Genomic DNA, 144179 nt, shown 5'->3' with positions numbered 1-144179 from the left:
CTGCTAACCGAAGCGAAAAAGCGAAATGCGGAGTGGACACCATTCACAAGCTCACTGCCTATAATTACGGCCCATCAACCCTTGGTTTTTGTGATTAAAAAATCAACAACGAATTGGAAGGCTACATTCAATTGTTGGATTTTAGTTTTGAATGTGGTATCAAGTCATATTCGCTGAACACATCAACAGCTTTCCGTCAGTAAAGTTACTTTTTGGCTCTGAGCAGTTCTGTGGCCATCGCAAACATTTCTGGATGTGTGCTGCTGGTCATAAATACTATTAGTATGACAGTTTTAAACAAGTTTAAACACTTCCAGTTTCCTTCCCGCAATGAAAGCTTTATGTTTTGCACTACTACCGTAAAATACCAAGCGTGCGCCCTCCTCCCATTACAAGCTTTGTATTTTCCCCACCGACCAATCAAGCGTCCCCTTCTCTGGCATATTTTGTTTCATTCCCTGGTACAATGATTTTTTTTTGTACCATTACATATTCCAATGAAAAACACGTGGAGGCTGCACGCAAAAAACAGAACGCAGCAATCGGTCACTTTCGCTTTGACTAGATTGTATTTGGACTGTTGAGACGTTTCATTATTGTTGGCCATGCATTCTCACATGGTGCAAAAGAAAGTTGAGATAATGGACTCTCACCAGATGGATGAAAACAGCATCCACTTAACCTCACACACTTTGCCAGAGCCAGCATAGTTCTGCCTGTCAACACCGTCTGTGCCTGGCGCAGCTTCACGGCTACTTTAGCAGCTTGTGCCTCCGGCCAAAGCTACTGGTATTCATTATTTTGAAAGCGCCGCTTGGAAAAACTCCAACAAGACCCTTCATGAGCCTTTCTATACTGGGTGAAGACAAAATTCTGCTCGAGAGTGCAGAAAAATGTGCACTGTTGCTATCACGGGGTCCCGTGCTTAGTCAATCCATTTTGTTTTACAAAACGTTTGCATCACTGCTTCTCGGAACGGCTGGATGACATCTGAGCAGTGCCTAGAGTGGCTAGGGAGACTATGGAGTTCAAATGCTGACCACATGCGACGGCTGTTGGCACTGGACCAGCCGCAATCCACAAAACGCAAGTATAAAATAAGAGGAGAGACCGAGGGCCACAACGTCCCGGTGATGCGATTGTGGTTCTATTTACAAGATGGCAGATTGAGAAAGACGAAGCAGCTCGAGGGAGAGCTGCTCACGAGTAATGACGGGCATCGATGACGATAATTGAATCGGTGCCGCAATGATGATTATAAGATTTAACAGCAAGCATTAAAGGACACCGTCCAGGAATGCCACACAATATGTTCCACACGCCAGCCGTTATCTCTCTCGTGTCGATTCGGGTGCAGCGTGTCGTACCAGGCTCTGAAAAGTGAGCCCACGCAAGCACTGGCACCTCTCCTTTTTGTTACTCTTTGTCTAATACATTTCGCTTTTGAAAATAGGATGGGCATAAACCAGAAAAAAATATATATACATGAAACCCCTCCATCCTGTTTACAAGAAAGGTATTGTCCAGCAGGGTATCCAGGCGTGAACCCCTCCTTCAGACCTCAAGCTTTCACTATTCCTTCTTTTTTTTCCTGGGGAAAAAAGATGTGTACACATGAAACAAAAAGTGGCAGAGAAGTTAAAAAGAAAATCTCTCTGCCTGCAATAACTGGGTTGGTCCAAAGCCTGCTCTTGTTCGAGCAATGACCCGAGATCTCCCCTTTATACCATTCCCTTTTTTCTTCTAACTTCTAAAAACAAAACACAAGTACAACAGGAAAATCTGGAAGATGCTTCAGCTTCGCCTTAAATTTAGGGACACTGAAGTGAATTTGTCAAGCTCCTGTTTTTGCTTCCACTGTGTAGAGTGGCTTTTCATCGTTTATCCAGGCAATAAGGTGGTATTTATTTTATAAGGCCTGAAAGAAGAAATACTACCATGCGCACTTGGCGGCGGCCACACCAACTAACAGCAGTGATGTCAATACAAGGTGCTACGTGATTGGACGATGTCCTAAATTCGAATTCAAACCAGTTTCGGTTTCAGTTCTGTGAAACAACGTGCTTGGAATCTGACGTTATCACTGGATGGGCATTCTCGATATCTCAGTAATCGGCATACCGCGCTTCTGCCTTGCTGTCGGCTGTAAAATGAGTCAGATAAGCCTACCAGCACGGCTTGGAATCTTAAAGGAGTACTGACACGAAATTTTTATGTTACGTTTTTTTCGCTGCTATGCGTGCCTACCAGCCCACTAATCATAGAATGACAGATTAGACGGTCGAGCGCAGCGTAAACATTCATTTACGGCGTCGTTTATTCGTGCCAGTTTCGGTTTCGACTGAAAAACGCTGAGCGGCCGCCATGACAGCATGTATAACATGACGTCACCATTCTTGCCGTATCGCTGCCTCTCTGGAAGCGCGCGCGAGCGAGCGCACGCGCGCGCCCAGACCGGCCGAGGTTTTCGCCGTCCCCACAGGGCCGGGCAGCATGACGTCAGTCCCAAAACCATGACGTGTACACACGCCCGAGCAGCGCGCGCCAACCACAGCCAGCGCGTCGGCTTCGTCACGGGAGCCCCGACGTCGGCAGTTTGGGGCACGTAGCAGATGATGTCACGTCGGCCCGCTCTGGGCTTTCTCGTGCGGGCGAAGATTAAAATGGATTTTAAATATGTTTCGCTGAACGGTTGCTGTTGAAACTTGCTGGGAGATATTTCCTGATAAAAAGGAAGCGTTTTACATAGTTATCTCAGCCTTGAAATTTCGTGTCAGTACTCCTTTAACAATCACTAGCCCAGGCCTACACAGTGGATGACCGCCCTCTGCATCACTGCAGATGCTCAAATGCGATGCGCTTTTCCCCCATCTTTGGAGCTTGCCTGGCTCATGCCTGGCTCATGCCTGGCTCGTGCCTGTATCGTAAGAGGCGTGTTCGCACCAGGCCAAGGGTCGACTTATTCGGGACTGTGCCCGCATGCAGTTGGTGCTTATGGCAATACCATGCCAACGAGAACTTGCCAGCGCATCCGTGTCAGTATTCACGTATTCTGCGAACTCACTCGAGGAGCAGTGAACATTACAGCAAAAAAATGGTGAATTCAGTATAGAAAACATTGCCCAAAAACACGTAATTCAATTAAAAGAGAAAAAAAACATGCACTATCGGGGACTCGAACTCGCAAACAATATACCTAGCGCTCCAGACCATAATCCAGCAATGCTACGGGTGGAAATATAAAGTATATAATGTATAGCCAGTTTAAATTTTTATTTAGTTTTACCATTTCAAGCAGCTTAGATGACTATATCTTGTATAGCACTCGTGCAGTAAGCGTCTTCCAAATTCCCATAATATCTCATGGCTAGCGACTGCATTCCTTAAAAAAGCTTTCGCAGAAGTTGGTCGTGCTGCTGATTGCTGTGCTAGTTCACCCAGCACAAAAAGTGCTTTCTGCACCCTGGTTTTACGCCGCACTCGTAGAAGACAACTGAGACAAGTGCCCCACAGTGGAAGACAGCACTGCATCCATCGCCCACATGCTCCCTACTGGCGGCAAAGTCAGCATAGCAGTGCCACTCAGTAGAATTTGTTATCGATGGAAAATTTCCACTCCTCCATCATTCGTCCTGACCCAGCAACCGGTGCTGGCTTTTCTGCTCTACGAGCTCCTAACGCTTTCGTGTCAAAATGCTCAAAAATAATCAAAAGGCACTGCTCTCCTTCCTGTAGGTGCACTTCTGTGCTGCATGTTGAAACCTGCCCAATGACACCAGAGCAAACTTTTCCAAAATTCTTCACTAGCCATCATGTTGTCTCCACAGCTAGGCCAACTCCAACTTTCTTTTCTTACTCTCAAGTCACTCATGCTGACTTAAATGTACTCTACTTTTATCGCAAGTAAATGATGAGCAATGACTCCAGGGCCACAAAGCGACAAGGGTTGTCAATAAGCCCAAGTTAAGACAGTTTTTATATGTGCGTATACATGCCGCTGATTAAACTCTTTTCATATTTCAAAGAAGGTCCAAACATGTGCACTGTGTTTTGTTTGCGTCCACACATATTAGTGCCTTTCTGTGGCATGTGCACAAATGCATACAGCAAAATGCATGGCTAAGCAATTGATGCATGATCATATATCGTGTCTATGCTGTCATAGTCAGGGAGGCAGGAAGGGAGGAATAGAATGGAATGTAAAGGGCCGGCTGGCACTCAGTTTCGTATCGGCAGCTTTGGCCGTAGTAGTCTTCCATATTTTTCTCTAAGCAAGGGGGGGGGGGGGAAGGGGGGGGGTGTCACGCTGTAAAAACACAGAAGTCTCTTGATATTACAAGACTCTTAATTCGCAGAAATGAAAAATGTGTTTTTGGCCGTAGCTAGCCTGGTGACGCTGCTTTGTATCATCGTTCGCACTTTCAGATGGCAATGTGGGCAGCAGTGTGCACATCCATGCGATGGGACTTGTATGGCTTTGAGCCCAAATTGTACACATTTGTGTACAGTTCAGCGCAAAAATAGACAGGGACTAGAAAGGCACAACACAAGCGCCCTTGCGTTGTGTCTTTTCAGGTCCATGTCTATTTCTGCGCTGAACTGTACATAATGGAATACCAACTAGGTAAGTCAATTACGTTACTGTACACATTTAATTTGTCTTGAGGATACGGTTGTAACCTCCAAAAAAAAAAAACATTTTTAAACCCACTTTTTTCCAACTCAAATTTGGCTGTATCAGTTTTAAGAACACTTTGCAAAAATGTTAATTTTCAATTAAAATCTAGTTCAGGCTATAATGTAGCCATTGGTTTGGCGTTCGCGTAAATGAGCCGAAAAATCCTCACGCAGTCGTTGCCCCGAATGACAACTCTTTCAGGCAGCCGTAACCTATCACATCCGAGGTTCGGATCTAATCCATTAAAGGGGAATTTAATGACTGACCGACTGATGTGCCCTTGCTGCCAGTATGCTATGAAGAAATTTTTGCTTGTGTCATTGGTTCGGTATGAACATGTCAAACAAATATACCCTTCTATTCCCCTTCTATACCCTTCTATACCTTCTATATACCCTTCTATACCCTTCTATATACCCTTCTAAATATACCCCATTCATGTTTCTTTCATACGAAGTTTTGAATATACAGTACCATCTCGCTAGATAAATAAAATTGTGCAAAAGCTACATATTGCTGAGGAAATTATTTCAAATAATGCACAACACAGACTTACAACTATAGAAGCCATGCCCTCTGCCAGCAAAGAGCTTGCAACCCAGTTCAGGCATGCAGAAAGGCCTCCTATATATCAAACTGATGACACACAAATGGCCACCGTGCTTAGCGAAAACGACACTGGAATGTTTATTAACTGCAAGGACATCCGTGAGGAGATCAAAGTTCAGTGCATTCTAAATCGAGGGCACCCCTTTCAATTATGAGTTCAAAGAAGGCTTCGGTGCCAAAAGACGGCAAAAGGAGCAAGTTCCAGCACCACTGACTGCAGCGCTGTACTACTGGCTTGCATTTTCAGAACTTCGCAAAGGAGTATTCTGTAACACATGCATCCTTTTTCCCCACCAAAAGGGAACTGATTTGATTGATTGTGGGGTTTAACGCGCCGACGCAACGCAGGCGATGAGGCGCGCCGTAGTGGAGGGCTCCGGATTAATTTTGACCACCTGGGGATCTTTATCGTGCGCCGAAATCTCGTACACACGGGCGTTTTTGCTTTTCGCCTCCATCAGAAAAGTGGCCGCCGCGGCCGGGAATCGAACCCGCGACCTCGTGCTCAGCACAAAAGGGAACTGGAAAAGTTTCCAAGGATTTGCAAGGGCCTTGTGACAGCCCCATTTATGAAATGGAAAAATGCTATAGAAACTTTTGACGATCACTGTGTAGCTGAATACAGCGAAGAGCAATTGTTGACACCCAACTTTTCCTCGATGTTATGAGGGGCAAGGTGGACAGCATACACATGCGGCTAAGCAAGCAGTCAGTGAAAAGCACACCGGTAACAAAGCAAAGCTGCATGTAATTGCAGAAACTGGCATACTGAGTGGCCGACCAAGACCTTGCCCTCAGGGGAAATGAGGATTCTGGGCACTTCAAGCCGAAGGAACCAGGCAAAAACGACGGCAATTTTAGGAGGATGTTAATTTGCTAGCAAACAAATGGAGGTTATGGCATTTTGGCTAAATACCCACTGCTGGATGCAATGACCTCTATACAAGCCCTTCCATATGGAACGAAGTTATTTCAATAATAGAAAATCTTACTCCAGATGGAACAGTGACAGCAGATTTTTGCTGCGCTCGCTGATGCAACATTAGTGGATGACACAGCTACACTGGCAAGATGGAGCAATTCTCCTTGTGTGTGCGATAAATCGAGCCTGGCAGCATGACGACTTGAGAAGACTTACTTTGTAGCTGTCGAAGATGCCACAGCCTCAAGCTTAGCTTGCACACTCCCAGATGAGTTTTTTAGACTCAGACTGGGCTCTGCGCTTGTGTGCAGCAAAGGATGTGATGGTGCGGCAGTACTGAGCGGGGCATTGCACGGCATGCAGGCCCCCATTCACAACGAGTGTCCGAATGCCCTGTATGCATGTGTGTCCAGAGGGAGGGGGGCCTACTTCTCCCCTTGGACTTTCAGACTTTTTTTAGTTTGACCACACCGCTAAAAAATTGCCCCCCCCCCCCCCCCCCTTCCAGAAAACTTCTGTGGATGTCCATGCCTGTATGCACACTGCTCTTTGCACTCCCTCTGTGCATAAGTGATGCTTAGGCTGTTCCTAGATATTTTCTAACCTAGCATAAGCCCAAAGATTCAAAGGCACTATGAACAAAAGAGCTGTGGTGTTCCTGAAACGTCATTTTTACTTTTGACTTGGCCAGTGACCTGTGTTTCATCTTTTATAGGCCACCAGAACAAAGCCAGCATGCGCCCTTTTCTCTCACAACCATGAATTTGCACCGTTCCTAAAAAAATAGGTGCGACAGCATCTTCTGCTATGTTCCCTATCACCTAATGGCTGTCCAAAAGGCGGGCCACATTGAACACTCAGCGGTGGCAACACTGGTGGTTAACGCGACGACGCCATGATAAAGGAAGCATCGCACAGGAACGCCGTTGCCGTTACGCGTTTTGGCCAATCACTTCACCATTCTACAGCCCCATAAAGAGATATTTTTGATTATTTTGTAAGTACTGCTAGTGCTCTGGTAGCATTATAAGGCACGATGCCCATGCACTGCTGCGTACCTCTTTGCAAGCGGTACGTCTACGTGTAGTGATGCTGGGCGAAAGGTGCATACGATGCGCACCTTTAGCATCTCCCGTTTTAGTTTGGCAATCTCCCGGGCAATGCGACTTTTTTATACACTGTCTTGAGGGCTGCATTTCTTGTACCGGTCACAACTGCCACCGTTATTAGCGCCGGACATTTAGGCAGCAGAGTAGTTTCAGTGCAGGCGAATTTGAGCCTGCATTCGTGCTTCGTTCTGCTCGCGCTGATGGATGTTTCGACATCTGTGAACAGCAAATGCGCTCGTCTTTTCTTCTTTCTTTCTTTTTTTTTTTTGTTTGTTTTTTGGAGAACTGTTCTGTGGTACTGTTTCGCATGCGGATCATGACTTCCAAAGTTTTGACACAAACATTCAGGCAGGAGAGTTGTGTCGCAGCAGCCAAAAATTCGAGCCTGCAGGCGTGTTTTGCTCTGCTTGTTTTGACATGTCAATAGCAGTATATAGATCGGGAATTTGGTCTAGGACTTTACTTTTGTCCTTACATTATGCGAATTCCGTTCTCTCGTAGTGTTAACATACCATGCAGCGACCACGCTGTACTTGAACTGAATTAGAATCCAGCTTTTCTATAAATATCGAGGTAAGTACGAACCCCCTAACACAATGCACAAAATGTACTGCTTATGTGATACAGGTGGAAGATGCATCACATTTATAACTTGCATAACTGATGTCTATGTGCCCTATTACGAGTTTCCAACTGACATATAGACAAAAAAAAGGTGGATCGCAACAATCAAGAAAGACGAGGGACAATATTTTACTGTCTGAAAGGCAACGAAAGTTTGTTCGGAACATTTCGTGGAGACCAGAGCATTGTCTTTATGTATGCTTTCATCCTTTCCGCAAATAGTTTAGAAAGTTTAAACAGTCGCAAAGTGAGTGCTCAGCAAAGAATGGGCCCCTCGTAGTCCATTCATAGCAGCCAGCCATCGAATAGCAGCCAGCAGCCAGCAGCAAGCCATCGAAGGGCGCATCGAATAAACATAACTAGAACTCGACGACAAAACAAATAGGCAGCGGTAAGGCTATTCATTCTTAGTAACAAATCCTGCATTCGTTTGGTGGTGTTTGTCATCCCAGACGACGGTATTCCACGCCAAAATTACAGGTCCCGTAAGGTCTGTCAGTTGACCACCTCATCGAATGAAAGTTGCTCTTCAAATAAAGGAAGAGCAGAAAGGTTATTTTCCCACCCAGTTATGGGAAAACAAATTTATGGGAAGCGCATGCTCATGTTGCCCCGAGGAAGAAGTCAGCTGCTCTGCATTTGGCCTTTTCGCTGTTTTCGTTTTTTTCATAATGGTCATGCACAGTGTTGCTGGAATGGCTTACTGCTCCTCCGCTAGCGCTCGGGCCATTTTGAAAAGCGTCTATTGATGCAAAAGCATAGGTTAACTCAGCAGCTCTTAAGGCCAAGAAAGGACACACAAAATGGTGGATGGCTCAAAGAACAAAAACACCTGTGGACAAATCATGCTTAGATTGATGCCAATTTTCGGAGAAGCTTTTGCAAAGAAAGTAAAGTGATTCAACTGAAAAGAAGATAGGGAAAATTTGGGCCAGGTGGGTATCAAGCCCAAGGCCTTCGGAATACGAGACGAGCACACATCCTTAACACTACCGGAGCTCACTGATATTAGCCGACTAAATATGGACCCCGTGGCTGCGCTGAGGTGCTTCAATCTATTGAAGCTTACATGAGTAGTTTGATCCTCCTAACTGCAGAAGTACCAATTAGGCTAATAGTAAAGTGCGTTCCCTCTAAATGTCCCCTTTGCTTGGCGATGTGAATGCAGGTATATCCCAAGCCATGGTAACAGAACTAAGACGAAAAAGCCACTAACAGAAATGATGATGGTAACGATGAAAGGGCACATCCGACAATAAATTGGACACTAATGCCTGACAATCAGGACAAGTTTGGCAACTGGACACTCATGCTCTCGCATTCACCACATTATAAAGAGTGCTTATCCGCTTTTGTAAAATTTTTTTCACAATTTCAGAAGCACTTGTGTTTCGCAACACTTAACACAAACCACCTGGGGCGGTTTCGTGCCAAGTTTTATCCCTGGTTTTAAAATACAGAATAAAGCCAAACAGCCACATTCCGAGGCTTCCCTTCTAGAATGGTGCAAACTGTCCCTTTGCTTCTCCTATGCCACCATGCAATTTTAAGCCACTGAAAGCAGCCAAGGCATCTACACTGGCCATGTTAGACGTAGCATTTTGGGAGGTATTCTGCAAGCGCTTTCATTAGCAATGCTGGTTACAATCTTGAGTGACACTTTATTATGTCACTCGACACACGTGACTTTTCACGTGTGCAGCCCTAGTGTGCCGAGTGGTACTTACAGAGCCAAGGGAATCTAGACTAGGTGCAAACTTTGGACACTATCGGTAATTTTACACTCAAGGCTTAAACCCCCAAGAAGATGGCAGACAAAACCAATGCACAAGAAAACAACCCCCAAGAGAATAAAACATACACTGTCATGGATGTTATAACCGGTAAACTTTCAGTGCTTCATGCTGCAAAGTATTGCCAGAAGGAACACTAATAAAAAATATTTTGATGACACACTATATACTGAAGATATTCAGCCAAGATTTGTAAAATCACAATGCAAGCCCAAAGTTGTACATTTTATGGAGAGTTTGGAAGATTTGGCAAGTATGATTTGCATGTATATAAGACATTTGACATGGGAGAGGGTACTTATGCCCGACACTCATCCACTACAACACATTTCGAAAGCATTCGATACAGGTTCCAACACCCACTAATTGGTGAAAGGTTATCACGCCATATGAAACTCAAACATGTGATAAACACAAACGGTTAAGAAGTTAAAATAAAAAAAATACAAAACAGCTAACCAAGACATTGCAGTACAGTTTAGTACAAGTTTTCTTTAGTCCATACATTCCTAGCTATTTTTCTGTCTGCTTTGTGACTGAAAAGTCAGCTTCCCAATACTTACCTCAAGACTCTTGATTTTTTCATTGCAGGTCTTGATCTTTTCATCCAAAGTCTTCATAATGTCCTCAGAATCAGTGGCAATGAACCTGCAGTAAACAATGCACCAAGTCTAGCATTACAGTCAAAATTTAACCGGTCAGTGCAAGCAACCATGCAAAAATGTTTGTTTTGTTATGCTATAAGGACTACGTTTTTATAACATTACTTAGCAATGGCCCGCAAAGTTTTCTGAGATTTTTATTCTTTAATGGGGGTCGAGCTATCTAGCACCAAGGTGGAGCATTTTTGGCATGTGGGGGCTAGTGCCAGAAAGAAGAAAAAAAATACCTGAGGATTCCTCACTCTACTTTCCAAACGGGCCCCGGCAAATATAACACAGTTTTTCTTTACATCACATTTATTTAAAATTCAAGCGTGTGCAAGGTCCAGCGCTTCATGACTGCACAGTTTTGCAAGACTATGCGACTATTTTAGTCTCTCACAGAAATGTGTGCACCACTGGGTGTGCTTATTCATTGATGCCTAGCATCCTTTGATGGTCAGTGAAATAAAATGTTGCACTTATGCCTACTTTGTCCAGCTTTGTTGCTTGGCCTCAGCACATTTGCTTTCACTCAAGCGCCTCTTCTAGTGAGCAAAACCCTTCATTGGGGTGAATCATCCATAATGATTTCCTTTGACACCTGCAGCCGACTATGGCGCGCTGCCCACGCTAGCCCGTGCACCCTCCTTGTGGTCATGTGATGTTTAACCACAGACAGCATCGTGATCCCTCAGACTGAAGACACTATAACTGGCTGTCGCCAGCAAAAATTGACAGGGCTTGCATCCTCTAGAGACATGGCTACACAATGCTGGGGGCATCACAACAATGCATTTATAATATCTTAGGGCAAAACTTAGGCGTACACATACATACATACAGTAATCCCTCATTATAACGAAATCGCTTTACTCGAAATATCACCTTATTCAAAATATTGTCTGGTCCCAACCCAAGCGCATGTATTTTAGGCCGCATTACTTGAAGCACACGAAGAGCTGGACCCGCTTAGAACAAAGTGGGGAGCGGAGGCGTCACCGAATGGTGGCGACCCAGCGGCGAGTCAGGCTGTCAACATGGCAGGTCAGCGCAAGCTGGTGTTTCCCCAACGAGTTTCTCGAGCCGGTCATGCTCGATTTGCGCCATCCGACTTAAGACAAACGATCCAAATATGTAGTAGGGTGATTGAATTTTGTTCCTCGACATTCGTCGATGGCGTGGACGCGATGGTGTGCGAAGACTGACACTCAAAGCGTAGAATTAGAAAGGTTGCCGAAAGCGGGGCACCAAAAAACTCGTTTTGCAAACTTCACGGCTGCACACCTCGAGAAAAAATTGTCCAGTAATCATGCAAAGCCCCTAGTGCAAAACCGGTCGGTTTTCATGATTGTCCTGGGTACCCAAAATGAACGGTTAATTGTTTTTTGAGATCAACAAACACAACCTCAGATTCAAGCCATGGAATTTGCGGCGCTTTCCAGCGCGAAACTCTCGTACCATTCCGTGATGCCCCTGCCCCCCCCCCCCCTATAAAAGTGGCCACTGCCTTCCCCTCCTCATTCGCTCTGAAGTCTGCGAGGCCCCTGCTTGGTCAAATGTAGAGGGAGTTGCTCGCGCCCGGCAACAACATGAAACAGCCGAAGCTCACTGCCTTTTTTGCTCCTGAATAAAGTTTTGCTTCACTGAATACATTGTGTTTTGATTCCTCACAGTTGTGGCGCAATTAAAAGCTCAAGTACCTTAGTTTTCTCTAGTGGTCGCATAATTCAAAATACCGCTTATAACGAAATTTTTTTGCCGTCCCACTGACTTCGTTATAACGAGGGATTACTGTATCTATAGGGGGGGCTCAAAAATAATGGAATTTTTCCACAAAGGCTGACATTTGTCACGTGCACGTACTACCCTTTCCCCCTACCTCACTTGGCCAAGTCGCATCAGTCGAAAAGGTCCGTTTGATCAGTGCATTATTTTTTTTTTTTTTTGGCTCCTGTCCCAATCCACACTGATTTTATGATGGCGAAGGACATAAAAGACCACTTGTGCATAACATTCAGTTTTCTTTTGGCCAGAACAGCCGCAGAAACTGTAACACTTAAAGAGGCTTTCAAAGAATCCTTGAGCCGGGCATTGATTAGCAGTAGGTTTTCCGAGTTCAGATGTCACAACACGTCATATAAAGACCAACCACCACCAGGGCATCTCTCAGGCAGAACTGATGGAAATGTCTTAAATCTCCGCAACAAGATAACCTTTCATCAGTGCCAAATAAAAAAACTGGAAGCAACTTCCTTCTCATGCATTTATTCATCAAAACGCACTACCTCACCAGATTATGAATGTCCTGTAACAACAAAAAGGAAATGTTGGAAGGCACAAGTCAGGACAGTGAGAAGGCCAAATCATCGGGCCCAAGCATCATCCCAGTCAATCATTTAAAAAATTCAGCAGCCAGCAGCATCGTCCTAACGAAATAAAATTACTCTCAGTGCATGCAGTAAAGGAAACTCTCAGGCAAAAAGTTCTCTTTAGGAGCAGATGGCAAGAATCGCACTTAAGTACCAGACTCCTCCCAAAACTAAACCCACCCCTTATGTGTGCAATCTTTGTTGCTTTCATTTTGAGGAATTGTCTTATGACCAGAATCATTTGCACTGCTGGTTTATAAATCTGTATAAGTGGAAAACAACTTTATTTTTAGATATGGTGAACTACTGGAGCCTGCTGCTGCAATGTTGAGCAGTGATGCCTGGCAGGAGCTCAGTCAAACAAACTCTGTTGTCAGCTGATGAAACTGTAAAAGTTGAAGCCTTTTTTTTTTATGCACAATTATTTTTCCCTCGTCTGAGGGTTTGGCCTGCCTTTAGATTGGACGCCTGCTCAGTGAAGCAGCACTGTACTGGCGGCCGCAAAATAAAACGGACCATGCGAGCGGAGTGCAAGAACTATCAAAGCAACACCTCCCAGCCCAGCACCTGCTGTCAAGATAACTGAGTGAACATGCTGGCATGGGCGCCGGCAGGGGGTGCAAAAGGTGTACTTGCCCCCCCCCCCCCGCCCCTTCCTCAAGCCACTCCAGAACAATTAGCCCACCCCCTCACTCTTTCCCTTTTCCCCCCCAATACAATGGGTTTGTCCCCCTCAAGACTAAATCCTGCCAACACCCATGCATGCGGGTGCTTTGGTAGTCAGTGCATATCAATTTTGTACATTTCTGCCGCAATGCTTCGTTTGTCTCGAAAGCAGCACCCAGCGGCAGTTTTCACGGCCAGACGAGAGAGCGGCACGATTCATGGCAGTGTGCGGCATGCGCTGAAGCTGTAGTACTGCAGAGCTCCAAGACAACCATGCTTGCCAAGCGCTCTTTTAATCGGTAAGCATTCTTTGCCCAGTACTCCACACCACCAACTGTGTAACGCCCTGCATCTGCACAAAAATGCATAATTGGCAAAAGTTTAATGGGTATAATAATGTGACTAAATGTGCAACAATTGGCAAGGGAAGCCAACTTAGAATAATGAGAAATGGCGCAGTAATGCTTGATATCTGTCTCTTCCACTGCATACTAACTGGCAAACATTCAGTCATGCCTGAAGCTTTATCGTTGAGTTGCCCTATGCCAATCTACTGTAGAGCCAACAAAACGATAATAACCGAGCATCTACTGTAAAGCCAACAAAACGATAATAACCGATCATCTACTGTACAGCCAACAAAACGATAATAACCGAGCATCTACTGTACAGCCAACAAAACGATAATAACCGAGCATCTACTGTAAAGCCAACAAAACGATGATAACCGAACATCTACTGTACAGCCAACAAAACGATAATAACCGAGCATCTACTGTAAAGCCAACAAAACGATAATAACCGAGCTCCTGCCGGACATATTATCTTGAGGCTGCGCCCAAACTATTTAGCAGCCCATGCTGCAGGCTGCTGGCCGCTATAAAAGAATCGTGCAGCTCGCCCGGCGTGTGGCACAAGGGATTGCCAGATCTCTTATTCCTCAGAAACAAGGCGCTGCCGCCGCAATTAAGAAAACTGACATGCAGTGACTATATAGAGAAGGACTCGCATGTGCACACTCAACTATCTTGACCGCAGGCGCTGGACCCGAAGGTTGATTGATTGATTGTAGGGTTTAACGCGCCGACGCAACGCAGGCGATGAGGCGCGCCGTAGTGGAGGGCTCCGGATTAATTTTGACCACCTGGGGATCTTTATCGTGTGCCGAAATCTCGTACACACGGGCGTTTTTGCTTTTCGCCTCCATCAGAAAAGCGGCCGCCGTGGCCGGGAATCGAACCCGCGACCTCGTGCTCAGCAGCGCAACGCCTTAGCCACTGAGCCACCGCGGCGGGTTGGACCCGAAGGTGTTGCGCCGATAGTTTTCGCGCACCGCTCGCTTGGTCCGTTTTATTTTGTGGCTGCCTGTACATTTATCCAGTTGACCATTTTAGCACTGCTGCACAGCCAAGCAAGAAGCAAGAGGTGGACCTAACTCTTCGAATCTCACAAGGTCCATAATGCTTGTGGTACTACCTTGGCAATCTAGCAGTCATTATCGATAATAGTAGTGCATGCCTGCCGCAATGCCAATGCCAATGCACGGGCATTTAAAAGAGCAGCGTAAATTAAGCTCGGAGGTTACAGTTGGTTCTCCTTTCCCCTTCAAATACAAATGTGTATTTGTGCAGCTCAGTCTGTGAAACCTGTGCAAAAACAAAACAAATATATTTTACTAGATGCCCATCATGAACAGAAATTCGCGTTCTGCTTGGCTGCACACCAGTGCGGAAAGGTGCAACTAAAATATGCAGTGGTGCTCCATTGGGCAGGCCTTCAATGTAACAGGAGGCCATATTCTCACTGAGAAAGCCAAACACATGCAGAGCTTCTAGACCCGGCAGCTAGATAGTGAAGCCTGCAGTGCAGTATGTGCACTTCACTGTTTGCATTTCTTTGCTTTCCTGCACAAGGTACTAGAGTTCCACTTCTGCCTGCAAAACTCCTTGAACAGCCTCTGCACCCAGTGAATTGGCTTTGTTGTTGTGAGCCAATCCAATACCACCACTTTCTTTTGCATTGTGGAAGCTGGCACAGCAGCAGTTACGCGGTACACCAAAAGCCCATGTGCATGAACACAAGCTTAAAACAAGCTACTAAATGTCATTGGTTAAAGTTAACAAAAACACTTAAAAGCTACAAATCCGCGATAGTACAATTGAACTTTCCCTTCAAATTATTCTTTGATGAAATGGTACGTGTTCGCAAGACCCTGAAAAAATGATTTTACCTTTTGATCACCAAATACTCTGCATATAATAAAACCTGGTAAATTGTCGAGTCATATTTTAAGGGCCCACGTTTTTCTTTGTGAGTGAGATGGGCTTGGCCGGTGCCAAGTCCACACGTTATCAGAACCACCAAATCAGCAGTCTCATTTTCCCAGCCATTCCACTTTACAAGCATTCAACTAACCTAGAAGCAATTCCTCTGACCACCGCACCGGCGCCTCACTCACAGTACACCTCATGTTAGCTGCTTCATGTTAGTGCATCAGGCTGCCTGTGGTAGAATCCATTTCAGAAATGTATGTGCATAGGGTAGTACTCCACTCGAAATCCACTAAAGTGGGCACAGCGAGCATTCAGTTCACAAAAGCAGCGTTCCGAAAATATACGAAAGAAAGGTACACCTACATTCTTCCAACAGACTCGTACATTTTCGTGGATGGTGGGGCCTCCGACAGGACCTCGGCGGTGCAGTAGGCGTGCTTGACACCCTTCTTGAGGTTCTCGATCTGGACGTCGGCTAGCCGCAGACGCCGCGTTGTGTCGACCATCTTCATCTGCAGCTCTTGAAAAGCCTGCGAATGACACATGGTTGCGACACGCTCCATGTGCGCACACGATCATAGCCTTTTGTATGATCAACAGCAACCGACCACCGTTGAGTGGGCTTAGCTTCACGGCATGCTTACTGCGCTGTCATCGAGCTCAGCAACACTTCAGGCAGAGGCGCCAATTTACGAAAGAATGCACTTTTTTTCCCACCTTTTTCAGCTCCATGTCAACCGGCGTAGCAGCCATGGTAGTAACCTACGGAAAGTAAATGAATCACAGATATTGAACGATGAATGAACCAACAGGAGCCCGCTGCGATACGGTGGTGGCGCCGTGAACGACTGAGTTTTTCCAGAGCCGGAACCGGATGTTTCGCCGCTTTGGAAGCCGCCAAAATTAAATGACCTGTCTGACAAAATGTTTAACTAAAGAGAATGTGTGTCTCTTAGCTTCTTAGGTTGCAGCATAGCGTGTGCTTCGAGCACAATCTATCGCTAGGTATTATATGTAACATAACTGTGGTTGTTACATTTCTTGAAGAGAAACAATAAGTACACTACACTTTTCCTTTTGGTCTGCATAAGATACCGGGCTGGCGTCAGACAAATATCTTATTTTAAGCCTTAATTTCGGTGAAATAGGAGGGCATCGTTGCCCTAAGGTTTTAAAGAGCATTATTTACCGTTTTTATAGCAAGCTTTATCCAAAAACTTTACAGAAAACTGTATTTGTAAGCTAATATCAAATAAAAGGTAGTACCCGAACACAAATACTGAAGCAAAAATACAGTGGGACCAAGAGCAAGCTTTCAAAACGTCTAAAAAAAGAGCGCTAAAAACAAAACAGGACCAAATAGGACGGAGGAGGACACAGACGTGCTACTCACATCTTTCGCAACGTCACCGTCGGAGAAACGTAATAATCGGGGACGTACCAACTGGATTCTGCTGTAGCAACGACTTACATGTTTACGTCTGGCTCCACGACTGCTGCCCTCGCTTCTTTTATGCATTGTACGTCCGGAGCGATTCATAGTCGGAGACAGACCGGTACTGTGTATTTTCCTCTGAGCAGGGCTTCTGGTACCACCAGTATGGCGGCTAGAAGTGGAACGTGGTGTCAGCGCCCACGCGCCGCCGATGGTGGGGTGGTGGTGGGGGCCAGAAAAATGGCTCATACCCACTCAGGGAGGGGGATTGGACAAGGAAATGGCGCTTACCGAGAGAAACCATACTAGGTATTTATGCATATATACCGAAATGCATTAAAAGTAGGCGCCTAGGGGAACAAAAGTGAGGAAATGTGAACTGAAATAAAAAATTCATGGAAGCTTGCACTCACGCACAAAACTTGAATGGCGGAGCTGTTGTAGGTGAGCGTTGGCGGACACATAGTTAAGTTTCAGTATCATTGTGTTTATTTGCATAGCTGCGTTGCTAGCAATCGTCGTCATATGCATCGAAGAGGTCGTCGGCTTCTTCGCGGCGAGTGGTGGATTAGAGTGAACTAGAATTCTAGTTCACTCTAGGTGGATGCAAAGTCATCCTAAGCATTGTAGATTTCCACCAGCTTTTCGTCGTCGACTCGAGGCAGCGGTGGCGGGACCTGCAAGTCGTCTCGCGAAGGAGTGGAGCGCACTCGTAGCCTTGTCTCCAATTATCCATAATGTCTTCTAGAGAATGCGGCGGCCGCGGTGACCTCTCCCAAGCATGGTGTACGTCTTTTAGACGCTGGAGCGCGCGAGGGCTCTTCGACGGTACCGAGCGCATGCGCACGACGACACGAGGACGAGCGAACGATGGGCGTACGCTATGACGTGTCTTTCTCGTTCCGAGCAAGTGTTGCCAGGATTACGGCGAACGCTGGAGTCTTTTTTTTTTTTAAGGGGGGGGGGGGGGGGGTAATCTTGGCCAATCTCCCTAAGTGGGTATGTACCCGGGGAGGTTTTTTTTTTTTTTTTTTTTTTTTTGAACGCAGGAATTATGGCCAGTAACAACAGCTCCACTGTTTAAAAATATGGGGCAAAATAAAGTTATTATCATCATCATCACTACGAGAAAATGGTATACGGCGGGAGGAGGTATAAAACAGCAGTAAATTCGAAAAAAGGGAAAGAGATGAATGAAAAAGGGAAACATAGCCGTAAAGAGCAGGCAAGAAATATTACGGAAAGAGAAGGTAGTGCAGGCGAGGCAGTGGGAAGAGAGGCAGTGGACAAAAACTCGAGAGGGCAACCCGGCAGGGCCACATGGCGGCTAACATGGGATACTGCCTAATTCCGAAATGAATAAGTATACCGCGCGGCTAAGGTCCCAGTGGCAAAAACTTAGCACCTTCGCCCTGAAAGATTTTCTGAACGGACAGTGGGTGGGCCAACTGATTGAACGTACCTTCCAAGTATTTCCGTCGTATGGAGGAGTGCCATTGGCAGGAGAGGGGGAAAAACATTGTACCCCATGATTCGTTGCAAAATGTGCAGAGTGGCGAAGGGGCCAGATCACAGCGGTGCAAGTAATAGTTTAAACTTGGCACGTGACAGCAGAAACTAGTGAGGGTGACTTGGCAAGCTCCCGACTGACTAATGGTGCACTTCCATGAATCAACCATGCTTTGTTGGCAAAAAGCTGCGAAATCGTGGCGAAGTGATGAAATGTATGGGTGGCAGAACCTACACCACCGGACCGTCCAATGCCACGCTCGTTAGAGGCCATAAAGATGTAGGGTAGACGTAATTGTGAACCAAAGGGTAGCGGAAACAGAATAATTAAGAACGTTCGTGTTGTTCAGTAGAATCTAACTTTCGAAGGTCTAGGACAATTGATAAAAATTCTACACAAAGAATTAATGAAGTGAGGCAACCGGAGAGAAAAGGCGCAATCTAAACATGGAGAAAAAATTCCTCGTTAAAGGAAACAAAAGTTGGCGTAGCTGTATCGATGGGTTGCGGTGCCGAGAATCTAAATACACCGTTCTCACAGCTAGCAGTTGTTTAATAAGGCAGAAAACGCAATAAACGTGAAAACAGGAGACGACGCCGCGTACGCTTTTGGGTACTACGATTTGTGACGTCACAAAAGTTGTGAACGGCGAGAGCTCATTGGAGAAGCATCTAGAGATGTTTTTCTCAAACGAACAGTTCCTAAGTTGTTGAGCACGTGAAATAAACGTAAATCAAAGCTTTCTGTGAGCTCATCGTATGTAAAAAACGCAGACTACAGCTTTTATACACTGCGAGGCAGGCTGTTTCCCTTACTATTCAGACAGCCCTTATTTCAGTTTCGTTTTCGAAATAAGCGAGTCAATAACCTACGATGGTGAGCGTCCGAGTTTCTGCACGTAATATACTGGGCAGGAAGCAGCTGAAGTCCCTTCATTAGAAGCGGAAAACGGAACAAAATGCACTGCGGGTGGTTAAGTGACCCGCCTGGCCTTGTTCTCTGCGCGCGGGGGAGGGAGAGGAGTAGGAGGAGTAATACTTTATTTAAAATTTTGCTATCTGTGAAGCGCTCCCGGTTCGAACGTCATCTCCCATGAAATGAATTTACTGAGAGTGTTTAGCTGACCGATCCGCCCGTTCGCCTCGAGCCGCCGTTGATAATCCGCAAAACGTGCGTCGCTCTGCCAAGCTCGTTATGTTTGAGCAAGGGGGAGCGCGAGCAACGAGTCGACACGGCTGCCGCTAAGTGTTTTTTTCACGCTAGGTTCGCGCCACGCGAGAGAAGATAATGGAGAGTTTTAGTACCGTTTGCTCCGTCTGTCCCGTCCATACCGTGTTGACCGGGACCCAACTGCGCCTGCCCGCGCGGGAACGGCGAGGAAAACCCCCAACCGTAACGAATGCACGGGCATAGCGAAGGCCGGCCCGCGGAACTAATCCACCCTACCGGAACGAATTCGCAAATGCCTAGCTGGGTGCCGGTCAACACGGCACGAACGGAACACACGGATCACACTGCGCCTGCGCGCTCGGGCACGGTGAGGAGGACCCCCCACCCCCCGTAGCGAATGCGCGTGCATAGTGAACGCCGGCCCGCGGAACTAATCCACCCTACCGTAACGAATGAACAAGTGCCTAGTCGGGTCCCGGTCAACACGGTACGAACGGAACAGACGGAGCATGCGGAGTGCTAAAACTTTCTACCCTCTAACCGAGCGTTTTAGCATTCCGTCTGTATCGTCCTTTCCGTTCTTTCCGTGTTTACCGGGACCCAAATGCGCCTGCGCGTGCGGGCAAGGCGAAGAGGACACCCCCCCTCGTAACGAATGCGCGCGCATGGCGAGGGTCGGCCCCCGGAACTAATCCACCCTACCGGAACGAATGCGCTAGTGCCCAGTTGGGTCCCGGCAAACACGATACGAACGGACAAAACGGAACTGACGGAATGCTAAAACTCTCCAATATGAGATGGCTGTGATCGCCAGACGAGGTGCAGTGAAGGCGCCCTCCTGAGCGGCACTAGCCGGGAGCCCGGGACGCCGCGCTTCATATTGGAAACGACGCTTGTTGCTTCAAAAGCAGCTTCGCTGCAGCCCTCCATGCTCGCAGCTGGCTGGATGGGGTCAGGGACGCCGGAGTAGGCGGGCACACCGGCCGCCCAAGTATCTAAACGCGTTTCTCATTCCGCCGGTGAAAAATTATAACAGTCCAAGCCAGCCTCCTTGGCCAGAGAAACGTTGCCGTAGTCGGCCATAGACGTAAAAGCTACCGATGCCAGCATTTACGCTCTAGACTGCACCAGGGCTTCCCTCCTACTTGGTGACGCATTGGCTACGTCACGAAAAAAATGGAAGGGGAGCGGGCGAGAGGAACGCCAGCTTTATTTACCTATTTATCAGCAAATACCACATCGTTGCTCGTCGAACAAAAGCCGAGAGAGCTACGAAACGCATGATCTTTCAGTCAAAACAAAATTTCATTGAGCCTTTAGGCGCGAATTACGCGGCTTGTGTGCTGCTTTGCTACGTGCTTTGGTGGCAAAAGCTTGGCGATACTTAGTAACAAATTATTTGCAGCTACATCGTATTTGCGTCTCTTACTTCGCTTTTTTTTTGTCTTTTGGTGTAAATTACTTCGACAGGCTTCTTCAATGCTACGCCGTGTTTCCGCCTTTTTCTTTGCTTTTGTTTCTTAGTCTTGCGGCGCGAATTACGTCAGCAAGCAGACTGACACACGCCACAGCTTCCCTAGAATCGGGGTTCTGCGCGGCTTGTGTGCTGCTGTTCTGCTCCCGTGTCATCACGTTCACGTGTCACGCGGCTCGCAATAGTCTACAACTTTTGCGTTTCCAATTTATAGTTTTATGAATTTTGTGAAATGGGCACATTCCCTCAAAGCACCTGAATCCTGTCGTGGCGAATCCTCCAGTGGGTATGCGCCACGCAAAAAGGAGAACAACGACAACTTTTGTTTTGCCACTCCCAACGTGCGGTGATAGCTCAGTGAGTGCTAACGCACTGGGCTGCTGCTAAATTTTCCGATCCAGACCGACGTCAGACTGCGTCCCCCCCCCCCTAGGTACTCGCTTCCTTACCCACGGTACCAGACGACACGATAGACCAAATTATCTCGCCTATATCTGCATGGGGGGTAGAACGCGAAATCAGAAAAACTCCCCAAGAACAAGTCACCGGGCCCGGACGGGATCATTACCGAGTTCCATCAAGATTTGCGCAGACTTGGGCCCCATTTTAGCGTAGCGATCGTTTGAAAAAATCAGGCAGGAAAAGCGGCTCCCCCGCTCCATGCGGGAAAGCTACCTCGTTGTAATCCACAAAAAGACCAAATCCGATAGTTTACCAGCAGTAACTGATTTTCACCCGATCACACCCTTGTCGACCGGCTATAAAATTTTCGCCAGGATCCTATAGTTCGACGCCTCGAGAGGGCCCTCCTAAGTGTGGTTGGTGAACATCAAACCTGCGGCGTCAAAGGTCGCTCAATAAACACTAATTTACATCGAATGAGGGCCTTATGTGAGGCCGCTGAGATGGGTGTGATGCCTATTGCGGTGACAACTAGACCTCTTTATACAAGGTCGACTGCACCTTCCTCTTCACCCTTCTCCGGCACCGCGGGATAGGCTGGAAACGTGTTACGCCATCGTCACAACAGGTGTAATGTTGGAGGGAGCACTCGGCCCACCCATAGAGGTTGGCACGTCGGTACGCCCGGGCTGTCCAATGTCTCCGATCATCTTCGCACTCTATATCTGGAACCGCTTCTACAGCAGGCAACGACTTCTACAACAGGCCCAGAGAGTCTGCGGTCTCGTTGAATGTGAGCCCCGCATGTCCAGGAACCCAAAGAAGGTGAATTTCAGTGAGATGAGGTGGCAGGAGTGACCGAAACGTCCGCAGAAGGGGACTATCTTTAAGGGAAGAAAGGGCTAAACATACAGAAAAAGAATCTGAAATTATAATTAGAGATATAATTGGTGCATCCAGCTTTCGTAGTGCCAAGACAACTGCCAGGAATTCCGCGTAGAATATGGGGATACAATCAACCAGACGAACCGAAAAGGACCAGTCGCCTGTTGAGAGGCATCTGTATATATTATAGCACCTGGCTGCATGAAAGCCAAATGATCTTGGAGGAGACGATTGAGCAGTCGGGCTGGTAACAGTTTAGCATTTTTGTGGAAAATGTTCCGGAAGTTGATAGAAAGAGGAGAACTGCTGCCAAGATATGGAATAACCTTATTTATCGCTACACCTATAATGGAGAAAGAAAGCTTCGTACCAAAGTGCTTTGCGGACATATAAGGATCTGGGCCACTGGTGCGCCAAAAACGCAGCTGGTGCAGCAATAAAGATAAACTGCGCCCTGTTAACCCCAGAGCTATAGGCTCCCAGAAAGGTTTCCACAGTAAGTATCCGAAACCTATTTTGCAGAGAAGGAACGCGCGCTTACAAGTAAAGTACTGCATTAGCTGCATTCTTAGGTAACCCTAAGCAGCAGCAAAGAGGCTCGCGCTCCAAAGAACCAGACGACGTAGCTTATACTCTGCGGACCCAGCGAATAACACACACCCAAACTCCAAAATTGGGCTAACGTACATTCTATATATCATAAGGAGGGACTCTGCGCATACCCTTCTTTATATGACTGAGACGCCTCAACATACCAACAGCGCGTGCATCTTTGGCCTCTATGAGGGCCAGTGGCCATCCCTTCTTCCCTTCTAATATTTCCGACACCCTGGATAGTGAGCGTGCGCCGGACTTGATGGTGTTTTCGGGTATCTTCAGCAATGTCTGACAGGAGATGCACGCATCATATCCAATGAGCCCTAATCATGACTGACTGCTCGTCACCTCCTCCTCCTCTTCAATTCTTCCCCTTCCTCAACTACAGCCATGTGGCCTCCCCCATCTCAATAAAAGTTATTCAATTCAATTCTTTCGTTACAGCCCTGGTGTTTGTGCATATTTTTAAGAAAATGCAGGGTTCTAGTTGAAGAAAACGCTTTTTTCTCTCTTTTCCTCCTAGTCTATAACTAGAGCAGCAGTACGCGAGGGCAAACATTTTTACAGCGAAGCTGTCTATAGCCAGGATGAAGAATTGTATGGCGACCGCACGGAAAAATGCAGTGTTTGAAAGCCAGCTTACAAAAACCAAGCTTACACCGATGAAGTACTAGTGCCTTCGTATTGGGAAATAACTTCAAATAAGGCTTATATTGCGCCCCAGAAATGTTTTCACAGCAATGTATTTGTGTTTAGAAGTTAAGACGACTTTAACGCGACCTGTGTAAGCACTGAAAGACTTTGGTGTAAGCTTGGTCAGCTTACAAAGATAGATCTTACAGTGATTATGTTCTAGGACCTTAGATTCTAGGGCTTAGATTAGATTCTAGGGCTTATACTGCCCCTGCAGAAATGCCTTCCTAGCGACAAATTAGCGTTTAGAAGTGAAGCCGACTTTAAAAATTTGGTGTAAACTTAGTCCTTGCTTTTCCACATTACGTGTCGCACAGTGAAGCCTACTGTCTCTCATTCTGTCTCTGTGCATAAACGAAGTAGCAGTGCTGCGGATTACGCCCAGAATCACCGGCACCCACTGCCTATGCATGGGGGTGGGGCCGAGGGGGCCGCATCTACTCCCTAAATTTTCGAGCTGGGAGAGGGGAGGGGAGGGGGAGTGGGCAAAGCCATCAACTTTGCCTATCTTCCAATAAAGACTGGTGGTAATTATTTTTCTGTCGCAAGCTACGCACTAAGCTTACGCGGCTTATATATGTCTGCTCTCGCTACGACAATCAGCCACATTGCAGTGCCCCTGAAGAAAGACAGAAATGAACAAAACAATCGGAAGGTCATGCACAATACTTTCCCGGCATCCCAAAGTGTTTCACTCTAAATTTCGATCTGATTTGTTGTTTAGACTTTGATGTTTATTTCTTCTGCCGTATGTTTCTTTTTCCTTCGTTTCATGTATTCTTTCACCCTCTTTTCTGCCATCCGCCCCCCTCCCCTTCCTGAAATAAAATCTTGCGCACACCACTGCTGGCACAAATTTAGGGTTGTTCGTTTTCGGGTTTTATTATTTTTTTAATCGGGAAGGGGGGGGGAGGTAAAAATCGGGTGCTATTTTTCAAACTGATAATCGGGAAGAAATCGGGTTCTTTTATAAAACCATTTCCAAATTTTATTTTTTTTTTCGGGGGGGGGGGGGGGATTAAATCTACAGATGTTTCCGTGTGGTGCTCTTTGCCCCAGCTGGCCTTGCGCCATAAACATTCAACCATCATCATCATATCTACAGACGTTCTAGGTAATACACGCAGTTTCTTTTATTAGGAGGTATGACGCGCTTCTTAACTCTAACGCGTTAAACTTGGCGTTTGTTTCAAGCTGGTAATTGGGGGGGGGGGGGGACATGAGGGTTTTTTTAGCAAATATTCTCGGAAATTTGGTGTTCCTTAGAAAATAAATCGTTAATGAAGACAGTAACGAGCATTGATAACTTCAAGGAACTGGAACATTTTATTCGCAAAAAGCTGGTCATCGATTCTTAAGACATCTTTTACGTACACATTATCACGTGCATACGCAACATGTCGTCTTCACTCGAGAGCTGTCCGATCGTTGAACGTATACCTCAGCTGGGAGAAAGTTCTCTCGACATCACAACTTCCGTTAGCTGGGCACAACAACGTCAGCAGTTGCCAGCCTGCGGCAGCGAACAGCTGCAGAGTCATGCCAATACTCAGCGAGTTCACAAACTTGGCTTATGGGGCTTGCTTTCAGCAAGAACGGCGGACCGTCAGCCCATAATTTCGCAGATCGCTACTTTCTGGAGTCGTTCTTGAGCAAGTCGTGTGCGTGTTGCTGCAGCGGATTCAGAAAAGCGGCTTCGTTGTTCCAGACGAGAGGTGTTGGGATACAAAATACGACGGGGTTGAGGGCCTCTAGAATGAATTAGAAATCTGTAAGCATTCGCATGCGAAATTCCAGGTGCCGCAACAGCACGTAAGTTCGTAAGTTTTTTCAGCGACGTGCAGGCTATGGCGGATTGCAACGATGCAGCGATCGCGGCGGGGATCACTGTTACTGAAGAACCGGACCTTATTAGCGACGATGACGATTTTCCCAGCCGCCTACGGCAGCCGACCTTGCGTCAGCATTCAACGTAATTCGTGGCCGTGGTGGCGCAGTGGACGGCGCCGGGCTTTGTCATTTGAATGGCGTTAGAAAGTTTGAAGAAAGTTTGGTGAACTTCCTGATGCGTAAGATAAAGCAAGCGAAGCTTACGGACTTTTTTCGGACTTAATAACGTGCGGTGGTCTTCGCGCCGTGTTTCGTATTTTCCGTGCTTTTAGGAACAAATGGGGAAGCTACCGTTTTTCGAGATCTCGGAAAGCCAGAGTAATGTGCAGAGTTTAAGGATAAGCTTCAGATGGGTATACAGTCAAACCCGGTTATAGCGAACTGCAATATGCGCCGCGATTAGTTCGATATATCCAATAATTCGATATAGCCGAACCCGTCTATAACGAATTTTTTTTTGTTACGAGTTCGCAATACGCGGGACACCCCCCCCCCCCCCCCCTTTCTGCCATTCCCACATAACAAAACGAACACATAAAGTATGCCATTACCTTACACAAAACAATCCATTTATTGCATACAATAAAGCTACTTTCCGCCTTAACTGCCTACTTCGCAAGAAAGGGGTGATTTTTGTTTTTACTTTCGTTTTGGCGGCACCAACTAGCACCGCATTCTCTACACGAGACATCGTTTGCACCAGTTGCATCGTTTGCGAACACCACCAAGTCCGTGCCCTTCAATATCGAAGCAATATTGGCGGAGAACATCGACTGACAAAAGCTCTTCATAAAGCGTCGGACGGCTTTACGTTGTGGCATCCTCAGTCTCTTCAGTGCTTTCAGCAGCACCAGCTGCCATTACATCGGCGACGGTGTGTGCGCTCGAGCTCGGGCTCACAGGGACGGCAACATCGTCGTCAACACTCAGGAAATCCTTTGAGGACACTCCTTTCGGCACAGCATCTGGAACGCTAACAAGCTCTTCGCGCAGTTCGCCGATGCATCGGCGAACTGCGCGAAGAGCTCGCTATTTTGGTCCGGACCGTCACCCCCGGTGACGTCCGGACTCGCCGTCTTGGTCTGGACTCGCTGTCTGAATGGGCTCCGTAGTGAATCCCGTGCTTCGGAAACAGTTACGGAATGTGTCGGGCGTCACGTCCGTCCATGCGAGGCTCAACATCTCAATCGGGGCCAATCAGCCTCTCAATCGCCGCTCCGTAACCACGCATTTCGGTGGCAATTGTAGGCGCGCCGAGTTCGATATATCCGATGTGAACTTCGTTATAAGGAAGGTGCTTCGCATATATGCATTTTCGTAACAGATTTGCTTTTGTTCGATATATAGCGTAATTCGCTCTATCCGGGTTCGTTATAATCGGGTTTGACTGTATTTAATACTTCTAATATAACGAACTATTTCGCAATACCCTCGGAGTTCGATATATCCGGGATCGACTTTATAAAAAAACATTCATTCAATTTCTTTTCTTTTTCTGGTTTGAGAGGACGCGCTTTTATTCATCAAACTGGGATTGCCCGAAGGCGTCCTTCCGATCTGGTGTTTCCCATAATTAGTCTTGCATGAACCCCTCGGTAGCAAGAGAGGTGACAAAAACGGTGGAAGCGCCGTCATCGTTATCCGATGGGGACCTTGTTACCAGTCACTCGCAAAGGTGCTTTTAGGAACTGGGCTATATGAAGCGCTCGTTAGTAATCGAGCATACAACTAAACATGATTTGTAAGGTTTGCCGCGTGCGTCTTCTAATTTCGTCCATTGTTTTGTGCTACTGTGGCAAATGTAGTACAGTGTGTATGCACGGGCCTGCGCATTTTTGAGATCGCGCTGATGTAGTTCTGGTGCGCTTAAAATCTCTTGATCTTGTGTCTCTCTTTCTTTTCCAGTGTCTTTTTGCCTTCGCTTCTTATTCCCCCTTTTCACGGGAGGAGGTGTTTTAGGAGCAGTGAGCTTATCTCTTGAAGCGAATGTCTGCCTCTCGAATGCGCCGTAAGAAATCGCGCACATCCCTGGGGCACACATGTCATTTTCTCTCATTGTCCCACGGAGTGTTTTGTTTTACTTTTATACTGCGTCCGCGTTACAGGAGAGGGTCCTTCGCGCTTCTTGACCATTGGAGAACGCCTGCTGCAAGCCCATCTCGACGACCATCGGCTCCTTGGATGCCGTTCACGTAAATTGCCTCCTCGTTCACAACGGAAATGGCTTCCTCCTCTCTCGCCATCTTACTCTACGAACACCACCAAGATGAAAGGGCCAGTGCAACTGGACTATTACTCCATAAGTGCGATAGCCCAATCAAATTGGTTCAGCGGCCGATGGAAATTGGCGTCAGCAGTCACGTCGGAGGCCGCTCTGCCTGGATTATGTAAGCCGGGAAGAGTGTGAGACGGCAGGTCTCGTCAACTTAAGTACGTGTTTGCCGAAAGCTTTCGAAGTCATGCGCGGAACAAACGTCCAGCACGAACAAAATGGCCCTCAGGTAGCCAGTCGCGCGGGCGCGCTTCCGTGCGCTGCTGCCGGCTTCACTGGGCTGCTGAAAATCGCGCGCGTAGCCTCCTAAGCGCGCTCGCGATCAGTGGAAGCTGCGAAGCCGACAATCGCGGGCACGAGCGCGCTCCTCCTCCCGTCGAAGAATCTGCGACCGCCATCGGTTGTGGTGGCGGCGCAGATCTGGGTTAATTGCAGTTCGCGCACCGCGGCCGCCCCAGCCGTGAATGCCGCCGCGTCAAAGGCGCTCGGCGTCCGAGGGAGCGCACGGCCCGCATCCCGCATACGAGGCTGCAGTGCGTGCTGCCATAGACCGCCTTGTTTTAGGGCGCCTTCGAGCAGCGCGCCCGCATGCCTGGGAAGTGTCGACCCTCTTTCGAAGAATACCATCCCCTCCGACTCTCGGCCGCGGTGTCGGGCTTGCATTCGTAATCCATACGCCTCCAGCGTGCGCGACGCTATGCGCCTGTGTGCGCAAAGAGAATTTGGCGCGCGTTTTGTGATTCGGACGGTGGGAAATGGGCCACAAGCTTCGTTGCCGCGGCTTCTGCCCGTTCCGAGGAAGAAGGCGCCCGGAATAGCGAGGCTTTGTTTTTGCTATCAAGACTGCCACCGAGCCTCATCGGCATGCAACGACACATGCTGCCGCGAGAGACCACGCTGCGAGATAAACGAGATGTTTACCGGCGAGTGCTTATTTTAAGACGCACGCGCGTACGTGCGTTTGAAATCAACGCCTCGGCACGGTGTAACCAGGTGTACTAAATTCGTGCAACGAGAACACCTTTCTTGACGAAACCTGCAGACAGAGCCGCTTCACATCCTTATGGGGCACATTGTACGCTTCATTCAATCCACAGCTTCCGAGCGCTATAGAAGTTTATGCAGTAAAATCTATACATCAGGCGTCACTTCCGCTGAAAAAGGTGTGTTTGTCATTCTCCAAAACGTATTTCGCAACAAAAACGGCGCTGATGCCGTTTTCTCACATACTATAAAGACGTGGGACTAAATTTGAAAATACATCAAAGGTGACAAACAAAATCATCGGGGCACCAACTTTTCGCCTTACAAACCCTGATAAGGTTCGTACGCACCTTCGTCTATACGCGTGCAACACACAGCGCATGGAAGGCGTACAACGCAGTTCTGCATTGACAAATGGAGCAGCGAGGCCAGGCTGAAATGTCTGCGCACACCTTTAGTCTCACTTTCCTGGTCCTGGATTACTCCTAGTTTAGTCTATATACTTTTCCTCCTGTGTCAAGCAAGGGAAAGGAAACTTTGGCCGCACGCCACCCGACGTATACTGCACGCCCCCGAGTCAATCTCGCCACATGCACTTCCGACTTTTTCCCAAGATGCGGAACGTGTACTCTGCCACTGTCCATTTACCCGAAGACCCAGGATAAGACGCGAAGTCCGCGTTCGCATTGTGTACGTTCCCTGTTCGTACGCAGCAGACAGCCGCGGGTCCCTTTTCGCTGCTGCAAAAGGACCACGAATAGATCCTTTTGTGGTGGCAGGCCTCGAGCGCTTTTATTCCATCTGACCTCTTCCCGTACGAGCTAAGCCCCATAGAGCAACGATACCGATTGGCGAAGAAAAGCGTCACAGAACAGTTATGCGCTTTGAAGAACTTTGTAGAAAAATGCCGTACGATGATAACGCCTATTAATGCGTAGCAATTTTTTGGCTATAGAAACTTCGGGTTTGGTAGGGGGCGGGGTGGCCGGGGATTCAGTCAGACCGCGTTTTTCGTGCTCCTTGGTTAAAAGCGGAAACACAAGACACCAGAAATAAGATTCTGCCCGCGCTGTCGCAAGCGGCGCCGAGCAGAACAAAACCAAAACACAAAGGAAAAGACGCTGTCTGGCGCTGTCGGCTCGAGCGGCGCCCGATCGCCGCTGCAGCTGGCCGCGCATGAGCGGCGCTGCTTAACCCAGGCTGCGTGAACCAGTCCATTGCGCCTAGTGAATTCACACGTGCCGCGCATAGAAAATTTTCACCGCTCATTTTCTTGGCGGGCGTTCACCTACAACGCAGTAGGAAAGAGAAGCCTGAACATACAGCGCATAACGACGATTACTGTGCGAGTGCTACGCAAGATATTTGAAAATTCCCAATCGGGAGTTTCGGCCCCAATATTTTTGGTTGTGATAAGTATTCAGACATAACCAAAGTTATGAGAACAATGCTAAAGTATTTTGAGGCTAATAAGTGATTTAAAGACAATATGGAGCTCCCCAAGTGTATCAAAAGCCTTGAAAATTGACCGCCTCTACACTATCGGGCCGTATAAGACGGAGAACGAGAGCCATGCATGTTCATGCCAGCTACAGATGCTCGCGCAGAGTAATGTGTTCGCTATGAACCAGGGTGTCGGAACTAAATGTTTTTCGTTCTTGTTTCTGTTTCGTTCCATAGTTAAAAGTTCTGTTCCGGTTCAGTTCCGTACTGAAACAAATAATGGTTCGTAACGGTACATAACGGCTCGTGGTAGCCCGCAAGTAACATTAAGAATTGAGTTTCCGCTGTGCTCTGGCACCACTTGCGTACAAGCGCGGCTTGACTTGTAGCTGCTTTTGTTGAATGGGCCGCTTTAATCTGCTATTTTTGCTGCAATCAGTGTATGGTGCTGTTATCACGCCAAAAATTGCCTTTTCTTTGTCTTGTTTATTATTATGTCGTTTATCTGATTTTTTGTGCTTAATCATGCATAGCACCCTCTTACGACAATGTTTCAGAAGAATGTAGGTTCAATAAATAAAAGAATAAATAAATCGATACATGAGTGAGCGAACGAATAAGTAAATAAATAAGTAAATATTTAAATAAATTAGGAATAAATAAACACGACAGCGACGTCTGCTTCGCAGCCAACTGCGGGCGGCGATCATGCTGAAAGCTAAGCACTGGTCATCGAGGCAGACGTATAGTGTTCCAGAGAGTTATAGAGCATGGTGACAGACGGAGAGAGTAGGGAAGCACGCAGCAAGCTTGCCGAAGGAAAAAAGGCGATTTTATATGCCAGTGAACCAGCGACAATCTCCCACCTCACTGCATGGAAATTGGAATGAACGCTGAAAAAACTAAACTTTCCACTCGAACCGAAAACCGAAACTAATTTTTTTCGGTTTTGCTTCTGAACTAAATAATAACTAACGTTTCCGTTACGTTTTCGTTCCGGCCAAAAATACCGTTTTTTTTTTTTTTCTCGGTTCCGGTTCTCGCTTTGTTTCGACACCTGCAGCTATGAACTTTAGGGCAAGGAGGCTGTGCAGCGTCGAGTTATAGCCGAATGGTCTTTTACCTTGCGAGTTCCGATCCGAGCGGGGCGGACGCGAAACTGCGTTTGCCTAGAACGATTCTTTTGACCATTTTACGATTGCGCAGTTGCGATTCCGCTCTGCTTACCGGCGGTGCTAGCCGCACAACACTCTCGGCGCTGCTCACTTCAACGGCATTGTACAGTGCCGCTTCACTTCGAGCTATTTTGTCTTTCCAGTTTTGCTTGATTTCTGTCCTCAGAATTACAAATTTTTCTCGATCTCGTTTCTTGGCCACTCTGGGGTCCCGACGGTGTGTCTATACGGGGTTAGAAGCCAGTTGAAATAAACGTTATCAACCTGTTTGTAGACCGGACATTCCTTCCTACGGGTGAATCCCATCGTGCATTTCGCTCTGCATACCCCAGGTGGCACCGTCGTTCCAAGATCAGCTTGCAGCTGGCTTGGACGTCCAAATCGGCCTCCATTTTCCCATAGGCGAAGATCGTTTTTATTTATTTTCAGAATAAGCAGGTAAGTACCGTCGTTGTTCCCGGTGTCAAACCAATTATACCCCAAAGTGCGACCTTCGTGTAAAGTTTGACGCGAACCGAGCAGCGGATATATATATATATATATATATATATATGTATATATATATATATATATATATAAATATATATATATATATATATATATAAATATATATATATATATATATATATATATATATATATATATATATATATATATATATATATATATATATATATATATATATATATATATATATATATATCGATTAATAAAGGAGGGCGGGAAAGTGCTGTATGAAGAGCAAGTAAGTGCCCCAAGGAGAAACGAAACAAAAGAGGTCGAAATCGAAACCTGTGACTTGCTTTTCCAACCGTCTAGCGCGAGCGTTTCCTCGTGATCTAATGGGCGCATCTCGGTTACAGCACTCTGCCCGTGCTTTCTTCCCGGTTTCTCCGAGCGGAGCGACATCCAGAGCAAGGCCGTGCCGTGCGCCCTGTCAACCGTGCACGTTCATATGCGCCGGTGCTTGCGAGACCAGCCAGCCGTCCCCGCCGGGCCTTCCTCGCTCTTCTTTCCGGCTCGCTTGAGGAAGACAACGGAGTATATGCGGCGTGACGTCGCAAGAAAGTGCCGAATCTATTTTCCAGTGTATTTCAGTGTATTTTCCAGTGTATTTGTAGTAATATCCGTTGAACCACGCCGCTTTGGGCTGCGTATACGTAGATACGTTTGATACATTTGACAGACACAGAGCTTTGTCGCCGTTGTGCATTTGCTTTGTTGTACAAACATCAATACTCTACTCATTCTGATCCGATTTCGTCCCATATGACGCACCCTGCATGCTCTTGACCAAGTGTTTACGTTGTTTGGGACGCATGCAACCTGTTGCTGTGGTGGAGCTTTTGTTCCTGGTACTAATATACACTGTGACAGTCAATGGTGATGGCAGTAGGAAAAGCTTTCAGTAATTATCTCCGTTCCAAACAATATCATGAACGATAAAATTCGACGAACAGACCGAATAAATGCGCAGCTAACCTTCGAAATGTGGTGAAAGGTTGGTGCTTTTTCGCAGTAGTTATATGCTTCAAAAATTATTTAGTCTGGGCAATTAATATGGACCCATGACCCAACCAACGAGCTATATAACCTTTGCAAATCCCCAGTCACGCGCACGGGCGCGGGCCAGGGAGGTCTTTTTTTTTTTTTTTTTTTGCTAGTAAGTTATCATTCTACTGTACCGAACAGTGGCCTGCTTTTTTGTTTGCAAATTTTATTGATCAGATTTCCTGGGAGATAAATTTTACATTAGATGATGAATCGTTCTTCTGCCTGGGTCCCAGACTACAAAGTGCTCGTAAAACGTCTCTATAAAACTCTGCAGTTTTATTTACACCACGAAAGAGTGAGTGAGTAGTTAAGCCTTCGGAATCGCTGGGGACTGTCTTCGATCCGCAGTGCTGACAATCGTTTTTTTTTTTTAATGTGTGCTTAAAGTGTCCGCGCAAACACGCACAAAAATATACAGTTAGTTGGGAACTGCTCAAGGCATTTTGTGAGTTCAAAATAAAATATTCAACCAAATGTAGCCCTACGTATGTGAAGGAAGGGTTGTCAGCTTATTCAGAAGCCTCGCACTTGGAACGAAAAAAAAGAAAAAAACGAAAAACAACCGCTCATGGCTGCTGTGAATTTCAACTCAGCGCAAGTTATTAATACAAGAGCATTAAATGCCCCATTACGCAAAAATCCAGCGCCCTCGTGTTTGGAGTGACCGGCGTGTCACGGGTTGTCGGTGGAGGATTCGCTCTTCCCACCCATGGATACAACCCCAAAATGTGACAGTTTTTAAGCATATGTATTAGTATACCTTCATGATTAAACCAATGAGGTTCATGCTGAAACCAATGAGGTCCCTTTAGGGCGCTAAGAGAAGCCTCAGCCCGTACACCAGATTGGCTGCACAAAATCGGCATTGTCTCGTCCCCTTTGTGCCTGCGTGCAGTGTACCTGATGACATCGATCGTGACATTATGAACTGCTCCAAAAACAACCTTGAGTGGACGATCTTCTTTCGTGATCTGCGGAAGCTGGCAGTGTCCCATGCTACTTCGGAGGACAATATTGTTTCTAGGGGCGACTGGATTCTGCGAATAGAGGTGTCTCGTCTTCTTCTGAGATTTCTGCAGTCTACCGGTGATAAGCGGGTGACTCTCCACGTCATCGATACGATCATAGCGCAAGCGCCGTCAGTTTTATGCCAGGGTAATCCGCCTCATTAAACTACCCATACATACGTGCAGGAGATTTTGCGGGAATGGGGCGAACACGTCCAAGCCAGGTGCTATTCATGAGAAATGAGAAGGACGTGTGAGAAAGGACGTCCTCGTTTATTCGAGCAAAAAAGAGCTTCGAGCAGGGAGCGGCCCCCGAGGGAAGGGCTTTCTCCCCTGAACACACACTGAAGCTGCGCAGGGAAGCACACTAGTTAGAGAGAGGCTAGACATGCCATCCAAGCAGCCACCACATCCCGGCCGTGGAGGCGCTCTTCTGGTGGAGGCGAAAAGCGAAAACGCCCGTTTGTCGAGATTTCGGCGTACGTTAAAGACCCCCGCAGGTGGCCGATATTAAGCTTACAACAGCTTGTTTAGCGGCTAGTTGGTACAATTTTGGTACAAGGCAGGGCAAAGAAAAGTATAGAGCAATATCCACGTTTTGGGGCTTTTTTTTTTACTTATTCGGTTTTACTTAGTTTTTGCGTAATATATTTAAAAGAACGTGATTCGCCTTATCTTTTTTGTTCTTCTACGTGTAAACACATTTAAAAAATTGGCCGCGTATCTGCTCCTTTCGTTGCAAATGTCGTCAAAAGACGATAGTCTTTGTAGACATTTGCCAAGGAAATGCCCTCCATTTGCTTTCCCGCTCACCTTTCATGCTGTTTCTACCGTGGCGCTCATCCCAAGGTAAACACATTAAAGGTTTGCGGAAGGCGATTTGAATTTACCGCGTTCCACTGCTACAGGCCGGGTTCCTCGATGCTAGCGCTGCAGTATGGCGAAGACGTGCGTGAATGGAGGCGGCCGACTACAAGGTTTATAGAACCGCGTGGCCGTGCTCCACGTGCGTTCCAAACAGAACGTGGAACCTAGCTAGTGGAACCTTTCGTTGCTGTTGCCGCGTGATTTTTCATATGCCGCCAGGAGGCGGCGGTTTTCTTCAGTAGATGTAGAATATCATTTTTTATCGAAAAACCAAGCATCCACGAATTTTTTAATAAAGGAACACTGTAAATATCCCTTGTGTACTAATTTCCTGTCTTATATTTGCGTAATGTCTTGTTCTTGTTCAACAAAGTTGACAAGTATGAACATATAAACCAGGCTTAGACGTTTACATTTGGCTGTGAGTATATAAGGCTATTGCGCAGTCGAGTTACAGACAGACAGACGGACAGACAGACAGACAGACAGACCAAAATTTCTGGGTTTAAGTAGTCCAAGAAAGACTATCGTCTTTAAAAAAAATTGGCGCATTTGATGCGCCCGTGCTATATCGCTGCTCCGAGGCGTAGCTTATGTTGCAGGCCGGCAGACTTATTTTAACCAGCTGGTGATAGTAAACGTAGATCAAAATCTCGATACACGGACGTTCTCGATTTCCATCTACTTCAGAAAAACGGTCGTGGGGAAGGGAGATCGAGGCCCCTTGGGGTCAGCAGCAAACGGCTTAGCCACTGAGCAGCTCCTGTGGTCATACTTGTCAAGTATTAACAATTTGCAGGTGTTGTACCTTTTAAACAAATTATGATATGCAAAAAGTTTGCACACATCGGGTATGGGCTTTCGCTGTTGCGCCGTGGAGCACTACTGCAGCCTGATTGCTCCAATAAAGTCACAGCTAGGAAAGGGCAAAGTCGTTTTATATCCCCTGCAGGCTGCCGAGAATGACATTTCGTTTGGTCAGCTTGCACTACGCTCGCGCTTCCAGCAGCAACAGACCATTGCTACATTGGTTCTCATTCATTTCCCCTGTTGTTACATAGAGCATGATGGTGTTCAATTTTCTGGTGAAGAAAGTGCGCGAGCTGGTATGAAGTTGATGGTACGTGAAAGAAAAAAGGCCTGAATTGGATTTATTGTGCAATTTCAACAACGGAGGGTCGAACCATTTCGGCATAAATAAACCGGTAAGCGTTATTTCTTTTTTCGGTTTAGCTCCGGTTCGACACCCTGATATATATATATATATATATATATATATATATATATATATATATATATATATATATATATATATATATATATATATATATATATGAGAAGAAAAACTTCGAACAAGGTAAAAGCACGATTGTGGCCTACGTTTCAGCAAAGAGAACTTGCTTTCCTCAGGGCCAGGCAATTCAGGGTAACTTCTTCCGACAGAGTTAGGTTCTTGCGCTTGTTTGATCGCTTAGTTGTTGCCAAAATTTCTCTTGATACTGATTTGAAGTACAGATCCAATTCTGGAGATTGATCTACATCTGGAGTCCAAGTGCTAGGAGGGTGGAGGGTGCGTTCGTTAATGTCACGTTGGTCCTGCTTCTCCGAAAAAAACTCGCTTAGTCTCATTCTCCGAGAAAATTCAGTGAGATCTTTGTGTAACTCGTATTCATTCACACTGTTATTTGTGGGACAGAAAGTTAGACCTCGTTCTAGGATACCTTTTTCGTCGGCCGTTAGTGTTTTGGAAATGTCAATAACGTTGCTGGGGCAGGTAGCGAGAGAGCTCGTTTTTTCTATAGGATTATTGGCTGAGGGAGGAGGTTCTATTAAAGCGATCTCTGTATCGAGGGGGGACATTACATGACCTAGTACTTCATAGTCGCGGCTATTGAGAGGCTGATCTCCTACAGTACATGCTGCATTTTGCGAGGGAAGTTGGTCACGCTGAAACTTAACCGCTTGTTTATTGCTAAGATCATTTTCCTTACGATTTATGAAAGTATTGAGATCTAGTTTCTCCTGCTCGGTTAGTGGAAGAGCTTCAATCTGGTCGTTGAAGAGGCTGAGTTGGCTAGTACAGTGTTCTCTAAGAATTTCTAGGAGGGAAAGAGAAGCATTATTCAGAATATCTTGCCACCTGGCAGCTAGTTCAGGAGGGAGCTCACCAAGGGCACATCTAACTTTTAGGCGGAGGCCTTTGGGGATCTTTTTGCTTTGGAGATACGAGGAGTACGTTTTTAGATGAAATCTGTAGTTGGTTTGTTTGCCGGCTAGTTTTCGAGCTTTGAGGAAAGAGCGGGATTTAGGGGTTGGAGCATATGGCCTACTCAATGGTAGTCATTTGTGTTTGGTCCGAGCAGACCTCCGGGGTGACACTTTTTTGCTTGGAGTCAGTAGTTTAGGGGGGCTGCTAGGGGTGAGGTCCACATCGATGCCTGTTTGGGTGCCTGTTTGCGTTATACTGCGTGTTGGGGTCTGCGTGAACCATGAGCGTGTTGTCTTTGGTGGGTCGGGTTGTTGTTCGCTCACGTGCTGTACAGCTGGTGTTGCGGCCACGTCCACGGTTTGTGTGCTGGCGTCACATGTGCTGTCCTTAGGTGGACATGGCATTTCGCTACCGTTGGGGTTGTTGGGTTGGTTCTGTTGTTCTGTGCTGGCCGGAGACGGGAGGTTGATACGTGAAGTTGGGAGCGTCACCTTAAATGTGTTCCCCAGCCTGTGCTTGATGTTTTCGGCAATCAGTCGGACGCCTCGAAAGTTATGGTGTAGTCCGTCCTTGGCCAGGTGTCCTATAGGGGGTCGTGGTGAATTTTTGCGTGGTGGATGATGTCAACGTTTCCTGTGTTGTGTCCAAGGTACATGAGGAAGTCGTTAAGCTTAGCTGACCTTTGTGAGTGAGCTAGAAGTCTGTGTGTCTGGGGTATGTCTGGCTTGTGTTTGTTTTCGATCCTGGGAAGTACTGTTGTCAGGGTTATCTTTGCTTTGGGCCTGTTGGTATGAACATCGTGAACAAGAGTTTTCATGGCCTCGATGGTGCTTTCAGCGGTGTTGTTCTTTAAGTCGTTAGTGCCAAAGTGCAGAACGAAGTGAGTGATGTTGCGTGGGGCGGCGTCAATCAGTTTTCTGATGTCACGGGTTGTGGCGCCGCTTTGAAAGCTGATGTATGGTGAATGTTGTCCGGAAGGGAAGTGGTCGTGAATGTACTTAAAGTGGCTATCACCGATGAGAGCTATGTGTGCCAGGGAGAGGAGAGGGGGCTTACCTTGCTCCGTCATCTTCGTACACGAAATCCAGGGAGTAGTAGAACTTTGAAGATGGTAGAGAACACAAGAGAAGAAAAACTTCGAACAAGGTAAAAGCACGATTGTGGCCTACGTTTCAGCAAAGAGAACTTGCTTTCCTCAGGGCTGAAACGTAGGCCACAATCGTGCTTTTACCTTGTTCGAAGTTTTTCTTCTCTTGTGTTCTCTACCATCTTCAAAGTTCTACTACTCCCTATATATATATATATATATATATATATATATATATATATATATAGATAGATAGATAGATAGATAGATAGAAAATGAGGGGCTGGTTAAAAATAAGACAGAAATAAAGTTTGGCAGTCAAGAAAACCTCGGAAAGCAAAGGGGAGGATATGGTAGGTCATTGAAACAGATAAAGAATATGGAAAGAAAGAAAGTGGAGAAAAAATGCCCGCCAGGTGGGATCCGAACCCACGACCTCCAGAATACCGGTCTGGTGCGATAACCACTACGCTACCGGCGGGGCTATTTTCCCCCTCCACTTTCTGGGGTATTTATGTCAATGTAATTTTTTCCTGTGCTTGGGGGTGGTAGCCAGCGCCACTCCGACTTATCGGGGTGAAGGGGACCTTCTTTTTAACCCCCGGGCCGTGACTCGAGTGTCTACGACATGTCGAGAGTGGTCGACCAGCGTTGAACCCTCTGAAGCTCCCTATGGCACCAAGACTGCTGAACAGAGGCCCTCGCTATGCATGTAGCGAATCAGAATAGAAAATGAGGGGCTCGTTGAAAATAAGACAGAAATAAAGTTTGGCGGTCAAGAAAACCTCGGAAAGCAAAGGGGAGGATATGTTAGGTCATTGAAACAAATAAAGAATATGGAAAGAAAGAAAGTGGAGAAAAAATGCCCGCCAGGTGGGATCCGAGCCCCGCCGGTAGCGTAGTGGTTATCGCACCAGACCGGTATTCTGGAGGTCGTGGGTTCGGATCCCAGCTGGCGGGCATTTTTTCTCCACTTTCTTTCTTCCCATATTCTTTATCTGTTTCAATGACCTACCATATCCTCCCCTTTGCTTTCCGAGGTTTTTTTGACTGCCAAACTTTATTTCTGTCTTATATATATATATATATATATATATATATATATATATATATATATATATATATATATATATATATATATATATATATATATAAGCAGTAAAAGAAACTTCTCTAGGAGCCAGAAGAAATACTTGAGAAAATGGTAGACGCACGATTAAAAACAAAAACAGTGGTTTACTGACGTTGCGACTGGAGGACCAGTCTCGACTGACGTTTCGACTGGAGGTTACTCAAGATGAAGACTGGTCCTCCAGTCGAAACGTCAGTAAACCACTGTTTTTGTTTTTAATCGTGCGTCTACCATTTTCTCAAGTATATATATATATATATATATATATATATATATATATATATATATTTGTGCTTTGCACGCGACTTCACGTGCTTAGGAACCTCAGTAGCGTTTCCGCCGAAGGACGTAGTTCCGTTACCGCTTCGCTTAGCCGGCACGCAAGGCGAATATTAAGAAACTCAATCGAATTAGTGAATGAAAAATGATTGCGGTCAATCGCGTAAGGGCGGAGGGGAGTGCACGCCTTGCGGGCACGCTGCTGGGACGTTTTTCCTCTCGACCTTTCCTGTAGTAGCGGGGCGCGTTCCGCGACGCAGGCGACGCGCGGCGCCCCGGAGGAAGGGGCGCACTTGAGAGGCATGTATAATAAGTATCTTGGGGCGCCGCTTCCTTCCTCGATGGAAAGCGCGCTATCGGCACATCGGCGAATGCCACGCCCGGCTCTTCCTTCTTCCGACGATGAACTTGGCCGTCTTTCGGAAGGCCATTACGCACTGTCCGGCGCGCGGCCGCCGCGTGCTATACGGGGCACCGCTGGGGCAGGCCTGTTGGATTGTAGCTACAGCGCAGTTTCGGGGTCATTAGACGCGTTCGGGCTTCCCTGTATTGAAGGCGCGTGTGTTACAACTACAACTAGGTCAGCTGGTTTTTAGTTTTCCGCAGAGCACTTTGTTCGCAGCACGTAAAGAATGAACGGCGCGAAACGACCAAAACCTGGTTCCTGGTCAACGTATATCGTATGGCGCGTGGACGATGTTTAAAAAAGGCGTCTGCGCAACCTATACCCGATTTATTTTGTGGACTCCCAGACTCTTTAAGCGAACGAAGTTAAAGAGGAGACAGCACCTGACGAAGAATAAGTAAATTAGATCACCCGAAAGACGAACCACAACTTGTTCGTTTTTCCACATTTAGAGGATCCGCATCCATTTCCACATCCACATCCGCGGGGGTCGCTTAATGACAGCCCTGCTAAATCTGGACAAAACGTCTGCGCAGATTTACGCGCACATTAGGCAAACTTAGGCTGGAATTATGCGGCGCCTACGCATAGATGCGTTCATCTACGGTAATTGGGGCGAAGCAACTCCGCAGTTATGCCCAAGGACGCAGATTCGGGGCCAGCCACGGCGACCGTTTTTCTGACGGGAGCGAAAAACGAAAGCTCTCGTGTGTCGAAATTTCGGCGCACGTTAAACATTTCCCTGAGGTCAGAATCAATCTGGATCCCTCCACCGCGGCGCGCCTCATAGACTATCTGTATTGCTTCGGCGCGTTAAAACACCAGATTTTTTGTTTTGTTTTGTTTACTGCTCACAGTGACGCCCGGGCCGTTCGAGGTGCAGCTGGCCATGGCATCCTGGACTAGGGACGCCACACACCATGACTGACCGACAATCCCCCTCTCTTCTCTTTACATTGTCAAGGAGAAATAGACATTTATTTATTCCTCATCCTCCTCCTCCGCACTGGGAACCCGTACGCTACTGAAATGTCGTATAATGAAGCCCCGTGGATTCCTCAGCTATCATCCAAGGCGCAAGACAGCATAAAAAAAAATAACAAAACCATATAATACCGACATGCGCACGAAAGGTCGGCGTCACGACACGACGGCTGCGCGCAAGTCGGCGCGTAATGGCGGCTCGGATATCTGGCGTAAAGCCGGAAATGCAGAGTGCAGGAAAGGTCCGTCCACTTTCACGGCTCGCTCCCTCGCTCGCTCGCCCGCTTGGTCCGCGGCGGCGCGGTCGGAGACGGCGCGTAGTAATTAAAGAACCGATAGAAAACTGTCAGGGAAGGCGGCGCAACATGTGCGGTTAGCGAAGGCCGACCCTCGGCTCAGCACGCAGGCTACGGTCTAGTTTGCTTTTGCACGAAAGCGCAACAAAAACACGTAGCCGACATCGCTGGTAGAACAATTTGTCGTGCCAACTTTCTCCTTCCCTTTTCTTCTTTCCAGCACCTACCGAGCCGACCATCATGATGACCTCGTGCATTTCTTACTCTTCCCTCAGCATTTCTTTTTTGTATTTTCGCCCTCTTACTTCCCCTTCGCCTAACTGCGTGTCGCGCAGTGTGTTTTTCCTGCTGTGTTTGCGAACGAACCTGTCACTGGGTTCCAGTTTCCGGCGCGCTGACGTCCCGAGTTCAAAGGGCGCTCCTGTCCAGCCCCGGCGGGCCTGCGGGTGCTTATGTGCGTAATGGAGCGCGCATGCCTTCCGCGCCGGCACGCAACTAGCTGGGACGCTTTCAATCGCCGATTTGAACGCATCTCATGGGCTGCTCGGCTGACGGGGAATGTCAACCAGCCGCAGCTTTGACGAGGCCGAAACGTCGTCACGAGGCGTGGATGATTTCGACGACGCCCGCCCGCCCGCCACCCATGCCTGCACGTGCGAAGCCGATGCCTTCCGGTCAAACTTTCCTTCGGCTGATTGGGGTGCGCGGGCAAAGGAGCTCGGTGGTCTCTTTTTCTCTGACGCCGTGCACATGCCACGGCGTGTCTGATGACTATAACGTGCGGCGACCCAGATAAATGTATGCATGCGTTGGCGCGCGTACTCTGGACGAGTGTCAACACCAAGCCCGGGTACTTCGCAATTTCCCCAGGTGGGATGGTGAGCTCGCATCGCTCGTGATTAAGGGTTTGCGCGCATTAACAGCTCGCTTTCGACCGCGTGCATGCGCGTGAGCTCAAAGTTATTTCTCTTATGGCAACTTGGAACAAATTACGCCGTCTGGACCTTATCATTTAGTGGATCAGAGAGTTGGGCGGGTAATTAAGGGTCCTGTCGAGCGCCTTGCGTTCAGTGCGAGGAAAACTTGGCAGCTGCAGATGAGACAGATCCAAAGACCTGACCGCATGTAATTGTGCTACCATTCGACGAACACCATTCAGGCTCTTCTGTTTGCAACTGTATATGTACACCCTGTCAAAATTTTCTAGGTCAATCCTATAAGCCTTCTCGACCACAAAGAATTCAAAGAACAACATTTACCTTTAAATGTGACAAAAATATTTTATAACCATAAGAAAGAACGGCGTTTTTTCTAGCTTTAGGGCGTAAAACGTTTCAGCCTCGCTCAGGATGTAAGCTTGTACAATTAATTTTTTGCGGCTTGCGCACTTTCGGCTGGTCCTGGAAATTTTCGACAAATTCTGTACGTGTATTCGTTTCTTTTCGAAATGGACGTGCCGTACGTCACAAGCCATGTAAGGGACTGCGACCGGGCTGCAGGACGAAATCCGCTGTTCTTGGGCAATGGCAGCTGGGCTACGTGCTCTTCAAGGGCACAGCAGAACGACGTTGTGATGGGACACAAAGCCCGGTGCCCAATGCCACCAATCCCCACCAGCACTAACAAGCTCCTTCATTTACAAATGGACGTCTTCAATCCTAGCCAGCAGTGCTCATTTCTCTTGCGTGAACGATAATGGCACTCCAGATGGCTTACAAGCACTTTATTATAGCAAGACGCTATGAGGGGTGAATGGGGGGAAGGGTTAGCGGGCGGCTTGCTTTAGATACCAGTGCACAGTATAATTATATGTGCTGGAGCCGGGGCGTAGGCCATAATACTAGTTACGTGTACGTGTCTGAAGCGGAGCGTTTGAGAACAATGGCCGTGTCACGGGGTCTTCACGGGGAAGCACGCTCGACCCCGTCAACGCGCGGCAAGCGTTCGCCGCCCAGCCTCAGCGTATATGCCGCGGCCAACAACGCGCCTATGTAGTAGGCGGTGCTCGGAAGTGCCTTAGTCAATTGATAATGGCAATATGACAGGTCGAGGATCGCATGCACTATGGTTCCCGTCTCTGCAGATAGATAATGGGCAGCCCACACTCATAACACATTCCGTCTCAATAAAAGTATCTCTCTCTCTCTCTCTCTCTCTCTCTCTCTCTCTCTCTCTCTCTCTCTCTCTCTCTCTCTACTTCCTACTATACTTCCTTCTATACACGGTGAGTTTTAAAGGAGTACTGACACGAAATTTTTATGTTACGTTTTTTTCGCTGCTATGCGTGCCTACCAGCCCACTAATCATAGAATGACAGATTAGACGGTCGAGCGCAGCGTAAACATTCATTTACGGCGTCGTTTATTCGTGCCAGTTTCGGTTTCGACTGAAAAACGCCGAGCGGCCGCCATGACAGCATGTATAACATGACGTCACCATTCTTGCCGTATCGCTGCCTCTCTGGAAGCGCGCGCGAGCGAGCGCACGCGCGCGCCCAGACCGGCCGAGGTTTTCGCCGTCCCCACAGGCCCGGGCAGCATGACGTCAGTCCCAAAACCATGACGTGTACACGCGCCCGAGCAGCGCGCGCCAACCACAGCCAGCGCGTCAGCTTCGTCACGGGAGCCCCGACGTCGGCAGTTTGGGGCACGTAGCAGATGATGTCACGTCGGCCCGCTCTGGGCTTTCTCGTGCGGGCGAAGATTAAAATGGATTTTAAATATGTTTCGCTGAACGGTTGCTGTTGAAACTTGCTGGGAGATATCTCCTGATAAAAAGGAAGCGTTTTACATAGTTATCTCAGCTTTGAAATTTCGTGTCAGTACTTCTTTAAAGCCGAAGGAGCGAAACGGAAGATCCCTACAAGACATGTCGGGGGCTGTCTTTGAAGGTATTCTACTGCGGGAGGCACACATGATTTAAGTTGGAGGCTTTGTACGCCGAAGACACCTGGGCTGTGGGGTCGTACCGGAGGGGCAGGTACTAGCACAGACCATTTGAGGTTCGCTAACATGATTTGGAAAAAATCACCACTTGGGCGAAACATATGATTCGCCTTGCAATTGTTAATTAAGGCATGTAACGGAATTAGTTCCTTCGTTTTCTGAGTTAGCTTTCCAGTTTGCTCCCTGCAGCTGCTTCTCCCACAGCTGCTGCTGATTCTGTGATTTCCCCTGTAAGGTTGCCACTTAGCCTGTCTATACTATCCTCGTTCTTCTTGTTTAGAAGCGGTGATTTGTTTTGAAGAGTTATTTTGAACTACTGCGCCCTTGCGCTGACTGACTTTATACTGGGTTTCTTACTTTTCACCTATTTCCTTCTTTCTATTTCGAGATTCAGTCTTACCTTGCATCTAACCATCCTATGATCGCTGCTCCGAATCGTGTCTGCACCTCTACGTCCTGCACAATGCCTGGGTTGTCACTTGAAGTCAGTTTCGTTTTTTGTTATGTCGTTGGGTCCTTTCCATGTCTATTTCCTGTACTTTTGTTGAAGAATGCTTATTAATATCAGGTCATTTCTATCCGCAAATTCCATCACTGTATCTCCGCGACTGTTGCTATTGTCTCTTCCAAAGTTTCCCACTGACCTTTCTCCCATTTGCTTCTCGAACTGCGTCGTTCCCTTCTTCAATGCTCATTCCACGTTCTCGTAGAATCTGTCTACGGCTTCATCATCGTAGCTAGCTGTTGGCACATAGGCCTGTACTATATTTATCTGTATCGCTTGCTTAGCTTGATCACAACGGCTGCGACTCGTTCGTTAACGCTGAAAAATTCCTCCACGTTCGCTGCTATTTCTCCGGGGATTAAGAATCCCAACCTGTGTTCTTCCTTCTTATGATGTCCGCTAGTCAGCTCCATGAAGCCTTTTCCTCTTATTCCAACTTCGGCAATATCCCACTTAACGTCCGAAAGCTCGTCCAATAGTGCAGCCAAGCTTCCCTCGCTAGACAGAGTTCGCGCGTTGAAAGTTGCCAAGTTCTAGTTCCAGAGGCGGCCTGTGCGGACCCAGACATTCTTAGCACCCTCTGTGGTGTCGCTTTCCTTACCACCGCCGTGGTCAGGGGCTTACAGCTGCTGGGGACTGAGGGACAGGGGTTCGGTTGGTCAGTCATGGTATAGTATATTCTAGGCACTATAGTCATGGCAGGTGGGGGCCGGCTACCACACCAGGGTGGCCAGATCCTTCTTTGGTGAGGGAGTGCTGTTTCTGTCCCAGAAAGCCTTTCTAGCATGGTTGCACATATATAGTTGAGCCTCCCTGGTATTCGGGATGATGGTTACTTGCAGAGCAGGCAGCACTCCATACTTGAATGGGTATAGTCAGTCAGACTATAGTAAGTCTGACTCGGATAGTCAGACGAAGAGAGAGAGAGAGAGAGAGAGAAAGGGAGGAATGTCCGCACTACGAATGCACAAATATACGATAAATGCAACGAGTGATGCTATACCTTCCGATATATATATATATATATATATATATATATATATATATATATATATATATATATATATATATATATAGCAGAACAGACAGAAAGATACGGGACGAGGGACTCAGTAAGGACACATATCAAGGTTGCAGTCGTCATTGCCAGTGCTATTTGGCGGTTTCCGAGATATTTAATAGTGCCGAATGACGTGTGTTTGTCATGTTTCTTTAATACAGTGCTAAATAGGCGAAAATTTAGCCTATTAAAGAAACATGACAAACACACGTCATATCTCGGAAACCGCCAAATAGCACTGACAATGACGACTGCAACCTTGATATATATATATATATATATATATATATATATATATATATATATATATATATATATATATTATATATATATATATATATATATATATATAAATATATATATATATATATATATATATATATATATATATATATATATAGAGAGAGAGAGAGAGAGAGTATATATAGTAAACCTTCGATAACTCGAACTCGCATATCTCGAAATATCGGGTAAGTCGAAAAGCTTTCTCGCCGTGCATTTACCTCCTATAGGTGCTATGCATTTGCCCCCTTTATCTCGAAACGTTTTTTTTCGGGGGACCACACAGATATTTCGAAATGTTCACAGACAGGACACAAGGCAAACTTCGCTACAAGCATCTGATAAGGTATCCGTGCGAACGCTTAGCTCCCACTATACGCGCCGAACGAGGTCATGAACGGCAAATTTGAAATTCCCTCCCCGCGGCGGTTTCCTATCCAAAGGGTCAACCAATTGGGGAAGTGATTATGTGTGCGGAAGTTCTTTCTTCCACAATAATAAAAATTCTTTTTTTCCTGCCAAACGTTTTGTTTTTATCACGAAAGCTCTTCTGTGCACTAGAGCTTTTAAATTGCACGCAAACACATACCCAGTGCTTGTCACATGTAAACGCTTGTACAAGACGAGAAAAGAGTGTTGTATTCAGTTGCTGACTGATTCCCAGGTAGAAACAACACGAATTTGACAACTGCCCTGGTCTAGTCATGTTGTATGCGTAAACGTTTAAAAACTCGCGTAACAGTGATTACTGTTAGGCACATAGTTTGGGAATCTGCACAAACAAAAATGAAGCGATATTTCTTTAGTCCAAGTGTTGAATCTATGCTATAACAATTACTAGCTCATTTCTACATTGGTGTGCGCGTGAAGCGCCGCGCTAGCTCCTTTCACCGCAAGGCCAACGAGTGCAAGTAAACCAGTGAGATTGAGCTATGACAGCGCCGTTAAAGCGATGAAACGAAAGTGTCTCGGAGGGGACTGGCAGCGTGGATATTTTTACAACGTCCCTATTAGACGTGTATGTCACCGACACAGTTCGACGAAGCGAGTGACCCCGCATGCATGCAGCTGTCTGCATGCCGGATGTATTCACGCAACGGCGAAGGGGATCGGGTCGACAAGCCCTCAGCGTACCGCGACTCTCTCGCGCTCAAACTCTCATCGACGTTTGAGAGTTGCTGTCATGAGCGTTTTACTTCGCGTCGTCGTTCTTCGTCTCTTCGCCGCGGCTCCGCGCAGAAGCCAAAAGTTTGCCAGCAGCAAGCGGAAGGCCAAATCGCAGTAGGAGTTCTCGTAGTAGCCACACGCAGCGTTTTGACGCGTTCATCAGACAGATGTTACATCCACACCGGTACAAAGTGTATGTTGCGTGCGTGTAGTAGAGGGGCTAACAAAAAAAAAGGAAACGAGAAGGAGAGAGAGAGAGAGAGAGAGAGAGAGAGAGAGAGAGAGAGAGAGAGAGAGAGAGAGAGAGAGAGAGAGAGAGAGAGAGAGAGAGAGAGAGAGAGAGAGAGAGAGAGAGAGAGAGAGAGAGAGAGAGAGAGACGTTTAAATCATTGAATTGTGGCTGTTTTAGGGGCTGTGGCTGTTGGCGTCTCCTGTTGTTGTCGTCGTAATCGTCGTCTCATGTAGTCACTGTACTAAAGCACCGGGAAACGCGTTTACGCCTCGCGCTAGAACGTAACGCGTACTAAAAAGACACTCTTTTACGCCTCGCGCTGGAGCGCTTCGTAACGCGTACTAAAAACACTGGGACACTCGTTTACGCCTCGCGCTAGAGAGCTTCGGGCTTCAAAGACAAGAGACTCTTACAGCAAAGCTGCATACCTCTACCCCCAATGGTTTCATCTCCGTTGGCAAAAACGCAAAGGCGCTAAGAATAGCCGGGTTTTTTTTTTTGTAGTCGTTTATACATTGCTGAAGGCGAATTTACCAGCCGCTCCGATCAATCTTCAGGCTTAGGATTTTTGAATATCTTCAGTGAACAGCACCAGTCATGGTGCCGTGTGGCCCAGCGCAAATCACGGCACCCGCAATCAGAAGTTTGAAATTATTTTTGCTTGTCGCCGTTAAGCCTCCTCTTTGACTCCAATGCACTGATTCAACGATCCCCCTTTTTTTTATCATTTCTACGTGGACTCAACGAAGAAACACATTTGTCCGTCTGTAAAGAACACCTTTCGTCGCATACAAAAATGTGAATAATAAAAGGCCCTTGGGCCATTATACCTACATACGAGACTTTGTATATTGATTATGAGAAAAAAGTCACCCCAGTAAAGCACCAGTGTGAAGTAGTGAAGCTGACTTTAAAGGAGCGTTTCATATAGTTACATGGTGTCCTGTGGAGGCGTTTAATTAAAGGCCCTCAGGCCTTCCCACTTCGGTAACAAACTGCTTTTGGGCGCCTGTAACAACATATTATCAGTAATGCACCTGCGTATAGTAGTGAAGGCGATTTCAAAAGAGGCTAAGTGTATAGTAGGCGCCTTAAGCCTGGGAGCTTTTGCAATTTGTTTTGGTTTTCCTTCCCCCGAAAGAATAGCCATAAAAGGTACCAGTGAATTGGCGTGCTAGATGGAAATGGAAGTCGGAATTCAAACCAGCGCGGCCGTATTCCACCACTTCGTGGTGTTCGCCTATTTCCTGTCTAGTTGCAACGGCCGTTTGTGTCTTACTTTCTACTTAAGAGCTTTGTGTCAACTACTTTGTCTGCGACTATATCTCTCCTACCGAAACGTGGGTCTTCTTTGAACTTTGTGTGTCTTAGTGACTGGTTCCCTTCTTTTTTGCGGGAACATGAATGATTGGTGAATGGCCTCACCGATCAGTTGCAAGAGTGGGGCCCAGAATGCTCTTTTTTTATATCCGTGTATGAGGTTGAAGCAAATGTAAGCTCTCTGCACCGGCTTCACGGGCCGATGCCGCGGACTCAGTGAGAGACCCAAGCCGCCCGTCATCGGTGCCGTACGCCTGCAGACCTTCGCCATGCAGCTATGTTACGTTGAGTACTTTTGACTATCTTTCCTCTCTTCGTGTAACCCAGTGTAACATGTTTATCTCATGCCTCAAATTTTAGTTTCAGTAATTGAACAAGTTGAACCTCTTGGCACCCTTCTTTACTTCCGATGATCGCCGGAAATCATGCTATTGTAGCAGTATTGGGCAGAAATCGGCGCCACAATATACTCACTGGTCGGTGCTCGCCTGATGCTGTTAGAAAAATGGCCTAGTTTTCGGGTCAGAAGTAAAATATTTTTGAAGAAGCAGCTAACCGCCTGCAAGATTAGATCTATACAGCATACCGAACTAAAAAAAAACATGGCTTATGTCACAGGTGTTTCTTAATTGATTTCCGAACCTTTGGCCGGTATGATCAAAGTTACCACCTAGCTGCGTTCATTGCGTAAGTGCTGTTACTGTTATTTTGGGGCGTCTCGAAGGGGCAAACACAACGTAAATAAAAACAAACTCGTCATGATTCCTCCTTTTTTATCCGAAGATTGCAACCCAACCAAACTTGTTTTTACGGTAGCGTTATCTGCCATGACTAAATTCCCTTGTGCGAGTCGCACTTCTAGCTTGAACGCCTTAAAATTGAATTCCAACAACAGACTGGACTACGTAACGACTGAAGCGTCGGCCAGCCATCGACAAAAGGAAAAAGAATAAAAGCCCATTTACGTCTATGAATAAAAAAAGAAACGACGGGTGAATGAAGAGTCGAATTGCGGTGACCGGTCTTGAAAATAAAGCATGCTGAGAGAAAAAAAGAATCAAGAAGGAAGGAAAGGATGCGCTAAAGCGCCTTTCCTGCACTTTAGAGTTCGAGGAAAAGAAAGCAGAATATAGAAGAATGTTCGTATTACGCTTTCACCGGCCCTGGCGAGCTTGATGGCACTTCGCGGTCGTCCGTGCCTGAGACTCGTGATGCGGCAGGTCTGGCTTTACGTAACGGGCTCATAAAACGTGCTTCCCAGCCGGTTTCGAAGCTACAACGGAATAAATGCCGGCGAGCGAAGGACGCCTCAGTTCCTGCAGTGCGCGGCCCGTAACTGCGTGCGCCATGCATGAGTCAAAGTTCTCGCAAAGCTTTCTTTTTTGTACGGGGAAGGCCGGCCATGTAACTTAACTTTCCTACGGAACATTGCAAAAGCGCTATACTCACTCTTTCGGCAAAGATAACTTTTTTCTGTTCCTTCCGTCCTTGTTTGCATGGCAAGACACTGTGCAGTGCTTGGCTCGATCGAACATTATTATGTTTCTCTTAAGTCAATTACCATAGAGCCGCCTGCGATGAGATGCGTCCGAACTAAGTGCTTCTTTGTGGCATATGTACATGTCCTCACGCTGCTCCGTAAACTGATCTACGCGCACCATAGATGAATGGCGTATCTATTTCGATAGCTTTCACCACCTGGCCCCTTCTCCAGAAGTTTTGAACTTATAGCGCTCGTCTACAGTGAAGAGAAGTCTACAAAGCCGGCCGAACCCGCCGCCGTGGCTCAGTGGCTAAGGCGTTGCGCTACTGAGCCCTAGGTCGCGGGTTCGATTCCCGGCCGCGGCGGCCGCTTTTCTGGCGGAGGCGAAAAGCAAAAATGCTCGTGTGTACGAGCTCTCGGCGCACGTTCCCCAGGTGGTCAAAATTAATCCGGAGCCCTCCACTACGGCGCGCCTCATCGTATGCGTTGCATCGGCGCGTTAAACACTACAATCAATCAATCAATCAATCAATCAATCAATCAATCAATCAATCAATCAATCAATCAATCAATCAATCAATCAATCAATCAATCAATCAATCAATCAATCAATCAACAAAGCCGGCCGAGCATCGAATGCAGATGTTACTCCACTGTTCCCCTCGCTTGAAATCTTTCACAGCGAAAGCTATATATGGTCCACTCTTAGGAAGGTCTTTCTGTCGCGGTCCGTGCGTAAGCAGAATATCCTTTGCAGCAAAGGCAAATTTCTCGCGAATGATCTGTAGCTATCACTCGAACGTAGATGCATTGAAAAAAAAATTCCACCAAATCCTCGCTGTGGCAGTGGTTGGACAGCGTAGCCGAACGAGTACAAGACACAAAACGCGATTGATCACGAACGTAGTCCGGAGGAGTGAAGAAATAAAAAATAATTGTTTGTAATGTTTGCTTTAGCACACTCCGTAGCTAATTGAATTAATGATAGTAGCAGGAATTACATTTTATTTCTAGCAGGCAAGAATTGGACTGACCGTAACATGGCGGCCTTTTTGTGACGCTGCTGGAATGGCGTAGGAGCGGCGGCCTTCTGTTCTTTGTATCAAAACTGCGACTGATAGCTATCCATGATGCGTGCTGAGATAAAACTTCCCACGGTTATGTAGTCGTTTGAGAAGTCCAGCGCCATATTAATTCCGTCTAGATAGTCCCAAAGAAATACGGGGTACAGCCGTTTTCTTTAACCACACTCCTCCTGAGGAAGCCCATCTAATGGCAGCAGATGGGAATTCTGAATTGTTTACAACTCCATTGTGAACTAATTATGGGAAGTAAATGAAACTCAGCGTAATAATAAAGTAGTCGTCTTAGCTGCCAATTTAAATGTGATCCCCTCTCCCCTCCGACATCGACATTTGATTGAGAGCTACAGAGCATTGGCGAGAAGGTTGGCTTCGACGCAAAGCTTTTTCTGCTGCCGGACACGAAAAAGTCCCAGGGACGGAGCTTCTCTGTAAACCTCAAAGTGCGCACGCACGCACGCACACGAACGCATGCGCACGGCTGTGTGCGTGTGCGTGCGTGTTATCTTGCAGAGTGCGTTGTCAAAAGAACTGGAAGAGACACAGGTGGAACGTTACTTTTTACTATTTCTGTTGCTATAATTCCTATTCATGTGCCAAAATTAACAGCTGTTGCCTTGTAACTACATTGACCCCAGCCAGCAATTGCACTGAATTTGCCCCCTTTCGTAATGAGGTGCGAAACGGAATAAATATACACTGAAACGGTGCCCACCAGTGTTTAACAACGAACGAACAGTAACATGTGCAGGGAGAAGTTTGAGCCCGAGTGAGTTTACTATTCAATGCGTGTCGCCGTGTCAAGCAAGCGAGATGCACCGATCGGACTCCGACGCGTGGGCATGGAGAGACCCCTTCTAATATACTCACAAGCGTGAGAACAGGTATACCTGCGTAGAACAGCGCCCCTTCAAGTAAAATACCGGCTAAGACAGTTGCGGGATGACCCCGAGATACACCACTTGCCTCGCTCCGCCAACTTTGTCCCACCCATCCCGTGCAGTTGTCATTCTAATTTAGACCACTCGGATCAGCAGCGCAACGATGAAAACCAAGAACAAATCAGGCGTAAAGGATCCGGGGGAAGAATTTCTCTCCGGTTGGCTGTGAACGTGCGTGCACGTGCGCCGAGCAGCTCTGTGGGATTTTCCCGGCCCAGGGAACGAGCGCGCTGGCCCGTAAACTTTTGGCAAGTTCTGTACACGCCTTGCGCAGTTTAATTCACGAGAGAAAATAAGCTGTGACGGATGCGTTTTCTTCGTTATTTGGCGCTGCGAGGCGTTATCCCGCGCACTGGTCCGCGGCGCTTTTCACTTCCTGACGGCTGGAAATGATGCGGAGCGGTTGAGACGGACAGAGGGAAAAGCGCGGGCAACGCCGCAAGGGAGGGCGTCACTTGAAGAGCAACGTATAATAGCTGCGCATGCAGAGTTAGCTTTTTTTTTTTTTTAATGTCCACTCCGAGCCCCGCTTTTTTTAACGCAGTAACTATGTACAAAAGGCTTACAAATCGTGCCTTCACAGCATAGATTTTACGGCCAGGCGGGGCCCGCTTAATAAGCGCCTATTCAAAATCTTGAGCTGATCGCAAGAAACTGGGGCATGGGAGGTGGGCACTGGGCAGACAGCGGAAGTATCTACGCCGGTGGAAATTGATATTTTTGAGCAGCGGCCTGGTTCTTAACAACGGGTCATGCTCGGTTTGGCCCATAATTTCTAGATAACGGTCATTTTGCGCACTTACAAACTTGCTAATTTCCGTTTGTGGTTTTCAAATGGGCACAACACGGGAAGAGAGAGAGAGAGAGAGAGAGAGAGGGAGACGTCTTGTGCCAGCACAAAGAAAAATGCAAGCACCGGGCTGAGTAGATACAACAGTGGGCCATATTTAAACTTTTAATGCACAGATACAATGACAAGAATATCAGATCAAAGAATGGTTTTATTTTCTTTCGCAGGCAACTGTGTCGCTAAAACTGAAAGGAAAAGACGTTTGGGCCTTGTTTTTTCACGTGCTCATGAAGACGGCGTTATTGGCGCTTGAGGTGTATTGTTTTCTACGTTCACTCCCCTGTGTCAGACAAACGAGTGTTGTGTAGCTGTTACCTATTAGGCTTTTGTTTTGCGCGCCAAAACTCTTGTTATGGCGCTCATTGAACGTTTTGTGCCTTTTGCGGGATACATTGAACGTTTTGTGGGATACTTAGACGCAAGTCAACATTCTTCAATTTGAAAAAAATTCGAAAGGAAGTCATAAGATTTGTTTATAACTGCTTACGGTTGTCATGCTTCACTCCGAAACAATCAAAACTGGACACATAAAAAAGAATTCACTGTGAAAGGCTATGTGCTTTTGTATTATCTTCACCACGATAAGCTGGGAATAGAGAAATAGGCGAGAATAGCTACACCAGCCTGGCCCTCAACGCGATCACACCATTTAAAAAAGATGAGGGATTTCATCTGCAAGACTGACTCCCTTAAAAACTTTTTCCCCCTGACAACTCACAAATGGAACAGACTTGATTGCCACATAGACTTGATACTTGATTGCCACACAGTGGAATTATTCCCCACAGTATTTGCAGATGTAGTGTTGTTTGTATTTTCTTTCCGGTAACGTGCTTTTCTTGGTGTGACCGCAATATTTAGTATTAAGTTTGTTCTGCTGGGCTGTTTCCTTCATTTATATCTCAACACTCCAGCCTTGGTTGCTGCTCTGCAGGGAAACTTGGTTGCTATAAGCCAGCTATATTTTAAGGCCCTGCATTGTGCAAGTTTCCTTCCATCGATGGCTCGTACCCGCCGCGGTGGCTGAGTGGCTAAGGCGTTGCGCTGCTGAGCACGAGGTCGTGGGTTCGGTTCCCGGCCGCGGCGGCCGCTTTTCTGATGGAGGCGAAAAGCAAAAACGCCCGTGTGTACGAGATTTCGGCGCACGTTAAAGATCCCCAGGTGGTCAAAATTAATCCGGAGCCCTCCACTACGGCGCGCCTCATCGCCTGCGTTGCGTCGGCGCGTTAAACCCTACAATCAATCAATCAATCAATCAATCAATCAATCCATCGATGGCTCGTATAATCTAAATCATGCTATTCTTGACGCTCTGGTTTACGTCTAGGATCACAAAGTGGCCGTCCTGTTTTTCTTTTTTTTTCTGCAGTGCTGATTTCTTTGCAGAGATTCATTATTTCCCTACTGTTTACTTTGCATAATTTTGTTTATTTGGCCATGGCCATGGCAACAACAGCTGGCAGTACCCCTAAAATAAATAAATACAGTTGAACACGGATATATCGAACACGGATATATCGAATTATTGTTTATATCGAACAGTGCAAACATCCCCTTGAAAATCCCATGCAAAAGTATAGGGATGTTGTGCGCGTGTATCGAACTCCTGATCACGGGCAAATTCGATATATCGAATTCCACGCCGAAGGTTCCCCTGAAAGTTTGCGTCCTCTGATGGGGTGTAGTTGATGATAATGTTGACTCATCGCAGGCGCTGCCTGGCTTGGTGAGACAGAGGCGGCGTCCGCGGCATTATGTCGCTTCGATGGCCTTCAACAGCTGTTTTCACGCTAGCACGAGGGGCAGCTCCATGATAGCTAGAACGCGGATAGTGGTTGGGGCGAAAGGACATAAAGGAGCAAAAGAAATTGACCGGAGGCACTCTTTTTCTGTGATTGAGCTAGTTGGTGGCTCGCGCAGGGGGACCGTTGCGGCGTTGTATGTTTGTTTTGTACAAGGCATTCATTTCGGAGCAACGAAGGCGGAAATTCGTCGGGTGCAGGCTGCTGAAAAGATGTTGGTTGAAAAGGCGTTCGGAATTCCTCGCAGTAGTTTTGAGGGCGATGCACCCATCAACGTTGACGTAAAGGCGAATGTAGCACAACCCACCCCGGCTATTCCGGAGCGTTTCGGGTGCAAAGCGACTTCGTTGCACGCCTCCAGATGGGGGAGGTGTTCGGTTCGGATACTGTAGATAACGGCACTCAGTGCCTGACAACGTTCCCAACCGCCTACTGCAGCCGAGGTTACGTCAGCGTTATTCGCCTCTGTTGTGGCACAGTGTACAGCATTGATTTTCTCATTTGTGCGTGTTTGTAATCTTGAAGACAATTTGGCGAACTCTACGACGCAGAAGAAAAAACAAGCAAAGCTCAAAGACATTTCAATGATAAATAAAGTGCGGTGGTCATCATGCTGCGGTTCGAATTTTCCGTGCTTTGACGGTCAAAGCGGTAAATTACCGTTTTCCACGACTTCAGAAAACTCTCAGTGATGTGCGGAGTTGTCAGATAATCTTCAGATAGGCCTATTTTATATATCGAATTATCGATATATCGAATTCTTTCACGATCCCCTTGGAGTTCGATATATCCGTGTTCGACTGTATAATGTGCGAATATTCTGAGTCTCGTGTCAATCATGTGTACTACGCGTGCAAGGCATATCGTAAGTACCAAAACGAAAAAGTAACGAGCATCATAGAATAACAAATTGATATCCCGCGACAACCATCATTTGAAAATAAACAGGCGCTTATTAATTATCTTTCTAATTACTTGTGTAGGGTCCAATTTTGGTAATGGGGTATTACGGTAGCCTATAATTTAAAGCGATAGCCTGAAATCGTGAACATTCGAGATGAGCGACGGGTTGCATTTATGTACAGTCATGCGAAAATGAAACGCGAACACGAAAATATCAACCAGACCACTAAAACAGCGCGATTTCTTTTCACGCAAGTCAAAATGACGCGTGGCTTATTTACAAAAACAAAGTTAGGAAATGTGGCCTTCCAGATATACCAATAGCACGATATTATTGGACCTCAACGAGCAGTATACGCTTTAATTTTGCGTGTTCTGGTTCATATTTTCGTGTTGGCATTTTATTTGTCCATGATTGTACGCTCCTCCGAAGTGTGACCTACCATTCAGCCAGGTTTGCCCCTCAGGGCCAAGGGTGCGCGCGGTGGGCCTTTAGCTGAAATGACGGAAGGAATGCCAAATTTACGCCGGAGCGTATTCTATCTGGAAGTTCACTCTCGGCTCGCAAATTTTGGGACGATGCTACACGTTAAGAAGGGCACGGCGGCACGAAAAATACTTTCAGGAACGATTTTCTCTGGGTGTCTCAGTGTAGCGTATCAGGGCGCGCTGCGACAGCTGATGTAGCTCACTGTGGATTAGTTTACCCGACGAGGCCGCGATACGTCATGTTGTTGTTTCGACATAATTTTCGCCACTATCGGAGACATTGTGGTATCGACTCCCGCGCGCCAAATACGACATGCCGTCTTAGACTGCGATGCCGAGCGGGCCGTAGCGCTGCACGTAAGGCCAACGCAGCGGGGTGACAACGAGACGAGTACACTCGAGGACTACATACAAATAGAATACTCGCAAACTTAATACTAAACTTTAGGCTTAACAAGCCAACATAACCCGCGGCTCATGTATAATGGAGGACCGCCTTTGCATGCACCGAGCGTCGCGCACACGGGCGTTTCCGCCCTCGGCCGGTGAGGAATATGCTGCATTTGGCGCCGCAGTAATAACGTGGCCACCCTGAAACTTGTTGCCCAGTGATTCATTTTAGCTGCTTATTATTTCTGTAGCCATATCCAGCTTCAAGCGTGCACGTCTTGTAGAGCTCGGCCTAAAATGAGCGCGCTTGCGATATTTATCATTTTGTCCCAAATAAATGTCGGGGTGCGGGTAAGATGAAGGGCTAAAGAAAAGCGATAAGTTATTGCTGAAAACCAGCGCGTATCCAGGAGGATTACATAAATACATTAGAACTGAAGTGTCAAGATATCGATTTATCTTGCGTTAGGCCGCCGGCATGATCAGGTAGGCCGTCAATTATTTTTCTACAAATATTAATGTGACTCAGTGCAATGCAAATATCTCTAACCATGAACGGATACATTCAAAGATGAGTTCTCGCTTTAGAAATATATTTTTGAACAGACTGCAGGTTCCAGGATCGCACCTTTTTGACTTCGTGCTTCGTCGATTCATCACATTTTCTTGAATACATACTGTGGTCCTAAAATTACCAAGCAGGAGGGCAGAAGGGGAAGGTATACATGTGGCAGCGAAGAATGCATACTATTGATTGATTGTGGGGTTTAACGCGCCGACGCAACGCAGGCGATGAGGCGCGCCGTAGTGGAGGGCTCCGGATTAATTTTGACCACCTGGGGATCTTTAACGTGCGCCGAAATCTCGTACACACGGGCGTTTTTGCTTTTCGCCTCCATCAGAAAAGCGGCCGCCGCGGCCGGGAATCGAACCCGCGACCTCGTGCTCAGCAGCGCAACGCCTTAGCCACTGAGCCACCGCGGCGGGTCGAAGAATGCATACTAGTTACCGCGCTTTGGTCAAGAACGCAAAAGTAATGGCCCAGTGGTATTTGTATAGAGAGCTCGTTATATGTCCTTTTTTCGAGTGGTACATGTGTAAACGGGCTTCTATTGTTTGTCGCTTTAGCGTGTTTAAAATGTTTGGCCCGTTAATCAGCGCCCTGCCCTACAATGACCCGATATATCCCTTTTTCCTTCTTTGGCTAGGGGAGGGGAATGCTGTTTTGCATTTTTTGGTGTGACCTCTGACCTCTGCAATGACACGAAGGATAGTAAAAACACCTCGATCTTCAAGTCACGACCAGAACAGAGGAAACGGGCGGTCGCTTGGCGCTATAAATCCGCGGTTATAAAAAGCGGTGAACTCGGAAGGTCACAACGTTCGCTGGCACACACACGCCGGCGGCGGACGGCAGCTTGCGCGCGGCTGGCGCGGTGTCCACTGCTGGAAGCCAGCGTTGTCCACCGCATGGTCGCTGACGTAATCGTCGCGAGGAAGTCGACGGCAGCGGCGGCGGCGCGGAGTGTGGAAGGCGAAGAATTCCAGACTCAACCGGGCCCCGGGGTCCCCCTCCTCCTCCTCTTAGGCGACTCCTTCCCAGTGTGGGTCAAGTCATGGAGGCGGAAAACCGGTTTAGTGCGTTGACTGGCGGCGAGTGGAAGCCTTGGGAACTGCCGCCCTTCTGCCCAGCGCGGCGCATAGGCTGTTCCGAGCGGCAGCGCAGTTTCCGCGTTCACCTTACACTCGGTGGAAGGAAGGGGCCCGACAGGTGAGAAGGACGAAAAAGCAACAGTATACTTCGCCCGTCCGGTGCATCTCTCCGCGCACAGGATACCGCCGCCGTCAACCCAAGCGGGAGCGTACCGCGGGCGCCTTCCGTCGATCTTGTGCGAACCACGGCTGCTGCCGACTTCTACTTTCTCAAGTGGCCCTGGCTGCACTGAAGGGCACGACGGCGGGAATGGCAGTGTCCTAAACCACGGCCGAAATCCAGTGCGTTATGCCGGACGGTGGTTGTGCTGGCCACTGAATGCGTGTGACCACCGACGCGACTGGATATAACATCGCTGCTTCCGTGCCATCGGTGAACCGCTTGACAGAAGCGCGTACTGACGTAAGTTTTGACCGTGAGAACGTGCGCGGTGTTTTGTTGATTGCATCGCCTTCAAATGTGCCGCGAATGCTGTAAGTTGCATGGTGTCATTCAGGTATGACGTCACGCAACTCACGCACAATTGCAAAAACAAAACGTCAACCGTGCGCGCGCGTGTGTGCTGCTATTTTGCGCAGGCTTGACTTTATCGAATAACGCAGAGGAGAAGTAAACAACAACAAAAATCCATCCGTCCGCCTATGGCTGTTGCGAGATTTAAATGACCGGTTTTGCCGAGCGGCCCGAGGAAAGAGAGAGCTACCACGTCAAAAAAACATACGTGCGGCTATGTAACCTTGGCTTCTTTGCTGCTCGCTGGAGGGCAAGAAATTATCATTGCGGAATGCGGTTGTCTCACGATTTTGCTGTGCTGCGTGAAATACGTTTCGTGAAGTCACGACAGTGTTGAAACATGTACGCGCATCGCCGCAATGCTGTGATGCGTAAATTTTCTTACAGATGAGGTGATGGTTCGAATGAAAGGTTATGGGCAGTAGGACAGTCGTGTAACATCAACATGACACGCACTCTGTCATTTGTCCCACATCTGATATGGAGGTGGCTGACCATCTTTTTGTTCATAGGTAAGCCGACTGTTGTGTATTTTGTCATGCTTTACATTAGCTCTAACTGCTTCAGTGTATCCCAATATAAATTCTCATTTTCCAGGCAAGTGCCAGTGTCAGACAAATGCCCCTCCAGAATTTCTAGTCGGTGGAAACATGGAAAAATTTTCCTTGCGTGAAGACACCCCAGTCGGTAGGCCTTCATAGATGCTGCTCCGAAAATCGCCTTTCACTTGCACGTTATTGTGGGAGGCTGCAAATTCACGTTCGCTTTACCCGTTCAGGTGCATCTGTCTACACACTAAGGGCCATAGACCCAGAACACACAAGGGTATCATACTACATCAGCGGAGGAACGTTCAGCGTGAATAAAGACACAGGAGTTGTGCGATTGACTAGGCCCCTGGACAGGGAAGAGGAAAGCACAGTTGACGTCATTATAAGCATTACTGATGAAAAGATACAAGGCCAGAAGGCGAACACGGTAAGCGCACTACCCAAACGTCGGGAGCTGAGCTATTTTGGAAGCCATTTGCTGGCGGGTAATGGCAGAGCAGAGACACTGATGGTGCTTTTATGGCTCGGCGCCTACATTACGGACATTCCAGGTTTCTCTGCAAAGGGAGATAAGCATTCTTGATTACAATGACAACCCTCCAATCTTTGAAAATGGACCTTATACATTCCATGTTGACGAGGTATGTCTTGCACATCTGTTGCTGGCTTTGGTGGCATTTTCATATGCACTGTGGGATGTCCAGTGAAGCACATAATAAATGTCTGTTTGTGCAGGATGCTCAAATTGGGACTACAATTTATCGGAACATTGTTGTGACTGATGCTGACTTGGGCATAAACGCTGATGTTGAGGTTACATGCCAAAAACATCTGGTAAGCTGCAGTTTTTTTGTTTCCCTGTATGTTTGTGATTGTTCGGGCCCATTTTTTTTTTCAGCTTCATTTATAGTCATAGGAATAAAAAAAGGCAGTTAGCGTTGCATTGTACTTCAAAAGGTGTCAAATGCAAACAGTTGCAGCGTGTTGCCGCTTCAAACTTTTTAAAGTAGGATCCATTTATGGTGCACATGCTTTACGCACACGTCTCCAAGCAGGTGTGGGGTCTTTGGTTGCAATTCTTGAACAGCTGTTAGTCTTTACTGCACATGGCCATGCCACATTTTCGGGCACCTTTCCTTCAATTATATGTTAAGATGTTTCTAAGAATAGTTCACATTGTCACAAATTAATAATCGAATAAAATTTATTATGTGTGCATAAGTCTCATAACATACATACGTATTCAGAGTGTTTTATTAACACGTTTGCATCAAAACTGGGTGATTTTGCTTGCATTCTTTTAATCTAGATGGCTGTCTTACCCAATTCTTAAACTTGCATAACTGACGCATAAAAATACCCATAGAGGACACAGATATTTGGAAAAATTTGCCTACACGTTGAATAACATGCTTCTTATGAATTTTCATCAAGGGAATGCTTCCTGCTTTTTGCAGTTACACGTCATCAACTCGAAAATCAGAATTGTAATTTGTAGCGTTTGTGCATCTTTTTTTTTTACCTTGCAGACTCCAGTTGCCTGTGACCTGTTCAGCTTGAATCAAGTTCGGCTGGGGATGGGACGGTTCTTGCAAGAGATAATCCTGCGCAACTCCCTCGATTACGAAGAGCAGACGACTTATGTCATGAGCCTGCTCGCAAATGTCAGTGTCGTTGTGTGCACCCTTTACAAAGACACCTGCTATTTTGGAGTGATGCTGATGCCTGTGGATTTGATTTCAGGATCTTGCTATGGAAAACAGAATGAATTCAACGGCTGATGTTATTATCAAAGTGAATGACGTCCAGGACCAGCCACCAGTGTTTGTGGCCGACTCATACTCCGTGACTGTTGCTGAAAATAGCCCCGAGGTAAAGGAGTAGTTTTGTTTTTTGCTGCAGAATTTCGATGTCTAGTAACTCGCTGTGGCAGCCAGGTTTGGGTCTACCATCAGGGCCTGTGGTGGATTTAGGTTTGGTTCGGTTAGGTTAAATCATGCGAGGTTATTTTTTAGTTTCTCTAAGGCAATTCTAGCCTACCCTGCACTGCCTGATAGGAAGTCCGATAGGGTAGGAGCAGCTGGAAGTCAGTGGGAGAGGCCTTCATCCTGCAGTGGAATTACAACAGTCTGATGATGATGGTGGTGGTGGTGATGATGATGATGATGGATTCAAGCGTACTTTGAGTATTCTAGCTGTGGTTATGCTGCATGTGTTTGATTCTAAGAGGTGAAACTTGAAGGCCTCTGAGGCAGTTTTGGAACAAGGCTGGTGCATGTAAAACTACCAGTTTTGTTGGGCTTTAAACATCTCATGTGATGTCAGTAAAGATGTTGACAAATCCTTGTAGGACTTCGGTTGTTTACTATGGATGAGGCTGTACTAAGTGTAGTCTGCTTTGATTGTGTTTGCGTTGTTGCTTCGGGTACTAAACATTCTAGCATATTTTTTGTTGCTGTGAAAGCAAAAAGTTTTAAAGAAAGAAAATTACAGAAATGGTAATTTCTACCCTTCAATTGTTGATCCAATTTTTTCTTTTAATTCTATTTCTTATATATAAACATTCATACAAATGAAATCTTTGTTTGAACTGCTGCAGATGAATTACTATAGGGCTTACTGCATTACAAAAACGTGTTTGAGCAGAAACGTTTCTACTGAGTTAATAAATTCACTTTTTCACCCTTTTCCATTCTAAGGGCACGTCGGTGCTTGTGGCCTCGGCCCACGATGCGGATGCTGGCTTCAGGAGGCTCTTGTCATTCAGTTTGGTCAACGGTATGCAATCTTTTCTATGTGGGCAAGTCTTATATAATGCGGTGCAGTTTTTCAGAAGTAGCATTGGCAGTTTCTTTCAAATGTTAAGGTATCAAGCAGGGATGTAGCCAGAGGCAGGGTGAGGGGGTTCAAACTGCCTCTGAAATTTTTTCCAGGCAGCATGTCAGTGAGTGAGTGCTAGTGTTCGTTTTGGCAAAACTTTTTGACTTCCCATACCCCTCCTCCTCAACACCCCACCCCTCCTTAACCTCCCCTCCCCCGCCCAAATCTCTGGCTACGGCTCAGTTATCAAGCTATTAATTGCACTTTGCGATGCTTCCTGGAAGTAAAATTATGCCTGCGTGTGGCTCAGGCATCTACAGGTAAGGTGGAGGCATGTTAGATTCATGTCGAGAAATTTGAGATGTTCTGAGGGCTGTTGATTGCTGCTTTGAAAGCTGAGAGTCTTGAGATGTTCGTGTTGAAAAATCTGAGTGTCGAGAAAGCCGAGAAAAACTTGCCGTAAAACAAAGCAGAAAGCACTAAGAACTGCCCTTTGTCTCGTGTTCATTGTGTGTGCTATACATTTTTATATATTAGCAGGTGTGTGCTTGTGGAATAACCATGTAGGAAGAAACTTTTTATTCTAGCTTTGAACTAAATGTACGCTTGCTAAAAGTTAGTAGTCCTATAGTTTTGCATCTTATGATGTAGGTGGGGCTCCAGCACTGACCTGGTATGGAATGTACTGATTCTACCTACAATAATCATAGACTTGCTAAATTTCTTCGCACGATGTCGGCTGACCTAGTGGCAGTCTGGCAAGAGGCATTAGAAATCATAGTGGGAGAGGAAAAAGGTCAACCAATTGTCTTTGTTAAGGAACATCTGTGTTTCGAAGCCTTCAGCTTATGTTTCGTGCATTGCAATGTGCACTGATAATCACTGAGTCAGTAAAAGCTACCACATGTCTTAAATATCCAGGATCCCCCTTTTTTCTTAATTGCTGCACCAAAGATTTAATTCTTATTCAACAGATGCTAGATCTAGCAGCCAGGAGGGGTATTTTTTGCGAGGACATGAACAAGAAGGAAATGTACATACTAACTATGACATTTGCATGTATAGCATGCGAGTGTCATAGTTATAAAATGTCAGTTCTAAACAGTGAACAGTTACATAACTGTTTTTTACATAAGACAAAGTATATCTTTTTTTGCACATGGGCTAATTTATCAAAAAGAAGACCTTACAACATGCAAGAAAAATGATTTTGATAGATTTATAACTATTCTCATTAAAAAGAAGTAGCTTATGAAGCATCTACAGCTATAATCAATGTGTTCTAAGCTGAGGTAAAAAAAATAATGAAGCTAGCTGCTATACTTTGGCAGATTGCATTGGACAGTCAAGACATAAGGTAGAGTCACTTATACACCCATTGTAGGGGGGGCGCTGCGAAGTCTTGTATGCTGCTCGCAAAATCTTAATGGAGGAGAAGTTATCTTAAACATAAAGTGCTTGCTGTGAGCCTTTTATGCTTTCTAGTTTTTTATCTATGTAGGAGTGAGTCTTAGAAGGTAGTCTGTAGTCTAGCAATGAATTTTTAGAGGAGCAGTTAAACTTTGATGCAGCATGTTGAAAGGGTCATATTTAGCCGTGAATAATAAAATAAATCAAATGTTATTCAAAATTCAGCTGTACTCAGATTATTGAACAGAATTCAAAATACAGTATTACCAAGAAACATTCCAAAATATGGTCTAAAGAAGCATTTTCAACCCAACTGAAAAATTTCCTGTATTTTGCTTTGGGTAAAAGCAAACTTTCTTTTTTCCTTGCATTTTTTTTTCCCCATGGAAAGGCAACATTTTTAACGGTGAGGGCTGCATTTATGATGGAGGCAGCATGAAAATGTGCCCATATGTCGTCTGTGCAATATTTTGGCATGCTTTTAAGAACAGAAAAATCCGAAAAACACTCGCCGGTAAAATTTTGGGCAATTCAAATTTATCCGATAAACACCGATTTTAGAGCACAACGGTGGCAAAAAATGACGATCGAAGTTCGGACTTCAGCATACCCAGGAAGTTGTCGGCACCGCTGGCCATTTGCACTTTTTGGTGATAACGTATTCGAATGGCGACCGGTCCTAAGAGAAGACTCCTTTGTCCTCTTTCAAGACCAGTGCACTTGTCTAAACAACTGTTATTTACCCAGATATAAGCTAGCCCATGAAAGATTTTGCAAACTTTCAGAGTTATGAAATAAGTAGCATTGTTGAACCCCTCTCATTTTCGAGAGTTCACACTAGTGCTTCCTTGCGGCTTGCTGAGGCTTCTCGCTCTACCTATTTTTAGGGCAGGCGTTGAAATGGCATTTTCTATGCTGAGAATCAAATCGAAAGCAGCGTACTTCCATCAGGGATGAAAATCTTGTAAAGTATGCTAGCGTGTATTACAACAAGATTTAAGGTTGTCATAGGAGAAACATACATGTTTTGTCTAACTATTTGTACTTGTGTACATATATGTGAGTCTGCAACTCAAACCTTTGAGATGAATATTTGCAGCGAGAGTTCTGAGGTGTTCGTGTTCAAATATCATTTTACCTATAATTTGGAGTAATTAAAATACATCGGAATAAAATCTGAATTTCAGAGGAATGGATAAATAAAGATATAAACTCAGAAAAATACTGAAATTTCACAAAAAAATTAACTCCAAAAAACATCCTCTGAATTTCACCAAAAATAAACTCCGGAAACCCGGATCCCTACTCCTGAGTATGTCGCTTTCATGCATTAAGCCCCAAATTTGAATTTGCGTTTTTAAACATTTGTGTGTTCTAAGTAAAGAGCAAGATTTAGCCTACATTAAAAATGGCTTCTTTTGATTGCTTATTGAGTTTGTTTTTCTTGCACAAAATATACTGTAAACAACCTCTCACCCATGAGCCGAATGTTTCCCAAATTTGCCAAAACGGAGGTTTTGGGATATTTGGCTGTTATAGAACATCACAAGATGGAGTGAATAAGGCCTAATACAGTTAAATTCATTGCTACGTTTGTCACAGGAGCCGGAAAATAAAACATTATGCGAAAATCTTATCATCCAAAGAGGCTAAAAAAGGAGAATACCCCTACTCCGTCAGCAAATAACTCACTTTTATTGAGCAACATTGAAGTAGCTGGTCAATTTGTGCTGCACTCTCTTCTGGTCAACGTCCCGGAGTAAATTCTGCCGGTATTTTTTCACGCTGCCGAAAAGTAAAAAAGCTGCCGGTATTTTTCGCGCTGGACACTGTTTTATACGACAATCCATGTTGTGCCTTAAATCGGTGAAGCTAGCTGCCGGACAAGACGAGCACGATGCCGTCAACGTTTTCGCGTTTACTGCTGCCACGCTAACTTCCTTGAACCATGTAAGCACGATGTCTTTTATTTGCTGATGCTTTGCACCTAGCGTTTGTTTTACTTTGGAGCCGAAAACTTGCAGCCCCTTTCGAAGCTCCTCTTGCTGAATGACAATAGTGTTGAGCATTGGCACTGGCAAAAGAGTTCGCATGCCACATTGTCACAACACTCGCACTCAACATTGTCACAAGCTTGGCAGCACCATCGCGCACAGCAATAAGGCAGCCCGAGGAGAACAAAAAAATAGCCACGAAGCACAGCAACAAGGCAGAAAAGGACTAAGAACACCGTGGGTAGCACGGTGCATTGCGAAAAGTTGAGATGTAAAGTCGCTGCTGCCTAAAGTGCACCTTCTTTGATTATGACACGTTTTGCTAGATGGCGCGGTGCATTTCCTGATGTATCTTCGTCATTAGACAGAGAGGCTACGCCCGGCAGCGATGTTTTCGCCACAAAACCGGCACTGCCGTGGCCACAGCGGCTCTGCATTGTGCAGATCGTGGCTTGTTGGAATGCAGTTTGAGCTAGTATAGCGAAGAATAACGGTAAAATTTCTAAAAATGTCAGTCATGATCCACTCTTGCGGTCGTATTATCCAATTTCTGGCAAAAATTTGATTGTATTAAAGGGCCCTGCTGCACTTACCACCGACTACTCATAACATATTTTGGAATAAAGCCTATTGTCCCAGCGATCTCCTTCCACAAAAATTATAAAAAGTTGTTTACTATCGCTGAAGCTACGTGTGATGAAAAATCGTGCCTAATTGTCCCCTCTCAATTAGACCGCAGAATATGTGACAAAAGTGCGTGCTCTCTCCCGGAGAGGGAGGCGGCTCGTGGCCTTCGATATATCACAGGGCGGCGAGTTTTCTCTTTTTCTCCACAACGTGGAGGGGTCTATTTCCGGTCTGATGCAACAAAAAAGCAGGAGTGCGCTTGCCTCCTCGCAAGCGCTTGCTCAGGTTTGTAGGGCATTTTGCAGCAATAAACATTTATTGTCGAGTGGTTTGGTTGAAAGGGAAGTATTGAGTTTGTCAGTCAAACTCCGTGTGCACTCAAAACACAAAATAAACGCCAAAAATGTTCGTACAGGTTCAGGCGTAGAAGAGGTGGTGCACAGTGCCGACGGTGGCGGATCGTCACAGGAAATGCGAGAAATAAACTGTGAAGTCGACCAGAAGCAGCCAATAGGCAGCCGCCGCTGTGATGATGCAATTACAGCGGTACCAGTGGTGCATAATGAGGGAAACTGATGAGAGTGTGGTTGGTTTTTCTGCGTCTTTCTCAGCGATTTGCGTGCTTACCGCTTCACGCGTACGTGTAATATTTGGCTCAGGTATTCCTGGCAGTGTAATCAAAGTGTCGTGCAAGTTTATTTGCACTGCTCAGTACATGTTGCAGGGTTCCTTTAAATACACGAAAAGGCATTACTTCTAAGGTTTGTCTGCCAGGAACAAAAACAAAGACATATTTGGCCGAAAAATGTATTATGCCGAATCGTATCAACAAGATTCCACTGTAGTTAACACTCGTGTCCTCTGATGACTTTTGGTGTCTCAAATTGTGCTATTTGGTTGTACACTGTCTACAATGACTGGAGTAGCGCATGAGGCACCTTTTTACCCATTGCATATGATGAGATGTGATGGAAACTCGCCTTCTATGTATACCTACCGGCTAATGTGGCTGTGTTGAACTGCACAACTATGCAAGGACCTTGAGAACCACAGAGCCAATATAAAGCAGCTGTAGTTTTGCAAGTGTATGTATTGCTTAGAGTGGGACTTGAAAGTCTGGATTTATAAGTCTGGATTTTATTCTGGTGTTTCCAAAGTAGTGTTCTCTTTATTATCAGGAATCCCTGTGCGAAGAGGTTTTGTGGGGTGTACACAACTCGCCAAAATTCACGAGAAATTAGGTCCTTGCAACAATTAAGTCATTCACTGTGTATTTCATCAGATGCAGTGCTCAATAAAGCAGGCGTCAATGCAAGTGGTGACATTGCATCTTGCAACATGCTCATGGTCTAGTACCATCTTGCCAATATGCATATTGCTGCGAGCTCTGTCCCTTACTCAGTCCCTTATGATTAAGTCAGGGTTAAAACCTTTCATGTTGTTCCCATCTATTAATAACGTCCGCTCTGGAAGGTAATTGAGAGCACTGCATTGATCCTTGTGTGATACATCAATTGCCATTACTGTCGTGCTTATAAAGAGCAGAAGCCGACACTTTTCAAACATAAATTTTGTTGAGTAATAATGTGTTTTGTGTATAAGCTATAAGCATATTAATTTCTCATATTTTGTGTGTCAATGTTTTTTAGATACGAAAGGATACTTCAGGTTGGGCAAGGTGGATGTCGATGACAATGGCGTTCACCACGTTGTGGTGGAGACTTCTGACATAACAATCGACCGAGAAGACGAGGACATTGAGAGGAGTGGTGGACTCTACAGCTTTCAATTGCAGGTACCGGTGAATTTCTTGTACTCATAGGTGTCTTCTGCAAAAAAAAGGTTTCCATTGACAAAGACCAAATCTGCTGTTGGCTTTCCTTGAGATGTCTATCACTTGTAGTGAAGTTATTGTAAACAGAAATCATGTAGAGTAAAAAAAGAAGAATTGAATGAAGTTGACTGCTTGTCAAGCCACTGATGTTACTTAAAAATTCACTTCACCTTTTAAAAATAATTGCAGGCAGCTGAAATGGTCGATGGCAAGCCAAAGGGAGAAGTTGCTGTCGCAGATGTCAACATTGTTATAACTGACACTGACGACCATGTGCCCGAGTTCAACAGCCACAACTTCAGTGTCATCATATCTGAAGACACGCCTGAGAGTTCAGCCATCCCAGGCCTTAACATGGTTGTCAACGACAATGATGTTGTAAGTTCGTTTTTTTTTTGTCATTGAGTGTATGTTATCTGAAGTGTGCTCTATGTTCCTAGTTTAGTCTTTTTGGAAAGTCACGTTTTAGATGGAACCATCTGGTGGGAGCAATTTACTGGGGTAGAGTTGGTTGTTGAAGTCAGTTAGATCCTACTTGTGTTTTTATGAGGTATTGTAAGTGTGGAGTTAGCAGGAATAAGCACTTCTTAAAGTTTTACATAACTGTCAGCGTCGTATTCTGAGCAGTAGGGGAAGGGGAGGGCACTTTGTATGGTTCAGGCAGTAATGTTGTCTCTCAAGTTATGTTGGCAGCCTTTTTAAAGATACCTTAAAAATTTTATGAGGTAATTTTGTAAGGTGGGGAACTCCATGGTCCACCACTAGTGCATAGAGATGCATGGAACTGGTGGCAATACCCGTAAGCCACGTATTAAACTTTTCTAGGCCACTGTGCATTACCGTACAGTCTTGTCTTTCGCCAATGTTTCTGAGCATTGATGTCTTACGTAGCATTGTTTTTTGTGTGTATATACAGCAAATTCTTACCTGTGCCTTTTTGGAATATAAATTCTCTGTTCAAAATTGAGGCTTGAGCTGCTAGCTGGTTCGAAATATTTTTGTTAGGCTTGGTTGTTAATGGTCAGTGACTACAAAGAAGAATGGACACGCGCAGTAATTACTCACAATCACTTTACTCAAAGAATTATTAATTTTTTTAATTTATCATCTACTCTTCAGTATTACAATACACATCAGAAACCGTTAGGTCAGTAACCAAAGCTAGTGTAGGCCTTTGAAATACAGCAGCAAACATTACACAGGAGAGTCAAGGGAAAGTGACTCCATACAGCACATAATAACTGAAATTATGCAATGCTAGATGGAATGAATAAAACAAAGTTTGTGCAGTGCTGTATAGTATAACATTTTAAGGAAAGTACACAAATGATCTATTTTAAGTTCTTGGGTAAACTATTCCAAATTTATGCTGCATTATTTCATGTTACAGGAAAGGTAAAAATGGACATGTCTAGCACTTCTGGTGTTCCTTTTAGGTATTAGAAAAAAATTTATTGAAAGAGGATTTGGGAAAATAATTTTGTTAACTACAATTTCTCTTCCACTCCCCTCTCCCTTTTTCTGAATAAATGTTTTGTGAGAACAACTACTACTATAATGGAAACCTTTGTGCCACGAACAAGCAATGATTTGGCACTTGGAGAATAATGTAAGGGTGGGGAAATAATGTTAGAAAATGTCAAAACACATAGCACTGATTCTGGAAAGCGAATGATAGGATCTAAATAAGTTTTAAGTAAAGGTTCAAAATTCACAGCAATATGTAAAATGGCAATGAAATAGAGGTGCATTTTTGTGGGACATGTTCCAGTTACAACAAATCAGAGCAGGCAATCCAATCTATGTATACATGCACTGATAAAGTTTATCTACCTGTATTTTTTATTTGTGGAATAGATGTAGTACCCATATCTTTCACTTAAATCGGATACAAATGGGGCATTAGTTTTTTGTTTTCCATCGTCCCTTACCATTTTGATGATACAGCCCTGTAGCAAGCAATTTCTGGTCCCTGTTGCTGTTTTTGGTTTCATAGTTGATGGCTTGTTGACCCACCCACTCTTTGCTTAGGTGTTACTGGAGCTCCTGCGGATGCTTATTAATACCCCTGTCGGTCGTCGTAAGCAGTTCTTGCGGCTCCATGGTAGCGAAATTCAGTAGACTGTATCGCTTTACACTCTAAAGTCTCATTTTTGTGCCTGTAATGCACGCTAACTTTCTTTGCTCTGATTACGTATTTTGTTGCAACGCGTCAGTTTTGCAGAGTGAGAAATTTTCATTATTGCTTCGCCGACCGAAATACTCAGAATGGCCCTGTCTTTTGAAATTATATAGAGTGGACATTAAAATTGTGATTTTTACGCTATACCAGCAGCTAAAAGCGCAATTTTTTTTTGTTAGAGATGCAAGAACGTCCTACAAAGCAGATTTTTTTATGGGTTGATTAGTGAATGTTAATTAATGTGATCATTTAGTTGGTAGACACGAGTGAAAAGATATAGTGAATCTGGGCAAATGGGTGAGTGTCTTTGTGGAGCATCAATTGCAGACTTTTACCGTTAAAATTTGTAGCTTACCATATTTGCACGATTCTAACATGCACCTTTTTGCACAGCCAGAAAGCAACATGCACAGCCAGAAAGCAACAAGCTTTTTCCCTTAGTGTTGGTGTCCACAGGTTATGTGAGCAAGTGCATTTTATAATAGACTGGCGTGGGCCGGAGGTAGTGGCTGGAATATGCTTATCTCATTGCAGCTTGGATTTTAATGTAGAAGACGTTTTGATGGGAATGAATCTCTTCATTTGCAAGTGTGATCACCATCTGTCACCTCACAAGCAGTACACACAAATTCATGGCACGGCAGAATAAATGGTGTGCAGTGCCCATGTCTTTTTAACGGGAGGTTTTTGTTGTCCAGTAACTTTGCTTGCCATATAGCAGCGTGTCTTTGTACGGGGGGAAGGAATTAGGGGCACTAGCTGCATTATTTTTTTGTGTGACACTCCTCTGAGAAACATGAAAATTACCCGACTCAGTGAGCTCTTAATTGTCCTAAGCAAGAAGATGCCAGCTACATTATATGTTCTCAGCATGCAGTTAACCACATTAGAACGAAATGGCTGCAACTCCTAGGTTATAATGGACATAAGAAGGAACTCTCAATTCTCCATCAGGTTATTGGCTGCAGTGGTAGGCAATGGCTATAGCAAAGCAAAAATGGCTGTGGCTTGGCTCAGCTAACCCTGGATATGCAAAGTGAAAGCTTGGCTTAGCATGGTTAAGTCTTGGTTTCGCTTGGTTAACCCTTGATTTAGCTGTAATTATTGTACTATTTGTCCAAAGCCTGCCTTTGTCTACGGTTGTGGTCCAGCTTCCGGCGTTTTCTGAGCCGAACAGCTCGCCGGGCGATATCCGCAGTGGGGTCAGACGCCGCTCGCCGCCGACGGCTCAAAGCCTCCAGCTACCGTGCAATGCTTGGAAAAAATGGCCCGGTCTCAATCTCATTCATGGCCAAGCTCACATTTGCGTGGCGAGTCACGTGGTCAGGCGTGAACCAGCTGCAGAAAGCGCATGCGCCGTCCGCAGCGCATGCGCCAAGCTAGCGGCGGCGGTGGCAGCGGTGAACGCGCCCCTCTGCGGAGCTCAGCCAAGGAGTCACGTGATGTGCAGCACGGTCAAATGAAGGTCAAATCTACCACAACGGCGAAACCGCTTGACGAGATTAGTAAAGCTTCGCTTTAAAAATTTCAGCCTGCTGCTCACCTTCATTGGACAAAGTTTATACTGTACAACGTTTTACTATGGGGTGTGAAAAAAATGTGCCACGTTTTCTTGGACTTTTTTCAAGCCCCCCCTCCCTCCCCTTTCTGTCAGTGTGTATCACATCAATCACGCATTTGCTCACTGAAATGCTAACAAAATTTTTATTACTGCAGCATGTGACTGTTGTATAGAATCCATACTGCTGTCGTTCTGATTGAGGAAAAAGTTGTAAATGAATGCAATCCTTGCTCTTGTCCTCACACGTTGCACAGCAGTTTACGCTGATGGAGTCAGGTGTCTCCATTTGAAGCAAGCGGTGTTTTTTCTTTTTACCCTGGAAATGTGCGCTTTCTTCATGGTTTGTCATTCTGGCCTTTAACATGCAGTCATTCATCAGAAAACACTGTTGCTTGCACTTTTTTTTTGGTTGATGGCATTTTTTCAGGTGGATTCATAGTTTTGATACAATTATTACGTCTGCACTATGTGAAGCCATATGCTACTTTGGGAAATGCAAAACAGCAGTTATAATAACAGCAAAGGGCTGTTATCATAACTGCTGTAGTACGCGAGTTGAACAGTAGTTGAATTCTTGGTGTGGTCTTAAATAGGGGCTGCTTTATGGCATATCCCATAATGTGTTATTTTTTTTATATTTCATACAATAAGCAGCTGGATGAAAGCAAGTACTAGGAGCATCTTAGTGTGTGTGTGTGTGTGTATGTGTTTGCAGGTGCATCATACGTAATGTGTCCTGTATTATGTGTGTTACACAGGGTGAAAATGCCAGATTTGGCCTGCATTTGCGAGATGTGAATAACTCAAACGGAGTCTTCTCAGTCTACCCACCATCAGCAGTTGGCCGCACTCCCGTGCTTATCAAGGTGGCTGATGCCAGTCGACTTGACTATGAGGATGAAAACAGCCGCACGTTTGTTTTTGAGGTTAGTGCTTGCTTCCTACCCTCTATATTAATGAATGCTATGGGGTACGTTTGTTTATATGCCAAGATATTTTTATTTTCTGCAGAGAATAAATGTTGTGCATCACTTTCACCTTTTCAGTGGCATTGCTGCCACTGGTGGCCACTTTAAATGTGCTGCAAGTGCGGGTGTGCGAGTACTTGAAACGTTTGAGTAAAGGGAGAAACTTGATAATTTATTCAGGTTCGACTCAAATAGCATATTTTGAAAACTTTGGATATTTTTGAATTATTTCAGAGTTTGAAAAAGCAAAACGACAGTTGTTTCAGTGAGCTTGGACACATGAAATTGTACTTTGAAAACCTGAAAAGCTGCAAAAAAACACATGGAAAATATATTGTTAATTAACCGCATGTTTGAACTGGTTGGGCATCGTACGTCACACTTTGAGTGCCTGCGATTGACTGTCGGAAGCACGGAGCAGCTTTCTCCTGTAGTGGTGGCGGGCTTTCCCACAATGCACCGGGCACGTGTGGGTAAAGGGCTGGTGGAGGAAAGGGCTCATGAGCCCCCTCTTATCTCCTTGGCTATGGGCCAGCTCGACCTTTGTGCTTCTCTATTCGCATCCGGGTAATGTGGTGGCACTCAAGCTTCCCTGGTAAAAACTCTCTTGATAAGAAAGCCCCACTACTTACATAATCCCCGAGTTCCCGATTTCGTGATGAAATGATGTGCAAAGTTGAACCTTTTTTGAACTTGTAATGTTCCTTTGCTTTCTGGATAGCCTTGTAACCATCCAGGCAGGTACTGCAAAGTGGGCAGAGTCACTTCAAATTAAAATTGCTTCCGTCACTACCCAGGGACGCATGGGCTGGGGTCCATACAATACTCACTGAGAATGAGGTTGCGTATGCCACTGCCCGTGACCGTACCCAGTGGGCATTCCCAAAAGGGGAAGAAGAGTAACCACTTAGCTGCCCTCCGGACCTGCACCACATCTCACAAAACTACTCCGACATTCTCCATCGCTATTGAGCTTCTCGCAGGGCCCTACTGTCCCCACATCCATCCCTATAGTGGGGATGATGCGCACATTTGGCGACGACCCCAGACCGACACTTACTACTACCACACCTTCCTTCATTGAATTTCCCCTAGTGCATACTCCCCGGGCTGCCAATACTGCCCCGGCACCCCAAATACAGCAAACTCATTTGGTTTGCGTGTGCCCTGCCAACTCCCGACACCCACAGCCACACACCCTTGAGCAGTGGGAGAGCTTGCGGATCAGGAGTTTGTTTCTTGTGAAGCACGCCCGGGCCACCGCAGCACAGTGTGAACTGCTAAACTAGGATGTCCACCCGCCGCCCCCAGTCTCACTCAATGCAATAATAAAAACGTTTTATAATCCAATCCAGTCATTACCCAGGGCTGCATATTCATGATAAATTTTTGTCATGCAGTTCCTGAACAGACAAAGAATTTTGCTAGCTGCCATCCTTAACTGATCAATTTAATGATTAGTTGAGGAAGGAGCAGCTGATTAGTTGGTTAAAAATTTGTGAACCGGTCCTGTGCGGAAGACCCGCCTGACTTACCAAGTGGTCCCGCACCCTTCCTGTATGCAGTGGGCTAGCTTTACTCATCTTAGGTGTGCAGTTGTAAAGAAAGTCAAGGAATTAAATCCTGATTCTTAGTATTTAAAAAGATGGGCCCAAAGTGCTAAGGGAGAATATAGAGTTTGGAGCACGGAGCAAGAATATATAGGAGGGGAAACGTCGGTCGCTGGCGCGGGCAAGCAACCAGATTACGTCACAATGAAAACCAATGCGGACTAGAAAGCTCTAACTGCGATGGAGAAGGAGTGGGTAGCAGCATCTGATGGACGAAATGATAGCGGCCACAATTCATTCCGGTGCTGTGCAGTGAAATGCCGATCGCGGCCAGGCATCGTAGTTTCTTCTCGCGCGACAAGCGCTTGTTACGTTATCTGGTCACTCAAGGAAGTTTTTGCTCCGTAATTGCTGACACGGTAAAGGGGAAAGTGGGTAGAATCAGCATGAAAACAACGATATCTTTTTACTTGTGATTTATTGTCTTGCTTTTTCAATTTTCCATGGCATTTTTAAAATCAGTCACCTCTTCATTGCGTTTTATGAATTTGTTTCAAGAAACACATGCACACAAACACAGAACACTGTTACCTTTTTATTGCTCTAATCAGGCTCTTATCATAGTGTAATCATAAAAACACAACGTAAATGCAGCAAAATAGCAAGATTTGCATACAACCATTTAATTACTGCTATGTTGAGCTCAATAGATGGACATAAAATCTGTTAAATAATTATAAACTAGGTGCCAGTTTAACAGAACCTAATTTTTGCTTGTCAGTTTTTTGATCATAGCACCAAATAAGTCAGTTTTTTTTTTTTTTCCATGCATATTCAAATCTTGCCATTTCCCTGTTGCAGGTGGTTGCATCTCAACATGGATTTGAAGTTACAAGTGCCACCGTCACTGTTTCGCTTTCTGACGCCAATGATAATGGTCCAATGTTTGAAAATGAGCAGTACCTGATCCAAGTGCCTGAGAGTGCTAGGAACGGAATGACCATTTTTTCGCTTGAGGTATGAGAATGAGTTTACTCATCATTCAATATGTGACTAGTCAGTTGTTAAAACTGGCCGCTCCAGTATCAAGGCTGATAAATAACTTTGATTTATGTTTGCTCATTGCAGGCACGTGATGCTGACAGTGGGCCTTTTGGAAAACTCTCGTATTCTATGAAGGGCTACGGTTCAGAAAAGTACGTCCCTCTGTGCCTTAAAAGTCTTATCACGCCTGAGCAACAGGGGCTTTCACTTTATGCATCTTGTAGGAAGTGTTTCGAATCAAGTGACTATACTGTCCTCTTTCAATTCTCAACTAATGGCGTAAGTAGGGCAGCTGTGCCTTATCACTTTGCCTTGAAGATAGAGATTACTCAAGGTTTTAGACAGTCGTTTGTGGAGCCAGATTTTATTTTTTAATGTTTTTATGCATTGGCTGAAAGACAAAGTGCCAAAATTAAGTTCTTTTTTTTTTTTGATCATTGGTTGATTATATTAGTCATGCAGAAAATTATGCCAAGCGATAGTTCAATATATTGCTGATGAAGTTTTTGGGCACGTTTCTCTTTTGCAGTTTTTCTTTCAGTGAAGTGCATGCGCTTGTCGTTGTTGTGCAGGTTCGTGGTCGAGAAGGATACCGGGCGCATCAGGATTGCCACCTGCAAAAATGGCTGCCTTGACTTCGAAAGTGTTCCGAATTACTCCTTCACGTATGAGGCCCAGGATGGGGGTGGAAAAGTGTCGTCTGTGAACCTCTTCATACAGGTTGTGGATGTGAATGACAATGCCCCAAAGTTCACCAAAGACAGCTACCTCGTGGACTTGGTGGAAGATGCCACCAAGTTTTCTTCTCCTGTTTTTGTCAAGGTAGGCAGCCACAAAGACTTGTCGGCCTGCTAATAACTAACAGCTGAAGTTTTTAATGGGCTACGTTTACTTCAACTTCTCTGTTTGGAGCTCAACTCTTAAAGGAGCCATGAAGACAAAACACAAGTTGGGTTTATTAGAAAGACTGCTTAGTCCCGATAACAATGGTACCAATATCATCGCAATCTTCGAACAAATAACGGAGATATTAAAGAAAACGTGTGAAGCAGTCGCGACCCCCTAGCCAATTATCCGCAACTTTTTTATGACGTCACGGAGCCTTGTTTGTGCGATTGGCGGCCGCCTAACTGACCTGTCGCGACGAGACATGACTGGACGTCTGTAATGGGGCCTCTAGTTCCATTTGACTGCATCACTTGAATGCTACCGTGCAGTTAACGCACTGAAAATTATGTTTTATTGTTGGCCCGTATGACGTCATTCTTGCTCATAACACGTCACTGTGGCGCAAAATTTGAAAGTTTTTAAATACTTCTTGCTTTTTTTTCGTTAAAAAAACATCTTTTGTGGCTGTAATGGAGCTGAGTGAGATACTGAATCCTAGTTCTTTCAAATTAAACGAAGTTGTATTTTCTCTTCATGGCTCCTTTAAAGGGACCATGATGACAGAATATAACTCAGTTCAATTTAAAAGGAGGAGCCCTTGGTAAACCGCTCAGCTCCATTCCGACTGCAAAAAGTGTTTTTTTTAGGGGGACAATGGTCTTAAGGACCAGAAATTTGCCATAAAATATAATTTTTGGTATTAATTTTATTTGCAGTGTGCAGGTCCCAAAGAATGTACCTGCGAAATATTATAGCTGTACCATAAGTATTTACAACACTGTCACCCTTTTAATCTGTCTAAATGAACATTTCATGCCTAAATTTCCAAACTTTGTGTCGTTTTCTCAGAACCAATTTTTTTCCCATGAGGTCGACTGTCAGGTACAATATCATGGGATGTACTAGTTAGATTTGTATCGTTTTTGCTGCATTTGAAAGCGTATGAACTGGACAGTGCAATAAAATCACAGATATGTGGAATTTTTTTCTGGTAGCACAAGATATAATGCACTTAGGTTTACGAAAACATTGGTAATTTATGACCTGACATTTAATAAGTTTACAGCGTTTGCAGAAACAATGCTAAAATTACTTCTGTGGTATAGTTGCACTTCCTAATCCTTCTAGAGAACAAAGAGATAAAAAGTATTCAAGTATTTCATAGGTAGATATGAAAAAATTGCCCGAAACGAAATGGCATAACATGTTGCACAACTCTCTCTGAACTTACACCACATAGATGAAAAATGGCTGCGTATTTGTGCTCAGGATGTTAAAATACACTTTGCGTGGAAATCTCAAGCATGTAGGTTAAAAAATAACAAAAATGTCCTTAAGACCAGTGTCCCCTATAACCGAAAAACTGCCATAAATATTGCAAAGCTTTAAAATTTTGCGCTGCAGTAACGTATTATGGTCATGAGTGACGTGGTATAGGCCAGCACTAGAAACCCAGTGTGTTAACTGCGCATTAGCATGAAAGTGATGCGATCAAACAGAACTATAGACCCTGCTACAATTACCCAGTCATGCTTCTTGTTAGTGGCTTGGGTCGGCGGACGCCAATCGCCCAATTAAGATTCTGTGACGTCATAGAAAAATCGCTGGAAAGTGGCTGCGGAGTTGCCACTGGTTCCTATGTTTTCCCTAATGTCTCCATTATTTGTTTGAAGTTTTCGATAAAGTTGATATTGTTGTATCGGGGCAAAGAAGTCTTTTTAATGAGCCAAACTTGCGTTTTGTCTTCATGGCTTCTTCAAGCTCCGGTTAATGTGTTGAGCGGCATTGCCGTTGGCATAGCCGAGTGAACGGGAGGAGGCAGTGGGGAGGATGGGAGAGGGCGAACGCGGAGCGCAGCGGAGAATGAATGAAGGTGGTAGTGAAGGGGGAGCGATGAGGAAAGTGCATGAAGGTAGAGCGGAAGCATGAGGAAAGCAGAAGAGGACAGTGGGGAGGCGAGGGGAGTGCTGCATGGGACGCGCTCCACTACACCGACCCCATAAGAGGTGGTGCTAGAATACTAGGGCCCTGCCAAGGTATGGGGTGCGAGTGTCCACCGATACCATAGTTGGAAACAGAGTGCTGCATGAGCAGAGAAATATGTGCAGTGACTGCTGTTAAATGCACACTCACATCACCCAAATGCGCCCTCCCTCACTCTCCTGATTAGTGAGGCAGTGAGGCAGTTGACAGCACCCCGCTCAGTTTGCAGTGTTCCGTGCAACATATTGTTTGTGTTAGCAATGCTACTCTCAGCGTGTTCCTAATCATAATACGAAAAAGGGTGATCCGTAACTGTACTACATACATGCATGCATCTCTCAATTGCTTTGCCTTAATATATCGCAAAATCAAAAAGCAATCAAACAGCTGCACTCAAATTTCACAGTAGGGAGTAGCCTAATCGACTGTGCATTTTTTTGGGTTGTCTGTAGCAGGTGATTCTGCAACAGGACACTGCTTAGCTTTGTTTTGAGTACTGCGGTGTGACTTTTGCTGGGGTTTATACTTGCTTTTTCGAGCATATTAAAGCCTCCAGCATTTTTGCCTTCGTCCTGCACCAGCAAGGAGCCAGCAAAGCTTAATTGCCCCAAGGCACCAATAAGATGCTGTGTGGTTCTGTACATGTGGCCTAAATTTTGCGAGAAGACAGTGAAAGTTCAGTGAAACATTATGTTTCATATGTCTTCTACACATAGAATGTGTTTTATTCATAACAGGCAAGGTTGCTCTATTTGCAGAGAGGGCAGTTAAAAGATATGAATTGAATTTTAAATGTTACAGAATGACATGTCTTTCCACCATGTCTGCCTAACAGGCTGGTGAGAAGTGCCCTTCAGAATGCTTTACAAAACTTAAATTTTAGTGCAAATGCAACTACGCCTGGGGAAGCAAACATTTGGAGTGAGGCCAGTTGTGTCAGGAGAAATGTGTTAATGTTGACATTTTTAACATGGGCATGCATCGCTTTGAGTATCAGAACCTCTGGCATGTTCACCATGCTGTTACGTACTGGAAAATATATAGTGCTTGCCTATAACTTGATTCTGTCAGTAGTGCTTTGTTGCATTTAACTAAATCGGTCGTGGGCTGCAGACAAAACATAGCTATTGTCTACCCAATTGACGAGCGCTTTTCACACAATTGAACACTTTCCATTGTAGTTGCAGCCCAAAGATTTTGTGAGCCATTCCCAAATTGGTAGCAAGTGCACGTAGCTGCTGATCAATGTGCACTTCTACTGCAGGCCACAGATGCTGATGGGCCGAGTCAGGGTAACGGCCGGGTGCACTACATGATCAAGGCCACCAACCTCACTCACCCGGAGGTCATCTCCATCGATGCCGAGAGTGGGGAGCTGTCGCTCCTGGGAAGCCTGAATGTCACTGCAGCTCCGTACGGGGCCACCCGATTCGAGGTGATTGTGCAGGCCACCGACTTCGGAGAGCCGCGGCTTGCATCAGAAACTCCACTCATTATACGGCTCAAGGTGAGAGGACTTCTCTGTGAAAGAGTTACGTGCCATAGACACAAAGAAGGGTGTCAAAGCGTAGCAGTGTTCTGTGAATTCTTGTCAAGCAGGCTGCTGAATCATGGTTCTAGAAACTTGGGTTGCAAAAGGTTTTACCAATGTTGCAAAAGGCGGTGGCTGTAGCATTTTAAGTGAGCTAATTGCGTTTCTTCTGCTGATGCCTGAGGCCACGTGGGAGCTGTAAAAGGCACTGGTGTTTCATAATGAAGCTGTATATATGGATCCTACATTGCTCTTATCCCTGACTGCATCCTCACACAGGGACTGTTTGTAGTGAGGACAACTTTATATAGCAGATGCCATGAAAACAAAGCCAACAATGTCCACCAAAGAAAATGATGAAGTAAGGTGCAAGGAACCTGTCCATAACTGTCATGGCTCTGCCCATCATGTGGCCCCATGGAGTAGAGCAGAAAGAGAGGCCAATTGAGGTTATTGTAAGGGCACCACAATATCACTGACTTGAAAAGTGCTTGTTTTAGGCGAGGGGGCTGTTGCCAACTCAATGTAATAACTGACAGTTACGGCAGAATGGAAAGGCATGTCATCATTGCTATTATGACTGGAAGTGATGTCACTTCCAGTTGTGTGTCACATTCATTATTAATGGCGTCGTCATCCTTAAAGTCAGTCTAGTGCACGAAAGCAGCAGTCGATGCAGAACTAGTAGATCCAACAGCCAAAGAGAGACTTAAAAAGGAGCAGAGAAAGCTTGTAAATGCCTCATCACAGTACATAACTTTATATGGATGCCCTGGAGGAATGCCAATTTGTAAAAAAAAGGCCCAAAGTCATCAACAAGCTATGTCATTAGTTCTTGTAAAAGCACTGCGCTAAATTGAAATTACGAAGACGAAGGACGGCGGAACACACGATGCAGACTTACGAAAGCGCTTTCGTAAGTCTGCATCGTGTGTTCCGCCGTCCTTCGTCTTCGTAATTTCAATTTAGCGCAGTGTTTTTACAAGATATAATGTACCAACTAGCCCAGAAGCAAGCTCTATGTCATTAGAAGCATGTTCAGGCATTACATCGTTGGTTGTAATAGCCTGGCAATAAAATATATATAAAGGGTATAATACAGCTTTTCTGTTCAATCAAGTCTTTCCTGGCATAAGTGCCTCGTAATTTTCTTTGGTCATGTGTTTAGTATCATACCTCTCGGAGCGTAGTAGTATTAGGTATAGGTCTAACCAGGGCTCATCTGGCCACAACATTCAACAAATTTTTAAATTATTTCTAAACAAAATTGGCTACCTTGGGGAAGAAGTAAGCGGAGACTCTTTATATGGTCCTAGAGGTAACCGTGAGTGCTTTTTGAATTTAAAAAAGGTTTATAATTACTGTGGCATTGTTCATGTTTTGTAAACTTTCAGAGAAAAAATGAAGGTGCACCATATTTCTTGAATGCTCCTTACAAGGCAAACGTCAGGGAAAACGCTAAGCCAGGTGAGAATATCAACTTTTGTCTATGCATTGGTAGTGCAAACTGCTAAAGTACTAAAAAAGTGTTTTACTGTTGTTACTTTGTTGTGCTAAGTGAGGAATGTTCGGTAGGTTCTGAGTTTGATTAAAAAGCAGTTGTGGAACAAAAACATTTTTATTCTTCAAACTAATTCTTCTAATCGTCAATGCACTTATACATCCTTTACTGAGTTTTCTGATTGCTGTAAGGGGTATGGTGTCATCACAGTTTTAATAGCAGCACCCAATGGCAGCTTTTACATGAACATCATTATCAAATATGGGTAATAATTGACTGCAAGCTGGAGAATGCCAGCCATTGTATATGAACACATCCAAACTGGATATGGAATATTTTCTGCTTTGCGTAGAAGCGTATAGAAGCTGGTAATTTCATTGAGACAGCTTACCTCACTCTCCTGAAACGATGAGCGTACATCAATTACAAAGCTTTACGTGACGTGACAAGCCGCCTTACTGCAGTGCTACTTGGCCCTTGGTCTGCAGACAATTTGTTGCCCCTCAGAGAATCGCCTACACAACCAAACAACATGCTTAGCCTCCAAGTGTGGGGTAGCTAGTTGTTGTGGAATGTCACATGTCTCATAAACTGATATAGCTAGTTCTACAGTTTTTGGCAGAACATGAAAGTTTCAGCATGATGTGAAAACATGAGTTTATCTCAGAAAATTAATCTTCACTAGGTGCAAAAAGACCTGAACATGTTTGTGTTTGCTTACCTCAGTCCTTCGTCCGTGTCTTCTTGCACCTAGCGAAGATCAATATAAACCAACTCGCCAAGTTATCTGTTTTGATCTCGGAAAAAACTCACTTTGGGTTTTTTTAGAAGTACAATGCTTTCTTTTGATCAAAAGCTCTTTTATCTTCTGTGGCTTAGTGCCACTTGGGCTGCTTGATATCTTTACCAGGAAGTAAGGTAAGATTGTTGAGGTTACATCTGACGAATTGACAACATGCATCCTGTATGTGGAGCTTGGCCAATTTACTAAGAAAAGTGAAGCTATTATTCTGCATATGTACACTGTCAACTCCTCAACATGGTTGCCCTTGTACAAACAAAATTTTTTCCACACTGATACGAAGAGCATTAATCTATCTCTCTTTTTATTTCTTCTTTTGAAGTTTTGCATTATAGGGCTTGCAGTATTCGTGTGAAGTATGTTATTTCTGTGGGAAAATTACTTGTTTTTGGTATTCACACACACACTACTATTAAATCAGCATATAAGTAATACATTTAACGTGTGGCCAGCATAAATAAAGTGTTCAGGCAGAGATTTTTGATCACGTCACCTTGCGGGCCAAGAAGTAAGATGCTTGCCATTCACTGTTTGTTTACCATCCCCAGCATTCAGTCTCACCACTCGCAGGACTGCCTCAAAAAAGATTAAAAAAGACATTTCAAATGAGGGGGGACAATAAGCATGATTTCCAGAGCCGCTGTTGTCCAAGGCTGTGGTGTTTCTTAGTTTTTTCAGTGATGTTAAATTTCAATTACATGTGATCACTGCAGGCACCACTGTCCTCCAGTTAGTGGCCACCGACCCAGATGGCCCAGATGGCAACATCAGCTACTACATCGATTCTGGGGCCAGAGACAACTTTGTCCTCAACAAGCTTACAGGCATCCTCAGTACGTCGTCAAATGCAAACCTGGACAGAGAGCTGAATGGAGACTCCTATCACATTTTGGTAAGCAGGTTTCAGAGAGTGGGCTCTGTGTCTGCACTGCATGCACTGCAGCAAACGAGGACTAGCCTTAATGTTTTCTTGTGACTATGTCGCAGACAGCCAATCCTTTTTCTTTACCTAATCACGGTAGCACCACGTTGAAATTTTAACTGAAAGGTGCAGTTAATTTTAGAGGAATAAATATGTAAAGCAGGAGCTCTCTGGCAGGAAGTTATCAGGGAACTACACAGCAACAGGGGTATTGGGGTAAATGGGGGACAGTACAGGAGTCCAAACAACACTTTAAAACATAATTAAAAGCACCATAGCCATGGCGTCAGCGAGTGACTGATCTAAAGAGCAGTCACCCAGAGCTTTTCTTTTGTGTGGTTGCGTATGTGTGTACTTTCGGAAGAAGATCACAGGTTAGGGTGGCATTGTATATCAGTGCATAGTTGATCAGGACACCACAGCCTTGCTTCATGACATGGGCACCATGCAGCTATAATAATGGTGGACCTGTGGATGGCAATCGCCTCCTGTTCCCACTTTCAAGCACCTTTGAAACCAGCAATACCAAGCCTGCTGTGCGTGCCACTTACGCCCCCTTCCCAGACATGACTCTGTGTTCACACCTGAGATGTAGCACCACATGGGAACAACTGTGCTTGCACATTGCCACGTACAGTAGCAATTAGCTGACCAAAATTGCTTTCTCAGGGGCTAACAAAAATTGTTAGTTCAATGGAAATTCAATTTTATGACACCCAATTTTATGAATTGCTTGCATTAACAAACAAATTCTGGTTCCTGCTGCAGTTGCCCATAGGCTTGATGCTTTCTCGATGTAATTCAGTGTGCTACTATATAGAAGCTACATGACTCATTTTTACGAGGAGGAAACTGTTGCGATAGGCCCAAAAGTATAGCAGTGCAGCTTAAAACATGGAAACGGTGGTTTGTATCACTCCAGAGTTGTGATACAGAGGCATATTTGCTTCCTCCGCTTTTCGAACTTTTTTCATTCCAGGTCCCAATTTTACCATTTCCTCTTAACTGACAGATAAGCTCTTTCCCTGTTTTCATAGTGTTAATTTTTCCTGGCATTCTTTAATTGCAGGGTTAGGTACGTGCATGGTTGCAGCTAAAATCTGCCTGTGCATATACCGTCCTTCAAGGAAAGAGGTGACTCTTATGTGAATAGAGAGGCATTCAGTGGTGACTAAGTGTGACTTTGCATTGTGGTCTTACAGTGTAGTCTTTTGGGCCATGGCGTAGTGCTCCTAGGCCCCAATGTCAAACATAGCTGTCTAATAACTGGCACTGCAGGCCAGAGGAGGCGTCTTTGCTGAGAGGGTTGAAAAGAGTTTCATTACACGTTTGTGTGTGTGTAGTCTGCGCATGTGCGTGCAGGTGTGCATCAGTGCATTTGCATGTGCATGTCAACGACATATGTTCTAATTATGTTTTCATTCGTTATGAATGAAAAAAATATGGTCTAAATAGTGAGAAAAAGTTACATCAATTGTTTGTTTTGTTATCTTTATAATAAATTGTTGTCAGAAAGAACTACTGCTCATTTCTTGCTATTTTCCTTGCATTTTATCGTCTTATGTCTAACATAATGGGAAACGCAGTGTTTCTCCCCAGCTTGCTTTTTTATATTTAAGTTCAAGACAGTATTTGCATGCTTACATTTGTTATCTGTAGGCTTCCTCAACTAACAGTTCAGTTTGAAATTTGTTTCGCAGTGCAGTTGGGCATTTGCCTCTCACATGTATTACAGTGATACTCCCCGTCGGAGTCGAAAACTTGGACTGTTTATTGACAATCCCTAGCTGGCAAATTGAGGAGGCCCAGTGTATTTTTTTCTTTTTTGCAGACAGCACACACTACTGTTCTTTCCCTTTTTGTGTTTTTGAATCTTTTTTCTGCCATGGCATTTCTTTACCACAGTCAGTTTGAAAATGTGGAAAAATACCCACTTTTCGTCTTTTAACTGAGGGGCAACATTACCTAACGAACTTTTCGTTTTATGATGACAGGTGTATGCTGTTGATGGGGGCGCTGTGCCGCAGAAGGCCTTCACTACGGTGACCGTCTCTGTGCAAGACGTGAACAACAAGCCGCCAGTTTTCGCAAAAGATACCTATGTGCACTGGGTCACCGAAAGTAAGTTTGCCCGTTTGCTGTACTGGTTAAAACGTTACTCAGTGGCCTGCTCTTTCAGGTTTCTCTGTACTCACACCTGTTGTGAGGAGAAGTACAGTTTTAAAGTGCACAGTAGTGAACATTGATACCTCGGTCATCTGAACTGATTTAATAAGGAATTTACAATTTTTCTGTCCTAAAGTAAGCATGATGGCAGCTTGAAGTCATCCCTACAGCTCAACATGGTTTTGCGAAAATGAGTGAGCGGAAATGGGCTGATTGCAGGCATTTGTAAAGTTCTTTCCTGAAGTAAACATGATGGCAGCTTGAAGTCATCAGTACAGCTCAACATGGTTTTCAGGGAGTGAGGTAGTGGAAGTGTGTAGCAGGAGTTACTTGAGCAACACATTTTAAAATTGGCAGCTCTCAGCAAACGACTGGAAAAAAAAAATTGGTTAAGCGTACTCAAGACAAATTCGTAAGCAGTCAGCAATGAGACTGCACTCATGGGCAAGGTGAGAGCCCAGCAGCTGTGTTGTGGAGGAGACTGTAGGCAGAGGGAGGGAAGGGAAGGGGGATTTTGTGTATGGAAAGGAAAGAGGACTAATATGGCACCATAGATGGTAAAGAACATTGTTGATAAATGTCGAACATGTTCGAACCTTATGTCGTTTGACTCAAATGTGAATGCAATGATACACAACTATGCTTTTCAGTGACATTCCGTTCAAATGTGTATCGAGCCCAATGATCCTCGCAGAGGACATTTGGAGCTCTCAAGTGCTTCCGAGACGCAAATGTTTGTACCCTCATTCCAGTGACTTCATGTACTTTTGGAAAATTAGTACTGAATACAGAATACTGAGTTAATGTGAACAATTTCTCAATAAGTGTCTCATGGTATTTTGTTTTTCCTGATATCAAAATACTGTTGCAAGCTTTATTGTTGTTGTACTCTCCTGTCATTGTAAAGTCTTGTACATGGTCATTTTCACAAAGATCGTCCCTAATTGTCAGTCAATTGGAGATCTAGCTGGTTAGGTTACAGCCAGCAGCGAGGGCTTAGAGAAGTGTCAAACTTCGATGAGTGTTTGGAAAAAAACATCAAACATTTACAGTTTGGGATTACTTGCAGTTCAAATACCAAAAATTCAATCTACTTTGCAGACTTATTATTTGATTTTAATTTGAAGCTAGAATATCCATACATCTTCAGTTTTTGTTTGCTAGCTTTAAAAATAGCAAAATCAGTTTAGGGATTATTCTGTGCAAGGATAGTAGCCAAAAAAGAGCCTAGGATACCCAGCTTGAATGTACTAAATCCCGATGGGCTTTTTTATTTTAACTTTCACTCAGGCCTTCCTGTTGGACGTGAGGTGTTGAATGTGACTGCAGTCGATCCAGATGTGGGTGCCAAAGTGCGGTATGACATCGAAGAACCCATCACAGCAAGGGACAAGACTGGATCATTGGTCACTTCTACAATTACGTACAACTACAAGGTCAGATTAATATTAAGTATTTGCCTTCATTTATATGCTGATTGCAATTATGAAGTTTGGAACAAGGGTGACAGTTTTTGAATTTCTTGTCCTAAGACAGATAGCAGGGTCAAAGGTTAGTTTTATATTCTACCTTAGCTAAGAGACCTTTAAAACAAAAACATTTATTTTAAAGGACTATGAGAAGTTAGGAATGTCGCTAACCAAACTATGCTGTTTGGCTTACTATTTGTAAGTACACAGAAGCAAACGCAGCCAGGAATGTTATACGGTTTGGCTTTCCGTCGCTCATTGCCTTTCTTTTTAAAACTAATAAATGTTGTTTACAAGATACTTCACATTACTTTGTTTTTTATGTAGAGATGTTTGAGCTTCTGAGAATGAATAAGCAGCTCAGGCAAAAAGTTATCTTTGGTTGTCACTTGTTCCTGGACTGGTGTAATTGGTGTAACCTAGTGGCATGTAATATCTGAAGAACAAACCTATGTGTTCTGGATCCTCGTTGAAAATGGTGAAGCGTTCCATGGTGAACAACACATCCTGGCCCGATTATATTAATAATGACTGGGGAAAAAAGTTTTGTGTCGCATCAGCTGTGTATTTTAAGTCACTCGAAGGAAATGATTTCTCCAAGCAGCTACTTCCCACTGGAATTTCTTGCTACGCACCTTTGACAGGCTTCAGTATGTATCAGTTGTGTGTAGGTTTTAATTAAGCAAACTAATAATAATAGGAATATGGTAGCCTGTTCTAAAGCAAATTGTGCATTGCATTAAATAAGCAGTTTGTGCATAGCCCAACTATTGAGCACAATTTTGTCATCACTGGGTTTGATGCTTGCACATGGAGAAATGGTAACCAGATTGTTTCACGCTCTTTCAGAATGCATTCCGTATCAACGGAGTGACTGGCCAAATTACAGTAAACAGCCCCTTGGATTATAATGCAGCATCTGTCATTACATTTAATGTGGCTGCTGTTGATCAGAATGGTGCCCTTCATCCCCAGAAGACAACTGGTAAGCGCCTTCTCTACTTGTAGCAGTTGAGTGGCAATGGCAGCTCATCTATTCATGATTAACACAAGGATTACTAGATACCACTGGTGTTGGTGCAGAGTTGGCTTTCAGTTTGGTTGGGCTAAAACTTTGTAGATGTTACAGAAAAGACATGCTCATTCACATTAATGGAAAAGTCGCTTTTTTATATATGTGCTTGTACTTCATTCATGTGAGTGCAGTTGTATGAGAGGTTACAATGGAGACAGTTAACAAAAATCTCTTGCCGATGGTCAGTGATATGCACCCAGAAAAATATGTGTGTGCCAGTCCGTTGCTGCTGTGCATGCCAGCTTTCTTTATGACATCACTCAGCAGCATGGCAGTGATATTGTTCACGCTCTTAGCCGGTGGAAAGACAACTTTGTAGGGGCATTTGCTTGACAGAAAAGGAGGAATGGAAAAGTGACACGAGGATTTTAATATTTCTGCCATTCCTGCCTTACTTTTTGCTTTAATGCTTAGTATTACGGTTGTGTGAACATTGATTTTTGCTTCCAAAGCAAATACAAAGTGGATAATGATTTTATTCGAATAACTTTGAGTCGAAGCACTAATTTTCATATTAAAGCGATTACTTCACAGTTGCCATTCTGACAACTGGAATTTACAACTTCTTAGGTAAGCCTAGCAACTGGCACGAAAAGAGAAAGGCCAAGCTAAAAGCTTTGTAAAAACTTTGTTGGGTTTGTTTCAGGCCGTAGCAAATGTGAATAAGTTGGTTTCAGCTTAGCTGATGGTTTGGAGTCAACTTTCATTTCTGAACGACTGTAAGGATTGTTGAGTGTTAGAAGAGGTATATTATTAATAGAACAATTACTATTCCATTCTATTAATGTTTTTATTACAATTATACTTATAACTGCCTTTATTACTATTCTGATAAACTATATATATGGCACTCCTCTTCAGCAACAACAACAGCAACAAGACTCATAAGTGTCAGTATCATAAACTTTCATTTCATTTCTAGGAAAGAAATTTGGTGCATTGGACATGCATGCAAGGCACAAAATATATGTACAGGCTTTTCCTCATGGGCGCTCCCTCAAATTGCACCTGTAGGACCCACCTCTAGTTTGCAGTCCGTGTGGGCTCCATCTTACTACTGGCAGTGCATCGCTTTTATATTTTGAACATATGTGCTGCAAGTGTGCACACGCACTGTGCAAAACTTTGAGGGTGGGATTCACTAAAGGCATGAGTTCATGCCTAATATTTGGTTCCTAATGTTTTACATCTAGCATTTTAGGCCTAAAATTTTCCGGATGTGTTCTGTCAATGGCATTTCATTTTTAAGTTTCAGTATTGGTTTCAGTAAAAGTATATAATCTGCAAGGACAAAGCAATAGTACCTCTGCGTAATAAAGCTCTGCAACCTTCGCTGTGGTGTCAGCACGTTTGCATGAAAAGGAAACATTTCTCCCGGTGTCACAGAAGTACAAATTTTGCCAAGTTTATTGTCCTTATAAATGCCCTAGGTATTAAATGAAGGGATTATTACTAAAGTATGACAAAACTTGGTTGAGCATGGTAACTTGTCACCTGCTGGTCATGAGCTGGCTTGGAATATTTCTGGTCTTTAGGTGAACTGTTAGCTCGTGTAGAGAGCAGTAGGTGTTTAGTCACCCCCATTTTTCTTCATTGCACAATTAAGTTCTTTATGCACTCAGGGAAAGCTAATGTCAGTAATGACATCTGTGCCGGTCTGGTGGCACATCCTGCTTAGAACTTTAGGTTCCTCTGTCTGCCCATAGGCTTTTGTTCATTAAGGTATACATCTACAGTGGTTTGTATTATGCTTCAATTTTTTTTTTTTTTTTTGCAGTGGAGGTTACTGTGTACATACAAGCACACAGTGAGAGCAACCCAATTTTTGCCCCACCATGGACTCCCGCAAACCCGAAGATTGAGATCACTGTCCCCGAAGAATCTACAGTGGGATCAACGATATTCACAGTCACTGCCCGTGATCCCCTGACCCATGCGGCTGTCACCAACTTTGCAAAAATATTTGAATCAGATCAGGGAAGCTTCTTCTCAGTTAGCCCCATTTCTGGTAGGTGAAACAGCTTGATTTGGGCTTTGGATTTTGCACTGGCAGGGCTACCGTGCAGATTGCTGTTGGTATCAGCTGCAGTTGCTACTTTTAAGCATTCGTTGTCTTGCTTTAAATTAAAGGGGCTATAAAGACAAAACACAAGTGTGGCTCACTCAAAAGCGATGGTGCCACTTTTAGCACGAAATTCCAGTAACTTACTTGCATATATTAAGGAAAACAGATGAAGCGGTGGCAGCTCACCATCCTTTTTCTGAATGGGCCCTTATGACGTCACAGGCACTTGTTTCTGCGATTGGTGGTTGCTGACCAAAGCCACCGCCGAGAAACAAGACTGTGTGATTGTAGTGGTGCCTTTAGTTCTGTTTCATCGTATCAGTTCAGTGCTAAGAAGCAGTTAACACACCGGTAGCTCTATTTTTTAGTATTCCCTCTATTATGTCAGTGTGTAGCGTGAAATTTGAAAGTTTCTCAGTATTTCTCATCTTTTTCGGTAAAAGAAAAATGTCTTTTGGGGCTTGAATTAAGTTGAGAGAGTTACCTTGCATTACAGTGTACAGTGTACACCTGTGGGCAGAAAAAGGCTTCAGAGTACCCTGGTCACACCCGTAATCATCGAGCACATGCCACAAATTCATTTCACCTGAATGCTTTCAGTTTTTTAATCTGGGGGTTTGATGTACTGGTCAGTTGGTAATACACAATAAGATGATCTTTGTTATTTATATATATACATACATATATATATATATTTTTTTTTTCATTTCTTTCAATGTTTGCGTTTCAGGTGCTGTGACACTCAACCAGAGGCTTGATTATGAGGAACTTCCTGAAAAGGTCTTGGCATTCGATGTGAAGGCAATCATTGGTCAAGATAAAAACAGTCAAAAATCATCGATTGCTACTGTGATCATTAATGTCCAGGACATAAATGACAACAGCCCAGTTTTCTCACAAAACGTAAGCTTATTTTCCTTTTTTTTTTGATCGTCTGCACTAGTTCCTTATCTGCTGTACTTTCTTCTACTGCCACAGGTCTTTCTAACAGCTGACTGTTATGTGTGCTAATGGAACGGTGATGTTTTGTTACAGTCATACGTAACAATGGTGTCGGAGGCTACCCAGTACCCCCAGACTATCCTGCTTATCACAGCAACTGATAAAGACACCCAACAAGGGTACGGCGTTGTCAGATATTTCATCTCCGGAGAAGGATCTGATGTGTTCAGCATCAACGAAACAACTGTATGTACCCTCTCAGCCAGCTTATCAACCAAACCTGTTTGGTAGTAATTGTGATAATAAAATATAGTAATGTAAACAAGGGAGGAACTACAGCTTGGGAACGGTCCCTAGTATCCCGCACACATGGGGGAAAATGTGTGGATGGGATGTTTTACTTAGCTGTGTCCCGCCCCCAGGTGTATCCATAGTGCACCATTGTTGCTTCATTAGTATGAGGAGGTGTGCAGAGTAGCGGAGGAGAATGTACCGAATTTTCCGGTGTATAAGTCGCTGTTTTTTTCTGAAATTTCTGTTGGTGCGTCTTATTCACCAGTGTGACTTATGTATGGAATAAATTTGGTACGTGGCGGCCGCGTGTTGTCCGCGATCGAAAAGGTGCCTGTGTGCTGCATGATGTCAGCGCACGTTAAGAGACACAGCTCTATGGTCTAAATGAAGGAATTAGTTGTTAGCGAGTCGGAGGAAAAGGCTTCGATGGTTTTGCCTAAATGCCGTCTGTAAGTACATGCCATCTGTGTGTATCAATAAACCATTTTTGAGAAGTTAGTTCTGTTTAGATTTTGAACTGTAGATGCACATGTCTAGCACTGCAGGGGATGCGTTCAGAGGCGGCAGCCGCTGCAGCCATGTACTTTCGACACACTTTCTAACGAACTGATCCTCTGTGAGTTTACCTGATTAACAAGTGTGTTTTGTACACCAGTGCATCTTATACACCGGTGTGATTTATTTACGTTTTTTTTTTTGGAAGAACTGCCGTTTTGAGGGGGGTGCGACTTATACAAAAGTGCGATTTATAGACCGGAAAATACGGTATAAGAGTGGCAGGCTCCAGGGAATGCTCCAAGGTTTTGAAGCGACCTCATAAAAAGTGACGTGAAGCCCAACGTTTCCTTCCTCCATGGGGCAGACCTTACTTGAGATCAAGGGAAGGGGGGGGGGGGAGGGGAATATTCTGGAAAAATCAATTTATTCGAACATGGATATTTCAGGTTGTTGCTTATATGTATTGAATAGTTCAAAAATTACATGCAAAATATTAATGCATTCATATTGAACTGTGATCGCCACACTTCTGATATATCAAATGGTGCACCCTGGAAGGCGCTCTTCTCAAACACATATCCTGTTGTGAATTATCTCAGGTCAGCAAAATGAGGTGAATACATAACCTCGGTAGTGTGGTTTTGAGCAGGCTTCAAATAGGAGTATGGAAAAGAAAAAAAAATGGTAGCAATGTTTTGTGGAGATCACTGTTCCAACATTGCTTCTGCAAGCGCTTGCTTGTAACCAACGGTGACTTTATTTGTTTGGGGGGGGGCTTCAAATCTTTCACAATGAGTGCCTTAGGGACCGAAGAATCTCCCTTCGATCAGAGAGCTAAAAGCTTTTCATTTGCCGGGTCCGTCTGGCCCTGGCAGGTGACATTCTGCGTTCGGCCCTCCCTTATCAGCTGCCTTTTTAGCTGCAGATAGCTGACGTTCCCGCTTCCCTTCACCTCGTCAAAACTACAGCTGCAATAATGATTGGGTGTGCACCTGCAGCCCAAAACTGATAAAAATTTTGAGCTATCTCTTGTTTCATTTTACCGGGTTTTTGCTTTGTTTTGCTTTGCAGTTACTGTATTAGCCTGCATATTGATATATATAACTACTTTTAACTTCTTTTTTAATTAAGTATACCCAGATCACTCTGTAATTCACTATCTGCTTTAATAAGATTGACATTGTTCTGTTCAAGTTGTTTGAGAAGCACATCAGTAACTGGGAATTCCCTCAGGTTTTTTTATGGCTGAAATATGGGAGTGAGAAAGTATGAGCTTTTCGTATTTTATGTATAAGGTATGAATATAAAAAGTCTGCAAAATTCTCAAAGCAATTTAGTGCATGCATGTCTGCGGTAATATTTTTATGGGAGGGGTAACTGTGCACATGTCCATTAGCTCTTGAACAAAGAAGTAAACACCTAATAGCTAAGTATGTCTATGCATTCCCAATGCATTGCTAAACAAAAAATAGGCTCCGAGTTTCTGTATGCATTTTGAAGTTTTGCGAGACTTGCTTTGCCTCCTACTTGCCTCCTACTTGGGGGAAGATCCTGTTCATCTCAAAACCTCAATGGCTGTTGGCCCAGAACGTTTTTTGCCCCCTGAGGCTTACGTAGGTAAAGGAAGCAATGCCTCTGTTTTAGTGACGTAAACATTGGCTGTTTGGATGGTGCAGAAAAGAGGTAAGGCGGCATTTCGGAAGGTTCAGGCACAGCTTATTATAATAGCGGTTAGCATGTATTCCTGACTGGCTATAACATCTTCAGTTGAATTGAAACAAACAGGCATGAAGATGCAATGCATTTTTCACTGGCAAAAGGTGATAAAAGTAATGAAGAAAGAATCTGAACAGCTGTAAACCTTCCGGCGGCATTGCTATTGGCTGGAGCGGTTGTGGTCAGATGAGCTGTGCATGTATACAGGCAAAAGCATTATTGGTCACTCGGCTTGCTTTCGGAGCAAATGCTCCTGCATGTGCATTTTTTGTTTACACAAGACAACAAAAATGTCAATCATTCTGTTTAGAATGCTTGCTTACTGTATTGACTGTACGAAATACAGGAGTATCTACCAGAACCCATGAGTGAGAGCCCAGGTTCAGTGTGAACGCAGCTTAGTGCCAACACCATTTTCCTGCCTCTTTACTTTACTGGCTTTAGGGGTGCCTCCCTTCTTCACAAACATTATGCTTGTTTTTAACTACAGTTGAGCCTAGAGCCATAGTCAGCTCAGCAAAGTAACATTTCAGACAAATACACAAACGTGTATGAAATTTTGCATGCAGGCCGAAAAAATTTGCACATAGCTTGCACAAGTCAAAAATTTTGCTTTATTTCTAAATAGCAAGCTGCTTCAGCTTGCTTCACTTCGACAGAGTAGCACTGAGGTGAACATTTTGCCGAGGTCCTGTGACTTCTGTTCGAGTAGAGTGTTTTACTGCAGTTAAGGGGGCAAGAAATAGTAATTTATTTGGAATTTTTTGGGAAGTTAAGTTTTTGTAATGTTCCCTTAGTTGCAGAGTGGCATGACTGTGATCGTCAATGCTTAACTCTTTCGCTACCGCGCCTATCAAAATCGATCAATTTGATCGATACTTTTGGGAGCGCCTTTTCATAGCGTTCCAGGCGTTTCTCGAACAAGTAAAGCTGTTCGGAGTTAGATCAGAAAATGGCCTTTCAAAATCAGTTTTGTTTTCATTTTTGCAACGGAAACGTGATTTTTGACACGCTTTTGAATCACCTGGTTGTGGAAAAGGGGCGTGGTCATCGCGCTTCAAGGCTACCAACGAAGAATGCGTGCAACTCGTAATTACTCTGCACCAGCGCTTGTTTTTTGCTATCAGGGCGTGAATGGGGAACTAGCAAACGATTTTCAATCGTTAGGTTCACGCTCTGACAGTAATAATCCCAGAAATCGGCTGAAAATGTCAAGCAGTGCCTGGTTGCAAAGCTACTTTATGATTTTAGGCAGTTTTATTGCCTTTGCGCAAGTTGTCCTAAGTACTCTGGTAGTTCTACTTACCCCAGGACCATTCCCAAACAGTTTACAACAGTTTCGGTTTCGTTTCTGCATCGCGAAATTCATATTTAGCGCAACTACGCAGTTACCCAACTTCAAGGCTAACTGCCATGGCGCCTGAAGCGTCCGCGACTGATCCTCGAACAAAGCACGCCGCTCCTCATTTCCCCCCACCCTAACCCGATTTCTGCGATAAGAACTTCAGATGCAAGTCAAAAGGTCACACCCAGTCGCCAGATATCTGTTCCGCCGAGGACAGCGCTTCAAACCGGCCTTACACTGCCAGCTGTTCGCCTTCCAGTTTCGTTTTCATGCGAGGGTATATCCGGGTGTCTAATGTTGCTGCTTAGTTGAACTGTCTATTCGGACGGAGTCTCTGATAAGTTTTTGTACTGTTTCATTTGAAAAATGTTAGGTGGCGCTGCAATAGAGGAGGCTCGTTGTGCTGATCTTTTTTAGCGCGCGACTGCTACTCGGCCAAAGATCGCAGGGGACGATTCTAGCTCATCGTACCTCATTTTTGCGAGCAAGGCTACAATTGCGAGTAAGAAGATGATAATAAAGCTCAGCTTTATGTTTTGAGAGATAACTGACCGTGAACGACAACAAACATCAGCCACGGCGTTCCGTTTTCAACTTCATGCATGTTTTTTCTGCATCGCGTGCTTGTCCCAAATATTGTGCTCGCTGTAAATGCAAAGTCAGCCATTGACAAGATGTTTTTACGTTATGTGGGGGCAAATTGGTGCCTCTGATAACGTCAAACCGCCAGATTTATTCCAAGGAACCACCCAAAATTGCACAGTTTGAATTAGAGGTTGGGCTTCACCGCATGACACGAGCACCGTGCGTGCTAACATTTTTTTTTTTATATCTGAAAAACTGTTCCGCGCAAGTCGACATTTTTTTAGGGTGTGTTTTTGAAATGTTTCCCTGCAAAATGTATATTCTAATTTTTTTCTACTACCGGTGGTTTGATATACACAACTCCTTTTTTATCATTTTTTTCGACAACTTGACAAAACTTTTGATTTTGATATTTTTTTTCACAACTATGATATATGAAAAACTTTAAAAAACTGGTGTTATTGGAAAGGCCGTTAAATAATCTGCATTTTGTGCTCCTGCAATTAGTGCCTAAATAATTTTTTAGCAGAAAAAAAAATGTTTTCTTGGACCCCCCAAAATTGGTCAATTTTCTGCGGTAGCGAAAGAGTTAAAATGTGCAGGGTGCCTTGGGAATCCAGGAAGGAGCAGTTCTTGACAGGGAGAGGCAGCCGCTTTACAACCTACAGGTTACGGCAGTCGACAATCCAGGAGCACCCTCAAACCAGCGCAGAACATCAGTTCTGGTCAGTAACTTTACTTGTTGCCTTAAAAATCTATTTTCTTCTTTGTGATACCTGGGTAAAATACGTTCATGTGTTTTATTTTCTACAGCATCTTTACTTCTGCAGAGTTCATGTTGGAGTACTGCCTATTTTGTTATGTGTTACTATAGTGAGCTCACATTTTACGTTTTAGTCTTACGTAAATTGATTTCATACAAGCTTCTAGGAACTGATGGTTGCTTTACTGTGCACTTCTGTCATAGTTGTGAAACCCAGAAAGCTGTGAATCCTGACCTTAATTCTTTTTCAGTCTCGTTTACATGTTGTGATTGTTGCTTGTTGATTTATTTTGGTGACAATGCATATACGAAGGAATACTTTTATTCAGTTTAAAAGAAGTTCAGAAATACATTGAAACTTTAAACGGATAAAAGAAGCATTGGATTTCACTATCAGAAGCACTTCTGTTGTACTGCACTTTAGGAAAGGGGTTCCACTTAACCTGGACCAAGAATTAAAATTAGAAATGCTGAATTTTTCAGCACTAGAGTAGGTAACAATAATTTGAAGTATTGTAGATTGTGTCACCACATTTTTGTGTTTAGATTAAATACAGACTAATGCTGAATAGAGAAATGTGGGCAAAAGTTTTTTCGAACGCATGGGTATTCATGACGCACAAATAAACTAATGAAAATGTAGGTGCGGCACAATGTCGGGGCCATATGCAGCCACTGGTAACAGCGACGCCCATACATGGTGATGCCCTGCGCAAGGAGAGTGCCGAGCGGTGTGACAGTTTACGTGTTTCTTTGTATTCCCAAAAGGTGGTGATAAAAATCCAAGACGAGAATGACAACCCACCGGAGTTCAGCCAGTCGGGCTACACGGCTGTTGTGCCGGAGAATGTGCCGACAGGCTTCAGCATTCTGACCGTGAGGGCCACTGATGTCGATAGCGGCCCCAACGCGGAAATCAGTTACTCCTTCGTCGATGAGCCGGAAATGGGAGCCATCAGTATGTAAAATTTGTTGCTCTCCTTTTTATCTACTTCCGCCTCGTACACTAGAACTTACTTCCAATAAATGTGATGGGGATGCTGTGTTTGTTAAAAATTGAAGTTCGCAATGCGCAGGTCTTCATTGGTCCAAATGTACTGTGACAGCCATTCCAGCTTCATTTGTAAATGATTAACAGTTTATTATTACTGGGAAGGTATGAGCTGGCTTAACTTTGCAGGGTTTCAAAACCCCCAGATGGTGCAAATTAAAATCTACAGTCCTGCACTATAGGGTGCCTCACAGCCGAGGGATAGCTTTGGCATGCAAATTACAGATTTGAGCTTTGCAATGTTCTTCTATTAAAAACTTGTTAATGGACTTTCAGGAGATGGATGAGTTTAGATTAAAAGTTTTTATTAGAACTACTGTGTATGTGGCTACACTGTTAGAGAGATGGTGCAACATGCTATCATTGCAAAAGTGATGAACAAAAATTTAATTGTTGTTTCTCATAGTTACGAATTTCAAGAAATGTATTATAACTGCAGAATTGGGAACTCATCTACCCATTTATAATACCAGCTCATCCCTTTAAAATCCTGAGACTGGAATTTTGGCTGAGACAGACATTGCAAAAACTTTTATCAGTAAATCCAGTGCCGTTTCATTTGTCGTTTCAACCAGGGGTGTGCCTCAAACTTCTGGTTGCAATGCAAAGTGGTATGGCAATGTGTTGTTACACTGCAACTTTCAGCGCCACACGTCTGAAGCCACGTGCTCATTTATGGCCTTTAAAACTGAGTTTGTCCTAATGAATAACTGTATTCAATTGTGCACCTCAAACATTTGCCTAAATAGTTTCAGTTGAATAAGCTAACAAACAATTTTATCAATTACACTGATTTCCTTTTGAAAATTGCATAATGCGTGTTACCTTTTTTGTATTAGTCCCAACATAATTACTAGGTAGTTTGCTGTAACAACTTAAATGGATTGCGTAAGGTTGATTTATGTAAATGTCATTGTGTCTGAGCGAAATTATCAACAGAACCTGTTGTCAGCACTTGTATGCACATTTTATGCGTTAGTTATGAAAAAAAAAAAAAAAAAGAAGGCAAACTGAAAAACACATGCCTTGCATTCAAGTAAAAACAGCGCATGATTTGTGGCAAGTAAACCTTTGTTAGATTTTCCGAGCAGTGATGACATTCGGATACCTCAGACAATAAAGGTACACCACTTATCCAATGAAGCAGCAAACCCTAACCCCTAATTATTCAAAGTTCCAAAAAATTTGCATGCGGCTATTTTTTTTCCAGCACTTTTTGCAATCAATGACAAGACGGGCATCATCACGGTGATCCAGCCGCTCTCTGGGAGAGGGCGTTCTGAGCCGTACTTCCTGACTGTACGGGCCACTGATGGAGGTTCCCCAGAACTTCACAGCGATGTCAAAATACTCATCATTATTGGCGACGTCTCCTCAAATGATGGCATACCGCGATTCATTCGGCCCCGAATAGGGGAAATTGCCTACGTGCATGAGGTAAGGGTCAGGCTGGTGATAGTGGCAGAGGGGGGTATTAAAGCTGCTTATGCCTTTGGGTATGCCATTCAGTGCATTAGTATTAGGGGAAAGAATCCCGGTAACCCTGCGTGGCAGCCACATGGACTTTGCCCTTCAAATACTAGTACATAGAAGTATCTGCATTCTTTCGCCAATTCACAGCGTAGGCTTTCGAGGTTGGGTTAATAGTTTTTGTTTCAACCAAAGGTGGGCAAATTTTTATTGCAGATTAAAAAAAAAATCCTTATTATAAGGTGTTATGGGTTGCAAACATTTTTTGCCATTCAACAAAAACATGCACGAGAACAGTAGTGTGTGTTTGACACCATACAATCTGTGTAAGAATTAAGCTGCATTGATCAAACAACTGAGAATTGTCGTGACTTAGTTTAGAGCATCGTCTTTTGAATCAATCAGTTAGCTTTCCAAAGGAGCTCTTTTTTTTTTTTTTTTCACGATTAAGATCACAATCTTAAAATCACAGCTATGATTGGTGCCATTTCTATATCCCAGTACCTGGATGCTTTTTGTCCTATACATTTGCTGTTGCTTGCCCTAACATAAGTAATGTGTGCTGCCACCTACACGATTGGCAAACAACTTTAGTGAGCATGCTCATCTAGGGCACGGAAAGAATATGTAAAGGAGCTTGTACGGGGCCTATTTTGCCAAAATCCTGTGTATTGGCTTGGCTGATTGATATCAAGGAAGCAGGAATGTCTTTTTTTGTGACCGGTGATCAGGGCAAGTATCATAATTTGATGACCGAAGTCTGTCTCATAATGATACTTTGTGTGGGCATACCAGACCTGTGTGTAAAGCTTTATTTCTCAGAATGGCAGCTCATAAAAACTCCCGTGTTTAGTGGGAGACGATGAAGAAACTGGTGTTGGTTTTGCAGAACGTCACCATTGGAGCTTCAGTGTTCCAAGTTCAGGCTGTCGACCCAGACAGCGCGCTATCCTCAAATGGCCAGGTGGCGTACAAATTCCTGGACAAGCACAGTGCTGTTGGTGAGGACTTGGAGTTTGAGATTGACCCTGCATCCGGGTTTGTGAGCACCACGGCCGTCCTCGATCGTGAGAAGCGGGACAACTACACGGTACGGGCTGATTTCTTCTCCCAGTGATCGGCGCCATTTTTTCACTAAGGAACTACTTTACTATTGCAGTTAGAAAATTATAAGTGCCAGGGATCTATTGGTGCTAGCTGAAAGCAAACACTACCCCATCATATTGCTATAGCGATGATGCTAATACTACTTTGCTCTCGCTGTCATTTTTGTTTCTCATGAAATTTTGAAACACATGATTTCTTTATTTGTTTGGGTAAATGCCCACAAATAGCATGATGCCTTCAGCATGGTGCACAGAAGAAACAAAGGAAAGGAGAGGGAAGGGAGATGTGTACAATAGAGAAAGAAGATAATGAAAAATGAAAATAATAATAACAGTGGAACAAATTGTTGTCTCTTGGAAAGAAAAGGAAGGTGTGTATTAGGATCATGTTGTTACAGTGAAGCCAGTCTTTAGCTAGTGTTACAGTTAAACCTCGATATAACGAAGTCGTACTTGGGGCCGCAAATTTCGTTAAATCGAGAATTTCGTAAAATCGAGGTTTCGATTTTACAGTTCATTTAACCAGTTATTGGGGTTTTAACACTTTGGCCCTCGCCAGGCAACAACTGCTATGTAGTTACCTCTCCAATTAAAGCGAAATTTGTACTAAAACTGGCCGCGAAAATTGTGTGAATTAAGAGTTTCAACACTTGGGCAATGGAATTCGGATAGCCGACGGTAGTTCATGTGTCATCGTAAAACCGGTGCTTTTTCCGCAACGCCTCATTAAATATGATAGCAGACTAGGTTTCCACTTTTTCTTTTTTCATTTCGGTCACTACTAAATGCCGCTGTTAGTCAATTGAACCCGCGTCCATGTCCCGTGAACTTCACCCCGCCGAGGTGCTCGTTCGAAGTTACGCCTCTTTTCGTCTATTCAGTGGTAGGCTTAGGGGCCTAGGCGCGGCGGGCCAACAGCGGAAGGCTGCTATGAAACTTTCGAAAGACTTTTTTCATGTACAAGGGCTCCGCAGTATGGGCGCGTGATTCAACCACAACACTCGAGATAAAACCACGATTGCGAGTTGAGCGGAGTACACGCGGACCGCTTCACTGTGTGGAGCAGCGCTTACGTGATCCGGAAAGCGGAACGCTTACATTAAAAATCTTCCGGCCAAATTCGATTAAGCAATTACTTTTATGCCCACTGAGCCCTTACGAAACTGATTTCTCCGCACCGCAGCTGTCTAATGAACGCTGGTGAAACGAAGATGACCACGTTCAAAGAGAGCAATTTATTGCCACCAGCACTCGATGTTCAAGCTGTAGTGAAGAAGTCCGTAAGCAGTGCTTGGCGTTTCTTGACCAGGGCGGGCTTTACGTGACGCTCGTATGCTGACAGCGCTAACAAGGTCTTAAACATTCGTGTGCACCTGCGTGCCTCCGCAGAACATCGATGGCATCCATCACACTTCGGTGGCTGTCAGTTTCACCGAGCTTCCTCAGGCTCTTGTTCGGAACACTTTTCTTTCTCTTGGAGTGCTCATGCTGCTTACAAGACTCACCTAACGATGCACGAACAAAATATTAATTTGGTTATCAGCGAGCACAACCTAGCGCAGCAGCACCGTGAGCAATGACGCCACAGAACAGGGAGGATGACGCGTAGAAAAAAAAAAGCTTGAAGTAGGCTTCGGTAGCCTAAGCATAGAGGGCGCTGGCGTAGGCAACGATCCTTTAGCAGAGAAAAATCGGGGATCATGGTCTTTAATGACGGCGAGGAGCACAAAACAGTATCAGTGCAGCAAGTAGAAATACCATTGGTGAAAGAGTATAAATATTTAGAAGTATGGCTGAACAACAGCGAAGATTACACGCAGGCGCATGAGGCTCACCTTAAGACGAAAGGAAGACGGAACGCCGCTATAATGAAGCATAGAGCCCTCTGGGGATACAGCAAATACGAGGTGGTAAGGGGAGTCTGGAAAGGGGTCATGGTACCAGGATTAACTTTCGCTAATTCGGTTCTGTGCATGAAGTCAGAGACCCAAGCGGGCCTGGAAGTAAATCAGAGGGCGGTAGGCAGATTGGCCCTAGGGGCCCACAGTAAAACTGCAAATGAAGCGGTGCAAGGGGATATGGGCTGGTCGTCTTTCGAGGCGAGGGAGGCGCAGAGCAAGATAAAGTTTGAGGAGCGACTTCGTGACATGGAGGACGATAAATGGGCCGCGAGGGTGTTTAAGTACCTGTATATGAGGAGCGTGGACACACGGTGGAGACGGAGGACCAGACAGCTGACCAAGCGGCACGGAAATTCGGCAGGGGAAAGTGGTGTGTACACAACAGTTAAAAAGCAGGTAAAGGTAGCAGAGACTACAAAGTGGGCAGAGAGAATGGAAGCGAAAAAAACCCTGGAGACTTATAGGGCAGAGAAACGGGAAATTAAGAAGGAGGGATTCTATGGCAATACGAGAGGCAGTGCGTTGCTCTTCGAGGCACGGGCAGGGTGCCTGAGAACTCGGGCATACACGGGTAGCTACAGGCAGCAGGATGAAACGTGTGCATGCTGCGGCAGTGATCGGGAAACTATAGACCATATTGTCTGGAGCTGCACAGAGATACGGCCACCGCGGGGTGAGGGGGAAACGACGCTGGCGGAGGCTTTGGGATTTGGGGCGAGGGGGAACCTCAACTTCAAGGCCATAGAGGTGACGAAGAGGCGACTGGAGTGGTGGTGGAGGAAAAGTAGGGAAGGGATGGGTACGAAGGCGGCGTAATCATGCGGACGAGACTTTAGAACAGCGAGGGGAGAAAAAAGGGGGGTGGGGGCGATGACTTTAAAACAGAAAAGAGGGAGAGATGGGAGGGAAGAAGCAAATCTATAGGTTAGCTGGGAGTAGGGCAAGTAAACGTAATAAAACCGGCAAGTCGGTTGCTGACAACCGACGCCCCGATTCAAAGGGAAAGCCACTAATCATCATCATCATCATGGAGACGTCAAAATAGTGGGTGCACTATTAAACCGTCTATGACCGCTAGCGGTTTGTGCAGCTTCGTTCTTCGCTTTTAATTGTTGTTAACCGTAGATTTCACCGCTTTTCTTTCATTTTAGCCTTCAAGAGTCAATTTGAGTACTGAATTTTTTCAATGTAGGGCCTGAGAGGCAAAATAAAACGTGCCTCGACCGGAATTTCGTTCTTCCTTTCTTGCCGTGACTTCGTTAAATCGAAAGCGCCGCACAAAATTACTTCGTAAAATCGAGACAAAAATACATGCATTTAGCAAAATTTTGTTAGAAAACTTGAAAAAATTCGTTATATCGCGAATTTCGTTAAATCGAGGTTCGTTATATCGAGGTTCAACTGTATTAGGTCCGATAAACGCCAAAGTTAAGTGCCCACCAATTTTTACTGTGTACCCACATCAGTCAGTGAGAATTTTCTCAATGGCATTCGGTTACTTCTGCCTGGCAGATGAGGTTGCAGCATGTAGCGGTCTAGAATCTATGAGGAGCTTTTTTTCAAAATGAGTCAAATCCACCTGAACAGGATTTCAGAAACAAACAAAAATTTGTTAATGGAACTAAATGCATTGCTGTTAAAGCTAACTTCCCCTGACTGACACGTAAAACATATCATATAACAGCTTTGACAGCGTTGCATTCAGGCCCGGTCACATACTTTCGCTTCTTTCTGAAATTCTTTTCAGGTTCATTTGACTCATTTCGAAAAAAAAAAGCTTCTGATATGTCTGCTGCTGCATTGCCTGGTGCTTCATTAAGATTGACCATTTATTTTCTGTTTAAACAGTGTGGGCTGAATTATAACCGCAATAAACCAGCAGTAAGGTGTCCAGTAGTACAGTAATATAGCCTATATCACTATTCGAGCTCACAAGGTAAGACTATGATACAGGCAGTTTTTGGACAGCAGCATGATGGTCATATCTGTGACCCGATTCAGGGCACTGCATTGGAAAGTACCTCCACAGAAAAACAGGACCTGTGCTTTTGAGCTAGCTAAGCAACATTAAACTCGTCTGCCCGTTTGTATTCACAGTTCTTTTAATGTCCCTCCAAACAACTGAATGCTAAAGCATGCTGCGTTACTTTTTTAGTGCTTTGAGGAGGACCCATAAGATTGTTCATTTTGAAGGCTTGTCAAAAGCACGCCTTACAAGGGCCATGCAGACAAAATACGTTTGTTTTTTTCCAGAAGATTTCGTGTTTTATAGTGCCCCTAGCGCTTGTCCAGCAGCAAACGATGCCATATTCACTGAGAAATTAATCAATTTTGGTTAAAATTTCGATTCCCTTGCCAAATCGTGTGTTTTCATGACGTCTGCCATGAACTCATGAGGGTGGGTGGTATTCAAACCAACTTCCAGTGTGTCATTAGGCTCTGCAGACTTGCTTACCGTCAGTCCTCCCAGATGACGCTACCATAGTCAGCCACGGACCGTTGGCCGCCGTTGCTTTGTTTTTGACTGTTTTTTGCCTAACCCCTAAGAGTGGCCTTGCGAAAAAAGTGGCAGCGCAACAGACGGGGCGGAACATGAAGACGAGCACTTGTGCTTTTTCACGTTCTGTCCCGTCTGTTGTGCTGCCACTTTTTTGAGAAGTTATGCAACAACCAGCTCGAGTTTCAGCTGTTCTGAGTGGCCTTTCACACCGTGCTATTTCTTATTTGTTGCAAAAAGCCTCTGATAAAAAAAAGAGTTGGTGGTGAATTAGTGGGGAATAAATAACCATGTGCATGCATTCGAAAAAATGCGCTCACTAGTGATTTGGTGATTTGCAGAGCATTTTGAGATGAAAAGAAATGGGTCGGGAATAGTGTTCAGTTTCAGGCTGCTCCTATAGAGTTCATAATTGAACTTTGCAACTTTGGTCAAGTATGACCAATGTAGCATGACCAACGTATGACTTATGTTCTTTTGGAATACTAATTACTGTTAAAATATGTAGTTTCCTCGTTCGTACGACTGTGCGGCCTAGTTCGGTGCGCAGTCATTCCTCTTTAAATTAGTGCATTTTCTTTGATATATATGTGTTCCCTGTAACCTTCATCTCACGTCACTTCTCACACATATCTTCCTGCCAGTTGGTGGTTGTTGCATACGACATGGGAGTTCCCCCACAAGAGGCCCATCAGATCCTGAGGGTGGTGGTGCTTGATGTCGATGACAACGAACCGGAATTTGAAAGGTCACGTGTAAGTAGCTCGCCCTGATCAAAATTTCTAGTTTACAGCAACACGCAACTAATTCTGCTATCCTTTGCCACTAATCTGTTCTGGCCTCTGTGTACCACAAGAGGTGGGCTGCAGATGTAGTGATTGAAGGTATACCAAGTTTACCAATTATTATTTATTTTGTAATGCAGTGGGAAACGGCTGTGTTATGTGAGTCAAACTTTGTCATCAACGAACATGCCTTGATTTGTGCTTCTATAGCTACCTCTTATGAAAAATTGTGCTATGTTTGCACCATGCGCCATAGGAGGTTGTTCATCTAAGCGTTTCCACTGTCAGATGTTGCATTGTTTGCGAAAGTTCACAGATTCTTCTTGGACGGAAGTTTCTGTAGCTATGCAAATTTTACTATAAGCCTAGTGCTGCTAATAGAAGAAAGCCTTCTGTGCAATTATCAAGGAAGGCCCAGAGTGTGCTCACGTCCTCACGAAGAGGCGCAATGTTGCTTCCAGTTAAACGAATCGGTCTCCTGTATTCATAGGCATCAGCATGTCGAAGAATTGGCCATGGTCTGCTCTATAATGAGCTTGGCACTGGGGCTGCGATACGAAAGCTTTGAAACTGAAATGAAATTGTTTAGGGCTCTTTACAACATAGTTGTGTGCCGTAACATTGATAATCAAATCATTGGTTGCCTTGTCTCGCTATGGAGATGTAGTTAGCAAGGGTCATGACGTTCCTTGCATGTATATATTAGCAAGGAGTCTGGCACTGGCATCAATACTACTGACTCAAGGCTGACTGTGTCAATATTGGAATTATGAGGAGACTGCAGATTTGCATTATCTTTGTAACTGGCTTGGCTTGTAATGTTTTAGTGAGCATGAAAACACCTGAAGCGCGACAAAAATTATGACAAAAAATGTTTATTTGCATAGGTAGAAAATAAGAACACAAGTTAGAAATGAGAAAGTGAAATAAGGCTCTTTTTTTTTTTTCCCTAGCAGGAGGTCCATGTAAACATTTTTCTTCTATGATTAGTCTGCGATTCTGATGGGCCACGCGAGTTATTACAAAAATATTTTAACTTTCACAATAACCTCAAAAACAGATATTTATGGTTTCACTACTATGTATTTTAAAAGTATAAATTGTCAGAGCAGTTTGCATTAGTTATACACATATGAAAAAACGTTTGCACTGCAGTCAATCCCACTGACACAGTTCATCTGCTGTTATTAACTGGCATTATGAACTGTTCCCTTCTTTCGTTATCTTTTAAAGTGGCACTTTGCTCTTCTAGGATGCTCAGCCAATTGTAATGAAGATAAAAGAGGAAATCCCCATTGGAACTATTGTCGGCAAGGTGAAAGCTTTTGATCAGGACATTGGAACAAATGCTTTTATTGACTACTACATCGTAGGTAAGTCATGAGTGTTAGTTATATGTTATAACTATATAACTGTTTACCATTTTTGTCAAAAGCTCTTAAAACCACTGCACTTGAAACCTAAGAGATCATACTCCTGCAAAATGTTTTGCTGTATTTAATAATCTTGAAAACCACCCAGTGACAATAAAAAATGTCGCCATAATTAAAATCTTCCTGCTGCATTCCACGGTTTAACGACTTCATTGAATGTTTCTCAGTCGTATTTCTGCTGGAGGCGAAGGGCAAAATTGTTTGGATTGAGGACATTTTCACTGCATGGTATAGAAACCCTGGGGTTTAAATTATTCCAGTCTTTCACTACAGCATAGCCCAAGTGTTACTCGAGTACGTGAAATTTTTCTTTGTCATGCCATTGAGTGTGTAGCGTATTGGTAGACCCAGCGGCTTCTCTCAAAGCTACCCGCCGCGGTGGCTCAGTGGCTTAGGCGTTGTGCTGCTGAGCACAAGGATGTGGGTTTGATTCCCGCCCACGGTGGCTGGTTTTCTGATGGAGGCGAAAAGCAAAAACGCCCGTGTGTACAAGATTTTGGCGTGCGTTAAAGATCTCCAGGTGGTCAAAATTAATCCGAAACCCTCCACTACGGCGTGCCTCATCGGCTGCGCTGCGTCGGCTTGTCAAGCCCCAATCAATCAATCAATCAATCAATCAATCAATCAATCAATCAATTGATCGATCGATCCTTGGCACCGGTCATTAAATCGATCATTACAGCTCAATAAAGTTTGGTGGCACCGGTGCCACCAAACTTTAATGAGATGTAATGATTGATTTAATGATCGATCGATCGATCGATCGATTAATCAATCCTTGGCACTGGTACCACCAAACTTTAATGAGCTGTAATGCAGCACCAGTTGTAATTCAGTTTAATTCAGCACCAGTTTAAGTATTGGCTCAATTTTTTCTAGTACAAGAGCATTTTTATCCTATAATTTTATTTTGCAGCATTGTTCCCTACTAAAATACAGAAACATTTTGTAATTTAGATTTTTATTTGCTTTTTACAGTATGACCCATGTTTGCAAATTTTGCTAATTTTACAAAATTTTGGCTTTTGCTGAGTAAAATTTTGTGCTAGAACCTCTAACTTTATATTTCAAATCATATCATTTGAAGCTTCATTTTTATGTATTTCATAACATTTTTATCATTATAGTTCATCTGAATAACAAGAACGTAACCAAAACCTACTGGAAATCAGCATTTTTTTTTTCAATATTGCGGAGCTAATTGAGCCCCCATCTTTTTGTGCCCTCAGTGCTTACACCCCAACAACTTTTAACAAAAACTTTAATTTGGTTCAGCACCGAGAGGTCTTAATGTATGTGCAGTAAAACAATAATGTAAGAACATGCAAGTGTCTGATTAGTTTCTGAACATCTTATACATGCCATGGTTGCTCAGTAATGGGTAAAATTAACTCAGAGGATGGTGGGTTTCATTCTCGAATGTGTTGAATGTTTTACTGATTGCAGCAAAAAAGAGAATCTCCTGTATGTACGAGATTTCACCGAATGTTAAACATCCTCAGATAGCCTCAGTGGCATAAACTACCTGAGGAGGCTGAACCACCTTGTTTAGACCATTTAATTTTTTCTAAAATTCCATTCAAAGAGTTGTTTTTGTTCTTAGTTCTTACTTCTGGCAATGTACCCTTCCAGGCGGCAACATGGAGAACGTGTTCAGCATCCAGCGCACGGGCAACAATGAGGGCGAGATTCTGACCAAGAAGAGGGTCGACCGGGAGCAGAAGGACCGCTACCTCCTGACGCTGCAGGTCAGCATGCCCTCCAAGCGGCTGGAACAAGTGGACGCCACCTACAACCCCGACGACAAGACTCAGCTGCAGGTCGACGTCAGGGTGGAGGACGTTGACGACAACTCGCCCTCGTTTGAGAAGCCTTCCTATGTCCTCGGTAAGGGTCGGTAAATATTCGTGTGACACTGTAATGCCTAGCCTCAAGTATGCAACAACTTTTACATTGTGTGTGTGGCTTCATGTGAAGTTCACGTTACCACTGCGGACACTGCACTGTCTTGAAATTAAAAGCCCTCAATTTGCTGTAGCCAGCTTTGCTTAGTAGTAGTGGCACAGTGAAACCTCTTTACAGGAGACACTCAAGGAACCCGGGAAACATGTCTCTTGTAACCAAGGTCTCTTGTATGCAATGTTGCTAACATGGTAAACATAGGAAAACCAACCAAACCACTTTCATTCAAATGTCTCTTATAAACAAATGTCTTTTGTAACAGTGTCTATTGCAACAAGGTTTTCCTGCAATAATGAAATCCCAAAACTATGAAATTCCTGTGCCAACGAAATATTTCCAGATCCCCAACAAATGTACATCGAAGCCCATGTATTTCACAGCTCTGCAACAAAATGTTTTTGGACAGCAATCCCGCATTAACAAAATTCTCTGCAAATCCGGTTGGCATTTTATCTATCCATTTGAGGCTAAAGGTGTCCAAAAAGTGCTCAAATGCATTTTTGCAAACTCAAGTAGCTTCAAGTGCGTAGTAAATTTCGGCCACAGTGTGCGTGCATGGCCGCCACCACATTTGTTTACGAAAAAGACTGTGCAGCAGGCGGCCGTGGAGGCAGACTCACAGAGGCACTGTCAGGGGGTGACACGCTACACTAGCTGGCTAGCGCACGTGTGTTCGTTGTGTGTGTGGCAACTGGCCCATTTTCTCTCGATAAGATGCCTCTACCAGCCCACAAGTGGAAGTTTTTATCGCTGCAAGATAAGGCAGCTGTCATTGCCCAAGTAAGTGGTGCAAGGGGAGGACGGGAGGATAGCGCCAACGAGTGGAACCGCATGCAGCTCACTCACTTCCACTTAAGCAAGCCCACCACTCTTTAATGGTGGTTTCCAGTGCTTCCAGCTTCGGTGCATGCTATTATAGCTGATATAGCGGCACTATAGCTGATATAGCGGCTGATATAGCAGCTGATATAGCGCTATAGCTTATATAGCAGCACTTGCGAAGCTTCCAGCTTCGCAAGTGCTGCGGTGTTAGTGCTTTCTTGTCAAGAAAGCTTTATCTCGGTGTCTAGGAGGGTGAAGCTAGACAGCTGGACAAGTTCATTATTTTTATCATGTCCCAAAAGACAAAAAATAAAAGAATGTTACACATTAAAAAAAATGAAGGAAGCTGAAGCTCGCACTAATGCGTAAGACTTGAAGGTAGCGAAGCTGTACACAACCTTCACAACCATCACGACGGTGTAAGCCCACAATTGCAGCTGATTTGCTTCTTCTTCCCTGCCGCAATGACCTTTACTCCATCTTTGTTGCTATAAGTGTGAGCTTCCTTCATTTTTTTTTTTTTTTGGAAGTGATAATCAGTGGACATCACCTTGGAGGGGCGTACGCTATGACGTGTCTTTCTCATTTCGAGCAAGTGTTGCCTCGCTCGATTACGGTGAACGCTGGAGTGTTCTATTTTTTTTTGGGGGGGGGGGGGGTAGGGGGAAGTCTTGGTTAATCTTCCTAAGTGGTCTAGAGTGTGAAGACGGGCTAGTTGGTTCATACTGATGGCAAAAAACAGCGCAAAGAAAGTGAACGGAAGACGAGAAACAGACAAACAAACACCTGCTTGTCTCTTTCTCGTCTTCCGTTCAGTTTCTTTGCGCCGTTTTTTGCCATTCCTAAGTGGGTATGCTTGGCTTGACAAACGTGCGTTGAGGACGCTGGGCAGTCGTTGCGAGGCACGCACACATGAGTGCTTGGCATTTTTTTGGTATTTTTAACTGCGGACACGAAACTCTAATGATTTGCTTAACAGCTTCACTGTTAAAACAATCAACTTCAGAAGAGCAGGCACTTGGGGCTCTATCAGTAGGTAGCTGGGCTTTCTTATCTACAGAGCAGTGATAAGGGCAGCTTGGGCCCTGTCACGTGATCACGATGGGAAAAGAGAGGCACCAGGGCCAGGGGGGAGTTGGCCCAATGCCAACGAGATAAAAGGCGCTGCCCAAAAGCACCTTCCCCTTGCCGTTTGGCCTCATGTCACCGGAGCAACGCGGGAAAGCCCATAACCACTAGCGGATAACTCGGATGCACGTTTTTGAACTTTGAAATACTTTGAAAATTTACTCGAAATTTTTTACTAATGCTATATGATTCAAAGCTGGATCAAATGGCACATTATTCACTTCAGTATTTGGGAGTTTCGAGTATTCGCAAACCCCTTTGTATGAAGTGAATGCATTTTAGGGTGCACATTAAAAAGGACTGTTAACATCTAGCACCAGCTTTTTTTTCTTCCTATGCGTTATAACTCGGGTAAATGATCCATAAACACTTTGCATGCAAGAGACCTTGCTCACCCATATTAGCCACAGTGCCTCACTATGTTTTGATAATGCTGAGAGCACGGAGAAGGGAATGTTTAAGGAAAGGGATCTGCTAGGCGGCGACAGCGTGTGCAGGCAGTGTGATAAAATCACGGTCGGACAAGGAGGAAATGCAGTTTCTGCAGAAAATCATGTAAATGATGGCAACACATCCGACATGTCATCTGTCGTGCTGCAGCGAAAACAGCGTTTTTTCCTCACCCGCGTGACTTTATCTCTCCGCCCACGCTTGCTGTTGCGGCCACAGAGCAAAAGTTAAGGTGGTGAATCGCATCCGAGTGGCCTTGGACCGGAAAGCTTCCTTGGAAAATTCATGCAGCACACGTTTTGCCTTTGCCAACTCATGAGTGAGAGCGTAGTGGCTGTGTGCCCGACACCGTGACTTTACTGGGGCACCCAAGCGAGCGCTGTTGTGCTTCCTAGACAATTCTTGCTCCGTGGCTGGGAAGTAGTGCTAAATTTTGGATTAAAAGGTGTTCCTCTTGCCTTTTAAGCAAGGAGTGTAGCAACAGCAGCAACACATTGCTGAGCTTCACTCATGCTCACACACGTGCTTTGTGTTTAGTAAGATATACCATGTGTCTGTCCTCCAGGTATACGAATAAATTCTGAAATCAACAGTGAACTTCTCACACTCAAAGCAAAGGACCCTGACAGCTCGTCAAACATGATCATGTACTCCATCCGAAATGTGACTTACTACAGGGTGAGTTTTTCTACCCCCTTCCTCCCTCCCTTTTTTTGCTCTCCGAAAGAATTAAAGTAACGGGTGCCCTTTTGGTGCAATATATTGCTGCGTGTGACATCACTGTAGCCTGACTAGTTCAACTGATGTGAGTGTCTTGAAGGGAACGTCTTTTTTTTTTTTTTGTAAATAAATTATGGCTGTTCGAAGTAGTTCTGAGGCCAACATGCTATAAGTGCCCAGAGGAATCAACTCCAGAAAAATAATATTGTGCGTTTAACATAAAAAAGTTATTCTGCAGAGTTCGTGTAACTTCACCACTTGTGCAGATGCAGTTGCCACGTAGGTGCAGGTTCAGGAACAATGCACAGCATGTTATCAGTGCTACATGCTGCAAGCCTGAGCCCTCCTGCATTCATTGTGCATGCATCATTTCTTCAGCCTCTTCTTTAGTGCATTGAGAGCCTTCAGTGAGACACTGCAGAGCTCCACAGCCAATCAAGCAAGCCAGAAAAACTTTATTAGTACTGAGTATGCACATGGTGTGTTAGCTAGACTTTAGAAGCCTTTGGAGGGTGTGCAGCCATGTATTTTTCCCTAGGGTTGGTGACAGAGCAGTCAGTATGTTGTATGAGCCCTTTACCAAGAATCAGGGATTTAGTCCATTCAGTGACCTGCATGATGCAAAATATAATATTCAGTCGGTAAATACCCATGTATGCGAATTGTCATTCCATTTTCAGCCCTGTTACATATAATAATTATTGATTATATATAATAATAATTATAGCAATATCATTTTAATGGCATATCAACATTGATTTAATGAGTAGGTTGGTCCGGTATAAGCAGGCCGGTTTTCACGCTTGTGTGGTTTTAAAGTGAAAGAGATTTCAGAAGAGCTTGGGTAGCTTTGTTCGGGCTATTTGAGTCTTTAACAAGGGGGCAATTAATATTGAAATATTTGTGCAATGGAGTTCAGTCTTTGCGCAGTGTCATTTTTGTTTGTTCTAATTCATCTGCATCACCAAAGCCCATTTTAACCCTCGCCTTTGTCTTGATTTGTAACTCTGTCTTTCCAAAACACATTGAAGGTTAGATCTTTTGTTTTTCAAGGAATATGTTTGGTTGCTGCTAATGTTTTCGTAACTGACCTTCGCTGCCTGTTTCAGCCGTCATCAAAGGAGTCCATGCCCGTGATGGGTCAATTTGAGCTCGATGCTCACAAGGGCACGCTGAGAAGCATCCGAAGCTTGGGGAAATACCGGGATGGGTATTTTGACATCACTGTGGAGTGCCAGAGTGCTCCCGGTCCACAAAACACTGCTGTCACCCACGTCAGGGTGGGTATCACTTGAAAGTGTATGCACTGCCATCTTTCTTTTGTTCTTCTAACCGGGGAACTACTGTAGAGTCAAAAGCATTACTGGGCTACTTAATAAACTTGGGGTCTGTGTCTGGATATCTGTCTCATATAAGGAGTGGAATCAAGATTTTACTTTTCAACTCTGTTGTTATCAACCTGATAATTGGCATGAGACACCTCAGAAGGTACACGTACCGAGAGATTTCATTGATTGTAGGGTTTAACGCGCCGACGCAATGCAGGCGATGAGGCGCGCCGTAGTGGAGGCCTCCGGATTAATTTTGACCAACTGGGGATCTTTAACGTACCGAAAGATTCTGTGCTTTCTCTATGAAAATCCCAGTGTGGTAGTAGAGCTACCACCAGCCATGTGTAGCTGCACTGCTTGGAAGCGTGCAAAAGCCTGCTATTCTTTTTTTTTTTTTTTTTTAAACTTTGTATTCCTTTAATTAAATGAGCTGCAACTGGGTGCTCTTTGGGGATGTGTTAAGAAATATCAGCAAACTGACTAGCAAGCAAAAAATTGGCTGGTATCATTTTTTTATGTATAACAATTAATGTGCGCTGATGTTGAAGTACTTGTGGCATGGACACATTTGTAAACAGGGTATTTTAGTTTTTATTTGCTGTGCCAATAAAGCTACAGATTATTCATAGTGAGTGCTTTCTGCAAAAAGTAGTTGTTGGTGAAGCATAATGCAGTCAAATCCTGTTATAACAAAGTCCACTTGAACAAAATTTCTGCCAAAACAAAAGATTGCTGAATCCTTACTTGTTGTGCCCATCAAAATGAATAATAATAATAATAAAGCTTGCAGATAGCAAAGTCGTTGCTCAAGCCTTTATTTACTGACACTATAGTTTGTTTGCCCCATCAAAGAAGATGAGGTTTTGGTACGTCAGTGCGCTTTTTCACGGCACAAACTGCAGTTGTGAGTGTAGCCCTGGTGGTTCCTCCCCTTCCCTTTTCTGTCATTATGAAAAGTTTCATGCCTGCCGCAGTGGCCCAGTGGCTAAGACACTGTGCTGCCGAGTCCAAGGATGCGGGTTCAATTCCAGCTGCAGCGTCTGCTTTTCAGATGAAGGCATAAAGCAAAAACACCTGTGTCTCCAGATTTCAGCACATATTAAAGATCCTCAGGTGGTCAAAATTAATCTGGAGCCCTCCACTATGGCATGCCTCCTAGCTCAGGAGTACCTTTGGCGCATAAAACAACAAAAAAAGAGGCTTCATCTACGATTGTGTGCACGTGCCCCATGAATTTTGCTGTAGCAGAATTTGACTATGTGTATTGTAAATGCATGCTCAGCATGCCTGCAGTGACATATATTGGAGTAGAAGAAATAAAAGCATTGTGTCTGAAAGAAATTATAAAAGGAGACCTTGTTTCTTGCATTTGCACTCTAGGCTCACATACTGCACGATTCAGACCTGATGAAGTTCATCTTCTACAAGCAGCCACAGGAGGTTAGGAAAGTGATCCCGCAGTTTGAAAAGTAAGTTCGCCTCGACCTTGAAGTTTGCAGGCTGGGACGTCAACAAAGTAAACGTGTAGCGTGTGCTGCACTTCCGTATTCATCTGGTGGTGCTTCGCCAGGGAGCCTCTTTAATGGACTGGAGCCGCGAGAAAGCCAAGCTGCAGTTAGAATGCCTTGGACACTGTGCATACGAAAGGCGGGGATTTTTTAATGCATGTAGTTACTTATGAATCAGCTGACCAAACAACTTTACTTCACCCTACCCACTGTGCCACATCCTTCCACTTTATCATTTGGTTTAAATGCATGAGCCTAGTGCAAAAACATACAATATGCTTTTTGTCTTTGGTTTTATAATATGCTTTCCTGGCTGCCCAATAGTAAGCACACCTTGTGTAAAAAAGAAAGGACTGGAATTCCTAGCAATGTCAGTTTCAAAGTACCTATTTCATTCCCTGCAGTGCCTAAGGTCAGCCTGTGACAGGCTGATGGAAATGGATATGAAAATTTGTATAGTGCAAGTTACAGTTGTTTAAACTATACCACATGATAACAAGCACATCCATGGCGGCAGTTATGGCTTCCCCCCACACTTACACACAAGCCATGACCAAACTGATTCCCTTTTCACTTCAAAACGAATGTCTTGTCTGCTGTTGTGACTTTCTGTTTCAAGCATAGGTGACTAAAGGCATTCTTTTTTTTTGTTTTTTTGAAAGAGAGAACACCAGTGTCATAAAAAAATTTCAGCCCCGCCATGCTCATTTTTAGTTGCAGTCATATTGTCTGCTTTCAGTCAGCTTTGCCCACTCAAATAGGACACCCTTTAAACGGACACGAGCTTATATTACAGCCCCAGACAGCAGGCCTAAATGCTCAGTTGTTGTGCCCGTAGTTCATATTGATTTTGACGGGTGGGTAGTTTGAGCGGCTTAGGCAGGTCGTGACGCTTCTTTCTCGCACATTTGCGTGCAGGGACTTGAACCAAGCTCTTGCCAGTGCTGTGACTGCCAACATTTACGACACCCAGTATTCTACACGAGAAGATGGTAGCCTCGACTTTGACAGGTGAGTACCTAGTCCAAGTTGGGGATCAACTTGCAATAACTGGATTTAAAAAGAAAAGTGGAAGGCTAGGTTGGTATAATGTCTTACTTTTTATTAGAATTTGATGGCTGTTAACGTATTGTAGCATTGTGTAAATTCCAATTCTGACTTGCCATTTTCGTTTGCCAGGGTTTATTATGGAGAAGGATGTTGGACAGGTTATTGATGTCTCTACAGTGCACCAGGAAGGGGGCATTGGGTACTGAAACTGTCGAAAGAGTAATTTAACAATCTGTTTTTAACCTCTAGAGGGAACTGCAATTCCCAACCTATCACTCTCACTGCGACGCTGTAGGTTTTCAGAATTCCTCCACTGAAGGTCATGCCGTGCTTTGTTGATGTAGTGCGTCTTTAGTCAAATGCAAAGGAAACTTTCAGTCATGCCTGCTAGGGGGATGGGGGGTAAAAGAATTCTGCACTTGTATCTTCATTTATTACTCAAACATTACAATTTCATGGCTTCCCTGTTAGTGTGACCTAGTTAGTGTTAGTGTGACCTGGCAAAAATGTCTTTACTGCATCCTGTTAAATTGGAGCTCTGCAGCCAGGCCCATTGCAGTGGCAGAGCACCAGAGGCATTCTGCTGCTGTATATAATAGAATTTTGGCTCTGGTCGGGGCTGTTTGTTCTCAATTTTGCAAATGATCCAGGAGTTTCTTGGGGATTTAGTGTTGTTAAAAAAATTATTTAATTATTTGTGATTGGCTGCTGATGAAGAGTTGAGCTGGTCATAAATAAACTTTTTAGTGGGGTCAAACTTCTAGGAAGTTTCCAGGTTATTCTCAGGGTTTAAACTAGCCTTTGAAGTCATGTAGGTTGTATTTCGCTGGCAGCAATGGACACAGACAGAGCCTCATGCACATTAAACATTGTGTCTCAAGTTGTCCAAATTAATGTGGAGCCTTTCATCATGAACCCCTATTCTGCTTGAGTTGGGAGCCCCAAGATTTGATTTGGGCTGGTATGCAAAGTTGCAGGCTTTGTTCGTACTGTGTGCATATTAAGCGGTCACGCATCATCTTCGATCTCCCCACAGTGCCAGCTCGTGCTTCCAGCTCCTTGAAAATGGGCTTGTTGTGAGTCCTGACATGGTGGCCAAGATGTTGGACATGTCATCGTCACAGAAAGTTGAGGCACTGTACCACAACTACAGCATTGTAGGCATTGAGGTGAGGGCTTTGCATATGCCATGGTATATATTTTCTTAGGCTATATTTTTTATGGAGACAAAATATTAAAAAAAAACACCATGTTTGGCACTGCTCAAAAAAAAAAAAATCCAACTATACTCGGTTACAACTCAAGAACGGCACCACCTCATGTAGTGTATCACTCCGCCAAAGCGCCGGACCCGTAACGTCAGTGCACGCGCGTTTTGAAAGGGGTTTGCCATGAATGCGTGATATCGTCTGCCTTTTCTCACGCAGTTTGTTTGTCGTCACTGGAGTCGTATATAAGCATATAAAGTCCAAAAAAATCACGGGAACGGCTCACGCCATGTTCAAAATATTTCCAGTAATGCCCTACTTGCGCCGCGCGGAGAAACATCCGGCTACGGTGATAAGGCACAGCGGCAACTTCCGGTGCCGTTCTTAAGTTGTCACCGAGTATAGTGTAAGTTACTTTGGAACTGTGTACTTTTGGTGCACCTCATAACCATGGTATTGTTTCGGCGTGTAAAACCCCAGTTTTAGTTGCATGTTCTTGTTTGGTTAAAAAGGAATCTAAGAACACCGGGACTTGAGTTTTTTGGGAATATATATATATGTATATATAACTTTAATCTTATTTTCTTGCAACTGAATACAATTTATGCTGAAGTGAACACTTTTGCATTTGCTTTAAATTTAGTTCGAGGTAACTTAATAATTAACAGTTTGGTTGTAACTTAAAAAAAAACTAGTGGACAATTGGTGCATTGGTGTGGTAGAAAAAGGGGTAAAAAGAGAATTTGAAGGCATGTTTTGCATTTATGTGCAAAAACCAAGAATTGAATAATCATTACAAAAAATGACCCAGAAAGCAGGAAGGTAACTGTGCTATACTAGTATTATATTTTTGATTTCTATCTTTGCTAGTTTGCTCTTTACAGTCTTTTATCATTTTTTTAGGCCATGATACCTCTTTTAGGTGTGTGGAAAATTTTGCATGCGTTTTGCATCCAATGAACGCCAATATTGATCCTCAAGGCACTGTGTGCACAAGCATCCATCCTTCCTGCCGTGCTGGTTTCGGACGTTACTTGCTGTTTTAGTTATTGCAATTTCTGTACATCTGAGTTTCATTGTTTCCTGCTTCTTTCCCCACTTTGCTTGTTCCTGTGTGCAGAAGTGTACGCCTGGAAGAAACCCCTACAAGATGAAATGGACTGAGATATGTGTCCTCATAGTGGCCTGTCTTATTGCCGTGATGGGCTTCATACTAACTGTGATACTCTGCTTCGTTCGTGCCAGGTGAGTTGACAAATAATTTTGTTCTGTGGCCACCTCTTGGCAGGACTTTGTGGTGTGTGCTGCGCTATGTTTGCCACGATTTTGATTGTTTTGAGTGGCTCCTAACTGAAAACATGTGTGCTTTTATTGCAGCTACAAGGCTGGCCTGAAAAGAAAACTCAAACGTGAGATAGTTTTCATTTTGCTTCATTTGTGTTTTTTTTTTTCTTAAAACTTCACCGCATTTAGTAAAAAAGAAGAAGGCTAGAATGGGTGGCCCGTGGAACCGCCTGGCAGCGAACGGAAAATGAACGATGGTATGAAGTGGCAAAAGAAAGATAAACGGGGGAGGACAGAGAGAGAGACAGAGAATGATGGGACGGCGTAACGTAGAAAGAAGTGCGAAAGGCACTGCTAGCAGAAATACAACAAAGGGGTGGTGTGGGAGGCAGTGCGGCATCGGAGTGTTATTGGAATGTCATTGGAGGACGAGAAAAATGACGGGGAAAGGGGGAATGACTCCTAGTTTCTCAACTGAGATGCGCATTTCCAGTTGAGTGAGCTGTTGTATGAAGCGGGCTGCGTCTTCTATTGTGTTGCATAACCCATTGTTTCTATGGGAAGTTTGCTGGGGTCACGGTGAACAATGTATAATAGGGGTTACACTGTGTAAAGCTTGCTTAATAAGGGTCCCAACAATCAGAAATATGCATACGACTGTGTTACTGCACTTTCACAAGGGCATTATTTGCAGTTAAGAATTTTTCCTCTTGTGCGAACAGATTCGTGTGCGAGGCATTACGTTATTTCAGCGAATATTTTTAAAGCTATTGACATATGCTAATGGGATGACTTTGGATGGCGTGCTTTCACACAGTTATATGCTATGATGATGGAAAGTGCTAATATTGCTCTTTCATTTGGTTGGAATTTTGTTTGTATAGCTGATTTGACCAGCTTTAAGGAATTTTTCAGCATTTGCAAATGGCACGAAAATTAATTCTTTGCCAAAGGGGAGTTGTTCACACTAGTTGTCAAAGAGGAGCCCTAATTTGTCCACATAAATGGGAACGTGTGACTTTCAATTATCAAAGAATAATTTGGTAATGCTACTCAAAATCGTGTTATTGCAGATACCTAGGTAATGTTTGCAGTCAATTGCACATGCAGTCATGCACAAGACCTGAGCGAGAAGATTATAAGGGGAAGAATTCAGTTCCTGAATCAGTCAACACACGTGATGCAGAAACATGTGGGCACCTTTGTAAACAAGTGCAGAAAGTTTAAGCATGAAGAAAAGAAGAAAAGCTGTTTACAAGTGTGGTCGCAATTGTCTTCTACACCTGGATGTACCGTAAAGTTCCGAAGGAATGCCCACTGAAAGTACAGTGATGTCAAGTGAAAAATATGGGGTGAGTGAACCTTCGGGTCAGATGCGAAAAACTACAAAAAAATTGGCCACACCACCAACCAAAACTGTGGAGATATCAAGAAAAAATACAAGATGAACGAACTTTCGGGTGAAGTGCAGAAAGGACAAATTAGTGACCACATAAACACATGAATAGATGATTCGCGTTTATTTTGTTCACTCATCGGCGCTAAAGCCATTGATTTTAGGGGGTGGGCGATCTTTAGGGTTTTTTAGCAAATTGAATAATTCGCCCCTAAAGGGGGGTGGGCAACGTTTCGAGGGAGGGTGTTCTCTCGGAACTTTACGGTAACTTCCATGTGCTAATGTAGGATAGTTATTTCTTACGTCACAGTGAGAATAAAACATCATGCGCAGCTCATTTATTGGTATACATACTAACAAAGATGCGACAACTGCAATGATGTGGCCATTTGAAACCTTCTTTTCCCACGAGTGCTGGGCCAGTGTGTAGAACACCTGATGTGTGGCAATGCATGCAGGCACACAGGCAGGCAAGGTAAGTTAACATGCCTCTCTGGTTGCAGATGCATACATGGGGCTCATGTACACTCTGACCCATTGTGTGAACTAGAGCTTTGGCACACAAGTCTGCAATACTGTCCGAAACAAAATGTGCAGTGGGGAGCTCTGTGTGTTGCAGCAATGTTCTGGGTGACATGGCAAAGAAAAAGCCTGATGCGAACGCATATGCAAGTTATAAATGTGTCAGTAACATCCCTTTTGGTTGTTTCACTAGTCCAGTACATGCTGCTGTATTCGTAGCTGGGAAAAGCTTACTACTATAGTCGGGTGCAAAAGATACCCTTGCTTGACACTTCCGAGTCTGTACTGGGTTCACTGATTTTGTATCTTTACTTTCAGAGCGGGGTCAAAGGCGGCTCTGTGAGCAGACGTGAGTGGTGCTTTTTCCTTTCCAGCTTACTTGTGATTGTTGCTGCAACTGCCCATTTTGCACAAGTTACCGTGAAGGAAGCCAGTATAACTGAACTTGTCAAAATGCCTAGTCATGTTTGGTTGAAAGGACTATAAAGACCAGGGGATAAATGTACCTAGGTATATCTTTGTACTGTTTGATAATGTGGCCTTTGTGGAAAGCTATCAAGCATGCTCATTTACAAGGGTACAGCCCTGTATGGTCACATCATTGAGTGCACTCAGTTGATTTAGATGCATTAGTTGCAGCTTGGCTGTAGCATTGTCCTGCTGTTTTAGCTCCTTTGGTTCAAGAACATGTAGAAGGCCATGGAAAAGTCTGACAAGAATCTTTCTATGGTGTAGCTGTTGTAAACTACTAGCACACGTGTTTCTTTCTTTTTTTTAATGTTATACCAGAATATGTTGCCACCCTTGCTTTTGTTGCATGTTGTTGTAGGCAGTTTACATCACGCAGTCTCGTAAAAGTTGTGTTTTCTGTCAGGCATAGATGAGGCATATATCTTATAGCATGAATTTGGAAATGAATATATTGTATTCTAGAGGAATCGGGCAATTATTTAATATGGTAAGCTGTAATTCTGTTTGCAAAGTGCACAACCTGTAAAAAAAAAAAAGAGAGAAAAACTTTAAGGAGATGTTCAGACTTTGATGAAGTGATCAGTTGAAATATACTCGAGTTCGATATAAACAGGTTAGACTACTGCCTTGGACTTTAAAAAAAATTAAGAATCTCGATGATCACATATGATACAAATTTTGGGACAATACGAATTTGAAAAATTTTTTGGCCAAAGTGTAGAGTATTTAGCCGTATAGAACAGGCTAAATTTTGGGTGTTACACACGCATTCCCAAGATAAATAATATGAATCGACAAGGGCCTCTATGGCAGTAATATGATCTCAGAAAGTGTCTCAGGCTCGCATTCTAGAACTGGTATTTGAAAATTAATTGCACCATTATTGACCTCTAAGACCATGCCAAGTTTTGATTTGTTCACTACCATAGATAATAGAGAGTTTTAGCATAGTGGGTACCGGCCGCAAATGCTACGGTGGCGGGTAGCGGGGCCCGACTGGGCAGGTGCACGTTCGTTCCGGAAGGGTGAATTAGTTCTGCGCATGCCCGCGCATTCGCTCAGCTGAGGGGCAACCTCCTCGCCCTCCCCGCGCGCGCCTATGCATTCGGGTCCCGATAGCCCGCCACCATAGCATGAGCCTCCGGTAGCCTCTATGCTAAAACTCTCTAATTAGCAATAGTGGTTTTAAAACCAGTAGTTCAACACCGCCACTCCTGTAACCATTTGATGGCTGCAAGAATTCTAGGAAAAAATTTCTAAAGGGAATGATAACACAAAATTCCTAAAACATAATACATTGTGCGTGCACGCTAGGATAAAACGATAACCCTAACTAGTTTCATCGTGATAACAAACTTGGTCTAAAGTGAGTTTTGAAAACAATCATAATATAAGACGGCATCCCGGTCATGAAGCTGGCATAACTCTTGCTCCAGTTTTTTCCCACATTGAAATGATGAGTATGTGAGTTTTATTTACCCCTCAGTAATGAATGTAGTTCCTGTTTTCAGTCACAATAATGCAGCCCAAAGATGTTTCACTGGGCACCTCCGCTCCATTTGCTGGCTGACACGTTTCTCCTACTGCTTCTGCCGGTGGAACGTTATTCGCTATCTGATCGCCTTTGACACAGCTGAGTGTAACCTTTGAGCAGTGTGATGAAGATAAAGTAACTCCACTTATTAGAAACCTCATAAATATGCACTCAGTCTGTATCGCAGATTAAAAAAAACTGCACAGATAGACTTAACTTGCATCGCAAATCAGATTTATTGTGCGTCTAACACAATAACAGAAGAAATTGATGCATGATTTGTTAAGCCTTTCAGAATGCATGCCCAGCCAGGGCATCCTTTGAAATAGACACTGGCTCAGCCTGCTAAAACTGATGCTTATAACTAAGCATTGTGTTGTTGGGGCAGCACAACGAGGACTCAGCACTTGCAAAGTGCATATTAAATACCAGCCCCAGGCTGCTCATTGGATGTCCTTCCAGCTTGTGTATCTCATAGCAGGCTTTCCATTCAATGCCGGACAGCATCCGTACAGCATCCGAACAGGAAGCGGGTGTCAGTTTGCTTACACACTTCGACACTCAGGCTATTTCAGTCTACTTGGCTCCCCTTTTTGGTATTTAATGTTCACAAGCATTGTGTATCTAAATATTGTTTCTTGAGCAGCTGTGGGTCCCTTAACCACTATCTGTCTGAAGAACCTAGTTTGGGAACGACTAGTTTATAGCAGTGTGGCTAGGAATAGCGTAAAGTGAGATGCACACCTGGGAAACTAATGTGCATAACCTTAATGTGCAAAACTGTAGCAGGTGTAATGAGAAGATTAAAGTTTGCTATGCGGTGGCTTTTTTTAGTTTAATTTGTCGGGATGTGTCATGGAGCTTGATAATACGTACTCACTGTCTTTTGATTCTTTCGTTTGTCTGATTTTTTTTTTATCTCTTCTTTGTGCAGACCAGCAGTATCCATGATATCCCTTCCCAGGTATGCCTTTTAAGACCTCCAAATGTATGCAGTTCAGTTACTTCTTGCCAAGCCGTATTGATGAGTCACATTTGTTTCATAATTATAACTAACCATTGCACATACTGTACTTCCTTTCCCTAACAGCCACCAGCGTATCTACGAGTGGCAGGAGTCTAATCGAGCCCCTGCATTGGATGCCATGTCGTTCAGAAGCTATCCAACAATGAGGTGAAAAGTGTCTCCCTTCACCCTGTAAGCCCTGCCAGCATCATAACTGCACCACAGTGGCTGCAACTTCAGCCATGGGGATTGAGAGAGAATCAGAAGAAAAAAAAAGGAATGCACCAAGAACAACCAGATGTGTTTTCAAGGCAGGCTGCCTGTCAGGAAGGAGGCTTCTTGAAGCGATGCCTTACAGGACAACCTTTGCACGAGATGCGTGTGTGAAGTTTTGAGTGCAACGAAGTGATTGAGTGCAGTGCATGCGTGCATGCGCATTGACACGGCGCAGTGCCAGGATTTGTAAGCTTGCTTTATCACATGCTTTCTTGTAGAACTTACACAACGAGCATCTCCAAGACATGATGGTTGCCATAAAATTTAGTGCATATTTTATGCCACGAAGTTGATTGCCTGTTGCTGTGCAGATTGCTGGTTCAGACATTCTTCTATGTGCATTCCACCTTGTAATGTTTGCTGCTTCATGCTGTTTAAGAACTTTCTAAATGTGGTTGTGCACAACTGTTATCGGGGCATTTCATTCAATTACAGCGTATTTTGCACACAAACAGCTTTAGTGCTTATTAAGCATGATTTGCAGGCTAAAAACATTTTGTCATGCCAGAACGAGTAAAGCGTGAAGCATCTGCGTTTTGTCAAACAGACACTCACGAAATGTTACATTTATGATTACATTCGAGTTCCACAATGGTGAAACTGCCAAGGAGTATCACAAAAGCTTTCACTGTGAATGGAATTTCTGCTAATTCAGATAAAGGAGTACCACCTGTGTCTGCCCGGTCTGCCACAATGGTGAAACTGCCAAGGAGTATCACAAAAGCTTTCACTGTGAATGGAATTTCCGCTAATTCAGATAAAGGAGTACCACCTGTGTCTGCTTGGTCAAACCATGTTTTTTTTTCATTTTCACTATATTTTAATCATTAGATGGCATGTTTATTATTATTTAACTCATGAAGTTGAAAATGTATGCATAAAAACTCATTCTAACATGCCAGTAGCTGGCATATTTGGAGCCTAGATTATTTGGTCCTTTAGCACAGTTTGTCAAGGTTGCACTTCACAGTAAGCATGTGTCTGATACGGCATTTGTAATGCACAGGACTGACACAATGAAATCTGTCATTGCAGCAGTCCTGTTAGGGTTGCCAGTGGTGCTGAATGTTACAATTTCATCTCATTTCCACATTTTCTCTATGGCACAGTTGTGACCAGCTACACTTTTTGTCCCATTTTGGCACCAGCTCTGCTGTTTGTAGTGAAATTTGGGAAAGAAAAAGTGAAGCGGTATATAGACTGTGCATGCAAAAGTTCAGAGTGGGATAAAATGCTAGTTCCTGCATATTGCATGACAGAACACAGAGCCTTCATTTGCTGTGACCCCTTGACCTTTCTCAAAAGTTCCTAGCTTCTGCACAACGCATGGCCTACAGAGTGGGTGCACAACCTTTTTGAGATGGACTCTGCACTTTAACGTAGTTTCAAATGCCAAAAATGCTGGGTGAAAAGAAGGAGTGCGCAAAATATATGTACCGTCCTGGCTGCTGCTTCTCATCCTGTGTCTATTTTTGCATTGCACTTGTGACCATGTCCATCTAACTTGTGTGAATCGCCATCCTATCGTATTTTTATTAGGTGGAAAATTTATGGAGAATACTCATTGAACTTACAATATTTGCTGCCACTCAGTGAGCGCAAGTGCCTAGCAAGTTTGAGACCTTTCATGTGCAGATTTACCCATGGTTGTGCCGGCAGTACTTTGTGCAAGGGCTGGCTCGCATAGATCCAGTAGGGGGCTCATTGCACGGTGATTGTAGTGAAGCAATGTGATACCACCGATTATGTTTCCTTCGTGCCTTTATGCCATGTGGGCACCCAAGGAAGTAAAATATGGGTCCAGACAGCTGATGTTTTGCCATCGCAGAGTTGTTGCTTTCAGATGTTTCGTTGTTTGGAAATGAAATGTTGTGTGCTGTGTATGCGTGTGTGTACACATTTTCGCCAAACCTGGAAAGTATTTCATTTTGAGAGATAGTACTATTCCCCATCCCAGAACTCTATTTTTTGGTTCCGTCGCCATTGCCATAAATGCATCAAATGTGTACACGTACTCAGTCATGAATTCTTGAAGCCTCTTTTAGTTGCGAGGCAGCTTTGAGCTTGTGTGGTCATTGTATTGAAACAGTGCCTGGAAATTAGATTGAAGAGAGGAAAAAAAATCTAATTCTGCCTAGCACATAGACAAGGTCTGCTAACTATGTTGCATTCATGTGAAAGGTTTAACTGATCAGCTTCATGTAAAATATTAAAAATTAACCATTAACCTGAAAGGTTTATGTGGACCATGGGGCACTTACTTAATCTGCTGCACCAGTTCATTAAAGTGTCAAAGTTTGTGCTTACGAATGGGCTTTGCATTTTTGGTATGAGTAGTGTGCCGTCACACAAAAGCTCAAGGAAGAATGTAGCTTCGCTGCATGTGTTTGTTTCATGTCTTGTATTTGTTTAGATCTGTATGCGTTTGTCAATTATTTATGGGTAAGTCTAGCTCTGAAAGTGTAACACATCTATTGCATGTTTGCCTTTGCTTGACAATCATTCAGGTGAAAATGTTCAAAAACTCTTTGGAGGTGCTTGGAGGAGTGTCTAAGGAAGTCTAAAGTCTAAGCAAGTCTAAAATGGAAGTCTAAGATGAAAATATAGTAAAGGTATGAAATTGTGTTACAGTTTTTATGTCTGTTCAGTTCAGTAAAATATGATAGTATATAAATGCTTTTTCTTCTATAAATGCTTTTTCTTCTTTCCAACTGTTTTGAGCTCTTGTTGAGACCGTAGATTTTACTGAGCCTAAATATACAAATAATCTAAGATTTTTTTTTGTTTATGAACAGTGCAAGTGCTTTGTTTTTATGGTAAGGCATTCCTGCTGTGAAGGACCCTCTTTTTAAGTTTTGTGCTACCTTGAGTAAGTCAACAATCATTCTATTTTCAGTTATGGCATATACAAATTTATTGCCTTAAATTAACCTGTTGGAGCACATTGAAATTTCTGATTTACATTTATGGCTCTGGCTGTGTTGTATTTTTTAAATATTGGTTGGTTTCTATGAGTTGCATGCCTGTGACTTCATGTTTGTATGCCTTGGTTAAAGGCCTACTAACAAGGCATACAAAGGCGTAAGGTTGAAAGTCAGTACTCCTGGGGCTTTGTTCTTCCAGTTTTTCCTTTAAAAAAAAAAAGCATTCTTTCTGGGCTGTAAACACTTGTCTTGGTCAAAGGTTTGCAAACATTTTGCGCCTGCTTTAGGTTTCACACACAATGCAGTCCACTCATTGTGGCACGAGAAACACAGCAGATTCCAGTCCAGAACTGTAGCAAGTTATTGTTCTACTGAGGCTGACACATTACGAGAACTTATTATTATGCAAAAAACAAAGAAGTTATAGCCAATATTTATAGTGGTTTATAATTGGATAACTTTGTAGTAGCATGGCATATCAGGCACAAATAGATAGTAGAAAAAACAAAACCCAGGTAGAGAAGACACCTGCATCGATCATGTTGTTATATGTTTCACTTTTCCTTTTTGCCTGCACTTTATCATTACCACAAGAGGCTTTTCGCTATCAGCTAACTCTCACACTGCTTATGACCTGCGTTTAAAAACAGCAGAGTGGTATCATCTGGCAGCCTTTTGCATTCGATGGTGGCATATCTCCTGCTCAAAGCAGTACCAGGGGCTTTACTGAATGATAAAGCACCAGTTCTTCATCTGAGATGGCAGCACGCATAGTGCACCATGTACCTTATTTACGTTAACAGGGCATCTGTTGGGGCTAGTTGGTTATGCATAGCTTGAATGGAAAGCGCTTAAACTTTGACTGGTAAACAAGGACGAGAAAAACTACAACACAGGACGATTGCGCTTCGTCCTGTGTTGTAGTTTTTCTCGTCCTTGTTTACCAGTCAAAGTTTAAGCGCTTTCCATTCAAACCTTATTTACCATCTCTCTCTCTCTCTCTCTCTCTCTCTCTCTCTCTCTCTCTCTCTCTCTCTCTCTCTCTCTCTCTCTCTTTTACTTCGTGCTCCAGTAGCACGTAGAAGTGCTTGTGTGCTCTGCACCTTATATCACCAGCACTGATAAAAGCAGTTTGGAAGAGACAGTAAAAAAAAAGAGAGAGAAAGAAAAGAGAATTGCATGTCAAAGTGTTCATTCGATCAGAGCAGGTCTTCACTTTGACGCTTCCAGCAGCTTGCCCTGTCACTCTTTTGTGATCCCAGAGTAACTCCAAGTGCGAGGTGTCTGCAGGTACGAGGTGGGGGCTGCTCACCCTTGACCTTGGTCATATCCCTTCACCACCTCCTTACAGTTCACACCTTACAGTACAGTTCATGGATGGCATTTCAGCTGAGGCACTAATGTGGAAATCCCATTATTAAGATGAAAACGGGGGTGAAAGGGGAAGTGCATGAATCTGCCATTAGCGTCTTTAGTTGCACGCTAAAGAATTTTGCCAAGGAGTCTGCTAATTTTAATGTAGAACTGAAGTGTGCAGTGACGGAGGGCCAACTGTAGCTCTAGACACTAGTGGAGTGAAGTGCGAACGTGGGTACAAGGGCCACCACTCTCTTCTTTGTAGCCACTTTAGCTGGGATGATTGTAGGGTAACATCTGTGGATGAGAATGTTGTAAATATGTAAAAAAGTTGTGTCTTTGTTTTGTGTGATTTGTTTGCCTGCTGTTATTTGGTAACACGTGCCTATCAATGTAGCTGTATGTAATTTCAGTAAAACTCAGTATTTATTTTCTCGTAATTTGCGTCCCTAAACTACGCATCATTCATGTACCTCGACAGTTGCCGTGCGACGCAGTTATATGCCTTAGTTGCAATCGAAGTGGTCTCAACAGTGAGCAGTTTTCAGGTGTTCTTAATTAACAGCGGCCATTTTTTGAGGCTGAACACTATGCTTATGTGTTGCAAACATTATAACCACTAAATTCTTAAGGCCACTTTTGTTTCTCTTTTGCCCTTTGTTCAAGGTTTGTCTTCTGGCAGTGCATTGGCATGTAGTGAATGCGAATGTATATTTATATTCAAGTTGAGTGTCAAACATCTAACCCTTTAGATTTTTTCTTTTACTTCATGCAGTGTCTTGTAAAGAGTAGCGTAAGTCATATTGAGTTCTTGTATGTGCCTTGTATGTGCCACAAATAAACCTCACTGCTTCAGTCCTTTTTTTTTTTTTTTTGCTGGTAATCCTACACAGTTCTTAGAGCCAATCATTGTCTCAGAATGACAGCAATTTTTTGTTATGTTGCATCTGTTCTTAACAAATTCTGAATAACAGAATAAAAAAACATTATTATGAATAATTTTACCTTCTTCTTTGGGAGTGTGTATGGGGTACATTGCCACATTGTGCAGTCTTGCTAGAATAATAACATTGATCTAAAAATAAAAACGAGTGCATAAGTTTTGAAATATCTTTCCAGGGTTTGTACAGGTTCTTAAAAACCCTCCAAATTGAAAATTGAGTTCTCAAGGGCCTTGAAAACCTGGAATCTCTTCCTTCTCCTTGAAAACCCTTGATTTCTTCGGGCAACAAGAGGAGACCTGATTACGTGACCGGGTTTTCGTGGCTCATATCAGTCTGGCCCTACACACTCCCCATCCAAAACATGCTTTTTACAATTTAAAGCCAGCTTTGGGGTGTAGTAGTGCTCCTTTATGCAGATTTTACAATGTAAAGTCAGCTTGGGAGCACAGGTGTGCTGCTTTATGCAGTGGCTCGTACGGAACAAAATCTCTGCCTCGGACAAGACAGAAATCTGTGTAGTTCCCCTTCCAATTTCCCATACTGCTTTGCGCATTGCATCATCCTGTTAGTATTCATTTTACATATCTTCCCATTGCTGTGCTCTGCCATAGCTATGTCCCACTATGTTTCAAGAACAAATGGTGCTGACACTCCAGGATGAAATAAAAATGAGCACAGATAAGCAAAACTCTGAATGTGGGAACACAGTGCATCTAGCTCCAATATTTTATTTTGACAGGTGTGATCGGTAGGCAGAGCCAGTAAAGTAGTCAATACCCCCTCCCCACCTTTGCCCAACACATCAACGTTATCTTTCAGTGGGCTTCCTGATTTGGTGTATATATTCCCCCAGTGTTTGTTATCAATTCATTTCTTTTTAATTTTTTTTATTTACGTTTGTTCTGTGTCAGAAATTACTGCAGCCCACTTTCATTGTTTACGTGCATCACACTTGAGCCGTCATCCTATTCTCTTTCATGCTTTCAAAATGCTCTGCCATGGTATGCACTTATTTTTGCTCTTTCATGCTCTAAGGGCCAGGTTGACAGGTTTCTTCTTTCTGATGGCAGCTATGTCACCCTCTGTGTAAGTCTGATTTTAATCTTAGAACCATTTGTCACACTTGCTTTATTTCTTGCTCCTACTGATGTTTATTAACATGGCACACATGAGAGCACTGCGTTGTGTCTCTAAACACTTGGTTGATAGTCATCACTAGTTTTCGTTATTGAACAGGTTTTTCAGAAGTTGCACTATGTTTTTTTTTCTCAGTGCACAATTGAGCGCAAGGTCTGTGTGTGGGCACCTAGTGCAATGCTCTTTGGTGCCCATTGAGCTTCTTGAGCATAGCTGACATACCTATATAAGCATAGCTGACATACACACAGCCGCTGCTGTGTGGTCAGCATTGGTGCTCACTGAGAAATTTCCCTCTGGAACACGGGGTAGTACTAATCATCCCAAAAGCCTTTGTACATATGCCCGTGTGGTGCACCTACAAGTTCGAATTCATTGCCCATACATGCATGCACATGTAGAATTCAAGTAACATGAGGAACGTGGTGTTGTTTTATGTTTCCTTGCTCACGCATACATACTACTGTGAATTGGTATCCACTGATGTCTCTATCATGGCAGTTTAAACAGTTTTTATGCTTGACTGGGAGCCAAATTTTTTAGCAAAAGTCTGTATGCACTCATTCAAGTACATGCATGCACAATATGTATAGAGAAATCTTCAAATTGCAGAATTGTGCGAGGTGGTGTCCAGGTTTGTCATTGCGCATATTAAGTGCCTTCCTGTTATTATATAGCACTGCCATACCAAAAACCTGTTTTCACGCCCTCAAACCATCAAGCCCTCAAAGACCATCAAAAATTGGAGATTTTGAAAGTGAAATTGATAGCATCCTCGATAAATACGTATGCACCTGGGTTATTCCCAAAACTGGTGCCTTCTTCAGCGTTTAGCTAAAAGTTGATGAAGGGGCTTTAATTGCCTTACGACGGTGCGCACCGGCATGGAGCGTTGATCGAGGACAAACTTGGCGGTTCTAACTAGCGCCATCCCTTGGGCTATGAAGCAACTCGTGAAAGCGTTGACAAGTTCCAATAAAGCAACACAATATAAAGCAATAAAGCAACGCAAAGCGCTACTACAAACTGAAATATATTGAAAGCTACCACACAACCTATATACCCCTAGCTCACACATGTGCGACAATGTACTCCTACTAAGCAACCACCTACAAGCCGCTTCTCGTCTTCTAGCTGAGAACCGTAACAGCAGGAGTGCCTGTGGTCACGGCTTTTCACTCAGCTACGGCAAAATATGCGGGCCCTTCATGCATGGTCTGGGCACTCCAGTGACTGTATGTGACACCTCATTCGAACAAAACGAATGCAAAGCTCCAGTATTTACTCCTACTGGCTAGCCATGCAGCGCCTTGTTCGTAGTTTCCCGTGAATAAGCTGTCTTGAAGACGCCTTGAAACAGCTTGAAACATCTCGAAACAGCTAGTTTTACAGGAAGAATTATTGTAAATGTAAACTACAAGCGGTGCCAAGAAGTTTATTTGTAAACGTTTTCAGAATGTTTTGGTGAGAGCAATATAAACTAAGACATCTTGATAATGGCTTAAAACTTCTCCATCGAGATCTTATTTTTGTTCTACACAAGACACTTAACATAACACATGAGCAAAGTACCGAATACTTAATGATAGAGAAGCATCGACACAGGCGCAAGTCCAAAAGCCAAAAGGTCTACAGCCGAACCGCACCAAACTTTAAAAAGCGCGTACTGTACCGTCGCCAAAAGAAGTGTTGAGTCATTGACAATTGTATGTACATAAGCAATTTATTTCTTTAGTAAAAAATGTTAGTTTTACAGTGACATTTTTTGTACATTTACTATCACAAATATTTTACTTTGTTGTTTACGTATTTGTGATGGTAGTTTTTAAACCACCAGGGATTCCTCAGTCGCTTCAATTCAAATCGCAACTATAGTCGCAACCATAGCTCAGCAGAACTGGATGCCACTCACTCACACTCTTTCAAAAAAAATATATTTATCCTAACGCACTCATTCGCACTCGCACTCGCCACTCCGCCCTCACCACGTGCACTCACTCGCACTCACGCTCGCCACTCCGCCTTTACTACTCACACTCAGTCGCGCTCATGCTGGCCACTCGCCTCCACCACTCGCACTCACTCACGTTCACACTCACCACTCCACCCTCACCACTCGCACTCACTCCCGCTCACGCTCTCCACTCGTCCGCACCACGCGCACTCACTCGCGCTCACGCTCACCCCTCCACCCCACCACTCGCACTCACGCTCGCCCCTCGAGCCTCACTACTCGCACTCACTCCCGTTCACACTCACCACTCATCGTCACCATTCGCACTCCCTCGCACTCACGCTCGCCACTCCGCCCTCATCACTTGCAGTCACTCCCGCTCACGCTCGCCACTCGTCCTCACCAATCGCACTCACTCACGCTCACGCTCACCACTCATCCCCACCACTCACACTCGCTCGCGCTCACGCTCACCACTCGCATTCGCCGCTTACACTCCCTCGCACTCGCACTCAACACTTGCAATGACCACTCACACTCACTCGCAATCACCACTCGCTTCCTCCACTCACACGCACGTACAAATATTTTCGGGCATGAAATACTGATTTGAGCTAAAAGTTACCTTTCTGAGGAATGGGGTCTCCCTTTTTCCTAAGTATGTATTTGGTTATTATAAGCACATGTCTTGATATGTCACTTTCAAAGCGGTAATCGTCGCAGGATTCTTTTACGAAATGAACAAATTCTCGCAAATTTGCCTGAAGCCATTCATCATAAGTTTTTATTGTTGTCTAGTTTTCACAAATCAGTTTTCACAGCGGTGGCAGACATAAAAGAAATAGTCCAGTTCTGAAGAAAAGCTTAGAAAAGCTGTTGCCATCTGTCAAAATACTGGCTAGCGCGCGCAAATATTCTTATCTTGAAGCGCGCTATCCGCGCCACTAAAATTGCGCAGTCAATTTGCTCTGGACAACCCTCCAAACGGTTTATTTTAAGAGTAATCCCAGGTAAAAAAAACTCCCCCCACCTCCCCGAAGGGGATCGTGCGGAAATGCGAATGCATTGGGTGCACCGATGAGTGCGCTGCGACAAGCAGTCACGGAGAGAGGCGCGCGCTCCACTGCATTTATATATATTTTTCCGAGCGCAGCGAGCGGAGAGAGGGTACGCGGAGAGGAGAGAGAGACCCGCGCAACACGCCCGCCCCGCGCGCGAGCTCTCTCCGCCGAGCTCCGCGATGCGAGCGCCCTCACACGCCCGAGCGCGCTCCTCCTCTCCACTCACTCTCCGCTACTCCGCCCGAGCTCCGCGATGCGAGCGCCCTCACACGCCGAGCGCGCTCCTCTCCCCTTGCCCTCCGCTACTCCCGCCCGAGCTACCACGTGCTCCGGTTGCTAGGCGCGCCACAGCTGTTACTAGGCGCACGCCGGCCAACGCACGACAACCCCCGACTAAGAAATGCATTCGCATTTAAAAGGGCGCATAGCGAGTGTCCAGCAAAACACCATCACAAAACGGCAAGCAAGGTGGAGGAAGGCTACTGGAGCGCTTGGCAAGGCGAGGGAGAGGGGCGGCGCCGCGGGATCGCGCCAAATCGACGCCGCCTGACTTTAGCGCGGGCGTCATCGTAGAGACGAGTTGCCTGGCGCCCGCCTCCCTCCACGTCCCCCTCCCTAAACGGCGCCAGCCTCCCAGGTACCACAAAAGAGCTTAAAGGGGCCCTGAAAGGCGTTTTGAGCACACTAAATGAAGTAGCGCAATCGTTAGATTGGGTCGTCAACGTCATCTGTGCCAAGTATTACTCTTTTACACGCAGCGGAAAGCTCACACTTTTGTTGCAAAGTTTGTCGCTTTTTCCTCACCCTTCCCTTCGTGTTTTTGGACGCCGCCATCTTCACATGTCTACATCATCGATTCCCAGATGTTCGTCATGAGCTAGCCATCCTGCTATTGGGCGGCTTTTTCACGCACTTCCGGCAAAGAGATGAGTCGTCTGCAAAGCGTCGGCTCGCCGGCTGATCTGCCAGCGTAGTGCCGGAGTGCTTGGACATTTTACGACAAACGAAACAAGTGTGAACAAACGCTAACCGTTTGTATGTAGCAGACGGCAGTCTGAGCAGCGCAATAGCGGAAGTACGTCAGCGCTGAGGAGCGCAGCATCATGGGAGGCAAGGCTTGCGCGCCGTCAACAGCGGAAAGTAAGTCGAAAGGAGGAGGAAACGCGGAGCGACGATAATGCGCTGTTTTTGATTTACGATTTCTCAGCTAATACTCATCGCTTTAACAAAATTCTTGTGGGAGGAGATAGCTAATACATTGCTTTATTTGGTTACATGTACATCCATGCATCGGCGGAAGGTATTTCAGGACCCCTTTAAGGACGTCTACTATCAGGGTTTTTCAGGACGAAAGAAACGGCTTGTAAACATCTCAGACAATCCGATAACGGTTTCGCGGCGTTTCTACAATTTATTTGGGCCTACAGAGCGTTCGCGAGAAACCGGATGCGAAAATGTTTCCTGCCGACGCCACGGCCATCAACTACAACCCGATGGCCGTTTCGGATTCAGCTTGTTTGTAAAATGAGATGTGTAGCTTGCAAAAAGGGGGAAAAGAAAAAAATAGGTCGCTTTGTTCAATGTTTCCCTCCTATGAATTAATTTAGCCCGATATTTTTTCAGTTCCCTCAGGAGGAGTCCAGCCACAAAATGTGCCCTGCAAAAAAAAAAAAAAAATACCAACGGGCCTTACTCAAGGCTATATGCGAGTGATGTTGGACAAGGGGAAACTACTAGGCCTACAAGCTTAGCTTGCGATGTTCCACCAGTAACTAAAGAGGAATTTGAAAAGGCACTGAAGGACATGAAAAGAGGGAAAGTTGCAGGCGACACTGGCATAACCATAGACTTTCTAAAGGAGGGTGGATACATAATACTAGAAAAGCTAAACTATTCTCAGAATGTTTAAAGACTGTAAAGGTACCCAAAGTCTGGGAAAACACCAACATGGTTTTAATTGACAAGAATGCCTTGGATATAACAAAGATCTTAAAGGAGCACTGATACCAATTTTCGGCGTTAATATTATTGCACAGTTCGCTTCCTTCACTCAACAGAATACCCCGGCTGAAATATGAGCGGCCTGCGACGCGAAGAACATAGTTCAATTGGAACTAATTTATCGCGGAGCGGCACTCAGCAATTGGACATCAGCGTGACATCACCCCGTGAAGTCAAAAAAAGTGACGCGACAGCGCTCGTCAAAAACTCGTGACTTCACTTCACGCGCGCGGCCCCACGAGGGGCGAGCGGGCGCCGGTGACGTCCGCACAAAGCGGTGAGGTCAGGCCGGGATTTTGTCATTTGCGCCGTTCGGGACGAAAGCGCGGGAATTTGAAACAAACGATTTTGAGGCCGTTCAATGTAATTAGCTATCACGCGCTGAAGTATCTGAAGTGCTGTTTCAGGTTCGCCAGACCATTAAGCATCGATAAAAGCAATAAAAGTGTAACATAAAACTTTCGTGTCAGTGCTCCTTTAATAACTACAGACCCGTCAGCCTTCGGTCGGTTGTATTGTGGGCTAACGTACGGGATAGAAGAGGACCCCGGCTAGCTTCGCTAGAGAACGCTACGCGCCGTTCACTAGCCCTGCGGAATCCGAAGACTCACGCACGGGTTCGGGTACTCACATGCGGTAGACAGGCTCCGGCAATCCAAAGTGAGGCTTTATTGCCTGGCAGATACAGGGCATATACCAGACAACACGACTATCGCTTGCGGGGAGACAGTGGCTCCTGTCGCTCGCTCAAGCCGCGGGACTCAGACCTCGATATCCGCCATCACGGCCGCGGGAGCAGGGGAGGCATCCCGTGCAGCCGATCAGGGCGGAATCTCTCAGCAGAGTCCGTGGAGCCAACTGGGTTCACCGTCATCGGGGCATTCGGCGTAGGCACTGCCGAGCCAACCGACTTCGACCAAATCGCCCAGTCGACTCCCGGCGGAGCGCTCGTTCGTCCCGCAGGTTAGCTCGGAGGGGAGAGGAAGTCTTCCCCTGGTCGGGGAGAGGGTGGCGCAAAGGAATGTGACAAACTGGTCCTCCTTCCCTCGCGCCTTCGCGCACACGTTCGCGGCGAGCCGGTTCGGCGCGTCGCACAGGAACACGAAGAGGTCACGACTGACGTGACGCGCCGGCTGCCCAAAATGGCGGCTCCCAGCTCGCGAAAACATGTGCAGGCGAGGCGTAGGGAAACAAGGGTCCCCACAGTATACAGGCTGTTTACCAAGACAACAGTTAACCCCATAACTGCCAGCCTAGACTTCCAACAACCCCGGGAACAGGCTGAATGTCTAGTAAGCCTTGAGGCTATTGGACAAACGCAAACACAACAACAAAAGTATAATCTATCATGGCCCACATCCATGTCATCAGCCAAGTAATAGAAAAATGCGCTAAATATGATGAGCCGCTTTACATGGCAGATTATGAAAAAGCGTTTGATTCAGTTAACCCAGCCGCAGTGATGGACGCCTTAAAGGATCAATGATTAGAGGAGACCTACCTAAGATTCCTAGACAAGATATGTGAGCAATGCACGGGCAGAAGTACCCTTCACAAGCAAAGTGATAAATTCCCGATTCGCATGGGATGCAACAAAGAGGTACCATCTAACCAAAAGTGTTTACATCATGCCTCGAGAGTGTTCCGGGAGGCTTGACTATGAGTACTTAGGCTTATGGGTAAACGGGGAATACTTTAGGCATTTAAGGTTTGCAGACGACATAGTATTGCTCATTGAATCTGCAGAACAACTCCAAAAAATAATTGAAGAACTACAACCAGACAGCTTCGTTGAGGGGCTAAAGGAAATACCAATAAAACTAAAGTAATGATAAATAAACATGCTAAACGCATCTTTTTAGCTAGCATAGGTGACGGAACACTGGAACAAGTAGAAGAATATAACTACCTTGCCAGATGGTCACTGCTGATCCTGACCACGAGAAAGAACAGAATAGGAATAGGGTGGGGTGCATTCGGCAAGCACTCGCAATTAATCAATGGTAAGCTACCTCAATTGTTAAAAAGAAATGTATTCGACCAATGTGTCCTGCCGGTGATGACATACCGAGTGGAAACTTGGCGCGTTACTAAACACTTAGAAAGCAAACTGAGGTCCGCTCAACGTGCCATGGAGCAAATGATGTTAGGTGTAACACTTAGGGGCAGAAAACGAGCAACCTGGATTAGGGAGAAAACCCGGATGGAAGATATTTTTGTTCAGGTTAAGAAAAAGAAATGGACTTGGGCTGGCCATGCGGTACGAAGAACGGACAACAGGTGGACCACAAGGGCAACAGAATGGACGCCTAGAGACGGGACTAGAACAAGAGGAAGGCCATTAACTCGATGGAGAGACGAAATAAGAACATTCGGAGGCAAGGAATGGACACGGGAAGCACAGGACAGAAGCGGATTGAGGTCAATGGTGGAGGCCTTCGTTCTGCAGTGGACCTAAATAGGCTGTTGATGAGAATGAAGATGAGTGCTCAAGGGAGCCCTTCCAGTATTCTATTCGCAACCGGAATACTCGAAATTTTCGCCCAGTTGCAGTGACTTCCGGCCCAGCATCGTGCGCTGCAATTATTGCAATTCTTATAACCCCTCAATCTCAAGACATGCAAACATATACAATACAGCAACAAACTCACATGCGTACACACAAGTCACCTGGTGGGGCTTTTTCGGCAGTCTTCGTACAAAAATGTGGCGGCTAAGACGAAAATTTAAAAAATGGTACTTCCTTCAAAGTGAAATGAGTAGCGCGTCCTATCAGTAAAAATACAAAGGGGGCAGTTGGGCTACATATTTTACAGATCATAAAATAGCATTTACAAGTACCCAAACTGGCAGCTGCATAAAAGTAGGGGTTGCGGACATGCGCCAAGACGGAAACTTGAAGATAGACGCAGAACTGGAATACAGAATGGGAAAATGAGGAGTGCAGGGTTCGGGCTCAACCATAGTATGCTTCAAGACAGTTAAGTGCTTACTCCAACTGCGTTTCCAAGAGAGGCCACAGACCTGGCGCCAGAAATGCGGCACTCTAACACCTGGTGGTAAACGGATGCCACAACTCGCAGCACTACAGCCAAAGAAGTACGCGAAATCAAAGAGAACACAACGTTCGGTAAAATAGCCCCCCGCTCCCGCACACAAACACACACAATTAAAGATAGCAGGTCGGGTCTGCAGCCTAGCTTTACTGTTTTTAATCGCAAGCCGGTTCGTTCCCCACACCCCTTGTAACAGGGGACACTGCTGGCCCAGTATATTCTGGGCGACGGTAACTGCCCAAAGTTCCAGTTGCCGGAGCAAGCGACAGGCTGGCTGCTGAACGTTGACCACATCGTGGTGTCGGTCTCGCCATTCGCGTTCGTGGTGTTTTCCTTCCGGTTGGCGGCAGGCATTGTTGTCACGAGAACGCAGCTCGTGAGCTGCTTGTCGACAGGCTCCCACATACTTCTCTGCAAGAGAAACAGCGACACCGATGAGTCAGTGCGCAGAGATACAATTACTAAACCAGGAATGCCAGAACAATTCCAGCTGAAAAAGGTAGTCTTAGTCAGATATTCGCTCAAATGCGCGAGCTGCAACGTGACCTGCTACGGCAAGATGCTTCCAATCTTTGGCCTCAATGCGTGCCATGCTGCGGAGTTGCTGAATCTGAAAAAAATAAAACAATGCTTCCAATCCACCGAGTGATGTTACATACCCTGCTTTTTCTTCCCAACAAAAATGATGAAAGTAAAATAATCGTTTTATTTATTGTTCAGTATTGCCCACAACCTGCGTATGACTATCAATGCAGGGCGAAAAACAGATTATCAGTGCCTTACAAAAACAAGGCCATGCCAGAAAGGCTTAATGGGAACAGCTTATTACTGAGAACACAAAATACTTTTGTTTTCTACCCTGACGAAACGCAGCGCCAATTGAAAAGGAGGCGTGGTGATTTTCACACACAGAAAAGGTAAAAATTAAGCAATCTCCAAGTTGCGGAAAAAAGAAAGGCGTATAACTTCAAATAGACAAACACAATTCGCACACTGTGAGCTTTTTACAATTGCGATTAACGTAGCTTGTGTTCGTTGAGATACTACTGAGCCTCCTTACGTTCCATTCGGAACAAAGTGGGAACTTTTCCTGCAAGATCAATGTGTTTTATTGTGCTTACTGCCACCTACTCTTTCTCAATATGACTGCTTGAACACAATTAACGGGTTGGGCCCACTCCCCTCCTCATCCCACTGGGAGCAGGCCCTGGGCAGCTCCGAGGAGTCAAGTGCTGGTCACCTCCCGAGCTCTGGCGGTCGCGGCGGGCCTCTGGTCCTCCGCTACTCCCCCTTGCTAACCCGGGTTTCTTTTAATAAAGTTTTGTTCTCTCTCTCTCTTGGGCAACGTTCTGTTGACTGTTAGCTCGTAAAAAATACGCTGAATACCCAAGTGTTGGAAGAGATGCTAAATCAAGGTACCGCAGAATCCTTGGGCTTGAAAAATGATTATTTGCAGTGACAGATATCGTATGGGGGTGAGCTTTGCTAATTACGTGAACGACCATTTGTAAACACTGAGACCACATTTGTTCCATCGTATTTTTCGACCAAAGATTTTTTTCTTCATCAACATCATCACCCTGATCAAGTGCACTGCAGGACGAAGGCCTCTCCCATTGAGCTCCAACCGCTTCTGTCAGGTGCTGCTCGAGTTCATTCTTTGCCCCCTAATTTCCTCATTTCGTCCATCCATCCAGTTATTAGCCGACCCCTTTTTCCAGATCCGTCTTCCGGTATACACCCTGTTGCCAGGGCCGTAGCCAGAAATTTTTTTCGGAGGGGGTTATGGGTTTCGGGAAGGGGGTAGTTTTGCCGAAAGCAACAGGAAGTATTGCTTACGCGCTGCCTGGAAAAGATTTCGGGAGGGGTTCGAACCCCCAAACCCCCCTCTGGGTACGGCCCTGCTGTTGCCCTGGCAGTCCACCGGTTGTCATTTTGTCTCACTACATTACCTGCCCAAGTCCATTCCATTGTCTTCTTTTTTGAACTATTATATCAGCTCTCCTTGGGTTCTCTCCCTAATCCAGGAAGCTCATTTTCTGTCCCGAAGTGTTACTCCGATCATTATTCGTTCCATGGGAAGTTGCGGCGACCTAAGTTTGTATCCCAGTGGTTCTGTAAGGCGCCAAGTTTTCGCTCCATATGTCATCACCGACAAGATGCATTGGTTGTATATTCTCGTTTAAAGTGGGATATGTAGCCTACTCTTCAATGTCTGGAAACGTTTGGCGAAAGCACTTCAGCCCTGTTGGGAAGCCCGGGGCTGACTCCACTGTTGGGAATTTCACCGCTGTCTCCACTGTTGCGAACCATGGTAGCGTGGTCGATGTGGACCAAGGGTGGTGAAGTGCCGGGGCAGTCATGATGGGCAAGTTGACGAAGAAGAAAACTTTATATACAAGTATTTACATCTTGGTATGAGAGCGGGCAGTGCGCCCCTGCGCGCGCGAGATTAAATAGGGCACGTTGGGTCCATTCCCCTTCACCCCTTTTCTCCGGTTGACGTCACGATGCACCAATCACAGAACACGGCACTGATGGCAGCGCCACCACGCAAAACACCAAACACACGCGCGCACACGCACGAGAGACCCCTCCTCTCCTGGGCAGGTGAGCGCCAGGTTGCTCCCGCCGTGGCAATCCGCCGTGGTCAGAGCCTTCCCTTGTCCTGGCGATGTTGCCCCACCACAAAGACTCCTTGCATCCCTCCGCGGGAATATTCTTCGAATGGCTTATTGAAGACAACACGCCACAAAAGGCCAAGACAATGAGGCGCGGGCCCGCCACCGAGAATTGCAGTGCACGGCGCCAAGCAATGCTTTTGTTAGCACCGCCGCTGGCCGGTTGGCGCTTTGAGAAGCCACGAGGTCGCTGAAAGGCGCATAGTTCAAGTAGCCGGCCGCATAGTTCGCTTCTGTGAATACGCCGGTTCGTGGAAAGTTGATGACGAAGGGTATAAGGCAGGTTTTCGGTGATTCACCCCAGCACTGAAGCAGGGTTGCGTAACAGCTTCACAACAGCCCACACCTATTCTGCTCCAAATTTCTGTATCGTGACTGGGGTAGGCTCTGATAGCTTCTCCGAGATAGGCATACTCTTCTACTGGTTCTAACGTATCGTTACACAGGCTGAATAGGGCACTTTGGCATGTTTATTCATATTTATTCATATTTAAATTTAGTCGGATGGGCTTGCTTTCTGATTTTAGTTCCTCAAACATTTGTTGCAGGTGTCTTGCAGACTCTCTTAGCAAGAATATTTCGTCTGCATATCTCCAATGGCTCAAATATCTCCCGCTTATCCATAATCTTTTGTTTTGCAGTCATGCTCACGTGATATCCCCCCGAGACATGCTGTGAATAGTTTTGGCGAAATGGTATCCCTATGGTTAACACCCGTTCTGATCGGGAATGTGCCGCTTATCCTGCCCGTACATGCTTGATATATGTCGTCTAGAAGTCTTATGTTGGTCTTATCTATTCCCTGGTCTTTAAGTACTTCCAGGACTGCGGCGGTGTGTACTGAATCAAACGTTTTCCTTATTCTTAAATACCGCATAAAGCGGTTTGGGGTACTCAGCGGAGTTTTGTAGTGATTCATGACATCGATGGGATCTATTGTTGAGTATCCTTTCCTAAACCCAGCGTACTCTCTGGGTTGTTAGGCATCTAGGCTGTCGCTTTTGCGGTTGTTTTGCTAAACTCATTGTATAAAACTGAGAGTAGGCAGATGGGCCTGTACTTCTTAAGGTTGTTATCTCTTTTTTTGTCAATCAGAGTAATGTTGGCGTTACTGCAGCATGTTTTGCAGTACAATATATTTTCCATTCCTCCCTTTTTTAGAAGATTTACAGTAATGCCATCGCCGCCTGCAGCTTTTCCTCTTTTCATGCCCTTGAAAGCCTATTCTACTTCGTCTTTGGCTATTAGTGGGACTTCGCAAGCTAAGCTTGTAAACTCAGTAGTATCCCCTGGTCCAACGTCGCTGGTGTATAGCCTAGTGTAGAATGGTCTGCTACTTCTATTATCTCATTCACGCTTAGCGCTAGGTTACCCTGTTCGTGTTTGAGTGCGCACATTATGTTCTTGGCGATATCTATCTTTCTACATTAAAATGGGATATAATGCGATAAAATGCGAAACCTACATCAAATGCGAGATAAACGAAACCACTTTTATAACTACTCGTAAGGAATGTGATTCATTTGAAAAGTTGTCTCTACGCACTTTGACCCGGTGACGTTTGTGCAATGCACGTAAGGTGGCTGGCACTGTTGCAAAAACACACAAGTGCACATCGAGAGCATTACCAGCCAAGAGAGTAAGGGGAAAACCAAGCGGTGATGAAAGGGATATGTCTCTACGCAACATTGCCATGTGGGCAGTGAACAAACGCAGTGCCACATTGGCCTACCTGCTCAGGGGTGCTGCTGGGCATGGAACCCAACCTTGACAACATGATTCAGCATCAAAGTTCCAAATATGTAAGTTGAATGGGGCCCGTTTAGCCTGCTTCAAAACAATAAAATGATCTACTTGTCCTCTTAGCCAAAAATTTTTGGGCATTAACACAAGAACTGGATTTTATCTTCTTTGTACAGAGAGCAGCCACCACGTGTCTATGCACGCAAATGACACACCAGTGTTAAAATATGAGCACAAACTCACGGCAGTTTTCATTTGTAGTTGCCGGACGGTGCCACAACTTTTATGTTCAACCCCACAGTGAAGAAGGTGAAGGAACCACGGAACGTACCACGCTGTTATATGGCATTGATTTGAGTGGGAAGCAGCACAAACTAATGAATAACGATGGCAAGAAATACAGGTCACCACCATGTCCTGAATTTTATTCTCCACTCATCCAAGCTCATGCTGTATTCACAAAAGTTCTTTATCTCTCTGTTTCGCCCACCTGTAAGGCATCGCGACCCTGTCAAGCTGCTCAATCCTTTTGTCGTGAACTCCTTTCCAGCGGAAATTAGCTTTGTTTGTTTATTTGTTTGATTGAGTGGTCGAACAATGGGTCAATCAATTGAAGTTTGAACTGCTTCCCCCCATCAAATTATGTGCCAACTCACACAGATTGGAGCTATTCGTCCTACCTCAAGTAAGAAAGGCTGACCTCAATTCACTCGAGTTCTGCTTCTGTATTCCAAATTTTCCTTTCCCCCTGCCCACAGTAGCAGCAAGTCCATTCCACCCGCAGGGCAACCACAAGGTGAATACAGAAGACAAGATCCCCAGCACACCTGCGCTTCACCGAGGCTGCTCTAACCCAGAGGTTTGAAAACGACGACGACGTATGGAACTTGCAAAAACACTGCGCTAAATTGAAATTACGAAGACGAAGGACGGCGGAACACACGATGCAGACTTATGAAAGCGCAACTATCAACTTAAGTCTGCATCGTGTGTTCCGCCGTCCTTCGTCTTCATAATTTCAATTTAGCGCAGTGTTTTTGCAAGAAATAATGTACCAACTAGCCCAGAAGCAAGCTCTCATTGACGTATGCAACGCCTCGAGGTGCGTTTTCACCGCGTGCTGCCACTGCCCACCAGCAGAGTGCCTCCAGCTGTTCTTGCGGTGACCAAGGCGGGAAAGAACGGTGTCCGGATCCAGTGATTTTGCGGCCGATTGTCTTTAATCCGTTCCCTTACCGGGACTATTTTCCTTTCATTCTTACTACGCCCCACGAATATGTGCAGTGGCAGCCAGTGCACCCCCTTTCTCCCAGCACCCTTTGGGCCACCCACCTGGGTGGTGGCCGCATCGATCTTGACGATGGCCTTGCCGGGCTGCGGCAGAGATGCCGGTAAGGATGCGGAGGAGGCGTCCTCTTCCTCCGTGCCCACTCCGCCGTAGAAGACCCTGCTGTCGCTGAGCAGGTTGGTGCTTCCGCCGTGCGAGGGCTGCAGGTCCAAGGCCACCCGTCCACCCCACGGGCCACTGGCCCAGCCGCCAAAGCTGAAGGCGCAGAGAAGGAGCAGATCCGATAAGGGCCTTCGAGTTCTTCGATATACGCCAGTTGCAAAATTCCGCTTCCGAATCCGGGCGGCGAGAGCACCTCTGCTCAGTTGAAGTTGAATGGCACTGTGTTGACATGACAGGTCAATTTGTGCCGGATTTGTGCCGGATTTGTGCCGAGATTAACAATGTGTCACCTAAGTAAAAAGGCGGAAAAGATAAAAGCCAATGCCTCAAAAACCAAGGAAGGCCTTAATGAGAGCAATTTTAAAATTAATTTTCACATTTCCCACGGCTGGCATAGCCGCAAGCTTTGTTTTGCAACCGATGCACAACTCCACACGGCGAGGTTAAAAAGCACCTAAAAATACCCAACGACGACATTCAGAAGAACGGTCACGTAATAAGCCCCGACATGACCCTACCGAGAATCGTCCGAGCCGTCTCCCAATCACCAAATTACAGAAAATCTCTACCGCATTGGCTCACACCCTCCTTGGCTCACACTAAAACGCAAGCAGAAATAAGACGAAACGATCAGAGTCTTTCAGGAAACGGGAAGTCACACCAGACAACGCTGCCCTCCCCGTAGCGCGGATGAGGGGCCGTCCGGGGATTGATTGATAGGTTTAACGCACCGGCGCTACAAAGACATTGAGGCACGCC

The 144179-nt window shown here is 44.8% G+C and overlaps 2 protein-coding genes across 2 annotated transcripts in view; one reads left to right on the top strand and one right to left on the bottom strand.

The window, feature by feature from the left end:
- Pfdn1 (prefoldin subunit 1) overlaps positions 1–16559 on the bottom strand; it is a 17237-nt gene extending 678 nt beyond the window's left edge. Inside the window, exons 1-3 of the mRNA XM_077677088.1 lie at positions 16405–16559; positions 16051–16217; positions 10299–10383 (exon numbers count right to left, since the gene is read on the bottom strand). Coding sequence (XP_077533214.1) covers positions 10299–10383; positions 16051–16217; positions 16405–16440 — 288 coding nt within the window. The 5' untranslated portion in view covers positions 16441–16559. The remainder of the gene's footprint in view (positions 1–10298; positions 10384–16050; positions 16218–16404) is intronic.
- A 41465-nt stretch (positions 16560–58024) lies between these two features.
- On the top strand, positions 58025–128254 carry Cad74a (cadherin 74A). The gene is made up of 41 exons (XM_077677077.1): positions 58025–59005; positions 59504–59628; positions 59714–59803; positions 59895–60094; positions 60219–60308; positions 60403–60501; positions 61197–61331; positions 61411–61539; positions 62367–62445; positions 68168–68313; positions 68542–68730; positions 72854–73021; positions 75475–75630; positions 75742–75809; positions 76230–76479; positions 79793–80035; positions 81454–81526; positions 83076–83254; positions 85279–85405; positions 86741–86886; positions 87769–87904; positions 89772–90002; positions 90790–90962; positions 91095–91247; positions 96042–96164; positions 96971–97160; positions 98464–98690; positions 99613–99813; positions 104872–104982; positions 106265–106385; positions 108078–108332; positions 111373–111485; positions 112637–112807; positions 114239–114327; positions 115285–115377; positions 116453–116585; positions 117745–117869; positions 118002–118033; positions 120145–120175; positions 122766–122795; positions 122922–128254. The coding sequence occupies exons 2-41, from the start codon at positions 59562–59564 to the stop codon at positions 123007–123009; spliced, it is 5460 nt and encodes a 1819-aa protein (XP_077533203.1). The 5' UTR covers positions 58025–59005; positions 59504–59561; the 3' UTR covers positions 123010–128254.
- The last annotated feature ends 15925 nt before the right edge of the window (positions 128255–144179 follow it).

Source organism: Haemaphysalis longicornis, unplaced genomic scaffold (genome assembly GCF_048455015.1).
Source record: "Haemaphysalis longicornis isolate Haplotype H1 unplaced genomic scaffold, Haemaphysalis longicornis Haplotype H1 scaffold_1, whole genome shotgun sequence".
Classification (NCBI taxonomy): Eukaryota; Metazoa; Arthropoda; class Arachnida; order Ixodida; family Ixodidae; genus Haemaphysalis; species Haemaphysalis longicornis.
The sequence above is the reverse complement of the archived record's forward strand: the minus strand, read 5'-3'. Positions and strand labels throughout refer to the sequence as shown.

What these genes read in the sequence shown, in the direction of transcription:
- Cad74a (XM_077677077.1), top strand. Translation starts at nt 59,562, where the DNA reads ATGACACGCACTCTGTCATTTGTCCCACATCTGATATGGAGGTGGCTG. An exon ending in ATACATTCCATGTTGACGAG is followed by an intron (nt 60,309 to 60,402) that starts GTATGTCTTGCA and finishes CTGTTTGTGCAG; the next exon opens with GATGCTCAAATTGGGACTAC. An exon ending in GCCGCACGTTTGTTTTTGAG is followed by an intron (nt 73,022 to 75,474) that starts GTTAGTGCTTGC and finishes TCCCTGTTGCAG; the next exon opens with GTGGTTGCATCTCAACATGG.